This window comes from Diceros bicornis, chromosome 12 (assembly GCF_020826845.1).
Source record: "Diceros bicornis minor isolate mBicDic1 chromosome 12, mDicBic1.mat.cur, whole genome shotgun sequence".
Classification (NCBI taxonomy): Eukaryota; Metazoa; Chordata; class Mammalia; order Perissodactyla; family Rhinocerotidae; genus Diceros; species Diceros bicornis.
Genome location: NC_080751.1, coordinates 76270278 through 76414456, shown reverse-complemented (window position 1 = coordinate 76414456; position 144179 = coordinate 76270278).

The window sequence follows — 144179 nt, the reverse complement described above, 5'->3', positions numbered from 1 at the left end:
TCAGTTGCTCCATAACAAAGGATTAGTTTATAATTCAGGAAGATTAGCTAGTGCCTAGCTGAGACCCAAACATGACATGTGGCTGCCAGTGTTTATTAAGTTATGAATAAGAAGCATGATGAATAACCAAATTAAGAAATTATACAGATATATAACATATTATAAAATATATATAACATATTAAAATATGTTATATTAAAATATGTATATAGCAATACTATACATATATTTTGTTAGTCTAATATATACACAATTTAGTACGCACACATACACTTTAAATTCCCACAGGTGCTCTGTTGCAAGGTAAGTATAACTGGTATTTAAGTTGCATAGATGAGATTAGTATTAATTAGTAATATTGTTTCACGGCTAAATCAGATATTTATCTTTTCCCTTCTTACTTTTTAACTTCCCTATCATCTACAATTAGTTTTAATGGTTAAAATGTCTATAGTATCATGTACTGTGTTCTCGTGGTTGTAGCCATTGTCATACACAGGTCAACAAATTTTAAAACACAAAGGTCTTGAATTTGGCCACCAAAGAGCTGATATTCCTCTCTTCTCCTAAAGCTCTCAGTTCCACCCCCCTCCACTCTAGACTTGATGGTGTTATCCCATGCTCTGTGCCAAGGCCCTGGTACTGGGCGGCCTGGGGAAGCAGAGCTCCGTGGACAGGTGTCTATTGTCTATCCATTCTGAGGATCATAGTAGGTCGATCATTTATCTTTTGTGATGGGAATAAAGGGAAATATATACGGCAAAGGAGAGTAGGGGAGAGTAGTCGAGTTCATACTCTCATCAACTGGAGACTTTGGGAGAGAATACTGAAACAGATGAATTAAGAAAAAGTAGGACTCTTGCTTCCCACCAAGATGGAGTAATAGCAGCTGAACTTATCCTCTCACCAGAAGCAACCAACTGAACAAAAATACAAACAGACAAATTACGTGAAACAGTGCTTTTCAAGACACTAAATGTCAGACAACGAAGGAGAGTGATCTCTGAGACCCATTCATCAAGAGATGGGCTCTGTGATTGTCCTGCCTGTCTACCGTGAGAAAATTCCCAGGATGGGTTGCAGGAGGAGGGACCCAAGAAGAGCCCAGTGGACTTCTGAGTTGAGGAGACAGAGCTAAGCATCCAGGGAGACCAGAAAGGCCAGAGTTCTTGGGACAGAGCACTGGAGAGAACAGAGATGCACAGAGAGAGCCCTGGAGGTTTGCAGAGGGTCCCGCAAGAGTACGTAGCAGAGTAATTATCAGCACAAGTCTGAGGAAACTACCTGGGGTTGGGGGAAGAACCACCTGAAAATACCTGCAGAAGAAGATGAGGTACTCACACAGGGCAGAGAATAATGGCTGTTCCATAGCTGGGGTGTGAGCCTCATGACTCACAGGCCCCGGGCCAAATACTCATAAAGATCCTGACTCAGTAACCAGGAATAATTAGTTATAGACTAAATATGACTTAGATGCTGCCAGATAAATTTTAAAAGCTAGACCACAATTGATCAAACTGTGTCCAAGTAATTTAACTGCTTCCAAGAGCACAGCTCAAAAATATTTCTAGGAATGAAAATATATCCAGTACTCAAAAAGGAAAACTCATAATCTCTAGGATTCCATTAAAAATTACCAGGCATGGAAAGAAGGAGGAAAATAAAATTCACAGTGAGGAGAAAAATCACTCAATTCAAACTATTGTAGAACTAATACAAATGTTGGAATTATCAGACAAGGACAATATATAATCATTATAATTGTATTCTATATATTCAAAAAGTTAAGTGGAGACAGAAGATTAAAAAAAAACTTAAATCATACTCCTACAAATAAAAGCTGTAATGTCTGAGATGAAAAGTACACTGGATGAAATAAATGACAGACAAGCCCTTGAAGAATTAAAGATTAGTGAATTGGAAGATGTAGCAATATCAACTATCCAAAATGAAACATGCAGAGGAAAAACTATTTAAAAACATGAACAAAACAGCAGTGATTGTTGGGACAGCTTCTAGTGGACTAATGTACACGTAATCAGACTAACTGAAGGAGAGGAGATGGACAGGGCCCTTCCCCCCCAAAAAAAATTGAAAATAGTGGCTTAAAATTGTCCAAATTTGATGAAAACTTCAAAACCACAGATCCAAAGTAAATCAACAAAACCCAAGCTCAAGAAACAGAAGAGAATTACATACAGCAGACAATAACCAAATTGCTCAAAACCAGTGATAAACAGGAAATGTTAAAGTAGATAGAGGGGAAAAAAAAAAGTCAAGTTATATATAAAAAAAAACAAAGATAAGCAATATAATATTTATTATCAGAAAAAATGCAAGCAACAAGGCAATAGAGCACCATCTCTAAGTTCTCAAAGGAAAAAAATCTGCTTGACCTAGAATCCTTTACCCAGAAAAAATACCTTTTGAAAGGGAAGGTAAAATCAAGACTTTTTCAGGTATATAAAAGCTGAAATAATATACATCAGCAGACTGGTCCTGCAAGAAATGTTAAAGGAAATTGTCAAGCAGAAGGAATATAATACAGATATGGATCTCTGCAAAGTAACAAAGAACATCAGAAATGGTAACTATATGGATTTTTCTCATTATTTAAATCTCTTTAAAATTAAACAACAGTTTGAACAAAAATAATAATGCGGCATGTCATGTATAACATATGTAAAACATATGTAAAATTTATGACACTAACACCAAGGTCAAGGGGGAAGAAATGCAAGTATAGATAGTATTGTAAGATTCTTGTATTATATGTGAAGTCATATAATATCATTTGACAGTAAACTGCAAAAAAAGTAGGATTTATTGTATAAACCCAAAGCAACAACCAAAATAACAATAGCTACTACAAAAGAGTTATAACTAATAAGCCAACAAAGGGGATAAATAGACCTATACATAATAAATCAATCCAAAACAAGGCAAAAATTAAGAGAAAGGGAACAAAGAACAGATGGGATAAACAGAAAACATATAGCAAGATGGTAGACTTAGATCTAACTATATTAATAATCACATTAAATGTAAATCTAAACACCACAATGAAAAGGCAGAAGTTGTTGAATTAGATAAAAAAGCAAGACCTAACTAGACGCTGCCTACAGAAAAACATCTTATATACAAAGACAAAAATAGGTTAAAGCAAAAGGATGAAAATATATACCAGGGATAAAGAAGGTCATTTTATAATGATACATTAATAAAGAAGAGATAAGAATCTTAAACATTTATGTACCTAATAACGGAGCTTGAAAATACATGAAGCAAAAACTGAAAGAACTGCAAGGAGAAATAGACAAATACACAATTATTCCAACACCCCTCTCTCAATAATTCGTAGAACAAGCAGACAGAAAATCAGTAAGGATACAGACTTGAACAACACTATCAACCAACTAGACCTAATTGGCATTTACAGAACGCTCCATCCAACAACAGGAGAATATATAATCTTTCCAAATGCACACTGAATATTTACCAAGATAGATAAGATTCTGGGGCATAAAACAAGTCTCAGTAAATTTAAAAAGATTCAAGTCATATGAATTATATTCTCTGACCACAGTGGAATTAAAGTAGAAAGTTTTTTGTAAAATCCCTAAATATTTGGAAAATAATAACACTTCTAAATAACTGAAAAGTCAAAGAAGAACTAAAAAGGTAAATAAATGTATTTTGAACTAAATTTGAAAATGAAAACAAGCCCCACAACATGTAAATTTAAGGCTTGTTACTACAGCAGTATGGAGGGGGAATTCATAGCAACAAAAGCATATGTCAGAGAAGAATAAAGATCATGACTTCAGTTTCCACCTTAAGTAACTAGAAAAAGAAGAGCAGATTAAACTCGAAGTAACTGGAAGAAAGGAAATTATAAAAATCAGAGCAGAAATCGATGAAATAGAAAACAGAAAAAAGTAGAGAAAAATCAATAAACCAAAAATTTGTTCTTTGAGAAGATCAATAAAATTGATAAATCTCTAATTAGGCTGATCATAAAAGAGAGAGAGACAGAAAGATAGAGACATGTGTACGTGTGTGTGAGAGAGAGAAAGAGAGAAAATTAATTACCAGTATCAGAAGTGAGAGAGGGAAGATCAATACAAAATATATACATATTAAAATTAATACACGAATATTATGGGCAACTTGAGTCAATAAATTCAACAACTTAGATGAAGTGAAAAAGTTTCCTCAAAAGACACAAACTACCAAGTTCATTCAACAAGAAACAGATATCTTGGATAGCCTATATCTATTAAAGAAATTCAAAGTATAGTTAGGAACCTTCCCATGAAACAAATTCCAGGTCCAGATGGATTAACTGGTGAAACATACCAAACATTTAAGAAAGAAATAATACCAATTATACACAAATTCTTCCAGGAAATTTAAGGGGGGGGGCACAATTCACAACTCATTCTATGATGCCAGCATTTCTCAGATAACAAAATCAGACAACGGTATTACAAGATAAGAGAAATATAGAGCAATACCCATCATGAACACAGATGCAAAAATTCTAAACAAAATTTTAACAAAGTAAATCTACAGCATAAAATACAGTATGTCATGGCCAAGTGGGATTTAATCAAGGTTAGTTTAACATTTGAAAATCAAAATAATTCACCACAAATAAACTAAAGAAGAAAAAAAATCCACATTATCATTTCAATAGATGCAGAAAAATCATGTGACAATATCCAACATGCATTTCTGATTAAAACACCAAACTAGGAATAAAAGGGAACTTCTTCAACCTCATAAAGAGCATCTATACAAAATTTATAGCTTAATTTATCCTCAAGATCAGGAACAAAACAGTAGTCTTCCATGACCTCATCTAATCAACAATATACTGGACATTTTGCCAGTGCACTAACGCAAGAAAAAGAAATAAAAGGCATACAGACCCACAAAGAAAAAGTAAAACTGTCTTTATTTTGTAGATGACATGATGGTATATGTAGAAAATCTGGTGGAATCCACAAAAAAGCTACTAGAACAAGTAAATATTTAATAAGGTTGCAGGATACAATTTCAAAACTAATTCCACATACTAGCAAAGAACATTCAGAAATTGAAGTTAAAAATATAACTTACAATAGCATCCAAAATTTTAAATATATAGGTAGAAAACTGACAATAATGAGCAGGACCTACATACCAAAAATTAAAAAAACTTTGCTAGAGAAATTAAAAAGGACCTACATAAATTTAGATTTATATTATGCTTGTGTTGATAAGATTCAGTGTTTTTAACATGGCAGTTCTTTCCAAATTCTTCTACAGCTATAGTTCCAGTGCAATCTCAATCAAATTCCTAGCAATCATTTTCTAAAGAAATTGACAAGCTGATTATGAAATTCACATGGAAATGAAAAGGACTTGGATTAGTCAAAGCACCTTTGTAAAAGAACAAAGTCGGAGAATTAACACCACCTGATTTCAAAATTTATCATAGAACTAAGAAACCAATACAGCATGGTATTGGCATAAAGACAGACACGCAGACCAATGGAACAGAATTGAAAGTCCAGAAATATATAAGGACCCACCCACATAAGGACAACTGATTTTTGACAAAGATGAAAATGCAATTAATGAAGAAATGATACTATTTTTAACAAATAGAGCTGGAACAATTAGATAACTATAATAAAAAGTTAAACAAATAAACTTTGATCCACACCTTGCACAATATATAAATTAACTCAAAATGGATCATAAACCTAACTAAAATATGAAACACTAAAACTTCTAGAAGAAAACATAGAAGATCTTTATGACTTTGAATTAGGCAAATACTTTTTAGATACAATATCAAACATACAATTCATAAAAGAACATATTGTTAATTTGGACTTCATCAAAACTAAAAAGGTCTGTTCTTCAAAAGGCAGAGTTGAGAGAAGGAAAAGATAAGCCACAATCTGGGAGAAAGTATTTGCATATAAAGGACTTCTATCAATAATAGCAAGCACCCATCCCAATTTTAAAAAAGGACAAATGATTTGAGCAAAGTCTTCACCAAAGAAGATATATGGATGGAAAACAAGCACATGAAAAGATGCTCAACATCAGTAGACATTAGGGAAATGCAAATTAAAACCCCAATGTGATGTTCTACAAACCTATTAGAATGCTAATAATAAAAAGACTGACCACATAAAGTCTTGAGGAAGGTGTGGAGGAACTAGAGTGCTCAGACACCGCTGGTGAGAATGTAAGATGATAAACTTTGGAAAACAGTTTGCATTTTGTTAAAAAGTTAAACTTACACCCACCATATGACCCAGTCATTCCTCAGCTAAGTATTTACCCAAGAGAAATGAGAGTATATGTTCACACACGGACTAATTACACAAAAGTTTCATAGTAGCTTAATTTGAAATAGTCAAAAGTTGGAAACTTTTGATGGACCAAAGTATCCATCAAAAGGTGAGTTGATAAATTGTGTAATATCCACACAATGGAATACTACTTGGCAATAAAAGTTAGTGCACTACTGAAACAACAACATGGATGAATCTCAAATACTGATGTTCAGGGAAAAACACACAAAAAGTATATGCTGTATAGTACAATTTATATAAAATCCTAGAAAATCCAAACTTATCTCTAGTGACAGAAAGCACTTCAGGGGTTGCCTGGGGATGGGGGCAGGGAAGAACTGGAGGGGGTGCTACATAGAGAAGCATAAGGAAATTTCAGGGTGATGCTGAGTTCACCATCTTGACTGTGGTGATACACAGGCACGTACATATGTCAAAACTTATAAAATTACACACATTCAATATGTGGAGTTGATGTTATGTCAGTTATAACTCAATCGATCAGTTAAAACAACAAGAGCAGTCGGTGAAGCAGAGGAAAGAGCCAGAGCAAACACTCAACTTTCTTTCCAGATTCTGTCCTGCCTCCTCTCCTCTCAAAGACCTAAAAGAAACAGACATTTAATGCAAGGGCTAAAAGTGAGCACAGTGCGATGGATTCCCAGCACCTCCAGTGTCACTAATATTTCTGGTTTATAAAATGTCACATAAATCTTGAGACCAGGAGGCAGGGCCTTTCATTCCATAGTGTGAAATAAAAAGCATAAAAAACTTGAATGTCTAAGAGACAACGCTTTGGTATGGATAAATTTGGCTAAAATGGAAATGATATTTCCTGTCTTAATGGAAGGAAGGAATTTTGAGTCAGGAGGATGCGGTCACACTGGTAAGAGTGAATGGTAAAAGAAGTGGTTGAGGGCAGTGAAAACCAGTCTTATAGTTTGGCTTGGTAAGCCATGTTGCTTTGCATTGTCTCATTCCTCAAGTCCTAGAGAAAAGCTCTGAGCAGAAATTATTTATGTAATCAACAGCTAATCGCATAGGCAATTGAGTGGAGGTCCTAAGAACGGGTACCGGGAGAAAGACTTACAGGTGCAAACTTGGGGGTGTTTAGAATTGGTTCTCTTTACAATTTTATGAAAGACACCCTGCCTCCAGCCTTCTCTCCCTTGCAGAGTTTGTGCTAATTGTCCCACTTGTGGGTAGCCCCGAAGGGACACAGGGCAGAGGGAAAGTGCATGTCCCTGGGTGAGTCGGGGAGGGGGCAGCATAGAAAAATGGAAAAGAAAGTGCATGGTATTTCCAGGACCCAGAATAGTACAAGCCTATTGATGATGATGATCCCAACAATAAAGATGACAGTTTAAAAGAGGGAGGAGGAAGAAGAGAAAGGACTGAATTTAAAGAAGAGAATAATCATGATAAAAACAAGTGAATAAATAAAATGCCTATTAGCAGAGTCAGCAATAGAAAAATTGTGCACCTTGAAATATCTGGTTTTGCTAAATATCTTCTGTCCACACTGCCTTTTCTTCTGCTAAACTGTGCTTCTTTCCCAAGATGTCTTTGTGGAATCTCTGAAGGTTTTTTCTTACAATGACAGTGTCGCTTCAGATGTTTCCTGAAGGACTCAGTGCCGAGCCATATTGCTCTCCAGGAGGGCGGACTGGGAATGGCTGTCACAGATCGGGTCTGTGGATCCCTTGGACTTTCTTGATGGAGAATTATTAGTCTGAGCCTGCTGACCTTTCCTGGCTAACTAAATTCAGGTTCAAGATTTTCATCAAGGACTGGCCCCAGAAATCTGATTCAGGTAGAGGAAAAGCCTGTTCAGAGCTTGTGATGGGCACAGAATGAACCTGAGGTCCCTGTCTGGGGACTGGCCTGTGCCACAGCCACTTGTGTGCAGCCACAGTCACTGAGAAAAATATAATACAAAAGGAAACAAAATACTATTACTGAATGATATGAGAGAGAGAGCGAGGGAGCTGGCAATGACCACTGATTCTTCCCACAGATGTAGACGCCAGCCTCCTTCACCTCCAGTTATCCGGAGACAGGAGCTGGATTTCTGCCACTCCAAGTACCTGGCTTATAAACTAGAAGCTGTTCTCCTCTGTTAGATGAATTTAATAAGCTTACATCTGATCAAAACCACCACATCTTGAAGTATGAGTAGCTTTGGGGTATTGCCACTTTAGATGAGAAATTCTAGATAGAAAAGCCTTCAATTTCCAAGAGAGTGGAGATATCAAGATAAAATTCCTGGGTCAAAGCATTGGACCCCTTCTGTAAAACAGTGCAGCACTGCCTGTGGAGGCCCGCCGTATCCTCTGGGCCGCAGTAGGCAAGCCGTGGACCACCCAGGCAAACACTGACAGGGATAAATGATGGACAAATGTTCACGCTTCCAACCTTGCAGAAAGTCAGCCAATTAAACACCACGTGTTGTCTTCTCTCACTTTACGGTATTTAATTAGTAAATGATTTTTCCTATAGTTTTGTAGATAGAACCAAATTTTTTCCTATTGTACTTCAAGGGCTATTGGACATTGGGACTATGAAATATACATAAAATATATATTTTATATCAAATACATATGTGTGTACATATGTGTATATTATATGTATATACATATATAATACATAAAATATATAATTTTATGCAGTATTTTATATATTTAAAATTATATATTTTATATATTTATTTTAATATAATATTTTATATAAAATATATTCATAATATATAATATACATTTTAGACTATCAAAACTCAGTGAAGGAGTTCAGTATCATTTTAGAAACATGTTTAGAAATACATCCTATATTTTCCTTATATTATGAATTTATGACTTTCTATAGGAGTTAGGTATTTTTAAATAGATGTTTGTGAATGAAAGATTACAGTGCTGCCTGAGTCCTGATTTGGCCCCCTCAAGGCAATCTTAGAGAGGTAAGACAGACTCTAGACTAGACTGTGTATAGACTCAACGTTTGTTAATGTTCTCCCATCTCTTTGAGAGGGATGAATCTTAAACTCTGGGATACCTACTTATATTTTAAAATAAAACTTTAGGATTGTCAAGACAAAGTTCTAATGTGATGCAATGGCAACAGAAGGTAAAACATCAGAATTTTTTCAAAAAATAATTCTTATAATTGACATCTTTAAAATGAAATTGGAAGCTATTATAAAACATGCATATTTTAAAAACCCTATTATAACGAGATTCAAAACTCAGAAGTATCTTTCATTAAAGACAGTGCTGACATTCTTCCTGTCTTCTGAACAAACCTTTATGGAGGGTCCCTCTACGCCCCACATGCTGTGCAATGAACTTTGTGGGCACTGCCTCCCACTCCACTTCTCGCAGTCAGGAAACTGCAGAGTGGAGACCCAACCCTTTGCAAGATGACTGAGCTGAGCTGTCAACCACTGGATATCCTTCCTGTACATGTGGGTCATTTCAAAAATCAGAGAGGAGTTAATTCCTTTGGATCAAGACAAGCAAAAACAATAATTGAAGAAAGTATTAGAATTGAGAAAGTTGAATAAGACCAACTGGCCTGTCCCCCTATATCCTTTCATACTCATAAGGGTCTTTAGTAGGCTGTTCAGTGGTAAAGTTTCTCTAGGAAAGATAATTTGAAACAAATAATTTAAGCGCATTTATTTATTTTGGAGTTGAATCAGGCACAAATGAAGTCAGATTGATAAACTTCACGTTTCTTTTTACAAAGATTATCCAATGTTTTGTTGTTTTAAAACTAAAATCTAGTTATTGATTGGTTCCATAGTGACACGTGGCATTAGGCATTTCTAAAAATAGCTGATTTGCTAGATTGCAGGGAAATTTTTAATTTTTAAATTATCTCCTCCACAGGTTCAACCATTTGCTTTCCTATATTTTTCTAAGACTCTATAGGCCAATTTTTGTTTTTATAAGATTAGATTCAAAAAGATAACTGGAAGTTCAAAGTCCAAAAGCCTATTTTGCAATTAGCCTTCAGATGGGAAAGCTATCTATGCAGCATATTTTATTTCTTCAGGTTCATTTTGGAATGTTTTCAAATTTTTCTTCTAAAACTAAAAAAAGACTTCTATTTATTTATTTATTTATTTTTAATTTTTTTTGTGAGGAAGATCAGCCCTGAGCTAACATCCATGCCAATCCTCTTCTTTTTGCTGAGGAAGACAGGCTCTGAGCCAACATCTATTGCCAATCCTCCTCCTTTTTTTCCCCAAAACCCCAGTAGATAGTTGTATGTCATAGTTGTACATCCTGCTAGTTGCTGTATGTGGGACGCGGCCTCAGCATGGCCGGAGAAGTGGTGCGTCGGGGCGCGCCTGGGATCTGAACCCGGGCCGCCAGTAGCAGAGCGCGTGCACTTAATGGCTAAGCCATGGGGCCGGCCCTAACAAAAGACTTTTAAACAAAAGATTTGCAAACACAGGAGGGCTCCATGTGAAAATGAACTCACAGTTGAAACTACTCTACCACCAACCTACTCCAAGTGGGTCAACTAAGGGAAACATAAGGATACAGACACAGGACGCGAATCCAACCATCCGTGTGGTTGAGGACAACAGCAGACCTTTGTGTTGCTTTCACTGAGCAGATAGGTGAGGCATGTCTGTCGTGTGATGTTCTTGTAAGATGACTATCTTAAAACAAAGCTCACCTAAACATGCTATTGGAAAGAAAAAACAATAAATGGAGACAAGTAATTTAAACATTTTAAACAGGCCAGTTTAAGTACATAGACCAACTTCCAATGAATCCTCTATGAATTTGTATGTGAACTGGATCTCCCACCTTCATTATAAGGAAACATTCTACGAACAGTTGCTCCCTCGTCTATCTGCGGGAGCACCTATTGTGCTCTCCCTTATTTAAAAATAGAAGGGCGTAAGAGCAACAGATGGCAGCCCAGAAAAGGAGTCAAGCTGAGATTTTCTAACAGACAGCAAAGGATGAAGGTTGATGGGCTCAGTGTCAACTGTGCAAAATTAATACCCCTGAAAAGATGAGAGAATTAAATGACTACAACACTACGCTTTTCTAATTTTAAATGTTTGCAGGTGAGAAGGAAAGAAATTAGAACAGCTTCAGTCTCATCCTGCTCTAGGCCATGTCTATTTTTCCATTAGGAAAATAAATAAGGGTATGTTTGAAATCCTGGAGACAGGTCTTAGAGATGGCTGGCTCCATGGGTGTTTGACTGGGGCAGTCACACAAGGCCTGTGCTTAGAAGGGCCTCACACTTGGTTTAAGGTTTTGCTGTTGCCCTCTTGAAATTCTTAATAATGTTTGAAAAAGAAGCCCTGCTTTTTCATTTTACACTGGGCCCTGCAAATTATGCATGCAAATTCTGTATGTCCTGTCTCAGGCATCCATCTTTAGAGATGATACCTTTTTTCATATAGTTTAAAGATTTTTTTCTCAGTCTCCTTGCCTTGAACCAGATTTGCTTTCTAGTTCGTGAGTCAACTCAGCCCCAGTAGCCTAGGAATCTGTTCTTGCCTTCACCCTCCCCTCACCCCTTGAACCCATCAACTCCACGTCTTCTCTAGTTCACGGGTAAAATAGGTGGCTGTCTACCTGGGAAGGGGTCATGCTTACCCTCCCACTCTCACTGTGAGTGTCTGAGTCATAGGTAGGGATGGAAATTGGGAGTCTCCACATTTAGAAAGACTCAAAGGTAATACTCATGTGCTCCCCTGCTGGAAACCGCCGTTCAATTTGCTCTCCCTTCCCAATTCTTCGCTCTAACTGCACTGACACTACCCTGGGCCATACGTCATCATTTCTGGTCAGACTTAGTCTAAGAACAGGGAAACTGCTCTCTGTGACTTCAGCTTTACTTTCCTCAATTCATTTCCCATAATCACACAGAGATATTATTAAAATGAGAGTCTCATTCCATGCTGCCCTTTCTCACAGAACTCCAAGAAGGTGACCAATTGGATCTCCAGAAAAAATAGCTGTGCCACTCACTAGGAAGGTGAGCTTCTAGGTGATAGCCCTCGGCCTCAGCCAAGATTCACCATCACTGTGTTCAAGGGCAGCAGCCAGAGGTCAGGGATGGAGCCAGCACCGTTATTTCTGCCCGCACCCCCACCATACATACACATGTGCGCACACACACACACATACGCATACACACAGATACACACATGCACATACACATGTGTACACACTTGCAAACACATATGCACACACACAAACATGCACACAGATGCACACATGTGTACACATCTGCAAACACATATGCACATGTGTACATACCGGTACACACATATGCACACATGTACACACACATTCACACCCCATAGCAGCCCCTTGTGTGTTCCTACACTGTTTGCATAAAGGCATTTCCATGCACAAATTTTGTCTCAGGGTATTTGCGTTTGTTGTGAGATGGGAGGGTGAGAAAGAGAATCCTGAAGACTGCAGAGGGCAGGGGTGCTGGTGGGACCTGGGATACTGGCAATGAACTTGGGCTCCAGGCAGAATGCTCAGGCAGGGGCAAGAATTTGGAAGGGAAGTTGGCCTGGGCAGTGGTGGTCTCCACACCAGCGACTCCTGGTGCGGAAGCAGAGCCGTGGTACTAAGCAAGAGAGACCACCCTGGTTTGGACAGGAGCAGGTCAGCCACAACCATCATTGATTTGGGCACAACTCTGGAAGAAGGACCTATGAGCTCTCAGCAGTTCACTAGGTGCAAGAAAAGAAAAAGTCGTTGCGTGCCCGTGTCTCTGGATTAACATTCCCACCACTGCAGAGCGCAGATACTCAACGGGGAAAAGACATGGAGCCTCTCTATGCCCAAACCAAAACAAAACAGGTCTGTACACCTCAGCCACGAAGAACCTACCTTCCAAGGCACAGCGTAGCCTTGAGAAACGGGCCAGTCAGGAACGCCCCTGCCTCAGCTCTGCCCTGTGTCCAACCCTCAGGACGTGTGCTGGCCACAGTGGACAGAGGGATCTGGCAGGATCAACACCAAGAGTCCCACCATGTGGATTTGATTTAGGATAAGACGGCTGTAGTGAAGTGCCATGTGCAGTCACCGGCCCCCTCCCCTCCAGACTGTTGGTGTCATTAGTTTAAATCACTTGGGGATTGCTGTCACATTTTGAATCTACTGCTAGGTGCTTCGTCTCCTAAAAACACCTAAAGACACCAAAAAACAGGCTAATTTCATTCTAATCAGTTGATGAGGAGAGTAGGCGACGGAGGAAGGAGGCTTGTGAGTGGGAAATCATAGACAAGACTTCATTCTTAGTTTTCCCACCAAATTCTGTTTAATCAGTCACCAGGCTTCCCTGTGTGAGCCCAGCGACCTCCCCTGTGGTGTGACGGGGCCACTAACTGGGTGATACATGATCTGCGGCCCTCTGGGCCACGTGGGCCCCAGTCACCAGCCAGTGCTCCCAACACGTTTTAACCTGTTGACACGTATCCACAGTTGTCTGGTCTCCGATGAACCTTCCACCTCTCTGGCATAAACCACCCCCCTGCTCAGCTGCCCCTCAGTGAGTGGGGACTTGCTTTTCAGGTTTATGTCCCCACAGACGCAAAGCTTGGAACGGGTGCTTGATCAGTGTGTGTCAACCAGGTATGTGAATTTACAAAATGAAAGGATGTCATGGGGAGGCATAAGAGGGGAAAATGTCCCCAAAGAGCAAGACGAGCCCGAGTGCAGTCTCTGAAAATGAAAGGAAGGCTCACGATTGTTTTGCCAGTGTTCTAGGGTGCTTGCTCTGTGCCAGGCACCCGTCCCGGCTCTTGAGAAGTGCTGGCTCCATCAATCCTCACGACGACCCCGTGCAGTAGGGAGTGTACTTGGCTGCCTTTTACAGAAAGGAAAACGGCCTGACAGAGATAAGCAGCTTGCCCCCAGTCAGGGTGAGGAGTGAACAGGGCTTGAATGTAGGCGCCTGGCTCCCAAGTCCAAGTTCGTAACCGCTGTGTGCTAGGTTATGACGCGGCGAGAGGTAGCGGGATTGACCACGGTATCCGCTTCTGGTCTTGTTAGCATCTGTTCTTCCTTATAGGTACGACTGTGAGCCAGTCGCAATGCAGGAAGAGCCCCAACATAGAGGCCAGAACCCGCTGTTCAGACTCGTTATGCCCAAAAACTCTTAGTAACAATTGAGGGGACTATTTGTAGAGTTGTCAGTGTGTTGGTTTGTCCATCACTCGTGAAAATCAGCAATATCCAGGGGCACATCCTTCAGTGCCTTTTAAACATCATAAATAATGAGTAATGAAGTATATTCATTATTATATAATAGAGTTTATAAAAGGTGGATGAATGATCTGGTCTCGTGGCATAATCCACCTACCACAAAATTCGCCCATTTCAAGTGTGCGACTCAATGCTTTTTAGAATCTCCAGAGAGCCGTGCCCACTGCCTCTTGCCATTTCTGTCCTCTTGTTCTCCCAAAGGCAGTGGGCCCACGCTCCTTCTGCCTTTGGCCTTTCCAGCTTCAGGGCAGAGTGCGACTCCACACTGGGCCTTCCAGGACCTCCACCATGTCACCTCTATCTGTCATCCCGTCGCATCTGCGGCTCCACGCCTGACGTGACATGCCGGGGTCCAGCCCAGAGCTCCACTGAACGTGCCTTGGGATGGCTCCTCCTCTCCCACCACCTCTCTTTGTGTAATTGGGTCTCTTTTTCTGGAAGGGCCTCTGATATCTCTCCAGGTGAAGGCGGACTTCCAGGTCCTGCTGTGATGCCTTGCTTCTTCCCTGACAGCACTGAGTAATGTCCTCTCTGACTACCACCTCTCCGTGTTCAGAAAGCACGGTGGCGATACATTTGTTCTATTACTTAGAACCCGCTTTGTCTTAGAACTGTTCTAAATGATGAGCAACCCTCAGCCCTCATCTTGCCTCACCTGCCCCAGTATCTGGCTCAGCAGATCACTCATTCCTCCCTGACAGTCCCTGCTCTCCCGAGTCCCGGGCACCGCTCTCCTGGGAGTCCTTCCACCTGCTGGGCGCTCTTTCCCAGGCTTTTGTGCCCAGTCCTCCTTCCGGCCCTGACTGTGGAGGGTTGTAGGACTCAGCCCTCAGACCTCTTCTCTTCTCTACCTATGTTTTTGGCGATCTCATCTGGTCTCGTGGCATTAAATACCAGCTCCACACCGATGACTCCCAGAATCATAATTCTAGACTGAAACTTGACTCTTAACATCAGACTACCAGCTTGCCATCTCCTCTTAGATATCTAATTGGCATCTTGAACTTCAGTGTCCACAGTGGAACTCCCCATGTTACCCACAAACTTACACCTCCTGGACCTGCTGCCAGCCCAGGAAGACATTTGACTGTGAGAAGCCCATCAGGAGACTGACAGAGAATGGTGCTGACAAGCCCACGCTTCCACCAAGAGCCTATATGGGATCTCATCTCCTCCCCAGCTCCGTCACCATGAGCCCCTGCCTGCCACTCCCTCACCCAGGGGTGCCCAGTGCTGTCTGCTGAGGAAGCTCCAGGTCCGCCGTCCCTTACTTGTTTGAGCCAGGAAAAAGACACTTTCCTGTTGGGAATAGGATTTCAAATATATTCCATATCACTGTGGATTTAAAACTAGTTGAAATAATCTCAAAACCTGATGCTGCTCATGAAGTGAAAATTCATGCATCATATACTTTTTAGAAGGACACTTTCACTAGATCATCAAAAATAACTTCAATATTTTTCACTAATTTATACCATTCAGGGAAAAAAATGGAAAGGGAGTTACATTTGTTGACCACCTACCATTTGTCAGACACTGTGCTCTCTGATTTACACATTTGTTCCTTTAATACTTCAGATATTCTGAAAGGCGTATACTGTTAACTCCATCTTGTAGTTGAGAAAATAGACACTCAGAGACATCAATTAAATTGCCCAACATCACACAGCTAGTCATAAATGCTCAGGATCTAACACAACGTTGTTGATGGTCATACCTGGTACATCCGTGAGCAAGGACTAGAGACAATACAGTCATCAATAAATGTCAAAGATGGGGCAAGGTGCAGTTCTGTAGCATATACTCTGCATCAGGATTGATAGCTAATTAGGCATTTTAGCCTCATCATTAGCTTAAGAGTACAACTATGAAAAGTCCATCATAAGACTTCAAATCATCAAAGGAGATATATATATAAAATTTGTGCAATAGGCTCATAATAATGATTTAACTAGGGACACGGTCAAATCACTACTGAGTTAGATTTTAAACACTGTCAAATAGAGAAGAAACTGTATCATCCAATGCATGGGAGTCTTCTCTAACTGATATCAAACATTTCTGGATAGTGGTATCTCATTAGAATACGATTTTTTGCCCAAATCACAGATTAGAGAATTTTAGAACTGCAAGAGGGCTTAGAGATTTTTTTTTTCCTGCCAAACCTTCTTTTTTTCCAGATAAGGTATTTATCTTTATATAAATGTTTCTTGAGTTGAAAAATTTTAAATATCATTTTAAGTTAACAATATAGGTTATAGTCTAGAAACATGTTCTCTCTATGAAACATTAAATATAATTTATATTTATATATAATTTATATTTATATAATTTATAAATTTATATAATTTACTTCAGCACAAAAAAAGGTTTCAATCTAATATTACAGAGATGAGTTATAAATACGTCACAGTATTTTCCCCCATATACCTTAAAACTCATGAAAATATTGTGTCATTTTAGTCACCTCTTTCAAAGGTAACAGGTAAGGATTGAATTTTTACCCAACTGATCCAAGAAAGTTGTACATATTAACAATGCAATTTTAGACATTATAGGACAAGAGCAAGCTGATAATAGGCACTGTAAGCAGTGGAGAGGGTATGAAGTAAAATATAAAAGTCTCACAAAGTACCCACTTAGCACCTCATTCCCCCCCTCTGCAGTAAACAGCTGCAGGGAACTCAGCTAGGTGTGTTCTATGTCTTTACTAACATATTTGCATATGTACATATAAATACATAGATATACATATAGACAAATATATTTCATATATCTAATGTAAGTATAGATACATATTTAATACACAGCTATCTTTTTATACAGATGGACTTATATGACTCAATAAGTTTGAAGTAAGTTTATATATATATCTATATCTATAGATATAGATAGATATAGATATGGCATCTTAGCATTTCTAGATCTGCTTCATTCTTTTTTTAAAAATGCATAGCATCCCTTTATATATATATGGATCAATATTTATTCATCCTTTCCCCTATATTTGAACATTGCAGTGGTTTCTATGGTTTTATTATTACACATGTAGCACAATGAACACCCTGAACCATCCATCCTTTACATTATGAAGGTGTTTCTATAGGATAAGTTTCTGTCAGTCAGTGGAATTGCTGGGTCAAAGGGCATTCACATTTAACATTTAGTTGACCTTGGCAAATTTATCACTGAAAAGGTTGCACCAACTCACACGCCCACAAGCGGGAACACCTGGCTTTCGATACCTAAATCATTTGCACTCTATAAACGATGGATAACGATATAAGGAGCCTCGTTCAATTTAATATGTGCTCACTGTAGGCAAGGCACTGTGCTAAGAATTTTGCCTCATCATCTCTAAACCTTACCCCAGCCCAACCAGGTGCATATACCTACTCCCATTTTCTGTTCACCTGGGAGCCAAGTTACTTAATGTTGCCCGGCTAGAAGGGAGGAGAATCAGAATCCGGACCCAGGCTCACCTGCCCCAGCGCCTTTGTGCTTTCACAACAACGTGACACCTTATCTAAGTTAAAACAGGAAACCAGGTTTACAAATTTGTGATTTACAAATTCCTTTGGAGAAAAACAATTTGTTTTAAAGTCCTTGCCATCATTAATCAGGGAATTGTACTTGGTATTCTGTGTATTTTCATTTTTAACTGTTTATTTGCCTAGCATAGCTTTGACTTCAAAATAATTCCTCTTTTCTCCTCATTTAAATTACATCTCGAATTCTACAGTGACCTGTAGGTAAAATGGAGCCTTGTGATTCATCTGACAGCCCTTTTATACGGTGAATGGTGATTTCTCAACATGAAGCATCAGGCAATTGACTTTGTTTTATAATTGAACAACATATTTATAAAACTGATAAGGAAAATCAGACAGCTGTTGAGTTAAGTCTGTGATAAAGGGGAAAAGACCACTTAGAGGTGCTACTCTGCTCTCAGCACCGTGATGTGTCCTTTTCTTTGCACTTCGAAGGTACAGTCTTATTTTGCCTGGCAGGGATTTAACTTCAAGCTCTGATTTCCAAAAGTCATTCATTAGAGTGTACGCTACATAGTATGCATTTCCCTTTCTCTGTGAAGGTATTGACAGGCTGACTTCAAAACTATGAATCTCCAACATCTGTGGAGCACAGAACTCGCCTTATGTGACTATTTATGGGTCTCACTAACTCTGCCGTGCTGGTAACTCTGGAAAATTCCCTGTGCTCCGTCCATCTCCACCAGTGAGTCAAATGCCTGCGAGGTGACATGTGACAGTGGAAGCCAGCTCCCGACCCAGATGCCTAGCTGTGGAAAATCCCTTCCAGCAGCAGCAGCTGGGTTGTGGCGGGATCCACAGGCAGCAAAGCTGACAGCCCTGATGTTGCCTGTGGCTCTGTCATGTAGCGAGGCTGCTTGCTGTGCTGAAGGATTCCACTTGAAGCCATTTCCTTCTGACATACCTTTGATCCTCAGCTATTTGCATATTGTTATGAGCTCAGGGGCAGAAAAAAGCACCTGCATAAATACCTCTTGAGAGCTCTCTGTCTGTGCATTCTTACAGCAGAAAGATCAGATGCCTGGGCCCGGATGGAGCCACGTTTCATGCAGTGTTACTGTGAGACAGCCTTTTCACACACAGATCAAGTCTGAGGGTTATGCCGCCCACCAGTTTGTGGAGAAAATGACCACAGTCTCACCAGATGCAAGGACATAGCAAAGGCACTTCTCAATGACATGCACATGGCAACTGGGCTGATCCACTCCTCCTCAACCAGGAGCGCAACTGTCAGGCCTGCTTCTTACTTCAGTGGTTCCCAGACTAGTGAGTTGGATTGGGAGAGAAATATTCACGGCTAAAATGCAAGCGGGAGAGAAATACGCCACCCTGTGGAATAGTGAAGGGAGGTAGTCTCTTTCATCTGTACACTTACCCATCCACTTTTCATCTCTCTATCATTTAATCATCTCTAATTAAAACTCTCTATCATCTATTAGTGTGTCTCAATCTGTCTATATTTCTATCTCTCTATTTCGATCCCTCAATCTCTGTATATCTTTCTCTCACTCTCTCTCTGCCATCTCTCTATCATCATAATCTATCTATCCACCATTGATTAATTCAATAAACACTTATAGGTTGACTGAGTCAGTAACCGAGATGTTCAAGGCTTGTTGGGGAGAAACAATAAAAACAAAAACAACACAATGACAACCAATTTGGGATCCACACAATTGGATTTCTATTTGCCTCCTCCACTTGCTCCCCTAGTCTCATATTTAGTCTTATTTTGCTTCATTTTGTCCTTTATATTCTGGTTTGGTTTGATCTTCAAAGTAACCTGAATAAGCAACTGGTTAAGGTAGTTCTTTTCAGAGGTGTGCACAAGTTCTGACTGAACAAGGGATATTTGAAAATTGCTGCTGCAAACCCACTTAAGAAGAGAGGAAATTTGCATTCCACAATTATAGCAAAGACTTATTTTGCAAATATCCCTAGGAAAGAGAGCACAGTGGCAAACACACACTAAGATATACATTGCTGATTACTAGATCCTTTCACGAAAGGGTGTATTCAGCAACGAAGGTTACTGGCTTGTGAGAGGTGTGTTAGGGGAGGGAGGGGAGCAGGTGGCATCAAAGGAAGGAAAGGCATTGATGAGGGACTTTATCTGCTCACAGCAGCCCTGCCTTCAATGCGGGCAAGCACGGGTCCCACCTGGAGTTCCTGAGGCAAACTGGAGCAGGATTTGAGTACACCAGCCTCCTGTGCACGCAACGTCCCCCTGGGCTTCCTCTAGCCTTGGCTTGGCTTTCTAAGTCAGTGTTCCATGGTGCAAGAAGCACTAGACATGGAGACTGTGCTTCCCTCTCCCTCACTAATTCCTCCTGGTCCAAGTAGGTGCATCTGTAAAGTGGGCGTAACGAATACTTCTTCGGGTTGCTATGAGGGTTTTCTGAACGACAAGCACTATACCAGTGACAATGTTAGGTGTCCAGAGTAGCTTTGCTGGGTCCATATGAGGAAGGGAAACCCTCTCATTTCTTCATTTGACTCATTGGACAAAATGACTTCCTAGGAGATATGACAGGCTTTAGGGAGGGGTTTAGCTCCTTTATTTAAGTTTAAGGATGATAATATGTGTGAAACGGGAAGGCGGTATGGCGTAATGATGAAGAGATGGGACCCAGGGGCACTGCTACTCAGTAAGTGTGACCTTGGAGGTCGGTAACTTCTCGAAGGCTGGTTCCTCCTCTTTTCCTTGTCTCTATCTGTACTGCCTCTTGATCCATTTTTCCACCTAAGCTGCATTTCTTATACCTTTAGCCCTTCAGAGTGCCTTTGTGACAAAGAGAATATTAATAGAATTTAGCTTGCAGAATAACTAGGCTGGTGGGTGGGGTAATATTTATGAAGCATTTAGCTTGGTGCCTGGTGCACATTCAGCGCTCACTAGATATCACTTATTCATGCCTGGAATGTAGTAGGTGCTCAATAAGTATTTTTTGAATGAATGAATGAATAATGATCCTAAAAAATGTCTCGCATTTCATGTCTTAGAAATCTTGGAGAAACTGTTTTACAGAGTTGAGCTTTCTCAAGGTCATATAATGAGCTGGTGACAGGGTTAGGACTAGACATTAATTCTAACTCCTGGTTATTTTCAGTGGAATATCTTATCTTTGTATTCGTTTAATTGAGTTGAAACAGATGTTAAGAAGAACGGCAGAGGCGAGCGGACATTGGTATGGAGGTGTGCAACCTTTTTCTTTTCCTGGGTCACTTAAGAATTGAAATTCGCCTGCGTGGGGTCATGTTGGACAGAAGAGCAGCCCCCCACGCATCCACCACCCAATCCTAATGAGGCAAAAACAAATGAGGGTCCCAGGAGGAGGCAAACAAAGAAAAGGGCCAGGATCCCAGGACAATAAAGGGTAAAATGCAGGAAAAACATCCTGCCTTGGTCCTGGGCATTGCAGAGACCGCATGAGGACCTTTGAGTACTTTGTGGTGCTGACTGAGTTAATGTCTGATTAGTTGTTGCATTGTGGTGCTACCTCGACCTTCCCTCCATCTGGAAGGCTGTTTGCTCCACCTCCTGGTGGTGTCCCTCCATCTAGGGCAGACTTGCCTTGGACCTTGCACGACCACTGGTGCCTGAGACCATTAGGTGTGTCCACGGCACAGAAGAAGGGAGAAAAAGTGGTGGCCTTCAGCACACATAATAGAACGAACACCTCAGAGTCACAGCTCCCATTTGCCTCACATGAACCCAAGAGATGGAGCAATTGCCTTGAGTCGTTAGGAATCAATTTTAGTAACTGCACTGTTGAACAAAGAGAAATCCATAGTGGACTGCAAAGAGGGGCCCAGATTCTCATAGTGTTTTGGCATGTCAATGATTTTGCATTTTGTTTTATTAAATAACAGTCAGAAGAATAGGAGTAACCACCACTGCTCAGAAATATTTCTTGTTATGGGGAGTTTTTTTTCTTTTTCATGATGTTATGATAGGATTGTACGTACACAGGCACCAATCTTAAAACCAGGCTTATAACTCTTACATAAGTCCATGGTTGTTTTATATAATTAAATAAGAACTCAATTTACTAAGAAAACCTATTCTGTACGTGTTAAATGGCAACTTGCCTATATTTATCAGGTTAAGAGGCTAGATTTGTGAAATGCAAGGGCATGTTTGTCTTTTTAATGTGCACACATCATTCTACTCATTACAAATTGGAATTAAACATATAGTAAGGAATGAGAACACAATTCATACACGTTGCTATTTTCTAGATCATTTCAATTAAAAGTAATAGCATTGGATGAGCTTATAATTTCATACTTGTCTTGGATTTCCTGCTCTGAAGGTCATAAAACAAGGAAGAGGCCCTGATTACAGTCTGCAGACCACAGACATTAAAGACAGAGGAGCATGTAGGGTACTGAACGGAGAGCTCTCTGCTGTCATGCAGGTGCCTGAAACAACACATTTACGATGGGGCAAATCTTGAAAAGTTTTAGAGATTATTTTTGGATACATAATGTATGCATTCGCTGTTTATTAACGCTTGAGACAAAAGGATTTCAGATACGGAGAAAGCCAGTTTGGCATGGAGCTTACACTGCTCGAGTAGGTAATGCTGCTTTGCCCTGTCTACAAAGTCAACAGCACCTCATATCCTTAAGAGTCTACTTAAAACTCCAGTACTTATGGGTTGGTGGTTTTCTAGAAGCCATGAATTCAAAAGGGTTAAAGAATGTCCTTGTTCGAATTTTGTCGTTTCTTCTAAGGCTGAAATCTCATAAGGGAATGTGAAGCTGCACTCATTCAACTAGATGAGTTGGGAGCTTGGAGGACTCAAGTTAAATAATCTAGACTGTTCTTTAAAGTGGGCTTTTCTTTTTGTTTGCACATGGAAATGAAATGAACGTTCAGGCCTCATTTCATTCCCTTCGATCCTCCTGTCTCTATTCATCTTTCTGATCCCAAACTCTGTTTCCTGTCTGCGGTCCTCTTCTCTTGCTGCGTAGCTGTTCACTCTCTGGATCCACTCCTCTCTGGGTTCCCTTTCTATCTCTGCCCTTTCCTTTGTCTGTTGTCTACCCACCAAAACGTTTGTCAGAACACATCAATTCTCCTTTCTTTCAAGCTGGACTTGTGGCGGCAACTATGGCTCCCCCTAGAGGCACCTTTCTTAGCTGGTTGATGTCACCCTTGTTCCCTGGTCTCTCAACGCCCAGTCTTGTCTTTATCGATACTACTGCTTGAGCAGTATTTCCACAGAAGCTGTATTTCTCAGTTCCTCTGGCCTTTTGGAGTACATGCTTGATTTCCTATCATTCTGCCACATTCTGATGGCTAGGGCAAGCCGTCACTCCTAGCATAGTGCCTCCCCCACCCCCATCCCTATACACTCCAAACTGAAATCCATCACAGCTTTGGCAGTACACTAAAACCTCAGATAACCGGTTCACTTCCACGGTGAAATTGTGAATTCAGATTGTTTAACTTACTTCCAAATTTTTTTACAATGGGCCACCCCCCCATATACCCTTCATACTAATTAAAACAAGATATTTCTGCAATGCCAAGTAAATTTGGATGCAAATGGACATTACTGCCAGCAAACAGAGAAGCAGATACTTTCCTTTGTGGAGAAAGACAAATGACTCCATTTGCACTGCACTTGAATTTGTGAGGCAAATAGCCAGCACATCATTACACTTCTTCACATCCTTCAAGGAACCCAAGAATTCACAGGTGACATACAGCCCGTTATATCACAGCTGCCAATTCAGAACTTTCCCTTAGTCTACCTTCAAATTGCTGAAGCCTCATTGGTTTCCTTTCTTTAAATGACAGGTGTTTTTGGAAGGAGACCCTTGGGCATTCTCATCCCACATCTTCCTTTTGGGATCCTTCTTCCCCCTCCTCCCTGCCCTGTCCCTTTCCCCACAGGCTTGCCTTATTCCCAATTCCTTCGGAAGCTTTGGAACGCCCACACCTAACTACTAACTGGTGCTGTTAACACAGCACATGGGCACCTGCACAGAACCTGCTGTGTGGAATACCATCTGTCCCTGATGGCTTCACCACACGCAAGCCTGTGTGAGACCAGGGCGCCAAAACGGCTCCTGCTTTCACATTAAGTACCTAAAACTTTCCTCACGTCACAGTTCTGGCAGTTGGGATAGAGAACGGCATAGTGAGGAATACAGGTCTGCCACCCTAATGCCTCAAACACTGCTTTCTTTCCTTGCATGAAGCAATTTTTGTAAGTGCTTTAAATTGCTACTATGCATGCTCATTTTAATAACTTTCCCTTAATGACAGCCTTATTCTACATGCCCACAGAAGGTCACGGAGAACGAGCCTCCCTTCAGAAGGTCAGAAATGCCTGTGATGTGCAGAGCCACGCAGAGATGACGGGAGGTCACCCTGTCCAGAGCACGCACCACATGCCAGGCCCTCACAGCACCTGGATGAGAAAGTCCTTCCCCCAAAGGGAGGTGTCCTCAAAGTCTCACAGGCTGGAGTCTAGGAGTGGCAGGGATGACTTTAAAGCTGCTTCTTCCTTGCTCCAACTGTTAGGGTGTCCTGGGGAACCCCGCAGTCCAGACAGACTAACCTCCGACGCGTCACCACACCTGGCTAGCTGTGTAAAGACAAAGTCAGGGTAGTTCAAGAGCAGGGGGTGAGGCAAACATCTATAGGCTTTTATATTTCATGTTTAAGATCCTCTGACAAGAAGATGCGTCGTTGTTTCTCCACAATGAAAAGACAAGAGCAGTGCGTGTTGAAACGGCACATGTTTTATGGGTTCTTAGTTGGATTATCCTTTAGGGTATTGGACTGCAGGTTTTTCTCAGGACCAGGGAACACAGGTGGAAAGATCTGAACTGCTGTACTTCTCGTAACAAAGGTGAAATCAAGGCCGTGATCTGGGTTCACAAGACGGCCCTTGCCTGAGAACTCACGTGCTTTGTGTCCTGGGGCCAAGTGCCCTTCCTCTGGCCTTTGACTTCCTAACCTACAGAGCGAGGGCATCCGGCCAGCCTGATCGTTTCACGGGGCTCCAGGGAAGACATTCACTCCTGTGGCCGGCGAGGGGGAGAGTCCGGTTAACCCACATGGAGGTGACCGGGTGCACTTCCAAATCTATCTGTAACACATAGAAGTCTTCAGCAAATATTTGCTTGAAGAAAATCTTCCTTTGCTGAAAAAGTGTTTGAAGATGACTGTTTACCAGTGTTTGAAATTAGTGTGCTGGATTCCACGGGAGGGGGACAGTCACTTTTACTTGTTGGGGGGTCCCCCCTCTCGCATGGGGGAAGCTGGGGGCCGAACTTCTGCAAGCAAAATCGCAGCCTACGATGGAAGCCATGCACGGTTCGACCTGAAGCCTCCAGGCTTTGCAGTCACTGGCTCAAAGCACAGTGTACAGCGTCCTTGGTGGGCGGCATGCGATAGAAAGGCCCTGTGCAAATGTGACCATTGCAAGTACAATCTTACTCCTCTACACCGGCCAGAGGACCAGACAAGACAAAGTAAGCCCTACCTGACCCTCGTCTGAGCTCTTTCCACAGCAGCCCCGGAGCCGCAAGCATCCCAGTCTCTAGGCAGCTGGAGCTGACCTTTTCCTTGGTCTTTGTGATTTGGAATAGCAGGGGACAGGGCAGGTCGGCCATCGCAAAGACCCTGCATGAGGTCATGAAAGGGTCGATTCAAGCATCAGTGTGCCACATACTTCCCCTGTGTGACGTGATCAAGTCTGCTGGCCACGCTGAGCCTGTTTCCTGCTCTCTAAAAATGGTGATAATGGTAGTTCCCACTTATACGTTCTTTTACCTGACAATGCCTATGTAAAAGCAATGTTAATTCAAGAGGAGAATGTGAACATAAGTTATTATTTCTATTTTAGAGCCAACACCCTGCTCCTCACTGTAGCGTTCACATGCCAGTCTAAGGCGACACAGAACGCCCAATGCAAACATGTCAAATCCACGCATACGTGCACAAATGTGGACAGATGGAGACAAAGAGAAGGCAAAGTGTCCCTCAAATAGCACCTAAAAGTAGACCACTATAACTTGCCTAGTGAACATTTTTATAGAATGATCGTCCCTCCTTTATATTCTCCACCACTGTTACAACATATATTGGTAGCAGATACCATAATTCCAATTTTACATACAGAGATGTTAACGCACTAAACTTCAAGGAAAGCAACAGTGCATTAGAAATACAAAAGGTGTTCCTGATACTCATAAATGAGACACACGTTAGTTAAAAAGGAAATACTTCCTACTTTGAAGTGAGGGTGGGCAGTGCCCTTCCACGGCTCACACTGGATGATAAGGGCCACATCGTGTGCTGTGACATAAGCTGTGAGTGAGGTTCGACCTTATCTGTTTCCTAGATCTGCTCTGCTCACTGCTGGCACGGCCCAATGAATACCTTCTCCTCCTTCCTTCCAGGGGGCTGGGTGGGCTATCCCGTCTGTAGCCAAGCCACTAACAACGGAAAACAACAAGAACACCACCAACAGAGGCTACTGGGTAATCAGCTAATGAGCTATTTTATGGATGGGAATGGAGGAGGATTCCCTAGCAGAGCGGGGGTGCTGGTGGGAATCCCTACTCCTACGCTTTCCCCGGGCCCTTGCTCTCAACCTCCTTTTCCTCTGAGTTTTTATTTCTTTGTTGCCACTCTTCTTTCATCTTTTCCTCATTTTTCCTTCTCTCTCCCTCCATTAACTGATCACCTCATTAAATAAAATGTAAATTTAGCTTATGACAAAATTCTTGAGTAAGATATTTCATTCCTTGATCTAAAAACTGGTTGTAATAGTCTCAATTTTTTTTTTTTTTAAAAAGTGTGTATGCATATGGAAAAGATGGGATAGATAAATTCCAAAATAGCAACAGTGGTTATTTCTGGAAGGAGAGATTTGGGGCTATTTCTCTTTTTACCCTTTGTTTATTGTCACTTTGAAATCTTACATAATTAAATATATTGTTTTCATAGCAATATAGATAAAACATATGTAACTAACTTCTTGTGTAAGTCTCTTTTACAAAACAAGAAAAAATGAATGTGCCTTTACTTCCATATGACCTTGAATTACGTTATCTGAAAGTGAGGTTTAGTACCCCTGGACACAACAGTTTCCCCTAAACCTGTCATAGCTCTCCTCCTATGGGGGCAGCGCCTGGAGATGAGGCTGGTGCCATTCTCCCCACAGCCTCCAGGGTGGATCTCTGCAGGCAGAAGGCCCTCAGTCAATGGTTGAGAGCGCATTTCTTTTCCCACCATTGCCACGGAATTGGAGAAAGATTTCCAATTTTAACAACTTAGGTCAAAATTTATGCTGTCAAGGGGGCCGGCCCCGTGGAACAGCGGTTAAGTGCGTGCGCTCTGCTTCAGCGGCCCGGAGTTCGAAGGTTCGGATCCTGGGCGTGCAACAACGCACCACTTGTCAACCCATGCTGCTGTGGCGTTCCATATAAAGTAGAGGAAGATGGGCACGGATGTTAGCCCAGGGCCAATCTTCCTCAGCAAAAAAAAAGGGGAAGATTGGCATCGGATGTTAGCTCAGGGCTGATCTTCCTCACACACACACACAAAAGTTATGCTGTCAAGAACCAGGACCCAAATAACATCGTAATTTTCCATTCATAGATTTAAACCCTGCTCTTAGGATTTAGCTTGCAAGCCCTGTGGTACTTACCATTTCACATATCTGGGAGAGGCACAGGGAAAAAAAGAAAGGCAAAAAATTATTATAAATGCAATGTGTGAGCCCTTTCTATTTCTTCTTAATGTTTGTTGCTGGAATGCTGCCAAGAAATTTTTTGGATTTCTGAATTTTGCACATCAGTGAATGCATTAACAAAGCGACATGTTCATAGATGCCATAAGGGCACATTTCTCAGCAAACCTCATTTGAACTTATTCCCTCTTCTATCCTACCATTTCCAACGGATGGGAAAGTGTGATCTTAAAAGGAACTTTTAAATACATATTGGCTTCTTGTAAAATACATCTTCTTTTGAGTAACATAGAAATAACCAGAAAAGAGTCAAGAATGGGGATGATCATGAAACCCAGTGAAATGGACCACTGGCCCTTCCTATCTACACCGCCCACCCCCCGGCATGGCATCAGTGCCTCTGTTCAGGAATCCTGCACTACTCTGAGCTGCCTGCTCACACACTCTACTATGAGGCCAGGAACTAATTTAAATACATTGTTGTGCTATATCCCTTTCCATGTTTAGTGGAATGTCCAATATGCACTGATTGAAAGAAAGAGGTCAGGAAGAAAGGAAAGAAAGAAGGAATGAAGAAAAATTCAGTAGTATAGGCTTCTATCACTCAAGTAACTGGAAGATCAGTTAATTATTAGGAAAGCTTAAAGTGGGCAAAACTTCCCTACAAAGAACAGCACGAGCGCAGAGACCAGATCTGCCCTTTTCGTCTGTAAATCCCTGCCTAGCTCAAGGCCTGAGAAGGAATAGAGACCCGGCAACTATCTATGAAATGGACAAACACACAAAAGCAACATGCTATGTGGCCCAATATTATTAATATTGCTACAAATGTAACCAAATAATGATTAACACCATTTCAAGAACCTCCCTGACTCCCTACTAAAGATCATCTACACATTTTCACTACATTTTGTGAAAAACAGTCGATGCTTTAGCTAGAAGAAAATGTCCTATCGGAAGTCTCCATCTCCTTGGTCTATTACTTGCTTAGAATATGGTTTCATGAAGACGTTGTCTAGAGAAGTGGCTTTCACATACAGCAGCTCGATAAACAAATGTTGTGAGGACGAACGGACGCATGTACTCGTTCATTCGGATTCCCCTTACCGAGCACTAGTCACTCTGGGGAGAGCTGTGGGCACTCCAGGAAGGAAGCAGACAGGACTGCTGCTCCCAGGGATCCTACATGCCAATTAGCCGTGATGACGGGGCATCCAGGAGGAAGGCCCGTTTCAACAGCACCACGGTCTCAGAATGTTTGTCTAATGGGTGAGCATGAACTTGAGTCACAATAATATAAAGTAGAATGTGGTCATAGAGGGTTCCTGGCGGCAAACTCTGAGGAACTAAAGTACTGGCAGAGTTTTCGCAGAGAGGGGATGGAGACCAGAGGTCTATCCTTTAGGGAAGGAAAGGCCTAGGGAAGGCACTGGGAGACTAGGGAAATCTGGGTCTGTGGGATGGCTAAGGAGTCTATTAGAAACTGCAGGGGAGGAGTAGAGGAGGCGTGGAGGGAGAGAGCAAGGATCACACCACAACGGAGGTAGGAAGAGGGGGTCGCCCGTCAACGCGAAAGTAAAAGGGAGTAGACAGACGTGGAAGTGGAGGAACTGAAATTGTGTTAAGTGAAAACACACTTTCTCACACCTTCCTGAACCATGTGTTAAAATCAAGCTTTCGGCAGGTAGGCTAATCCTATTTTAAAAGCCCCAAGAGAGTTTACTATTCTAAGACATTCTTGGTGAATTCTTTTGCAAATAGAACGATTCTTTTGTAAAATAAATAGTCCGCTACACAAACTTATCTTTTTAAGATTTGCTTAAATCAGACCACAGCCTCACATAACATATTTCTTAATTGGGACAGCTAGATTTAGTTGCTTCCCTCCAAAAAAGAGAGAGAGAAAGGCATGAACTAACAGACTTTATACAATAATGTTTTTAAAGCTAGCTGTGGACAAACATCACGGAGACCCACAAACTTCCTTGGTAACCAGTCACATACAGCGTGGAGTACAACGAACATTGACCGTGTATCCGGCATGCCTAATTTCAAACAAACACCAGGGTCAGTGCAGGAAATGAGCTGGTTTGCCCACATGCCACTCAAGCTTGTTTTTGTTCCCAGGAACATGGCAGATGTTTGAGGTGGAATACGCAGGAATCCAAAAAGGTCACTTTCTTGTATGATTAACTATTCTTCCATCTTTGTAATGGGACTAAGTGGAATTAAGCTCAGTTTTTTTTGGATTCTAGTGGGAGCTGCAAGCAATATAGTTAAGTGACTTCTGGCATCTAAAGGTTACACAACACGTTAGAGTATATGAAACAACTATGACTCTCAAGTTAGTTTCTAGTGAAAAAATGCTCACATCACAGAAAAATATTCACCCTAATTGGCAACCTTGTCAGCAGCTGTTTCAGCAGAAAGGCTACATGCAAGAGAGACAGCATATACCGACAGACTCAATTTTTTGAATGACTGAATTTCCGACACACCCAAAAGGCAATTAAATAGTCTCCATAATAAAATGCTCAGAATTTTGGAGATTGTAATTTCAAATCTGTTCCTATTTATGGTCACTCATGTTCAGTCCATAGGAAAACATTCAAGCTTATCCAAGAATGTTTATATATCAAACTACATACACATCCTTTTATGAAAAGTCACAATCTGGGAAAACGCTGCCCTCATGTGCCTGCCATCTTTATTGGAGACTGGTGGTTTTCCCAAAGACCAATCAACGTTCTTCAGACTCCTGTTTGTTTCCATATGCAAAATTAAACAGTGAACATTTGCAAGACTCTTGGTTGACGGACATCTAAGAAGCCGTAAAGAATGTCCTCATAAACAAAAAAGGGTAACAATCCACCTTCCACAGTGCTTTATGGGTGTAAATGCTTCCACACTACTCATCCCACTTGATTCTTACAACATTCTGTACAGTGGGCAGGACAGATCATATGCCCACATTCTGGATGAGGAAGCTGAGTCTCAAAGGTTGAGTGTCCCAAGTCTCAGTTATTTGTGATGAGGCTGGAGGTCCCTGGGAGAAGAGCAGCCTGTACAGCTCAAGGTGCGCACAGTGATGACAGATGTAAGGAGCTTTTCTGCTGCTCAGACTGCAGGATCCAGCAAGGAGGTCAGCTCAGAGGGCAGGTTTGGAAAAGAGGACAATTGGTGACAGGAACACAGAATGACCTTGTAAGACATGGTCTTTGGAAAGAAATGATGCTCCCATGTGGTGGCTGAGTGGGCACTGCCCCATGACCTGCCTGCTCTGGCCAGCAGCCTAGATTCTCTCTGCAAACTGAAGTCCAGAAATTCTTCTAGTTCTCTAGCCAAGTGGATCATCTGGGAGAGTTGAGATGCCTATAGCACTATTTTGAGGTCTTTGGTAGGATAAAGATATGGAGAAAAAACTATTTTCCCTTTAGCCACTACGTGCAATGTTGTATCCTGTTATACATCCTGAATTATCTCGAACGCACTCAACAGGAATGGCAACCACTGGTTAACACACCACATAAGCTATCAGATAAACGATGCAGCATGGTCTGTGCAGTACAGTTTGGGACAGGGGTCTACGGAGTATGAATGCTGCCAGCAGAACTGTTGCACCCAGAGTGATTTACAAAATGTAGGCACAGACAATGGGAAAAGGATCTTGCATGACAGAAAAAAGATCGTAAGTAGAGAGAGGATTGTGGGTGGAAGGTGAGCAACCAGCCTCCTGAGCCCCCGCTGAGCCGTGGAGGAAGAGTGGGACAGCCCTGAGCTCTAGACCTGCTCCTGCTGACCCAGCAGGTCCCCCACACACTCTGAGCTTTGTGACCACTCAGACTGCTGTGTTTCTTTCTTTAAGAAGATCAGTTCATTAGGTGTCTAGGCCTGGCAACATTCAAACCCAGAATTCAACCATTAGATTATTCATCTCAGTGCTGCTTCTATAGCTGATTCAACATGCGACGCCAGGCAAAATACTGGGCTTTCCCGGTGAGACCAGGTAAACTGATGCTGCATCCTTTAAGTTGAGGCCGTATGGAACGCTTCCTACCTATGGGATGTCAGGAGGCACTTTGACTTCCGTGTGCCTCAGTTTCCCATGTCATAGGTTTTTGTGAATCTCATATAAAGTAATGGATGTAAACTCTCAACTCAGTGCCTGGAATAGTTCTCAAAAAGTTTCAGCTCTTATGACGGTTATGGTAATGCCAAGAAGAAACTGTGTTGAGCAGACCACAAATATATTAAGCAAATTTCCGCAATTCTAACTGTTATCAGTAGATTTCCCATCTACAAATATTTCAGAAACCAATTTAGTATTTAGAACAGTAGTAAACATGGATACGCCAAGCACTCCGTCTTACAAGGCTGAATGCCCACAGGCTTTAAAGAATTAGAGCAAAGCCCAGAAGGATGAACCATCTTAACTGATATTAATTTATTTTATAAATTTATCAATTTATGGAGGGACCGTTAAATGCCATCACTTCATTTGTGTAGGTGGACTTGGACATTTCCCCATTAAAAGAAATCCTGAAATACTCAGTAAAGATATAGCTCCAATTAAGATGCACATAAGAAGTTTGCATAAAGGAATAACAAGAATTTAACTTTGAACACTTGATGTCATCTTCTAATCTGATGGAAATGTCTTTTCAAAGACATCATGTTTGAATGGTCACAGAGTCTACAGAAAGGACAGGGCCTGCAGAAGCCAGAATAACGGCCCCTTAAAGATGTCCACACCCCAATCTCCAGAAGCTGTGAGTATGTTACCTTACACGGCATGTGATTCAGTTAAGGATCTTGAGAGGGGAGGTTTTTCTGGATTACCCAGCTGGGCCCTATGTAGTCACAAGGGTCTTTATAAGAGAAAGAGGGAGGCAGGAGGGTCACAGTCAGAGAGAGACTGGAAGACGCTGCACTGCTGGCTGTGGAGATGGACGAAGGGGCCAGGAGCAGAGGGTGCAGGCACCTCCAGAAGCCGGAAGAGGCGAGGAAATGGGTTCTCCCCTGGGCCCCCGGGAGGAACCAGCCCTGCCGCCCTTGATGTTAGCCCCATGAGACTCGTTTTGGACTTCTGACTCCCAGAATTGTCAGATAATAAATTAGCATAGTTTTAACCACCAAGTTTGTGGTAGTTGGTTACAGCAGCCACAGGAAACGACGACAAGGTCCATGGCTTCTCAGGAGCCTAGTCCAGCCTCCCCCGCCTGAGGGCACCCGGTTTATTTCTGTGTGACTTGAGTATCTGAAGAGCAAGGAAGGGAGGTGACAATGATAATTAACTTAGCAGGTTCCAGTAAACATACTGACATCTCACAGGAACAGAAAACTTCAAGTGCCATGAAGAAGATGACCATTCCTGGGTCTGCAAGGGTTTCCGCCTTAAGGAGTGCCTCCTCCTGCTTCAGACTATTTCTGTTGCCTTCCAGAGGCTGGTGCAAGGGGCACTGGGGCTGGAGCGGGGCCACCAGCGTCTGAATGTGGAGATGTGCCGAGCAGCACTCTCCCAGTCACGGAGTGGAAGAAGGAGGAAGCTTCTTGGCCGCGAAATGGCAAGTTCACAGAACGTGCGAGGAGGCTTCTCTCCCTGTCCTCCCTTGAGACAGCTCTGCTGTCGACAAAATCTCAGCCATTGCTACTTACTGAGTGCCTCCTGTACGTAAGCTGCTGTGCGGGGCACTCTCGCCTGTTTGCTTACTTCGGTAACCGATTATCAGTTGTAGTACTCATGTGAAGTAGTTCACAAGGTCTCGGTGGAACCAGCCAGAAGGTGGCATGAGCTCTTATGTCAGGTGATGGCTAGACAGATTTTTTAAAAAGTTGTAAGTTTCTCTTGACTTCTGCAGATGAATGCTGCTTAATTTTACTGATCATTTACTTATTAGGAGCCAAAGTAGCTAAGCTTTTTGCCAATGAATTTACACCTCATGTGTGTGAAAGCCGCTCGTTGTTTCTTAAGAAGAGCGTGGAGCGAGAGCGTGGCTGGGAGCTCGTGGCTCACTGGGGAAGGCTTACTGACTCTGGCAAGTCCATAGACTTCTTAACGGGCGTGTGAATTGTTGGCACAACTTTTTAAAAAGTCAACCTGAGTAATTCATCCATAATATCTATCCCAGTTATTCTGTTAAGATTCTACTCTAAAAAAAGCAAAAAAAAAAAAAAAAATACAGTACAAAAATTTGAAGAAAAATATCAATCAAAGCATTATTTATAACTGAAAAAACTGAAAGCCTAATGTTTAAAATTAGAAAATAGTTGTTAGGGTGATTTTACGAAATAAAATATTTTCCAGACTCTTGAAATGTTTACACAGGACTTTAATGCCACGAGGAAGGAACATAATATCAGGTGACGCACAAAAACCACTTACATGTTAATATATATGTTAAAAGCTGTTGCCTCTTACAGTGAAATTAGAGACGATTTTCATTTTTCTCTTATAATTTTCTTTATTTTCTATAACTTGCTTACAATGAGCCTATATTCCTTTTGCCATCAAAGAAATAACAATGTGAATTACTTTTAAACGCATTAGAAATAGACACACGCCTGATGTGTTTCAGGCTTCGCTCTCCTCACCTGGTTTGCCTCTTGTCCTTGCATTTCGCATCCCTCCAGAAGCTCTTTCAGGGTCTCCTCCGTGAACGCCTAGCCCATCGTGGCATGGTGGAGGCCCACCCCTTGCCTCCAGCCCCAGAAGAAGACTGATGTCAGGTTGTGCCCCGACCCCACCAGACAAGCGTGCTCACATTCTGTCTTATGAAGCCCATTTATTGCAAGCAGTGCATTCAGGAGAAACTCAGACATTGAAGGAATGTAAGTCAGCTAACCAAAGTGCATTGCATTTTCATTAATACTGGATAAATGCAGATATCACTAGGTTATCCCAAGTTTCAAGTAAACAATTGATCCAACAATAAATCACAAAGGTCTGAAAGCAGTAACAGACCCATTTTCAAGAACGTCTTATTCTCACAGAAGATTTACCTGTGACTAATTCAAGAGCTTCATTTGAGCATCTAATCAGGGCCATGTTGTTAATAAGAAAAAAAGAAACCCACTTAATCTAATGGTGAACAGAGTAGGCTCTCAATTAACACAAAACATGAAGAGAGATTTGCCTAAAGTTACCCTACTTTTAGCCAGGGGGAAAATTTCAACTAAAATTCAGCTGTTCTTGTTATGATAAACACTTTATTCCTTGTGTCAAGTGTTCAAAGATCTGGGAGGAAGATGGATCCCCTAACCTCCATCATGCCTCAGTTTACCTTTCTGGCTTTCTTTCTCATTACTGTGCCCAAATGGTGTGATCAAGGTGCCTCAGTCCACACCCACCTCCCATCATCTCACTCTGCAGGGACAGACCGTTTCCCTCTAACTCCAGCTCATGCTGCAGAGTCTAGGGTAAGATCCCTCCCTTCCATGGCCTCCTCCTGAACCCAAGTGATTTCTCACCCATCTAAGTTCACAGACTTTGTGTGCACCTGTTATGTGGTCCGCACTGCCCTGTAAGAGCTGGCCCTGTTATTCATCTTCAGGGATGCACCTGTGTCTCCTCGATTCTGCCTGGGGGCCAACGACACATCTCCACAGAGCGGCAATGCAGAAATCACTCTTGTATACCACAGGGATTCTTATCTTAATTGTAAAACTGATTTCTAAATTCTTAAATATAAGAGCAAGCATTATAGTGCTGGCGTTTTGCGGGTAGACTGGATGGGAGATGAGAGGAGGAAGGATGGAAGTCAGGAATGGGAAGTGGTCTTGTCTCCATCACCACCACACTGATGCCGGTGTCCTCTAGGCAAAGGTAAAGGTCCCTCTCACCCTATTCATCCCCCCACCCTCAAAAGGATTTCTGGGTGTGCTCTGTGGGGTGCCCTACTGCTTCCAAAATTTCTACCCTCTCCTTTTTTTCCCTCCTCTATCTGAATCTTTCTAGAACATTCCGCCACCTAAAAAAAAATGTGCCATCATTCTCTCCTTAAGGCTAAAATTTCTAAGGCTCATATCCTAAATCCTCATTTACATGTAAGGTCCAGAAAATGTCTTAAAAGATCTTAAAAGAAAAAACTATTTAAACCAAATTCCCATGCCTTACTTTTAAAGGTGACTTCTTCTGCAAAATATTAGTCAATCAAAGCGAAGAATACATAAAAATAACCTGGCTTGTGCTATTATGGCAGCTCTGAAAAAGGAAAAACGGAAGCAAGCAAGCGAGCTGGCAGCTAGGACATGTGTAACCCGGGCACAGCCCCTACCTGCACGCTCCAGTTCCAGCTGGTGCGCTTGGGCCCCACGCACCTTCGGTTCCCGAGAAGGGACACCGCAGTCCGGTAGTAACTGACAGGGAGGCTAAGCTGGCATTTCATATAACGACTCTGCCATGAAGGTGCTGGGGAAAGTGTCACAGTGCTTTCCTAGCTCTTCGACTTGTACCTGAGTCCGCATTTGAAATTTCTGGATAACAGGCAAAACCGTGCGCTGCGCGGCTGGGAAGCTTTCGAGAAGGGCACGACCAGCGTCACCCACTCACAGCGCTGTGGCTCCCGCGCTGTACGGGGAGAGCGGGCCGCAATGAAGGGCTGGGATCGGGAACGCCTTTGTAAAGCACAGGGCCAAAAAGTGCGTATGAAGACACTCAACGGGCCGCCGGAGAAGTGGATCCCAGAGGCTGGAACCGAGGGGAGGCAGCGCTCCCCGCCCACGTGAAGGAGGCGGAGCGTCACGGCCCAGGACCTCCGTGCAAACGCTTCCCGTCCCCAGCCTGCTCGCGTCTGCCTTCGTGTCAGTCTGGACGCTTAACGCGGCTGTCTTACGTTAAACGTCTTTTCAGATAAAAAGCTTATACAGTCCAGGGCAAAACTTCCAAAATATAAAGACACACACACACACACACCACAACAAACCACACACAACGTTCACACACAACACAACGCTCTGTATGAAAGAGAACCAAATGGAAGGTTCTATATAACAGTAGAGAAGAAGCGGTGCAGACCACGCCCTTGGCTACTTCACACATAGTGTATTTCGTGTATTCCAAATTGCACGTGGTACATTCGCCAACGTATAGACCTAAACACAAGAGTTTGCGTGTCTCTGTCCAAATGCACTGAACAGATAATGTGATTTTGTATTAGACTCAATTAATGAATTCGTGGGAAACTCCTCAGCACTGGCTGCAGCCTGGGGGGGACGCGGGCTTCGGAGTCACTCTCCACCTGCCCAGGTGAGGAGGCGGAGTCTCTGGGAGGCGGTGAGGACGGCTGCTGCTCCATGCGCCGTGTTTGTGCGATATCGCAGTGACGAGGGATGTGTGGAGGGCACCGCAGTGTGCTGCCAGGGTACTGATTCTGGAGCCAGGCTGCCTGCCTGGGTCCCCTCCATCCTCAGTTTCCTCGTCTGTGAAATGGTGCTCAGGATGGCTCACAGAGCTATTGTGAGGATGAATCGATGAAGACATACACATTCCCGAGAGTGCTTACTGGCACTTAGATCAATAAATCTCAGCTATTATGACTATTATTATTTGGTTATTTTGTTTTAAACTCCCACAAAAGTGATACAGACACAGAATTATAACGTAATTCTGCAGGATGAGAAATTCTCATTTTTTTCTAGTGAAAATGCTTACTGGCATCTCCTGTTCGTTTTTTACTTAATAAAGTTTACTCGTCGTTACAAAATCACAGCTTCCTCCTTCTGCCCAAGGAAGCCGCCCTCTACCCTGTGCCCTCAACCCTGTGCCCTCTACCCGACCCCTCCAGCCTCTTCTCTTTCTCCCGGTCAGTCTTTGACCTTCCGCTCCAGGGAAATGATCGATACACGCTTCCTTTCCACTTCTCTAGTCTACACACGCCACGTCCTTCCTTCCTTCTACATTTCCAATTTAATATTCTTTTTTATTATGATTTTTAACCCATCTTCTTCCAGGAAAGACTTGAGGTGATTTAAAATAAAAGACATGTGAACAATTCTTCAGGAATAAGAGATCAAAGGGAAACATCTAGGGAGAGAGATAATTTTACAGAAAAACAATGGTTATAGGATTTAAATACTTTATTCTCCCAAACCTAGGATGTTCTCCTTCTCTCTGCTGCCCTCATTTATGGTCCTTCCTATATCTCCTCCTCCCTGAGGCCCACCCGGACTGTCCTATCACATGGTGGTTTCTTGCCCCCTCTAAATTCCCAGCACTCGTCCATCATTACTTGGCCCATGTAATGCAATACATCAAGAGGATATATTGGGGTTAATTATTCTTAAGCACAAGTCCCATCTTTCTGTCCAGCCAGAAGTCTCCTCGCACACATGTCTTCTGCTCCGGAAAAGACAGCTGTTGCCCACAGGGCGGGAGGGCAGCTGTGTACCCATCTACAATGGAGGAAGGAAAGCAGCCTGACAACAAAAAGAATTCCACTATATCCACTGGAAGTTCAAATTACTTTGAAAATTATAATGAAATCAGTTCCCATTTGCTACTAGATATTCAAAAGATTTTAATGGAGAATTTTGTTTTCCAAAGACATGAATCTTTTGAGCACACAAGATTCACAGAACTAAGGCCAGTCAGTTTTCTAGTTTTTAGCTATTTGTAACACATATACGTGTAGGTTCCTGCCACAACATGTACAGAAACCAGTTTTAGCCCAAAATTAGCCATTATCATACTACAGTGGCCATTGTTAACTAAACAAGCCCAAGACTGTGGCTCCTTGTACCACCTTGCGTTTGCCCATTGTGGAAACTGTTGTCTGCCTGGGCTATGAGTAGTGCTAGTCTGTACACACAGAAGAGGGCCAGCCAGAGTGTCAACGTTGTGAGCATCCTTTCCTCTCCTGAGAGTGCACTAATTTATGGCAAAAACACAGCTTTTTTTGCAGCTGTGGAGACTCATAAGATAGGGAGACGCGTCAGGGTAAAAGGTTTTTCTAAAGAAAAACTCCTGGTGTCTCCAGTGTGAGGATTACTGTTAATCATCTCTCTAATTCTAACAACCTCTGGCCAAAGACAAAACCCAGGGGTGGACAGATGGAGGTTTCTGAACGCAGATGTATAGGGAGTGTCCTAAATGCTGACGGGCCTGCCTGAGGGGGACTTGACCTTCAAAGAGATGGGGGTCCTACAGGCCCCAGGCCACCATGACCACCTAGAAAGACCACACTGGAAAGGTAAAATCATTGACCCAATAGACAGATTGGGATTTCTTAGAGAAGTGAGTGGGGGTTTACATCAGGGGTTGGCAAACTCTGGCCACAGGTCAAATCCGGGTGCTACCTGTTTTTATACATAAAGATTTTTAGAACACAACCATGCCCATTCATTTACATATTGCCTGTGCTGCTTAGTGCTACCAACAGCAGAATTGAGTAGCTATGATGGACACCACATGACCCCAAAGTCAAAAATATTTACTCTCTGACTCTTTATAGATAAAGCTTGCCAATTTCTGTCTTCAATCATTCCTGAAAAAAAAGAAGTCCAAAGAGAGGCTATAGCCTTGAGAAGACAGCACAAAGGAGTACAAAGAGCCCAAGCCCCAGACAATAAACAACATTTATGATTGGCATGACAGTACAAAATGCATTTGAAAAAGCAGGAGAGAAATAAATGCATTGTATGGTGAGGTAATGTTGACATGTACAGCCAAAGCTGTCAAAGAAGCCAAGGCATAGCACTGCCTATGTCAGCAGCAACAAATGGGCTATGGATCGGATATGGAGGCAGTGCAGAGGGGAGGAGCAGATGCTTGCCATGAGTGTCTGCTCATGAGTGTGTGTGTGTGAGTGTGTGTGTGCATGCACGCATATCCACACAGACAGAAGCACACACTTGCAAATATGCATGCAGTCACACATGCACACACTAGTGAAGAGCAGTGGTTTTCAAGCTTCTCCTTGCTTCCCCTCGAGAGAATATTAAAATACACATCACTAGGCCCCACCCCAGAGTCTCTCATTCTGTAGATTTGGGGCAGGGCCCAGAATTTGCTTTTCTAACAAGTTCCCAGATGCTGCTGCTGCTGATGAGGGGACTCCACTGAGAACACTGCTTAGGAGAATTGTCACCATTACCAAATTAATAAAGCCCTCCTGATTCTCCCTACAGAGCAGGAATTAATTCAGGGGAAAAGCAGCCCCTGCGATTTGAGATTAGGACTTAGAATGTGGGGCTCATATCTGACGCGCCTGTTCGTTTCCTATCCATGGCGTCTCCATTCCTGCGGTCTGTCTTTCCAGGTTGGGGTCAGCGGGCCTCTTACTTTCTGCTCTTCCCTTGCTCTGGAGGATGACCGTCCCCACAGCTCCCAAGGGTGATGCATGTACAAGATGTAGCCACGTTTTAAGTCAGGCGATCCCAAACCCACACTCCAGTTTGGTGACAGTCTTTCTAGCTCTTTCATGTGCTGTAGTATCAGACAGAAAAGTGAAATATATCAAATAAAGTGCCTGAGAAACAGAAGTAAGACTGTGTGGCTAGCCTAACCCTAGACTGAGGAGTTGTTAGGAGGTTTCTCTTAAAACATACTGGTGGGGGCCAGCCCTGTGGCCTAGTGGTTAAGTGCGCACGCTGCGCTGCTGGCAGCCCGGGTTGGGATGCCGGGCACGCACCGATGCACCGCTTGTCAGGCCATGCTGTGGAACATCCCATATAAAGTAGAAGAAGATGGGCACGGATGTTAGCCCAGGGCCATTCTTCCTCAGCAAAAAAATAAAGAAAAAAAAAAGAGGAGGCTTGGCATGGATATTGTTAGCTCAGAGTTGATCTTCCTCACAAAAAAAAAAAGGAACGTTGGTAATATTATTTATAAAAGCTGCTGTACAGGCAAACACGTTATTAACTGAGATGTTAGGAAGACTATTTAAGAAAAACATATAATACGATTCTTTTTGAACACTTTTTTTGGTTTTAGAATCTTAATAAAAAGAAGTAAAATGTGAATTAAAAATCTCAAATATTACTTATATAAAAATGCCCGAATCTAGTACATTCCCCCAACCCTTTGGACACTGCACAGGTTTTCAGTCACGAATGATCAAGACTTGGAGATCAGGTAGGATCAGCCACATCAACAGCACCTTGCTCAGTCAGGAGGGCTTTTGAGTAACAGAATGGTCATTACGCAGAGACCATCCCCGGTCAGTTTTCTCTGCTCCTCTCCTTACAAAGGAGGCATCTGGAGCTTTACAGCTGGGGGAACCCAGGCCAGACATGTGCTCTCTCTGGACCTCCGCATCTCTCTGTGGCTAAAAACAGTAAGGTTGGTCTTCAGGCACTCAAGATCCTTTCCAGGTCTGCTGTCCGAGGTCCACACCCACACCCACAGCTCTTTGTCTTCATAGACATTCTGCGGGCGCCACATTATGTGAAAGGTCACAGTTGGCAGATATATGCAGACTATAAAAAATATTCTGCATACAACATTAGGTTATATGATGACAGATCTAGGATTTCTATGAAATGTTATAAAGAAAATGACATATAAACCCATCAAACTAGGATTTTTTCACACCTTGTACTCATAATTTATTTACATTGCTGTTACATAATTTTATTTCTTAGGAAAACTGACTGCTCTGTTTGGATGCATTTGCAAAGTATGTTCTCAAAACATCAAACTTTCTGAAAGTGGTAGAAGTGAAAGTGTTACTGATTAAACTAACTAGGAAAAGTAACACCTATTTTGACTCTGCTCCTGTTGAGAAGACACCCACCCCATTCTTCGGTGTGTATTTTTCTACTCCAAATAATGCCAGAGCACTGATCAGATATGACGTCAGATCTGAAGTCATGTTTGTTGACTGACTCTTGATTTGCAGACCACAGAGATGGTAATGAAATAGTTGCAAAGTCAAATGCTCTGAGTCAGTAAGAAATTGCAAATCTTTACAGAAGTTTGAATCAGGAGGTCTTCACAATAATTGAAACAATTATGGTTTTAAGAATCACATCCAATCTCTTTTTCAGACTCCAGAGCCCAGTGAAAAATGCCTGAAAGGTTTCAAAGAGACCTTCTTTTTAGAAACACAGAGCCAGGCTTCCTGAGTGTAAGCCAACTATCACAAAGGACCTTTGGATCCGGAAAACAATCTGCCAAAAGGAGCCCTCTCCTGACAGAGGAGCCTTTCTCCTTTCTGTTCATTTTGCACTAGAATTTGCAGAGTACTGCCTCCTGAACCTCCAGACTTCTTCAGTTCTCTTGGGTCTGGAAGACCCAGCACTTCCTGTCCCATCTCTGGGCAGATTCATGAGGACAGCAGAAAAAGAAAATTCCAGCCAAAAAGTAGAAGTAAGTGCTGGAGAGAAATATCAAACGTCAGGAGTTGTTTCACCCTCAGGTCTAATATTTGAGGAATTATATAATCTCATTACTTGATGGTGCACTCTAATGTGTCATATTCAAAAGATTAAGAATCAGGAATACGTCCCCAAAAGGAAAATTAAAGCTTTTGAAAATCTCTAAATCTTTAGAGTCAACAGAAATAAAAATCCATATTCTGACCGACTGCTAACCTGATAAGAAATATGACTAGTATCGATCATGTCAGTGAAGTGCTAATCAGCCTTGGACGGCGAGGCCCGAGGGGCCTCCAGGGCTGGGTGGGTTTGGGGTTGCCTCCTGTTGGAGCACCTCACCAGCTGGGTGTGCTGGGTCGAGTTCTGTAACATTTCTGAGCTCCAGTTTCTTTGATCCAAAAAAAAAACTTGTTAATAACATTGTCTGGGGATAGTATGAAGATAAAATAACCAAACCTATGAGGAAGTGTTTGGAAACAGCCAAGTGCCATCCTGTGACTTCTGCTCCAGTGCAGCTCCCCTCAGACAGGAGCTGACAGCTTTGCAGGGGAATCTCTCCTACCAAGGGTGCCTGTCATGAGCACTGCCTTGCTCCTTCTCAGCAAGTCACTGTATCCACTCCTTCCCTTACTATTTTCAACTCTACTTAACCAGCAGGAGCGTATATCACAGGAAGAACAGGATTTGTAAGTAGAGTAATTAGGTTTCACACCTGGCTCCTCCTAAATTGACATGCGATCCTGGCAAACTAGTGCCTAACTCTGCCTCAGTGACCTCATCAACAAAATGGGCATGCAAGTAATAACGTTCCCAAAATTTCCATGAGGATTGAATGAGATAAAGCTTGTGAGTGAAACATTGCAATTTTAAAGGCATGTATGGACTTCTGTGTGTGCTACTATATAGTGACTCTAAGAAGTACTGCTATATCTCAAATGAAAATCATAGGTTTTATCAAACAGCTGTGATTTCTAACAGAAATCAAATGCTATGATCGTGACTTATTATTATCTCACAGCTTCCAGAATCATTTATGCTTCTAATTTTGAATGACTGATAACAGAATCATCATATACTCCAGCCTAAGTCCTCTTTATCCAAGTGGAAGTACTTTGGAATGTTTTTTCTATCTTTCTATCTTACACCTTTCTAGCTTACAGAAGCTTAACTTGCTGTAGAATTATTTTTTAATACATGATACTCAGACTTGGATCTATCTAAATTTCCTAAAAGAAATGCCTCTAGTTTTCCTTCCTTTTTATAATTCAATTTTTGCAGTGGAAACATGTTTTCTCATCTATATGGCATAACCAGCTGCTGTACCCCAAGAACCAGGAATGAGCTCATCACCAGATCATTGACTTGATCCAGCGAAGCAGGGAGATTATTCCTTGTTTTGTTGTGTCATTTTAGCATCTTCTGGGACAACGCTCCTACTGTTTCCCCTGGGAAGTTCTGCCAGATTCTAAAATGCACTACTCTCAGGAGCCCTCCTTGAAATCTTGCTGTGCGTTCTTTTCTAAAATTTCAGTCTATTATTCTAAGAACTAATTTTGCTTCTCAGCTCCACGTGTTTGGGTTACTCAGATAAACCGAGCATCACCAAATCCTGTCTCAGGGCATCTTGGTCAGGCCCCATTTGCGACGTTCCAGTCACCCCTACTCACTCCGTTGCCCTTCCTCCCACCTGCTTTTACTGTGTTTTGGTCTTTCCAAAACATACCTCCCACAGGGTCTCCAACTGTGTTTTCAGTTTTTGTTTTTGTTTTTGAACATGGCTTTTTACAATTTCTTCCCAGTTCAATGTTCTTGGAAGTTATCAAATCAAAACAGAAAACTACATTTCTAATGCACTTATACACATATGTCTTTTGATATTTTTGCTCATTTTCATTATAAATCTGATTACAGTCTTTTAAACAAATCGGAAATGACAAAGGAATATCATGAGTTAGGAATATAACTGTATCATCTCCTGACGTTAAATGGAAACAAAATCATTTGACTGGAACTAAGAAGATAATTAACAAGTGCTGGGAGAGCAGCAGCACTGGTCCTCACTCCTAAGTTAGGTATGAAATAGAATTATGGCCCATTGCTAAATCCTCAAAACTGTTATCAAGGGGCGTTGGCTGAAGAGGATCTTCGGATCTGGCCAGTTAGGCAGACAGTAGAATTAGGTACACGGCGTATTTATGGTAGAAGCAAATGAAAAATAAATAAATAAGAGAGTTGTGCAGACACTAGCACGACTTGTACAATTAAAAAAAATAGTAGAGTTATGGAGATCTTTAAAACCATTAACGTTTTAGGGAGTGGCTTAATTATGGTGCACTTCTGGTAAGATAGGACTAAAATAAAACCTACTTTGGGAAATTTATGCTATGTTTTTATCACGAGCTTTTCTGGAGCCTGCCGGCGAGGAGAACACGCACTGAGCACACTCTTGGTTCCTTAAAAGAATAAAAATAAATTCAAAAAAATTCACATGGGAACAAATCGGAAACAGATAAAATTCAAGTACACTGACTCATAGCCTTTGTAAAATATGCTAGCCCACATTTGTTTCCTTAAAGGGTGCTGTTGAGTAACAATATTATGTGATAAAACGGAGCCACCTCAAAGTGGAGTACTGGTAATTCTGTGACCTTTGACAGGGTTGGTCATCCCTCCCTAGAGCTGCGGGAGGCTGGAGTCTCTGAGTTTCATTTTTTCACTACTGAATTCCAACACCTACAACAGTGTCTGGCACATAGTAGCCACTGAGTAAGTTTTTTGTGGAGGGAAGGAAGGAAGAAAGGAAGGAAGGAAGGAAGGCAGGTGGGCAGGCAAGCAGCTTTGGGGCAAAATTATGAATGAATGACTTGTGTTCATATATTTCCCACATCCTCTAACTTTCTGAAATTCTTGATAAACATCTCAATTTTGCTTTAATATCTTGCCAAATAATAAAACTTTTTCATTAATAATTGTTACAGCTCCACCTATAACTATTTGATTGGATTCTCTTTGCTGCTGATTTGAATTTTTCTAGCAAACCAAGTGATCAAGTAATTTCTGCCCAAATCCAACTAAACACACTTTTTAAAAAACACACAGCAATTTTTTCCTTCACAGACTATGCTATGGGCAGAGGTCTTTTCATTTTCAGTAAATGGGGAAGGATTTCAATGTCCTACCTACGTGGCAGGCACAAATACATACATCATAGGTAATTAATAACCGATCTCTTCAACTGATAAACAAATAGCACAAAGTAAACAAATAAAATTATTTTTTCTCAAAAGGTAGGATGAAGAGCACAGATGAATTTTCCAAATATAAAACACATTGAAACCAATGACTTTTAAATGAGAACCATCATTGCCCTTGGAGAAGGTAGTTAAATTTAATTCTTCCCTGAATGACCAAATGTAACTCCGTTTTCGGGCTAATTAACTGATTACTGTTGCCATAAACAGTCCCTCTTCCAGCATTTAAGAAAACAGTATTTTACATTACTTTGAAAATAGAAGAGGAGCAAAATCTTATCGGTGTGAGGCCCCAGCCTGGAGTGGGCGTCATACCTCACGTTGTTCCTCACTCAGCTCTCCAGAAAGAAGGACCAACACACACATGCAAACCCCATCCCAGAGTTACTTCAAGATGACTGGAATCCTCCTAGTGTAAAATAGATAAATGCTACACAAGTTGAACTTGTGTAGGTGGGTGTGAACTTTATTTCCCAAAAGGCTCTTTGCACACAGATATCAAGCAACTCACAAGATTAGTGTAACAGAATTGGTACCAGCAGTGTCAGCAGAATCTACTGCTACCCTCCATCCTGACATACAGCCACTGTGGGCTGAGGGCAGCTCACGTCCCAGAATTCTGGTAGGCAGCATAGAAGGGACCCCTGCACCCTTTAATTTGATCCCTGACTCTGATTTAGTCTTTTGTCCATGACTAGATCTTCCAGAGCTCTTGAATGCTCCTGACTCCTAGGAAGCTACACGTTAGAGGGGACGCCTTGTGGACGTGCTTGTGTCAGGCATTATGCTATGTAGGCATCGTGTGTGCCCCATGTAATTTAATCTTTGCAACAATTTTATGACCCGTCTTAGACCCTTGTTTCTTACTTGAAAAAATTGGGGCTCCAGAAGGTTAACTTGGTTGGCCAAGGTCCCCTGGCTAGTAGGCAGTAGGGCCAGAATTTGAACCCAGACCCAACTGATCCAGAAGCCCAAGTTCATTCCAGTACAGCCTCGGACTTAATCCCTGGACTTCTAGCACTATGCACTTGTTCCGTGTTTCTGGATCTTGGACTCATCGCAGCCTGACTGGCAAAGACTGCCCTTCCTTCTGGTAATTTGGTGTGGAGACCCAATGTCTGTGCTCCCCACTACTCCACACCACGGCCTGGAGCCCTGAGCGCACAGAGTCTGACGCCTTTTCCTTTTTTCATATCCATACCGAGCCCTGTGACATCAATAGAAATATCATGCCCTGATCCCTCCCACTCCACCTTCCCCCCAAAACCTACAGTGATCTTTGAATTCACAAGAACCATTCTTAGTATGTTACTTTATATAGAGAAGAAAGTTGAAAAAGGCCATAGCCCAGCACCCATATAACCTAATAATATTAATCAGCCAAGGAGACAACAATGCATTACTTCTGCTGCAGTTGATTTCAATGGACTTAATTCCAGATTCCTTATGACACTGACCTGAGACATAAAGGTGATGGTGATCATTTCCCTGAATGGATTGCTCATGTTTGGGTGGAGACCACACCTCCAGTAACCCCGCAAGAGTGCAGTGCATGGATGACGTGGGGAAGCCAAACCTTGAATGCCACTGAAAGGTCAGCGCTGAACTTGTGCTCAGGTGGTGGTGAATCGTGGACACTCTTGAGAAACTTAGCCCTCTTTGATGAGGGCAGGGAGAATTATGCACAGCAAAACCCAGTGGACCCAAATCAATTTGGCAAACTTTTTTTTTTAAGGCGTTTCTGATGTTCAAGATACCAGACCAAATGCTAAAGGGAACACAGAGTGAGAAAAAGAGATAATAAGTAAAAGCATGAAATTTGGAGGCAGGCAGACTCGGGTTCAAATTCTTACCCCATTGCTTAATGACTATAAAATCTTGGGTAATTAAAATTTGGTTTCTTTATTTGAAAGTGAGAATAATGACATCTGTCTTTTAAAGTATCATTAGAGTTAAATGATATTATGTAAGTGAAACAGTACACTGTCTGTTACAAAGGAAATTCAGTATATGGGAGATTTCATTATTTTAATTAATATAGAGTCTTTGGGCTCAAAGACATGTATCTAGTAGTATTCAAAGCAAAACACAGTATGAGTATTCACAGGAATAGAGTATGATCTATGGGTACTCAGTTGAGTTCACATCATTGAGTCCCATTGGGGGTTCTAGATGATTTCCGATAGTAAAGTTCAGCATCTGAGGAAGTTCATCACTTTAGAGCATGGGCTCTGCAGCTGTATGAGCATGAGCAAATTGTTTAACCTTTTAATGAAGTTTCCTTATCTGTAAAATATCAGTAGTAAGGGCATACACCTCCTAGGGTGTAGTAAGCATTAAACTTAATACTAAAACATGAAGAGTGGTTCATGGCACATAGAAAGCAATCAGCGCATTTAGTTTTGACAATAGTGTCGATGAAAGGAAAGGGAAGGATGTGGAGGGTGTGGGATCTGAGAGCCTGATGAAGCATTGGTGAAGGAATTGAAAAGTCAAGGATGTGATATCTTAAGTTGAGGCATGGGGAGTGGTTCATTAAGCAATCCTTAAGTGGGACTGGATGGTGGATCTGGCTCACATGGGCATTAGAAACATGAGACACAGCTCCAGGCGTGGGTTTGTTGGGCTTTGATGAGAGCTTCTCATTCTGTGTGACCAATAGTTCAGCCCAGCCCTCAACAACCTTATTATGTTTTGGGAGTCATTTTAATGGCTTTACAAGCAGTGTCTCATTTAATCTTCTCAGTAGCTCTATGAGGCAGGTTCTAGTATTATGCCCATTTTATAGATTAATGCAGTGATTCTCAGGGAAGTGACAAAATTTGACAAAGCTTACAGAGTTAATACATGGGAGAGCAAAGCTTGAAACTTAGAAGTCTGTGCTTTTTCTAAAATATGACACTGCCCCCCATGGGAATAATTCACCCCATGTACACTAGAAGGCCAATGGAACCTCCACTGTGAGCTCAGGGTGGTTTCACATGTGAAGACCTCAATATTTATGCTGACTATGCAGTAAGGATGAGAGAGCCTAAGACGCTGAAGGACTTTGCTGGGTTATACGTGGATGCTCCAAAGGTGCAGTAGTAAAAGCATTGATAGAGGAGGTGGGTGAGGGGCCGGAACACTGAACTATGGCTCTGCATGCTACATGTTCCTGTGGCTGAGACCTGGAATGATATTTAGGATAGTGCAGGAGTGGAGAGTGGGATTGGGAGCACAGCTGGGGAGAATAAAGCAGTACAGGAAGAGTGCCTTAAAGACAGGGAACACATTTGTCCTACCTCCACGACGAAGGAGAATAATCCAGGTGGGAGAGACTGTGAACCAAGAAAGGCAACAAATGAAAGGTGTGCAGGCACTGTTGGGAGAACAGTGACTTCCCAGGTACAACTGATGTCCGGGGAGGTAGTTTTGTGAAAGAGAGTTGGGAGCAATACCCACAATGAGAATTATATTAGCTGCTACTCGCTTATCTCAGCTAGCCCTCGCTGGATACATTTGTTGGGCACGGGTGCCTTCAACGCTAGTTATTTTCACAAGAAGCTGCACATCACTTGTCATTTCCATCATTTGAGTTGGAGAAATTGAAACTCAGAAAGGTTAAGTGAATCCCCAAGGCCTCCAAGCAGGTAGAGAGCAGACTGGGTTAGAGCCCAGGTGAATGACTCAAAGCCCTTGCTTTACGTTCTGTTTTAGAAATAAGACTGGAAGCCACATGAGAAGTAGATGTAGCGTTAGGCCACACTGAAAGAAATGAGAGGGCGAGGGGACCAAGGATGAAATTGCCCCAGATGGAAGAAACAGGATAAGTGTGCCTTTAAGAAAGACTTGGGGGGGGTAAAGGTAACCCTGTGGCTGTCACCTGACAGGCTGGAGGAGGAAGATGCAATCAACAAGCATGGGCTCAGCCAAAAGAAGAGATTGGTGGGAAGAAGTTCGGTGTGCTTAGGATATGTTGAGCTGGAGGTATCCACGGGGCATCTAAGTAGAAACATCCTGCAAAGGGGTGGATATGGGTGTGTGGCATTCCATAAGCTACAGACAGGGATCTCAAATTTAGCTGTAAAGATGAGAGTTAAAATCATGGACTGGACACCACCGTTAAAGCAAGTATCACAAATGAGAAGAGACAGGGACCGAGGTCAGGGCCTTCAGAACAGCATCGTGCGCTCCCACATCACGCATTTCCCTTTATGTGTATGAATCCAACACTTGCTCTGAACACCTGACTTGAAAATTCATTTAAGATTTAGTCTTTAAATCTTAAGATCTCACTACTTAGTAATAACTATTTAGTAATAAATAGTGAGATTTGGGGGGACAGTGGAAGGGAATTCCAAAATGTTAGAAATAGATTTATGAAATATAACGTAGAACTTAAAATGAGGTCCTTTTCAATTTTCTAAAAGCCCATATACATTTGATTAAGACATATGGCTACTTTGGACAGAACTATTTTATTTTTTGAACTCCAAATAATCAAATTCTCTGTCATTGTTAACTAGGAATGAAAAAGTAATGGTAAAATTATAGAAATAAAAAAAATCCACCTCCAAAATACAGAAATTTAATTTCCATACATTTTAGCATGAAGAATCGGTGAGGGGAGTGGCATGCTTACTTTAATTTGCACATAAAGGTGACAGGCTTACCTGCATGGGGAGGTGGCAGAAGAGAGAGAAGGAGCAGGAAAAATGGGATGGAAACACCACTGAGTGAAATGCAAAATGTGTTATTTCAAGGCCCAATTTTCCACATTTAGACCAAGCCATAGCCTAGTAAAATTATTTATGCATTTCTTGTCTTGAAAAATAGCCAGAGTATAACAAAAATCACTGTTTAACACTAACACTGAACAATTAGAAAAAAACATTTGGAAACCATTACGGTGGATAATAAATTGACAAATGGAAACCAGTGGTAATCAAGTTCAATTGGGAAACTATACCGGAAAATCTTTGAGAGGAATCCTATTTTTTCTGAATTTCCGATACATAACCATCTCCTCTCCCTGCTGTATTTCAGCCTTGGGGACAGCATGTCGTTGTTGATCTTGGGCTGGCTTCCCCTCACAACACTTTACATCACCTCTGCCTCAAAATCAGGCATTCTATGTTTAGGGAATTCACACTCATTTAATTATTAGACTAAGAAAAAGGTAATTATGAAGATAAATCTGCAGGGAAGAGGGGGAAAAAACAGGAATGGCCCATTCACAAGACAAACAGAAATTATACCTTAACTCCTTAGTCCATCCCAGAACAGGCCTCCCTTCAGAGACATTGCTACATAGTGTGCCTAACTGTTAGGAAGGATGTGTAAAAAGTCTTCATTGTGCTCTGTCTCATCAGTAAGGACTGAGGGTCTAGGGCTTAGTGACCAGTCTTAGCTCTGCCAGGTCCAGCAACGCAGTCCTCCCAAGGAATATCTCTTGGTGCTTCCCAAACTATCCGCAGGTGAAGAATGAGATTTAAAAACAAATTTCAATCCAATTATTTTAAACCTATTATTTTGTAAAATACCATAAAAAAGGATTTCTAGAAAAGTGACCGTGCACTTGAATGTCGCATCAGGACAAGTGGCCATGGAAGTTTCTACACTCACCGTCTCACCTTCATACTTATCTGGAAATGGGTGGACACCAGAGTCTGTAGTCCTGCCCTGGGCCACAGATCACACTCTGCTTGGCACTGCTGCAACTTCTCTCCATCTCCTCCCTCTCCTACAAAATGAGGAGCAAATTTCCCATCTCTTAACAGTTGTTGGGAGATTAAATGAGATCATGGATGTGAATATCCAGGCAGGTTTTAGGTCATTGCTGTGACCAGTTGGTTCCTTCTATCTTATTTCTCATTTGGATTATCTCTAGCTGCTTTTGCCTGCAAGCTGCAATAGAGAGCCCGACAGAGTTACCTTTTCAAAGTCAAGTGCTATCAATTTGTACCCTGCTCAATAATCTCCAGGAACCCCTGGATGCCGTTTCCCCTAGTGGGTCCTCACAGCTTAGCCTGGCATTCAAAGCTCTGTAACATTTAGGTCCTACATACCTGTCATCATGCTCCTTCCCTCTCTGTCCCTGTGTCCCAGCAAACTGAACAATATTGTGGTTTCTGGCTGGCCTCAAACCTCTTAATGCTCTGTGGTACCTTCTGCTCGAATGTCCTTCCTCCAATCAAGAAGGAAGAATCTCTGTTGGACAGTTTGCATGAATTCAATTCTCTTTGAGTCTCGCAGCCAGAATGACCTTCTGCTACCCCCAACCACACAGTCCTTTATCAGTTCCTCCAGAGGCACTTGAGGCTTTCAGTCTAATATTAGAAATGATATATATATATACACACACACACACGTAAATATACATGTAAATATACACACGTGTGTGTGTAAGTCAACTACAGACTCTCGCTTCCTGTGTTTGCTTCACCACATTTCATTAGTTATTAGCATGGTGCCTTATATATTCACATACAGTATTTTACTCTCTTCAAAAACATATTTTTGAGTCCCTACCATGTGCCAGCTATAAGGATGGAATGAAGAGGAAGGGAAAGGAAAGACCTGTCACATAGATCTGTCACACTTGAGGTTAGCCCAGAAAGGTGAAAAACAAGCAAAGGAAAAAATTACAACCAATCTCCCTAATTGGTACTCAGTGTATGCAGGCATTCATTAAGTATAGCAATAAAAGGACATTACGGACAACATGCAATCAAGCAAAAGCGGTTAATAAAGAAAATAGAGCATGGCCTCTGGATGCCCTGGAGCCCCGGCCCGAGCTCAGCCACGTCGCGATGCCACGTGCCCGCTGGGCCAGCTCAAAGGCTGCAGAGACAGAGAGTGCATGACACAGCTCTCAGGGGATGTGTTAATAACGACCTTCCTCTTTTAAAAAGCAGCTGAAGCTTACCCCATTCATTTTTCCTTCCTTCCTGGTCATCTAGGTGACTTTATTATGTCAGAACATACAACGTCTTACCAATGCCAAGGATCTGCGGCTGTCACCCGCTTCCCGCTCCCCATGAGAAGGACGCAGAGATGTGCAGCCACTGTGGGTGGGCCAGGCAGGAAAGCCTTCCCGCTCCCCATGAGAAGGACGCAGAGACGTGCAGCCACTGTGAGTGGGCCTGGCGGGAAGGCCTTCCCGCTCCCCACGAGAAGGACGCAGAGACGTGCAGCCACTGTGGGTGGGCTGGGCGGGAAGGCCTTCCGGCCAGTCTACCACCCCATACCTGCATGTGTGCTTGTGTGGTGCGTGCGTTTATGGATTCTCACCCTCAATGCAAGATCCCACGTGAAGAGTTCTGACATACAGCAAGGGATTAACAGGTGACTTCTTTCATTGTTTTATTTTGTTTCCACAGTCTTGGTCAGGTCACAAGTGAATGCAATACCTAGAATGTGAATTTTAAATTAGAACTTCGAGGAAGCCCCAGGAGTGTAAAAACTCTGTCAGTGTAGATCAAGAATACCCACTTGTTGACATGGCACGGAATGCTTTTGATTAGTTTATTTCAGTTAATGAAAAGCAGTGTCTTGTATTCGTAAAACAAGGTTTGCACACACTAGCAATGATAGGATGCGAGAACTTGATGAGTCAAAAGCTCCCCGTCCCACTTGAATGGTAGGAATTCACACTTCAGTTGACAGTGCGTCTTGAGAGGTGAAGTTGTCTTAACTTGCTCTGGAGAGAACGGAGCCCTGCCTTACCGTGTTACCTCCCTGCGCCAAGGGACTTGTTTGTACGCTGTATTAGTTTGATCAGGCTGCAGTGACGAAATACCATAGACTGGGCAGCTTAAACAGTGGAAATTTATTTTCTCACAGTTCTGGAGGCTGGAAGTCTGAGATCAAGGTGCTAGAACATTCGGTTTCAGGTAAGGCCTCTTCCTGACTTAGACACTGCTACCTTCTCGCTATAGCCTCACCTGGCCTTTCCTCTGTGTACACCGAGAGGGGGAGAGAGCAGTGGTGTCTCTTCCTCTTCCTGTAAGGACACCAGTCCTGTGGGTCAGGGCGCACACTTTATGACCTCATTTAACTTATTTACCTCCAAGGCCCCACCTCCAAATACACCCACATGGCGGGTAAGGGTTTCAACATATTAATTTTGGGGGGCTACAGTTCAGTCCATAACAGCCGTGTTTTTTTAGTAACTGGGAAGGTACACAGTAGTTGTCTTCAAAAGGAGATATCAAATCAAAGACGTTCAGGGGGCAAAAACAAGAGTCTCTCCATAATTAATATTCCCCTGTGCTTACACATTTTCAGTGTGCACTCTCTGCACTGAATTTGGCAGGATCCTGGCAAGGCCCTGCCCGCCCTCCTGGTTCTCACCAGTGGAGTCCTTAGGACAGTGTCCTCATGCCCATCTGAAGCCAAGGGCAGCCAGGTCCCCCCTCAACCAGACTCCTTCCCAGGACCGCCCACCACTGGCACACCCCCATGCCCCCACTGCCCTCTGGACTCAGGGCTCTCATCAGCACAGTCCCCCGTCCTCACCCTCTTCGTGCCTGACCTGAAGCCTGGTTGCTCTCAGAGGACACGGCCTGCCCTACAGGTGGGTGTCTTCACGTTCCACCGCTGCTGGCAGACCAGTGCATGTCCACCTGCAGATGTACGAAGCCCAGCTCCTTGGGACCTCGTGCCATCTGGCTCTGCCACCTCTCTGCCCTCCGTGTTTTGGGTGTCTTTGGACTTCTGGGCCACTTTTTCTCCTCCTATGAATGTTTCACCATCTCTCACGTTACAGGCCTGTGCTCCGATGTGCTCACTCTTCCCCCTCCTCAGCCACACACTTCTGTGGTTGTGCTTAAACCTCCCTAAAACCAACATCTGTGTCTTGGCCACAGACTCCGTGTCTGGCAGCCATCCTTGGCTATCTCCTTTCCTCTTTCCTCTTCTCCCGGAATCTCCAGCCCCTCCTCCCTGGGACCGCAGTCCATCGGACTTCCTACCCCTGGCTGTCTGCCGTCTCTGTCCCTTCTTGCTAGATCACTGTCTCCGGTCTTCTCTCTTCCCACAGCTCTCTCATCTCTTGTGTTCATTGACGACTGGTTTCTGCGCCCCTGAGAAGTCAGCCCCTGGGGCGGCCCTCCCTCCTGACACCTTGAGCGAGCACCCGTGCTCCTGTTTCAGGCCACCACTCCTGCACGTGTGCCGAGCTCCTCTCCTCTCCCTTACTCAAGGAAATGACTCACAGGTGTCCCCCCACCCCTGCCTCACTAACTTTCCCGTCTGTACTGATCCTTCCCACCCTCGTGCTCATGGCCTGTGTTATTTCCCTTCTTAAAAAAACTATAAAAACAAACCTCACTGGAGTCTGTGTCTTCCTCCAGCTACTACCCCAATTACCTGCCTCCTTCCTGACAGAAGTTGTACAGGAGGCTATTGTGCTCACTGTCCTCTCACTCCCTTCTCTTCTCACTCCAGGCCAGCTTCATCCCTACACCACTGCTGCGGTCAAGGCTGGCAATGACCTGGACGTCATCAAATCCAAGGGTGGCTTCTCACTGCTCTCTATTCGAGCCCTCTGCGGCATTCAACACGGCATCCCTCCCCAGTCCTGACTTGGCCTCACATCATGATCCCTTTGCTGGGACCATTTGTGCCTCACAACCTCTGGCCTCGGTGTGTCTCACAGCTGTCTTTGGACCTCTTCTCTTCTCTGTGAACTCACTCTGTGGGCTTTTACTACCGTCTGTGCCTTGGCAGTTCTAAACTTTTAATCTCTGGCGCCGGTGTCTTCCCTGGATTCCTGAATTGCCTATCCAGTATGTACTTGATTGCTCCATTGCATGTAGAATGAGCATCTCCACCTACCCTGTCTAAAACTAGACTCTTGATTTCCCTTCAAAGCCCACTCCCAATAGCACTCTCCAGTTTAGCAAATGGCCCTTCCGTTCTGCTTAGGCAAAAATCTTTGAGGTCATCCTTGATGCCCCTCTTTTTCTCATACTCCATAACCGTTTGATCAACAAATCCTGTTGACTCTTCACTGCACGTATCTCAGACCACATGTCCCGTCCCCACCATCACCACGCTAGGCCAAAATAGTATCACCTCCGGCCTGTGTTATTACAGCAGCCTCTTAACTCGCTTCCTTCCCCAACTGCAACCAGAATGGTCCTCTCAAAATGCCAGTCCAATTAGGTCACTTCTCTGCCCAGAACTTTCTAGTAGCTTCCCATCACTCTCACAGTGGAAACTAAAGCCCTCACCTTTGTCACATACATGTCCCTAATGATCTGCTTCCCATCCTACTCTCTTTCCAACCTCTTCCCTCGCTGCTCTCTTCCTCATTCATTCTGCTTAAGCACCAGTGGCTGATTTGCTGTTTCTTGAACATGCCAGCCCTGGTCCTGCCTCAGGGCCTTTGCACGACTGCCTTCCCTCGTGGGATGCTCCTGCCCCAGACACCACAGTCTCACTTTCTTTTTGCTTTCTACTCTGCCTAGAGTCTCCTATTAGCCAGGTCCTTCCAAAACACCATGTACAAAATAATGCCTTGCTTCCTCCTGCCCCCAACTCTGTATTTCCCTCTAACCTGCTTCAGTTTTCTTCACAGACTTATCACCATCTGACATAATATATATTTATTTGTTTATTGTCTACCCTCCCAAACATACACTCACTAGGATGCCCTCTCCTAAACGCAAGGACTTTGTTTTATTTTCTACTTTATCTTGGTGTTTAGTGTTTTATCGTTAATTTTCTTTGAGCAAAGGAATGAATAATATAAAATTGGTGATGTTCAGTCATTGAGGAAAAATCTAAGTACTAAATGAAAGGGAAATAAAACCAACAAGAAGAGTGATTTTACATAAGGATTAAAAAACACCTAAAGATGACTACAGATAAATAAAACGTTTGGAAACAACAGAGAACAATATGGAAATTGAGGGTGCCATAGAGACCTTTCCAACCCATTATATTCCTATAGGATTTAGAGCTATATTATTTTGTAGCATATTAAATGTATCTTTCCAGAAAGACTAAATTTTTAATCTAGAAAAGTTTCCATCTCCCCAGAAAGCAATCCTTCTAAGGATCAGTTTTTTCCTGGTACATTAGACCCAGAACCAGTCTCTGGAGGGAGGCAGGAAGCCACCCAGAGTGCAGTCAGGGCCTGTAGCAAATATGTTGGTCTGCAACCAGCTGAGAATGCAGCCTGCCCCAGGGGAGGCGAGGCACACACTGAGGCCACACAGCGTTCTGAGTGGCTGCTCAGTGGGCAGTACCAAGCCATTAACTCCAGTTTGCTGCAAGTTTGAAAGATTAAGGTGGAAATAGGGTTATAAGAAGAAACACTGGAAAAGACGATTGTTGTTATTGCTCTGTGAACATCAGGAGGTGAGGGAGTTACATACAAGTGCTGCTTTTCATCCACCCACAAGAATATTACTGTGGGTGAAAATTAGTATTCATGTTCTTTTTGGTATTTTAAACCTTTTTCCTCTCTCATTAAAATAAAAATATGATATAAAGACCTCTTGGAACACTAATCAAATAATTCTGAAATGAGTGTAGAGAACTGATCCTCAACTATATACATTTTGTCTGTTTGCATAAAGAAAAATGAAAAGGAGGAAGGAAGGAAGACTCATGCATTCAAAGTGCTCAAATGTCATAATTTAATTACAACATAAATTGAATTTTCTTCCAAAACATTTTTGCAGAATCGGGGAAAGGGACATTCTGAATCACTCTTATAATGTGAAAACTCCTAGGTTCCATTTTCAGTAAGCCCAAATTATGAGCATTTATGTTCTAGAAGATTTGAGCTTGATTTCTTTTGATGTAAATTCTGAGACTAAGGGGAGCAGTCTCAGAAAGAAGGCCTAGTGTGATTAAAGTATATTTTTAAAATAAACAGTAAATATTAACACTGGCTATAAAATTACTGCATATGATGTCTTCAATAGTATCACTTTGCACATGTATTTTAAAAAATCTCCTTAAAATCACAGTGTCATAAAACTCCTAAAGCAGACAATGGTGAGAGAGAAAAGATAAATGGTGAACACCCCATAGAGGGAGACTGTGGGCAGCTCAAGCCGGAGCCCTCAGCTGGGTCTGGGGTCATTCCGACAGACCCCTAGGCCTCCAGGGACAGCTGTGACCCCTACTCTGTGCTGTGAGGGGCTGCAACAAGCAAAGCCGATCGTGCTGCAACGAGACAAGTGCAGCATTGTACCAGGAATGCGACAAAGTGCTGTGAAAGGACAGCAGTACAGCAAGTGCTCTGGTACACAGATGGTGATGTGTTTGGGGAGCATGAGTAGGTGGTTGTTACTGTGAGTGGACATTTGAGCTAGGCTTTGAAGGATGACTGAGGTTCCTCTGGGTAAACATGTTTGGAAAGGGTATGTCATGATAAAAATATGCATATGTGTATACATACGTGTGTGTGGTGAGTGTGCGTGTATGTGTATGGGTTCATGCCTGTGTGGTGTGTATGTGTGTGTGGTGTATGAATGTGTATCTATGTATGTGTGTGCACGTGTGTGGTGTGTGTGTGAGTGTGTGTGTGTTATACAGCAGAGATGACAAGGTGAACTACGTGTTTGAGAATATCAAATAGATGGAGCCACATCGTACAGGAATTCCATCCTAAAGTGTTGGTTGAACCTAAACAGAGTACAGTTAATTTCTTTCAGGTCCATCTTGCATTCTGTGGCTTCAGCACGTGGGCTGCCTCTGGTCACAGGGTACTGATCCCCCATCTGTGTGATGCTCAAGCATTGATACCCTCATCTACAGACACCAGTCCTGCTATGTGGATGAGAACAACCAAGCTGGCAGGGGCGAGCATTTTCCTTGAGGTCACAGAGCCACTAGGCGTGGCTCAAACACCCTGACCAGTGTGCTTCCTGCTTCACTCAGGCGTCACGGAAACACAAAGGCTGCTCGGGGAGGTCTTCTCCATGTTGCCAGTGTGAGCCGGGTACCCTTTCCTCTTTGTTTCAACTGAGCCATGAACACTCTCCACTCACACTTAATGTCCTTCCTTGGTGCCTGTATGACAAATTCCAAACATTTAGCATGGGGTCATGTCTTTCATACCCTCATCTCAGCCTACCTTTCCACATCTCTCTTCCGCACATAATTAGCATGTTCTCCACACCATCGTGCCTCATTCTTCGTGTTCCCTAGTAAAGACAAAGTTCTTGCCACCTGCCTCTGCCTAGAAAAACCCTACTTACTCTTCAACACCATTCTCAAATGACACCTCTCCCCATCCTTTCTCCCACTGATCTCACCTCTCTACCTGACAACTTACATCCCCACTGTGGTTGCTGCTATCTCAGGCTGTGTTTCAGTCATTCCTGTATTAGTTTGTGGAATATGAGTGCCCAAGGACCGGTGCCTGGGGTCCCGTACACAGCAGTGTCCCTACTCTGGGTCAACGTGCAGAAGTGAGGCAAAATGCTTCAGGCTTCCTTTAAAAATAATGAATATTTCTAGTCATTAAAGGTTGTCTGTAATTGAAGTTAGGAAAATCTGACCGTTGTGCCAGTAAGCCACATAGAACATGATCCTAACGCAGTGCACGCGCTCTGGCACACCCACACAGCACCTTCACACATGACTCTCAGAGCCCAGACCCCACAGGCACGAGGAGGCTGCCTCTCCCGTCTGATCGCACCCCTTATGAACAGGCAGACTTGGGAACTGATTAATCCAGTACCACTATGGTTTAGTTGAGATACAGGTTACTGGGGCCTAATTGAGCTTTCTCTAGTCCTCCTATCAGAATTATTTAACTTATTAGGATATTGATCAGGCAGTTTTTTGAATTTTACAAATCAATTTAATTAATTCATTTAAAAAGTCCATTTGCAACTGCACAGGAAGATGACTTCACAAATCTGAGGGTGGGAGATTGAAGGACAAAAGGGAATCAAGGAGAAGACTCCAAGGATGTTTCTGTTTGTGAATTTCACTTCCCCTTGGTCCTCTTGACATCTTCCTGTCCTACGTGCTCCTAATGCCAGGGCTTTTCTCATGCAATGACAGTGTGAGCTACCAAGCCACAGAAAAGAGTTTGGAAAAAAAAAATTCACATTATCACTCATTCATTTTAGACTGACAGTTCATTGAACCTCATCTTCTTTACAGATGCATACAAAGAACGCCATTTCCATTTCATGTTTTGCTTTTTTCCCCCTCTTCTTTATGACTGTTTCTTTCCTCCATATCAGATGCCAAAGCCTGTGTAATCCACACCCTTCTAAGAAGCCCTCCCTGCTCTGCCCATTAAAATGAGTGTCCTCACCCTCTGAGCTCTCCCAGCCCTTGTTTATGGCTCCACACATTCACTCTCTCTGTTCGCCTTTATCTCACGTGCTCAATCCTGATTCACTTTCCAGAACGCTTGGTCTTTGCTCATCTTTTCATCCTTCCTCACCTGGCAGAGTGATTTGAACAAAGCAGTTGCTCAAAGATAAGCCTTGTGGAAACCACTTTTGTCATCTTTCACCAACTGAGATGATGATGGGCTCGCACAGGTTGTACAGGTAATCCCGAATTGGAGGGGAAGGAAAAAACAGACCAGACACAAAGGGAAGATGGCAAGAATGGAGACAGTAAGGAACACCCGCTGTTATATACACTTTCAGATTTCTAAAACTTTTACTTTGTTTATCAGCAAAAGTAAATTCTTTAGAAAATAATTTGTCCAAATTCTCAATACTAATTCCTTTCTTAGAACAACTATGACTTAGGATTTAAATAATGTGGAAAAGAGAGCATTGTAGGATTAATTATGCAACTGTAAAGTTACTACCTCTCAAGTATTTTGTAAGGGTAGAATGTTAAGTGGCCATTCAACAACTGCATTTATAGAAAAAATGCAGGTATTTACCTTTTGTGACAGAAAAAAAAAGAAAGAGAAAGCAATGAAATATCCAAGATACAGCCAGTGTAATCTGCCTGATCTATTAAGCTATGCTGATTTGAAGGAAAAAAAATCATAACATGTTCTTAGCAAATTTTAAAAGCCCATTTTTATATCATTTATTTAAATATCTTTAGAAATACATTCAATGTTACAAGTCACAGAAAAGTCACTAATTATTAAGTCAATTCTGCCTTTGATTTTAAAATAGAAAAGATAACTGTTAATTTCAAAATGCTTTTCATATATAAAATTAAGGGCTTTTTCTATGTAGCAATTGCTAATATAAGAAATTCCAAGGGGAAAATGAACATAAAAGGTCCACCTCTGTAAGAGTTAATGATAGAGACCGCACATAGGGACTTTGCTATGGATGCCGCACTCATGGGTGGTACATGTAACACATGCATGTAACGTGTTACCTGTAACAACTCTGCCGTCTCCACAATGATCATGAGGTCTAGGTTATTATTATCCATGTTTTACAGACGAGGAAACTGAGGCACAGGAGGAAATTTACCCCGAGTTTTCCAAGGCAGGAAGTTTTTATCTCCTGCCAGTCTGGTGCTAGAGGATGCCTCTTCAATACTATGTTGTGCAACTTCCCAGTCAGTGAAAGACCTTAATATGGAAAACTTTAAACCAATACAAAGTAGACAGAAGAGTATACCACACCCTATTTACCCACCAATCAGTTACAACGATGTCATTCGGCCATTGTCATTTCGTCTATACCGCCATCCAATAACCATTTCTACATTATTTTAAAGGAAATTCCAGAAATCATATAATTTTATCTAGAAATATTTCAGTATGCATCTCTAAAATATAAGAACTTTATTTTGTAAACACAGCCATGATATTATTACATACTTAAAAAATTAGCAATAATTCCTTAATATCATGTAGTTGATATTTTAAGTAGTTTAAATAGTTGATGTTTTAAATTCTAATGTATGAGGTCCCAAACTTTAGTCAGATGAAATATGTTTTTTTCTGGCTGTATTTTAATATCTGTGTTTCATTCATTCATTACATTCATGTAAAGAGAAGCAAATAAGGACGGTAGAGGAAATTTAAGGGATAAAGTGTCACCCTGAGCCAGAGAGCCAGGTCATGTAGAAGGAAGGACATACACCACCGAGGACCTTATCAACGCCAAAGGACGCCCTTGGCCTACTCTTGTCCTCCACTACTCCTCCTCGCCCAGCTCTGGGAAGCACAGGGCCATGCCAGCTGTTCATCAGTGCCCTCTCTGAGTTCCCTCCCCTTAGCTCTGTGTCACTGTGACTTTGGTGTCAGAAAAAGGAGGTGGCTCTGGACCATCTCAGCTGTCATCTTTGACCCCAGCCACTTAAAAGATTGTTAAGACCAAAGAAGATTATCTGCTGAGTGGATCTTTGTGTTCAGGCCTCTCTAGTCATTTAATATTTCTTAATATCTTGACAGTTGTGACATCGTAGGACCCTCTAAGGGTTTCACGTCTGGGCACAGATGACAAAACTCCTTTTGTCCCATGGTTTGAGGTGTTATAAGGGCTAATAGTATTTACTTTCCTCATTTTTCAGGGATCCTCCTGAATGGAGTCTAAAAGTCTGGAGGAAAATAATGCCTTTTTACATATATAATTCCTTCTTACATATATAATGCCTTCTTACCTATCAAAAATCATAGATTGTTGTCATGATTAAGCCACTCAACATAAAAGAAACAGAAAGAGAGGGAGAGAGATGGAGGGGAAAGGAGGAAAGAGGGAAGAAGGAAGGGAGGGAGGAAGGGAAGAAGAAAGGGAGGAAGGGAGGGAGGCTGGAAGGAAGGGAGGGAAGGAGGAAGGGAGGGAGGAAGGAAATGAGACTATCCCTCTAACTTCCACGGGCACCTCGCTCCACGGCCAGGTTGCTTTTCCCATCAGGTCAATTATACCCCATGTTTGTTGGCTAGTTAGTTTCAAGCTGAGTGAAAGCCTTCGTTGTATTTCCCTTTTGACAATCTATGTTTATGAGAGTTTTTTATTTATATTCTCAAATAGGCAGACACTGGACACTGATATTTTCTTTCACTTACTTCTTCTAATCAGAGAATGTAAATTTACTCTGAAGAGTCAGTAGAAAGTTACTGTTAACAGGCCACACTTACATGATTTACCTTTTAAAGAAGCAGAGACAAGCATGTAGCATAAAGTCCAAGGTGAGGATAAGAGTTAAAAGAAACAAAAGCTTTCATGTGGTGAAATTACATGAATTTGAAAGACATCAGATATAAGAATAGTAGAAATCATTATCAGAAAAGGGGAAAATGAAGAAATAACAAATATAATCAGTCAGAAAGCTTAGAAATAAAAAGTAGGACAATACATCTCAACTAAAATAGAAAGCACTAAGTTTTCTAAGAAAGTTCTCTTCAAAGAAGGAGGATTTCAAGCATATAATATTCATGCTCACATGATATAAAACTTGGTCATTTTAGTGAAACAACCATAAAAACACTGGTTAAATGTAATTTTCATATCTGGATTGAATAGCTTCTAAAGTTTATGGATTGATGTGTTTCTGTTGTCATCACTGTTTTTGTATTTTTGCCTGTCAAAGTTGCCTTGTTCATAGGCATTTATCTCTCAGATGACCAAATGGTGGAGAACTACCTGGAGTTTAGAGATGGGAGCAGTAAAGTCTCCCACCCCAACCCCGCAGGGCAGTGCAGAGGTGGGGACCCCAGACTCAGGGCTTCAACCCAGGCTCTGCCTCTTCGATCGGACCTTGTGCCCATTACACAACCCTCTGTCTCAGCTTCTCCTCTTTGAAATGGGGATGATAATATTTCCTACCTTGGAGAGTTGTCAGCCTCACGGAACACAGTCGCACCACAGATGGGTCTGGGATTGTGACCATGAGTGTGCAGCATATGTGAGAGGAATCTTCCAGAAAACAAACCAACAACCTGAGAGGCATCAGAGCCGTGTAATCCAAAGCCCAGGCCTGCAAGCACGGGACGCCTTCGGAGTCCCTTCGGAGATCGCTGTGTCCTTCATCTTAGAGATGAAGTAACCAAGGCTAAAGACGTTGGGCAGCTTGTTGAAAGGGGCGGATGGACAGACATCCTAGGTTCTCCTTTCATTTCAGGTTTATCTTTTACACGAAATTGACACACCATGGAAAGGCTTCTCATCACAACTACTAATAGTTTGGGCCTAGTGACTTTTGTTTCATTTTTAACAAAATCTTTGGTAACCTGTATGAAGGTGGGGGGGGCATCTCTGTTCTCATGGTCAATTGGGGGAATCTTTCCAACTAGCTCATGAGTATGGTCAAGAATCGATGTCAAAATTTATTGCTTTATAGAAATTTAGCAGGCTTAGTATAGTAACAGTTCAATTACCTTGAATAGGTTAAGTTACTTAACTTGTATATTTAGGAAAATATGATAACTACCATCAAATATTTGAAATACTGCCATATGAAATAGAAATTAGCCCTTAGCAGCTAGAACAGTTCCTGACCATCAGATTTTTAAAATATATCCCTTGAATCAGATTGAATAGAATTTAACTTATTCTATATCTCTCCAAAAGCTAAAATTAGGAACAATACTTACATAATATAAAATGGCAATTTTACCTCAAGAATATTATGAATAATATTCTAACGTTAACACAATCCAACAATGGGATAGGCTGCCTTGTTGGGTAGTAGGGCTATCCGTTCCTGGAAATATTCAAGAAGGTGAAAAAAAAGCACCTTTTTAGGGGTTGGTGAGGGGTAGAAGGGTCCACACACTACCCTCTGAAGTATAGTGCAAGGAACATGATACAATCCATTTCTAATGTTATGGATCTTGAAATACTCAGGGTTAGGCATCAAGAATAATCATGGTCAGCGCCGGCCCCGCGGCTTAGCGGTTAAGTGCGCGCGCTCCGCTGCTGGTGGCCCGGGTTCGGATCTCGGGCGCACACAGACCCACCGCTTCTCCGGCCACGCTGAGGCCGCGTCCCACATACAGCAACTAGAAGGATGTGCAGCTATGATGTACAACTATCTACTGGGGCTTTGGGGGAAAAAATAAATAAATAAAAATTATAAAAAAAAAAAAGAATGATCATGGTCACTGTATTAAATGGCTAATAATGAGATTATTTATATATATATATATATATATATATATTATGTGTGTGTGTGAGGAAGATCAGCCCTGAGCTAACATCTGCCAATCCTCCTCTTTTTGCTGAGGAAGACTGGCCCTGGGCTAACATCGTGCCCATCTTTCTCCACTTTATGTGGGACGCCACCACAGCATGGCTTGACAAGCAGAGTGTCGGTGCGTGCCTGGGATCCGAACCCCAGGCTGCCGCAGCGGAGAGCGCACACTTAACTGCTACGCCACCGGGCCGGCCCCATAATAATGAGATTATATTTTTTAAAGCAAATTTATTTAGTGATTTTCATACTAGCTTTCTGGCACTCAGTGTAAGTGTGGCTTGTAATACTAAAGGGTGAGTGCTCAAAAGCATGGGCCGTGTCCTATTTATTTACATATCACAATGTCTACCTGAATGGCTTACACACAACAGGTACTTCATATGCTGAATTAATCCAGAGAAGAAAAGTGCAAGATTTGGAACTGAGTTCTTGGGAATTCAGAAGATATATTGAAATAAAATTTTAGCCTTTTAAACCTCATACTATCAGATTACTTTTTCTTGAAGTCAAATTCATAAAAGTTCTATATGGAATGGCAGACCATTCAAACACTGGATGGTTAGCTATGTTTAGAATCACAGAGGATATGCAGTCATGTGACAAGACATAAGAATGGAGGGGCACTTTGAAAGCATCATCCTTCTCAAAAGCCTTAGAATGTACATATCCTTTGATCCAGCTATTGTACTAAGAATAATTATCTGAAGGGAATAATTAACAGTGTAAGAAGTTTTAGGTAAAAGATTGGTCATTAAAACTTTTTTTATAAGACAAAATTTTAAAAAGTTAATTGATAAAATTGTAATACAGGATTGGTAAGATATATTTTAGCATGGCCATATTTTAGAAATGTATTTACGGATGTAGAAAGATATGTATGCTATATAAAGTAAAAAAGGAGTAAAGAACAAAACGTTCAGTATGATCTATCTTCATTTAGAATTATATGTGCAAAGGAAACAATTATAAAGAATTTTAAACCAACATATTAATGGTAGTTGTCACTAAATTATGGCATTTTCAGTGTTTTAGCTTTTTAATTACATATTTATGCATTCTAATATTCTAATTTTTCTACAATGGGGATATACTAATTATGTAAAGAAAATTAAAGTTAAAAAATCTATCTTTCTAACAGTTCCATATTAGTGGGAATGACAACATTCAGAAGATAAGTTCCTGCTGATGTTGCCACCAAAAAATGAGGGAGAGTAAAGAAAGACTGCTTTGAAAAATGTATAATTTTTGAATAATTAAAATTTAATTTCATAGTAAACAGCAAATATCAGGTCAACCAATTGGTCCATTTCTCACAGTCTTAATGAGGATTAAATTTGTTTTATTTCTAAGAGTAGCATTTCTCAGTCCCACCCATTCATCATTAGAGGAGAAAGCAGAGGTCCAGAAAAGCGAGTGTGTGCTTCAGGGTCACAGGACAGGGACCGAGGTCTCCAAAACACTATGGTCAAGGCAACGCTACTAGCTATTAGAGCTGAGAATTAATGAAATTACGTCTCAAGATAGACTTTAAAAGGGATACAAATGACTGCCTAGAATGTTCCACCATGGGAAAAGGAAGTGTGTCAAAACAAGGCTGCAATTTTGGGTGAAATCTTTGAAATCGGTGTGACCTGGGCCACTGTCCACCTCCCTCAGCCTGGGGGGTCCTGTCTACAACGGGTGGTGATATTTCCTGTGACGGTACAGTGAAGATTGAAAGGGTGATAAGTCAGAAGTTATACAGTGTATCCTGACGCGGAGCAAGCACATGACACCTGCTAAACGTTATTATTAACAATTTGTCTCTCCATGTATAAATCAATAGTAAAGAGGAATAACAGATTTCAAAAAATGTCACTTTTGCCCCTCTACACTCTGAGTCTGTCCCAAGTTCCACCTGAAAGACAAAGGGAATGCCAGGAAGTTTGGGTTTTACGCAGAGGCTCATTCAGTACTCTCCACCAATCATTTTTTAGGGCTCTTATGAGGCTCCAATGAAAGAATCTGCGTGGAAGTAGTCTGAAATCTAGAAGGCACCATATAAATATCAGGAATGAAAAAGGAAGAAATTAAAAACACTATGTAGAAACATAAATGTGCTTTTTGGTTAATGCCCTTGGCTTGATTTGGTTTGTTTCTGAAATATTTAGGTTATGCACAATGCTCTCATCAGTGTAAAGATATAAGAAAAACTCATAGTTGTTGCATCAGTTTAACATGTGCATACTTAATCAACTATGTGATAGAGTAAAATTGAAGTGTCTACTATCAAGAACAATAAGAAATACTGACGGAAAGGACCCTTTTTTCTCAATTGGCCTAATTCGACATCAGGCATCATCGAATTCCAAGTTCTGCTTGTTCTCAGGAAACATTTTTACAGTCAGGACAGAAGTGCAAGGCGCCATTTGTCTTAACATACCACACTCTGTGGCTCTTCAAACGTCAGTGTGGTTGGACACACGTCCAGGCGGCAGCAGCATGTACCTCGGCCTCGGCCTCCGCGTGAGCTTCTCTGCATGTAAGAGAAGACAAGAGAAGCGGTTAGTGGAACTGAGTGTCCCCTGACTTAATGGGAATGGATGGTTTCCCCACGCATGAGCTATTCTCCTTAAGTCAATGGAGGCTGCGCTCACACCCACTGGCACACACAGCAATTCAGCTGAGGAGTAGCCCTGGAGCTACACACCCCTACAGTAGCTCCTCAAAGGCGCAGCTCTCTTTAAATGGAAGTCTACTCTTTAATGATCATGACAATGATGGTCCTGTAAGGTTAGCACCATAGAGCCTAGGTATGTAATAGGCTGTACCACCTAGGTTTGTGTAAGTGCACTCTGTGATGTTTGAATGATGACATCGCCTAATAATGCATTTCTCAGAACGTATCCCCGTCACTAAGCTATGCATGACTGTAAGGCAGTGCGTGCAGGATCAATAAAGATCTCAAGATCAGATTGCTTACCTAAGGCTGTATCAGGACTAATTCTACAATGAAATAACAGAAGATTAAAAAAACAAAAGTTAAGAAAGGGAAGAGGAAGGAAGGAAGTTTCTGATATTTCCTATTTTCTAGGTTTACGTATAGAACTGGATGACTGCAGAAGAGGAAAAGAATTCTTTTGGAACATTAATTCAACTTTTTCTAAACCACCAACCATATTCATTCCAATTTTAGCAGTTCTGTGGGAGGAAAACTGAAACATGAAATTCCACGGTTTCAACTCTGCGTATATTCTTTACCTCTACCTGGAATGCCCTCCTCTCTGGGTCTGCACAAGCCTGCCCAGAGCCACACTTTCTATTTTGTGTAATGATAGTGAGAAGAGTAAGACTCTTCACACTAAGAACAGCACAGACAAGATCAGCTAGCATTACTGAATATCTAACTAAGAGAAGCCAAACTCAGTGTGAGATACTGTGGGCCTATCATCTCATTTAATCCTCTGAGATAGGAAATATTATTCTCATTTTATATTGGCTCAAGATTTTAGGTAACTTGCTGACCACACAGCCAGGACTCAAGACCAACTCTTTCTGACTCTAGAGTTCTTTCTACATCTCTAGGCTTCCCTCCAATTTCTCAGACCCTCCAACACTTTAATGCTGAGTTCTTTATTTAAAAAAAAAAAAACAACAAACGTTTAGCCCTTGTGAACACACTTTGGTTCACATGCAGAAATATTCTTTTCTGCAGATAGAATTGTTGACTCTTCCAGGACAATATCATCATTATTAAAATGTGGAGACCATTTCAGATCATTCAAAATCAAATGAAGAATATGTACACTTTTAAAAGAAGTAATGCAGATCTCAAGTTTCTGATGATTTCTAATAAACGGGAAAAGTAAAACAAAGAACCCATTAGAAGATACTTATGAGAATTTCAGGCCTTGGGACCTTACTTTATAACTGAAAATGACAGTAAATCTAGTTTCTACTTGGGTCAGAGTACACTTGCCTATTGTAAGTCAGAAATAAATACTCTGATGGTTTTAAGTGGCCCCAGATGGTTCCCTGCACTTGGGCAGAGCAGGCGAGGCCATCTGTGGTGAATGCGACACCAACACAGCAAAGTGAAGTGCATAGGCGCTGGCTGCAGGAGCCACGGCAGCGCACGTACAGGCCTTACTTTACCTCCCCCATCCGAACGGCTGTCTGCAGAATGGGAGGAGGGCGCACAAGATTCGAGGGAGAGGCTGATCAGTGGAACAGACTTGGTGTCGAAAACAACTTTGCTGGTTCTAGTTCCCACTCCACTTAGAAAGAAAAGTTTATGGCAAACAGATAGAGTTAATGCTCATGTAAAAAGTAAGAAAGATAGATGTAGATACAGATATGTGTGTAAATACACACACATACACACTTAATTCATCTAAAATTACCATTGCTTTGATTTGTTTTTAGCCAATTATTATTATTATTTTTCAATCGGTAAGTCTAAAAACGTCGACATGACTTTAGGTTTATCAAAACAGCGTTGGATTTTAAAAGGTTGAAAAAAATTGACTAGACTCTAACTTGGTCCATTGTCTTTTACACTTTTTGTTAAGCCCGATATAACCAGCATCCTAGCTCTAATGCAAGATACTGGGCTTAAGATCTGTACAGATGCTCAGACCTAAGTGATTTAAACAACCATTAACTAGCATGGTTTTAACTAGTCTATCTAAAAATAGAAATATTCTAATGACTGTGGATGAAACAATGACAGAATTTCAAAAGCACAGGATTGACTTTCTCACTTGTAAAATGAGGATAATGGATTAGATAATTTTTAACATCCCTTCTGACCCCTAAAATTAAGCTCTGGTTATCAGTAAGTTAGGCAACTTGGCCTTTAAATTTTATGTAAATATTCCAGTTAATTAATAATAATTTCAGATTGTCTTTTAAAAACATAAAATCATAGTTATTTCTGCATGTATATTACCACTTTTAAACAGAGGAGAAGCAATGATCTTTCCATGGAAATAATAACAGCAGTGCAACTAAAACTTTAATAAACCAGGCTAACTCCATAATTCAATTTCAACTCTGGAACTTCACTGGAAATTTAAGTAGCCATATCAGAATTCAAGGTTTGACTTCAAGAACTCTCTGGCAACTACACAGTTCACACCAGAATATTTACTTGCTCCCTTCTATAGCCTTCCAAAAACAGACATCAGATTTCTCATTAGATATATCATTGGGTCTCATTTTATAGTTTTCTTAAAATTGGTAGCTTCTCAACTCAAAGTTAGTTAATGATAAAAGCTATTTTTCTAAGATAATTACACTTACAAAAACTTCCTACCCTTTTATATGAGCTACTGGTTCATTCTCTTGCTTTTCTGCTTCTGTGGCTCTTGATGAGAGAGGCAGGTCCAAATTCCTTATCCCCCTAAGGGATCCCATGGTGATGGGGACACTTGTCTGCACAGAATAATCCTCCACCAAGAGAGTGAGACTAAACGTCACAAAGGGTGACTGTCCCTTAGCCCTGAGAAAACCCTGACAGGTGCCATCGCCTGGCTGAGGAGGGTATATTCTGTCTCATGCTGGAAGAGATGCTGGAGCATTTTTGCATATTAGCCTAAAGGTTTGTTTCTTTATGTATTTCTGTTTATTTATTAACACTTTTTTCAGGCTTATACCATTTCCCCCCACACCTCAAGTGTGGTAGTAGTATAGCGGTCCATACTCTTAATTTTAAAAAATGCTCTATTTGCTTATTAGGATTTTTTCAGGCCAGATTAGTTTCATTTAGTGAGCTAATTTCCATATATATCTTACTGAAAATTTGGACTGTGAGAAGGAAATGCAAAAATATCTTCAAATGTATTGCCATACAGCAACAGCTTATAGCAACAACAATAAAAGAGCCTAACAAGCAGCTAACCGCTCTGTTAACTTGGACAGCCATCTTCTGTAAGACGAGAATAGGAGGATCTCTGGTACCATTGCTTGACGCTCTGCAATGCAAATCCAACTCTCTTTGGTACCGCCAATGGAATAAAAAAGGGGTAAATGGAATGGAACTGAAAATCCTCTCCAAATGTGGTGAGTGCACGACTGATATTTTAAAGCATTTGATATCTGAGAAATTATGGGATTTTCTTAGTATAGTCTGAGGAGACAAAAATATGAGATTTAGATGTAGATCCAATTAATCGCCTACAGAGTCAGCAATCCCCAAACCCCAAGCTCACCTGCGTCACGGCATAAATACAGCCTCGCTCCAACCCCACTGCCGACAGGGTCCCAGGAGGGGGGTCCCAGGAGGTGGAGGAAAGGAGAGGGGAGAGTGTGCAGTGAAAAGAAATTTGATCCCCGGGGAAGACCTCCCCAAGTCAGGTTTAGGATCCTCAGTGGGAGTCAGGGTATTTACGTTCTGACACTGGCTTGGCAACCCACTATCACAACATCCCACAGGAGTATCACGATGTCAGCCACACAATCACAGATTACAGTACACACATGACAAGGCAGCAGAGGAAAAAGTCAGAATTTCTAGGTTTAAGTCCTAGCTCCTCTGCTCACTCTGGAATCCCTTTCTTGGATTCATTTTCCTCAGCAATAAAACAAGAACCTTCCACAACTCGTCTTCACACCATATTCTCTCCCTCTGAGTTCCCGCAGGTCACATCAACCCCTGACTGAACAAATGTTCATACGTGCCCAGGAGGCGTGCAAGGCCGAGTCCAGCAGGAGAGGTCCGGAGCCCTCGCTTCTACTTCATCTGCTTTCACTTATAAAAGGGGCTCTTCACTAATGAAAGTTTGAAAGTCACTGGACCAGATGATCTCTAACACTTTTCCTGCTCTAAGATGAGGTCCTATGTGCTTTACTACACCCGTGTAAAGGCAAGAACCAGTTACGCTGATCCAGTCTGTGTGAGTCAAGAACTTACATTCTGAGGAAATACAACGCTGATGTGGGCATAAAGAAAACAATGAACAAAGGAAATCATTTAAACTTAATCACTTACCATATGTGCATACCGATTGGGAAGCTATTTAAGAAACTGAAAGGTAAAATGTCGAAATTGTGTTAGTGGCCCAGGCACCCCAAACAGAGAGCCCGGGTCCACACAAACGGGCGCTCTCGCCTCCATGCTCATTTTATGACAGAGAGGCAGGAAAACAGCGCAGTGCTCAGCGCACCTGCGGAGCTTTCCCAGCACGCTGACAGCCACCTGCACTGACCGTGGCTTAATCGGTCTAGGATGAAGCACAGGCATCAGGCATTTTTTAGAAAGCTCCCCAGGGGATCCTAATGTGCAGCCAGAGTTGAGAACCACAGGCTCAAAAGAAAGGCTTGAAACCTAGTTCAAGAAGCCCAGGTTTGAAGTGGTATTCTGCCATTTCTTAGCAGTGTGAACTTCACAATTCAACCAGCTCCTCCGTTAGTGAGACAGGGAAAAGACAATATCAAAGGACACCTGTCCCACTCACCTGATGGGGCCATTACAGAAATCAATTCCCAAACATAAGGAAAGGCCTGGTGAAAAACACAGCTCTACATAAATCCTATTTTTACTTAAGAAAGACTCAAAACCGGGACAAGGCACAGAAACAGCATGAAAAGTGAGAATGACCAAAAACTGAAAATAGGGTCATATTCTTGAGTTTTAGCTACAAAGCCATAGTATGGTTTTTCTACATCTTGACTATGAAACCAGTGATTTGTGATTTGAGCTTAAACCCCTTTATGATGTAAGATGAGAGAGTCCTGGACTCAGGACAATGAGACATATAAGCCTCTGACTTCACACGTTGGAGCTGAAGCCAGAAGTCCCTTACGTCTGTGATTTAGCAGATTTAATCCAGCACATGCATTCACTCTCTGCAAAGAGTTGAAACAGATGACTCTCAGGCTTGGAGAGGACACTGAGCCAGGAGGGAGACGCCAGGTCCCTGTCCTAAACAAGTTCACCTCTCAGACGGGAATGCAGCACTAGAGGCTGACACACTCGTTGACGGAGCGAGAAGAGGAAGCCGTCCTGTTGAGATGGAGGCAGGTGGGTAAGGGCTCTGTGGCTCAGTGCCCTGGCCCGTGGATGGCGACAACAGGCCACACGTGCTGTGAGGCGTGGCCGGTTCCCAGAGAGACCACTGTGATATCACAGGTGCTGGGTGCTTTCTCACCCCTGACCTGGGAGTCACCCTTGAACTAGATGACTCAACATGCCCAGAGGGGAAGGACCCTAATATCATGGGCCCACAGCGTAACTAACAATTTTTAACATTTCTGCAAGTAGTCTTCTAGCTTTTACTGGGGTATCTCTTAAACCTTAAAAATGTATGATTCTAAGAGTTCCACAGGAAGCACTGAAAATGCACAGGAGGGGTGGCCTCAGTGCCCAGGGGGTGCTTTTCAGAGCCCCTGGCATGCAGGGCAGTGAAGCCCAGTGTGAGCGCCCAGGGTGTCTCCTTGCTGCTGGCAGAGGCTGGGCTGTGGCTGCAGGGTTCTCTGCTCCCCCTGTTGACGTGGAGCAGGAGGAAAGAGACTCAGCCAAAAGTGCGCAGAGGAGCAGCATGTTCCGGGCACGTGGAGGCGCCACTGCATCAGACGCAGGGAATGGGCAAAGGAGGATGCGCAGCTGTGGGGCTGCCCTGGCAGAGGGGAGAGCAGCTTGGTCCTTCACCAAGCTGAATTTGGATCTCACTCATCTGGGTGTGTGGCTGTTCTCCAGTGGGGCCTGCCACCTCCACAGAATGGGATAGCGACGCAATCCTAGTCCCAAATGTCTTACGTAAAAATGAATCTAAAATTAGAGAAAATCTTACAAAGTGCACAAAAGCCTAGGTTTGACTACAGAAGTAACTTTGAGGGAAGTCCCCCAGTTAAATCTTCTTTGCTATTTTTAATTTTCTCGTATATGTCTGGACCACATATTGCCCTCACAGCCATGACACGACATCTGGGAGAGAACACTGAAAATCCCAGAGACGGCCAGCTCTGCAGAGTGGGCAGCCTGAGCCCTCCTCCAGAGCCTTGGAGGGGCCTGTGTGGCACTCAGCACGGGCCCTGACCAGACAGGTGGACATAAACTGCTGGATGTGAACCACCTGGGGCCCCCTTGTGGTCCCAGCCCTGGGTGCCACGCTCAGCCCTGTGCTCAAGTCATAGGAACAGCAAAGTTTATATTCATAATTTTGAAAGGTTACAGAGTGGTTCAGCATTCCCATATCACAAGAAAGTCTGCCTTCACTGAAGCAGGTGTACTGGATAAATAATATCTGACCGACTAGTCTCCCTGACTAATGCTTCTTACTTTAACTCCAAGTCTGTAAGAAAAACCATCAAGAAGAAATTTCTGAGCAGGAGCATAAGAGAGAAGATGGGGAACAAAGGTGTAACAGTAAGGGGGAGACGTGGGAACAGGGCATATTCTGTTCACTGAAACATATGCTACAAAAGAACATTTTCCTCTCTCGTGTGTATTCCTGTTTCATTTGCAAATCCTGGTCACAGATCAGATCTTAAGTCTGGAGAGGCAAGATCAAGGAAGCGGAGGCGATGGGTTCTCCGGAGCAGCCGTCCCAGAGGCGGTGAGGGCAGGGAGCCCAGCCTCCGTCACAGCCAGAGCAGATGCCAGGGCCTGCACGGCATGCGCCAGGCCTGCGGGGCTCACCTCCTCCTAGTCCAGAGGCTGCGAGGGGAACAAGGAGGGACGACACCAAGCAGCAGAAGGAAAACGCCAGTGTGTTCGTGGGCTGCCTGCCACGCACGAAGGGAAAAAGGAAAGTTGAAGATGTCTATCCCTAGAGCACAGGAATTACAGAAATGAGGAGGTTTCACTCCCCACGCTGACTGCCTTCCCTGTGAAGAGATACCACAACCGGTCAGAGGTACTTGTGGGCAAACGGCACAGAGCGGTGAACGTGGCCACCGCTCACGCACCACGTGGTGGACTCGGGAAAGGGGACCACATTTCTGTTAGAGCTGCCAAGATGGTGCTTCAAAAGACAAGGCCTCTAGGCAAGGGGGTGTCCGGAGGGACAAAACACACCCATGACAAGTAACAGTAAGAGAGTGTGTCGGTCAGGAGGAGTCAGGTCAGACACGCAGCCCTGCAGGGCAGGCCTGGCCATCTCGGGGGGTGGGCCAGCCGGGAGGGGCGGGAGGTGGACACCAGCCCTCCTCCTGGCTTATCTGGAGTCAGACGGGTTTTATAAACACATATGCAAAGAGGAAAGATGTGGGACGAGATCTTTGGAAGGAACTCAGGCTTTGGAAGGCACTTAGCGCCAAAGCCGCAGCCTGCTCTTTCCTTGGCAGGCACACCGATGGCGCTTCTGCAGGCTGCCTGGGAAGGAGGCAGCGGCCAGCATCCAGGAGGCCGCTTCCCGTGGGCACTGACTGGGCTCGCATAGAGAAGTGGTGATACGTATATGAAGAACAAAAAGCAACTGCATCTAATAGGCTATCTTCATTTTTAGTGTAAAATACTAAATTAGCATAAAACCTCAGGCGATGAGGGTATGACAAGACCGAGAGGCAAGAGCGCTTGCTCACAGATGATGGTGACACGTGACGGGTTGTTTTTAGGTCACCTGACCATGCTTAGAAAGCAATTTGTCATCAGAGGGACGCTGAAATCGTAAGAGGCCCCTGAGATATTCTCAGTCGTGGGTGGAGTCAGGCACCAGCAAGATAAAACCTGGTTGTCCTCCGTGCATGTTTGAGAACAGCTTCCTTTTAGAAAGAGTGCAGGATGAGAGTTGGCAAAGGCTGAGATCATGTGAGTTTTGCCTTGAGCGCAGCAAACCATCATCTGAAAGGAGGATTTGTCCCTTGTACTTCACACAGCAAAGCTCCCTGTGAGACACTGAACAAAGGATGGAAACTGTACTTCCAGCTAACACGTAAGCGAAGGGGAGAAAGGGGAGGGGACACAGACCTCAGTGTAGGAATTATCTCATTTTACAAATGAGACCAATTGTTTTCAATACTCTTCACTTTAAATCTGTTCTTTTTCTTAGGGAGGTGAGGAGATCTAAGTCACATGTAAATAAGAATGGATATGTAATCTGTTATGCCTCAAGTATATCTAATGCTCATTTTATCATTTACCTTGCAGAAGAAATCAATTAGTGAGTATTTGTTGAAAACAGGATCATGTGCACAACACTCTGCCGGGTATTACAGGATCTCCCTCTGCATCTATTTAGCTGTACCTATATCAATATCTATATCTATACATACAGTCCCAGTCCTCAAGCAGCTAACGTTCCAGATACAGAAGCAATCGGTGTACGTGAACTAGATCAGTTACAGGCAGTTAAAAACGATGTACTTCCCTCTTAGGCAGTGATCTCCCCATCATGGTAGCTATTCAAGACTGGATCAGCAGATGAATACATGCCAGGGAGATTGTAGGGAGAACTTCCGAATTAGGAGACATGCTGGACTATCTGAAATCTATGATGCATCTTTCTCTCTCAGAGAGTCTATGACATTATAAGTGCTAAGGTCTTTGGAGGAGATATATATAAACTCAGAAAAGGGAAATTGTAGACTGGGCAGGAGTCAGGAGCAGAGCTCTGAAGCCTGAGTATGATTCAGATGAGAAGATAAGAGGAAGGACGTTCTAGACAGAGGGAATTGGAGTCACGCTGCATTGGCGACCAGGACGATGGCAATCCACCTTGAACACAAAGTATCCTGAAAACTGTGTTATCTGCTGTATATCATCCGTTTGGTAAATTATGTGCAGCAAGACCACAAACATTAGATAAGTTTCTTTTGCCATCCAGCCACTGCAAGAGGCTTACCCAGAGCATCGATGCTTTGTATTATGGGGGAAGGGAAATCAGCCAAATGGGGATGTTGCGAGAGAGAGGAGGTGGGGGGTTGGGGGGGAGATGGGGAGTGAGGACGAGGAGAGAGAGAAAGACAGAGAGACAGAGATAGAGACAGATACAGAGACAGAGAGACAGACTTTCTGTCCTCAAAATTAGTTTATTTCTAAAGGATGGCAACCTAAATATATAGAAATTCAAGATACAAGAAATTCAAGCACAGAGTCACATTTAAAAACCCCAGTAGGATAAATATAGAAAATATAGAAAATTTTATTGTTTGTCCAGGAGGTGCCTATAACCAAGCCAGAATTAGTCAAAAGGAATCTTGAGTGGTTAAGAAACTTTGATATAAAAGTCACCAGAAATGCAAGTAAACTTCCTGTCATTGCTCCTGAAACAAAAGCTATTTAAGAGGGGAGAGGTAACAATGCCTTGTAAAACAAATAGAAGAAAAGGGGTTATTCAGGAGAAGACACCAATCTTCAAATAGAGAATGCTTGTCCTATTTAGTAAACTTACTGTTCACACTTAGATGAAATTTTTTATTTTTAAGGGAAAGGATGTGATTCGTGACAAATATTTCCATTTTGAGTTTATCCCCATTTGTTTAAAAAATTTAAAAAATTCAAAAAGCTTTGTAATTAATATTAGGATGCTTTTTGAGTGTGGATGGTACATTTTTTTTAAATTTGATATTTCAGCAGTTCAACAGACATTTTCTTTTTGCTAGAAATGCTGTTCCACTAATGTCATTAACTGCAGGCGAAAAGGAAGGAGAGAGTGGGAGGGAGAAGGAGGCCCGAAGAACCATCGTGGGGACAGAAATGTGGAGACAGATGCGCCTGCTGTTCCCCGCATGTGCTGTCTCCTCGGGCCACGGGGTGCCGCTCGGTGCTTCTCCATTAAGGAGGGAAGCCCATGGCCTGCCTCAGTCTAAAGGACCCTACAATTCAGCGGCATCAGGAACAAGCTCTCCCTCTTCACAGGCGGGTCACTGGACGGTTGGAGCTCCCTCGTGCCTAACTCAGTGTGGGCAGGGCTGGTAGCTCGCCCGAGGCTCCTCAAACCAGAGCCCACAGCCTGACACACAGGAAAACAACTACCCTTGCTTGAGTGGGAGCGGCACCCACATTGGGGAGCCAAGGTCTCCCTCTCAGGTTTTCTCCCACCAACCTGGAGGACCCTTTAGCACTGACTGGAACCACCTGCAGTGTGGACACTTCTCCAGTGGGCCAGTAGAAATACAAATATCAGGTTCCCGGCAGCTTCAGCTAAGCAAAATGTGCAGGGCCCTTAACCAAGGCACATTAGTTCTGTGGGTTTTCTTGGTTTCTCTGCTTCCCAAAGGCATCTCAGTGGAGCAGCACAAGCTCCCGTGTCCTAGAGATGCCTTCTGAGTCATCTCTTCCTGCTCAGCTCGAGCCTGAAGCATCTTGCAATTTGTCTGTGAACAGCCCGACCAATAGGGTGGCAGAACTGGGGCGCCTTGCTTGGCACAGAAGGTAAAGTGGTGGGGCACTTGGACAGCAGGTGTAATCCAGGCCCTTCCCAGGCATGCCACGGCATTTTGCCACCTGGCATATCGCTTCGGACCAGACAGAATCCACCGGTCCATTATCAGTGAAAAAGGTTTTCACCCAATGCGTGCTTTTCTGCAGATAGGTGACGGCATTCCCATTAATTTTCCCTCAGAGACAAGTTTTAAAATTCATAACATTCAGGCAATTTCACGTCTCCACTCTCCCCTCCCACCCCGCCCGCAGCCGTCTGCAACGCTCAGTGTGCTCAAAGGCACTCACTCCTGGGAGGGCTTCAGGGATTTCTCAAGCAAGAACAAATGTATCCTTTTACACAAAATAAAATATTGCCCGCCTCCGCCTCCCTATTACCACGCAAGCACTTTCCCAGTGAGAGAGGAAGCCCAGGAAAATAAAGAAAATGCCTTTAGGAGCCATCTAAGGTAAGAAAAATGGGCCCTAAATTTTAGTAAAGCAAAGCTACTCTAAGAAATCATTGCCAAGACCAACGTCAAGAAACTTTTTCCCATTTTTTTCTAGGTGTTTTACAGTTTCAGGTCTTAAGTTTAAGCCTTTAATCTATTTTGAGTTGATTTTGTGTAAGATAAGGGTCCAATTTCATTTCTTTTGCATATGGCTATCCAGTATTTCCAACACCATTTATTGAAGAGACTGTCCTTTCCCCATTGTATAGTCTTGTCGTCCTTGTCAAAAATCAGTTGACTGTCTACGCCTGCATTTTTCCTGGGGTCTCTATTCTGTCCCACTGGTCTATATGTCTGTCTTTATGCCAGTTACTAAACTGATTGAATTACCGTAGCTTTTAATATGTTTTTAAATCAGGAAGTATGATGTTCTTCTTTCTCAAGATTGCTTTAGCTACCTGGGATATTTTGTGGTTTGATATGAATTTTAAAATTGTTTGTTCTATTTCTGTAAAAAATGCCATTGGAATTTTCATAGAGATTGCATTAAACCTTTAGATCACTTTGCGTAGTAAGGATATTGTAACAACATTAAGCAACAAACGCAAATATAGACAAGTGGGCTACATCAAACTAAAAAACTTCTGCACATCAAAGGAAATAGTCAGAGTGAAAAGACAACCTATAGAGTGGGGAAAATATTTGCAAACCATGGATCTGATAGAGGGCTAATTTCCAAAACATGTATGGAACTCCTACAACTCAACAGCAAAAAAACAAATAACTCATATAAAAAATGGACAAAGAACTTGAATAGACTTTTCTCCAAACAAGATATATAAATGGCCGACCATAAATGGTACATGAAAAGATCCTCAACATCACTAACCATCAGGGAAGTGCAAATCAAAACCACAATGAGATATCAGCTCACACCGGTTAGGATGGCCATTATCAAAAAGACAAGAGAAGAGATAACAAGCATTGGCGATGATGTGGAGAAATGAAAACCCTGTACACTGCTGATGGGAATGTAAGTTGGAGCAGCCACTATGCAAAACAGTATGTATGTTCCTCAAAAAATTAAAAGTATGGAAAGCAGTATGTGTGTTCCTCAAAAAGTTAAAAATAGAACTACTATGTGATCCAGGAATTCCACTTCTGGGTATTTATCCAAAATAATTAAAATCATGATCTCAAAGAGATGCATTCCTATGTTCATTGCAGCAGTAGTCACAACAGCCAAGATATAAAAACAGCATAAATGACCATGGATAAATAAAATGTGATATATATAAATATATATATGAATATACGAATATTATTCAGCCTTAAGAAAGAAGGAGATCTTGCTATTTGCAACAACATAGATGAAACTGGAGGATATTATGCTAAGTGAAATAAGCCAGACACAGAAAGACAAATACTGCATGATTCCACTTAAACGAGATATCTAAAATAGTCAAACTCTTAGAAACAGAGAGTAGAATGGTGGTTGCCAGGGGCTGGGGAAATGGGGACGTTGCTGTTTATAAGTTTCAGCTATGTAAGATGAATAAATTCTAGAGATTTTCTGTACAACATCGTCCCTATAGTTAACAATAATCTATTGTGCACTTAAAATTTAAGAGGATAATCTCATGTTAACTGTTCTTACCACAATGAAAAAAAACCCAAAAAACAGAAAAACCTATTCTACGACCCCCCTTCAAAAAAAAAAAAAAGTCATTAAGCATTTCAGTGCACTTCATTCTTTCTCAAATTCCCTTTAGTTTCAATGTTCACAGGATCTTGAAGTTCTGAGGTGAGGATTTGACAAGAAGGTGTGGGCAGTCTGGATTACCCTAGAAGGAAACTATGGGAAACAAATATCTATAAAATAATTCTTAGCATATTTAGTCCCCCAAGTGTCCTAGTAATTAATCATTATGGGCCGTGAGGACCAGATTGATCTTTGATTAAGCCCAGCTTTTAAATCTGGGCCAAAATATAAACAGACACACTTGACTTCCAAGCCAGCAGGCAGACACATTTTTTGGTGACTATTTATTATGTGCCTCCTGATGACCAAATACAATGGGAGATTCTGGGAGAATTTAGATCTTTTGCTCAAAGATCTTATCTCTCTTTGAGGAGACAAGACAGAAGTACAAAAAAACAGTGAAAACCTAAGTGATGAACAATTAGATGTGAAATCATTCAATGCAGTTTAAGTGTAAATATTCCTTCTGGGATGGGATTTGCCAGGGAAATTCTCATGAAGGAGATAGGTTTTAATTTAAAGAATGTCTTTGCAGTAATAATTTGCTAGCTGCAATTAAGAAAAGGACCATGATGTAAACTTTCATTCAAATTAAAGGCTTTTCTTAAAAAAAAGAGAGAGCCAAAATACTTAATGTGATAAATACTCCTCTGTGCTTTAAAAATAAATAGCTTAGATTCAGTTATCAATATGAAAAATCTTAGTTCTAGGAGTGGTAAAATAATGCACTCTGTATTCAGGCAAACAGGAGCATTTATGAGGACCCCACCATCAGTTGCAGCGTTCTACATTCTTAACACTCAGATCCACAGGACAGCACTTTCTCACATGCGGCCACCTTCCACTGAAGTTCGCACGAATTGTACACTTGTGTGCAGTGCCGGAGACAACCTCTCACTCCGGCCATAACTCTGTGTTTACTAAAAAGGGGCATGGCACTGGATTCCTCTCCCAGGATGTGACACAGCAGTTCTTCCTGAGGGAGAGTAGCCACGGACTTGTGGAAATCATGGCTCCACCAGGCTGCAGACACAGCCATCATCTTCTCACAATGCCTCTCCACCCACTTGTCACCAAGAGGGACCCCTTGTCAGGGTGGGAGGAAACCTCAGTCCGTGCCTTGTCAGTCAGGACTCCAGTCTGAGCTGGTCCTGGGGAAGGAGGCTGTGTCTGTGATCTGGAAGCGCGAGTGTCCACCAATCGGCTCCAGATCTCGAGTGGAAGGGGTGGGGAGGGAGGAGGCAGTGCCCAGGGTCTGCACTGGAAAAAGGGAGGTTTGCCGTTTCCTTCAAGACACGGCTACAGGAAAAATGCTGCGTGTACCCACTGTATTTCTCAGTGTTTATTAAGTAAACAATATACTATTGGATTTCTTTCTTTCAAATGAAAGCATCATTATCAATGAAATTGGAAACTTCAACATCCGGATAGCTAATCATCTGTTTTTCTTTAGCTCTGTCTAATTCTGACTCATCTACCCCTTTAAATCTGACAGAGAGTCTCCCATACACGTAGACTAGAGAAGAGATTCATTCAAGATGTTTTTTGAGACATCCAATCCTATCAGAACCTTTTTCCACGCCATCACCACCTTTCACTTGTCAGATTTCTAAATCATATTTTGGCTCTAGATGATTTTCCACCAGCTTGCTGGTGTATTGTTATCCTTTTAATTAACTTTAAAGCAAAGGAAAAAAATCAATACTGTTTGGTACGTCAACGACTTTGGAGTGATTCCCAAGCTGTTTAACCTGGCCTGAAGTCAGTTTACGATGATGAAACACTAGAATGGTGAGTATGGTTTCATATCAGGCAACAGCAGAAAAGGGGATTAAGTAAACTCAGAAATTCAAATTCTTTATGGGAATGTTCCTTCTTTGTGTACAACAATTTTGTGTATAGCAAATTACTGGAAGTAAAACTGATATGGTATGTTTCAAATATTCAAATAAATGTATAAAACAAACACAATTGTTTATGTGTGAGATAGATATTTAACTTCTGATTGCCTCTGGAATTCCTATTATTTATTATAGAACATTTGATATGACCATGTAATCTAAATATTCCTAATTTCTTTGTTTCATAAGGAATTGCTGAAGCAGCGCAGTATATTATTTCTAATGGTCGACTCTCCTGCTTGTATTATCAGTTTTAGGTGATACGAGATTGTCCACGAACCGATCTCATCAGAGTCCAACAAAACAATACATTGCACGAATCTTTCTCTTTGCATCTCATCTTTCTGGAAGTGATTTATGTAGTCACATTCTCCCCAGTTTGAACAATATCCCGTAAAGGAAGCACCTCTCTCCAGATAACAGTAAAACATTCTTTTCTCAGTGAGGTGGTATTTTAAAATTTAGAGTTTGGTTAACTGTACATTCCGAGTTGTCTAACCTCTGGTGGGGAAGAAGAGAGGAGTCAGACATCTCAAATGTGTGCAATTATTCTTAGAAGATTCATAGAGAGTTGACCATCCAGGAGTCTGACTTTACTCACAGAACAGCCTAGAGCGGTCCCGTATCTCTGTGGATTTGGATGGTACTCAGAACAAGGACCCACAGAGCTGGGCCCACCTTCTGCCCCATGGTTGCTCACAAAGTCATTTTGCCCTCATTTCCCCATGGTCTGCTCTTCTCTCCCTCTCCTGGACGAGCAGCTGGTCACAGCAGCCAGACTCGCTCAGGCCCCCGGGTGTCTTCCAGGCTGTGTGAAGGCAACAGGGGCCTGCACTGATATTCATCACCAGAAGTGTGTGGCGCTTACCCAGCCCTCATCTCTGTGTCGGGTCTGTGCTGTCCTCTGCTGCCCTCCGTGCGGATCTGTATCTCATCTCACTTGCCTTTCCCTTTTCTCTCTATTGCTGCGTCGATGCCCACCGATGGCTGTCTTTTTTTCCTTTTTCTTTGTCTCATTTTGTCTCTATACAAGGAAACTTTGAAACAGACATGTTGAAAATTCCTTTTGAACTCCAATATGTCCCATTTTGCATACATAGGTGGACAAATTTATTTTTTCATCATTTTCTTAGCAAACATTCAGCTCACATTTTTGAGTCCTACTCTGCGCTAGGCACTGCTCTCAGCACTTGGTTATAGCAGAGAATAAAAGGAAAATGGAGGGATTGGTGAATATAACCATTATAAAGTTTCCTTTAATTGAAAAGTTAAATATGGAATTATCATGTAGATCCACCACGGTGCTGAATATTTAGTTCATGTGAACGTGATCAAACAAAAAAATTTAAATACGTATTATATGCCAGGCTCTGAGCTACATCCTGTTGATACAAAAGTAAAGAAAAAATTGTTTGACATGTTATAAAGGAGGGTCAGGCTCACAAATGGCCCTCTGTTTACTCCAACATCTATATCCATAGCAGGTTAACACTCCTCTATCAATTACCTTTAAAGTACATTAACATAAGCACATATTAAAGCTCCTCTGGAAAACACACACAGAAACATGAGGGAAAATAAAGTGATATGCCATTATTTTCACAAATACAAACATGGCAGAATATTGACACAGAAGCTTATTCTGTACACAGGTATTCGGCCAGACTTGCGGTTGAAACTTTAGTAGACTGAATAAATGATGATTAATGAACTTATTAGTCAGTAAGTGTTGTCTAAATATTCAGAATATTTTGCACAAATTGATAAAAAGAAGCACAGACATGGTCTTGGTTTGTTCCTTCATTGTGTTTGCTCGTCTCTATAAGGTGAGCTTTGGAAACGTGGGACCACTTCTCCTTTGAAATGGTGAGGGGGAGGGCTTGCTGTACTTCTATTTTTGCCAGACTTCAAGACAAACTTGACTGAGATGTCAAATTGCAATGACTATGCCTGCCACTAAATATGCTGATATATGCACATTCCTGTAGCTGATGTCTGCTTACAATGAACAATGAGTTCTTTCCGTCCCTAGAAAGATAGACAGCTTTGTGTGCTCAAACGGCTGGGATTGAACAAAAAGTAAAAACCTGATCAAATTCTTGTAACTCTTAAAGAATTTAAATGGGATCTTTTGTCTCATCCAAAACTTTGCTAAAACCAAAATTATTAATTAGATTATAGACACGGTAATATGCAATAATTATTTGATGTATGAACAAAGTCCTTGATAGAGGGGCCAGTTGACTCCTTGAAAGAATAGTATTTTTGTTTTAATGCAAAAGCAAAAACACTTCTGACTTTGGAGGCTGTTCATGGATGTTCCTCAATCATAATCAGCATTGATTATGATTTGGGGTAAGTATGTGTTTTGTTTTTATTCGTTCAATAAATTATTCAACTTACATTTACTCAGCATCTACTATTTGCTAGAGAGTGAGCAATCAGGCTCCATCCTCAATTCTAGGTTAAAAATGATAAAAAAAAAAAAAAAGAGGGGCTGGTCCCGTGGCATAGTGGTTAAGTTCAGCATGCTCCGCTTCAGTGGCCTGGGTTCGGATCCCGGGTGTGGACCTACACTCCTCATCAGCCATGCTGTGGCAGTGCCCCACATACAAAATAGTGAAGACTGGCACAGATGTTAGCTCAGGGCAAATCTTCCTCAGCAAAAAAAAAAAAAAAAGAAAGAAAAAAAGAATAGTCATCATCATAGTAATAGAGTTTGTGAAACCTCTTTCACATTTCACAAACATTATCTTATTTTATCCTTCCAAAAACATTGATAAACATATCTTTATGTTATGTTCAGTTTTATAGGTGGAGATAAATGTCAGCTATAAGGTTGTTTGTCAAAAAAGTAGACAACCTAAAGCTAGAATATCAGCATAGTCTGATGGCTGTTTGCACTTGGGGGTAAAGCCTGGAATTCTTCCTTCTTCTGCTAGGGCACCTTTTCTTCAAACTCACTGTGGTCACGTCCTCAGCGCACCTAGCACCATCCTCAGTACAGACTAGGAGCTCAGTAATTCCTGTTGACTGACTTTCGTTTACCACGATGTGTTAAAGAGCACTGTAGTCAAAACTTGAAAATCAAATGTTACTGTTTCTTAAGGAATATCCCTCCCTTTAGCTAGGCTTGTTCTGGGGTGAGGGATCCCATCCCCTGAGCTATCGCCCAGCAGGCCCACGGGTTTATTTCAGCTGAAGGAAGGCACTTGGGTGGTGTATGGCCAGTGTTGGGATGGTTCTCAACAGGTCACATTGGAGAGTCACATGTATCCTACAGGATTCCACGTCGAGAGCAACTTACTTACCCTGGAGGCCAAGAGGAGGCTTTAAAAACCAAACCAAACCAAAACAAAGCCAGCTGGTCTGAAAATGACCCCAGTTCATGGCGGTGTGAGTAATAAACACCATCACCAATGAAAATAATATTTGCTACTTTACTCCTCAGGAGAACAAAGTGGGAAACAAGATATCCCCCTCAAGAATCCTCCCTGAGTCCTGTTGCCCACAGAGGAAACATCTCACAATGAGCCACACAGCATGTCCCAACCCACATGCTGTCTCCCCAGATACAGGCAGGTGTCAACAATCCAGGTCTCCTTTTTCATATTTCTCGTTTGCAACGTCTCGAACACTCTTCTGTCCAAGAACAAAGATTTGAATTGGGATTATGTAGAAGCAGGAAAAAAAAAAAGATCCCAGAAGGTAAACTGAGCTGTGTAGCCATACCGGATTAACAAAATATTAACAGCCTGCTCTATTTATATCCCGAATCAGTCTATCAATCAAGCATCTACTGAACACCTTTTATGTGTGTAAGGCGCTGGAAAATCCGTAAGGTGGAAATTAACACACTTAAGGCGTAATGCACATTCTCAAGGAGATACAATCTAGTTTTGGGTAGGAAATGAATACATTCATTAATAAGTAGCTTGAAAAGTTGGGTGACTAGAACATTGGCAGGTGAGTGGAATAGACAGCAGCAGCTACTGGAGTAGGAGGAGAGGCAGGCGCCTAAAGGACGGTGCCGGTTCACAGACGAGGGGCAACAGGAAGAGAGCTCTGGAAAGAGGAGGGCGACTCTAATCTCACTCCTCCGTGGTCCACACCCAACGTCTCATTTGTGCTTTTTGTGCTAATGATCTTCCTCATCCTCTTTACTTTTATTTAATGATAAGTACTAGGTTACTTTGTTTTTTCTTTACTTTTTTAATCTTTTAACCCTTTCAGCTCACTCCTGGTGAAGACGTTTCACAGAGCAAGTTACTTCTTTGTCCCTGTATCACTGGTGATCTACGAGGCTTGGCAGAGTTTAGTCTGTGACATTTGGAATTTAGACTTGCTTTGGAGATGAGGTAACATTGATTACGTAGGTTGCATATCTACATCCCCTACAAACTCCTGCACAACCTACAAAACCATCACCACTTCAGCAGAGCCCAGACAGTGAATAAAAAAGAAATTGCGAATTCAAGTTAAAAATTGCAGGCAGAATGTGCAAAGAATATGTCGCAGTGCACACTTCATTTTACTGGACCACACTGACTCTATTCATTCTTGTGTTAGAAGGCTAAAATGGATCCCTTAAACCAACTTTTGGTTTAAAATACACAGAATGAAGTACAATATCTAAATATCTATTTTTCCTGAATAGCTTTAACCCAGCATAGCCATACTGTTTAAATTGCTAGAATAATTTTTAGTTTTTGAAATTATCACCCAACACAGAGGATACTTCACTGCCATAGGAGCAGGCGCTTCACTGAGATTGCTCTGTCTTAAGATCACTGTTGTAGGCAGAGCTAGTCAAATATCTATTTCTCGATGGCTTCTTTGGGGCCTGGTGTCCACCTGTCCCACTTGACTTCAATGGCCCCCTTCTTTTCAGAATCAGAATGGTGACCCTTCTGAGCCTGGACAAGAGGAGGTGAAAGGCTTCTCAGCCCTGTGACTTTCTCTCTGAGAGTGCGTGCCTCCTGAAAGTCTGCGCCCCAAGCTCCTCCTTGCTTCCTTCTAGTTTCTGCCCTGGTGGGAGGAAAACTTGAGGAAAAGAGAAAATGTTCCCTTTTCAGGAGTTCAATTCAACTTCCCTCCCAGCACCAACTTCAATTGCTGAGAATAAGCCCTAGGAGTCTGAGTTTTCAAGGGTCCTTCTCAGTTGCTTGAACTCAAGTGGCAGATACACAACAATTCATTTTTTAAGTGGTATCAAATGGTCGAATGAGATAGAACACACTTATCGCATAAGTAGATGAAGAAGAATAAAGTGTGTGTGAGGCTAAGGTTTTTAAATAGGAGCCTGGACATCTGACTTATGAAATTTGTATTCAGGTAGTTTAGGGGCAACATCATTTTTACAGGAAGTCCCCAGTGATTCGGGGAAACAGTCAGGACACAGGCACTCGTTCAAGTGTCCGAAGCACCTTGTGAACTGCTTTCCGTGCAATGACAACACACCTATTTCCAAATATTAAGGTCCACGGTGGAGCACAGACCAAAATGAAGCGATCACCACTCCGGGGATAGATGGCTTTACATTGAATCAGGAGGGAAAATCTGGGATCTGCAAGGTCCCCACAAAAGATGGTGTACTGGTCACGGCAACAGCCATCGAGAGGGTGCCACACTCAGTCTCTCCTCACCAGTCTCTCTTCACGTCAGCAGAGAGTTACTAAGCACCAACCACCTCCAATGTCTGGATAGGAATACACACACGTGAAGAGTGTATTTCATAGCTCGTGTGGGAGGTTATGTTGTTGTGTAAATAACTACAACTGTGAGGTAAGCGATGATGAGGGCCATAAAAATAAACGCTGTAAAGGTTCCGGGGAAGAGGGCTGGATTTCCTCTGGAAGGAATAGGAAGGGCGTTGTGGAAAAGTGTCATGTGAACCAGTCTTTGAAGCGTGGACAGGATGTGTTTGCATAGACCCCAGGCAAGGACACTGCAGTTGGAGGGGACAGTGTGAACCATCTGTGCACAGTGAACAAGGGAGTCAAGTTCCTCGTTGCACTGATGATATGAAATTGATTAGGATACTGCAGGGATGAGAGGCAGACTTGAGAATGGGTGGGGAATTACCTCAAATGGTAAAATAAGGTGTTTAGTTTTAATTCTGTAGGAAATAGGAAGACCCTGGTGTTGTTTGAGCATGAAAATGCCAAAGCTATGCTTCGGAATAATTAATCTAAAAACAGAATGTAGAATGCATTTATAGGTAGGTGTGTGTGTGGGGGGTGCGGGGAGGTGGTGTTGGGGGAGGCAGCATTTAAGGCTGCCGTAGCAGTCCCGGGGAAAGAGAATGACAGTACTCTAAAGCAGCAGTAGCAGGAATGGAGGGATGAGACAGTTGGGAGAGCTATTTTAGAGACAGAATTGGCAGGAAGTAGCCACTGATTGGCTGCCAGATTAATTATCCCAAAGAATAGCTCTGGCCTTGTCACTCAACTACACAAAAACCTTCAGTAATTTCCCATTATCTGGAGAACACAGTCATAATCTGGTCATGTGTAGACTCTTGTAAGTATGACACTCACGACTCTCCTTGAGCTCCCCTACCTGCGCTTCTGGTCTGTTCCCTCCTCCACCTCTGTAAATGCCCTGTCTCCCATCAACAAAGGGCCTCTAAACCATCCCCTAAAACAGCCATGTGCATTCTTTCCCGGGAGCTTTTCTCACCTTATTTTCCCCGCCTGAATTTTTTCCCCTCTCCTGTAATTATCTGTTGAAATCCTACCTTCCTTCAAGGATTGTCTCCAAGACTACCTTTTTCACGTTAGCCCACTCTAACCTTGCTTGACATAGTCCCTCCCTCCTTTGAGAAAATCATAACACTTAATTTATGGTTCCTTACCACTTGTACAAATTTTTCTTTAATTCTCTATTGGTCTGTGAAGTTTCTAAGAGCAGAGGACAGTTTGACTCATTTTCTTATAACCCACAGCGTCTAATACGACACAGAAGTGACTGAAGGAATGGAGGAAAGAATAATCAGATGAGTAATTTTCAGCTGGAAGAGGGGTTGCGGTGAAATTCCTCCACCTACAGCCAATAAACAAAAATAAGCAAATACAAAAATAGAAAAAAGAAGAAACTTCCTACTCCATCCAATCTGTGGACACACTGTGCCCACTGGGTTAAACCCTGAAACTCCAGCATCCCAGCTCACGGCCCCTCACAGCCCCTCACAGCCCCTCCCAACTCCTCACTGTGCCCAGCCGTCACTTTTGGTCCCTCCAGACCCCTGATCTGAACATGGCCAGTGGGATCTGATTTCAAGACAATGGATGACAGGTGAGGAACTTAAGATTTTGATAACCAAGATCACACAGGAATTAGAAAAGGAGGCTAATGGCAGATCCTAGCTGACGGAGCGTGAGCACGAAGACATTGACCACACCGCAGTTTCCTCCAGACCTCATCACACACACGTTTGCGTCCAATCTGCGCATTCTGTGCCGATGTATCCAGACAAGCATGTGGCCAAGGAGCCTGCATCAGGTTACTGCTCTGCCTCATCTAATAAACACTCTCCAATTCTCCTGATGTAACAAGGAAAGGGATCTCAAGATGTGAGATGTACAATAAAGCTGATCCCAAATGGGTACAAGCGAGAGCCCCAGAACTGCCTTCCTGTGGTTAAATGAAGCACCAGGCGAGATCACTCAGAGAGAATGAGGGCAAGACCCCCGTGTCATGCAGCTTGGGGGCCTCACTCAGGTTGCAGTCAGCGTGAATGGACGTTCTGGAGTCATGTGGGCTCAAGGGAAGCCAGGCCCCCTGGCTGAGTCTGGCTCCTGGACAGGGGAGCAGGAACAGATGGGGAAGTACAATAAATACTCTGTCCCCGCATAATAAGCACAGTCCAATTAAACACACATCGTGTGCCTACTTTGCTGCTGGCATTGAGATCTCCTTTAGGGCGCCATGTTGTAAAGGATTCGAGAGCAGACATACTCTATCAAAAAAGCTTGAATGTCTGGCCTGGGATTACTTAATCAAGTCAGCCCAGCAAAAACTTTCTGAACACCAGTAACGTAGTGTGCAGCAGCTTCAGTTTATTAACGGAGTGTGCACAAACAGTTTGGGATTCCAACTCCATTTCCCGGCAGTAGTCAGGGCCTTGGGTGAGCTCATGTCTTAGCCTGTAATGCATATGAATCATAATGCTCAATTACAAGTTCTGCAGGATCTAATTGTGTGTGTGATGATGCTGCTCGGGTGAAAACAAGCTCAGATTTATGGATGGCAGGGAGGAGAGACTGCAATTCCAGACCACTGGTGGAGATGCTACCCTACCCATCTGGGTTTTGGAAAGGGAATTTGAGGAAAGGATGGAATCTATGGGAAAATAAGAGCACAGGGCCATAGCTGGGATTCCATTCCTGTAAAATCACCCATAGTAGGACAAACTTCCCATGCTGCCCCTTTTCCCCATTCTGTTCCCACTTATGTTTCTACTAGACTGTGGACTTTTCCACCGCTTCTCCCTTTGGTTTCTGAGCAGGTTGTTTTCTCTCTTTGACCACTGAGAAATAGAACTGCAATTTATTCTCCCCCTCAGGAATACAGCACATCTGAGTTTACTTAGGGTTTTTGCTACTAGTAGCTTTTTTGATACTTTCATCCCATTATCCATTCTTCCTATTTTTAGATCCTATAGAGATAGAGACACAGCCTGTATTCTGTTAACCAAGGACAGAAGGGAGCATGTTCATTGCATCAAGGGCCTCCCCAACGAACAGTGTGGGAGGAGCATGTTAGGACATGTGGGACACTGAGAAGATGGATTAGAGGAGGCTCTGGTCAGAAGTGGCTGAGAGGAGGAGGAGGCAGGCGGAGAAGAACAGCAGAGAGAGAAGAGAGTTTCTTTGCTACTTGGCAAATTACTAATGGTTGAGGGGCCACTGTTTGAAAAGAAAGACTGAAGAGAGGAAACAAAGGGTGAGTGGTCTGGGCACTGAGAAGAAAAAGAAAAGAATAGAAGGCAGGGAACTTGGAAATTGAGAAATTACTTACATTTTTATATTTCTTTCAGAACATACATGTTTTAAGAGGTCATATTCTATATTCATAGTCTTTGATATATCAGTGAAGAAAAGGCGAAGGAAGCAGTAGTTTGTGTGGTGTGTGTGTCCTTGACACAGTAACGCCATTTTTATAACAAACAAAGCTGACAAAATTCAGCACATTACTATCTGAAAATCTCAGTTGATATAAAAATGAAACTTTGGAAATCGAGTACAATCAGTGGTCCGCAGGCCCTTTAAACGTGCTCTTTCCAACAGCAGGTGTCTTAACTGCTGGGAAGGGTGCAGAGCAGTCATTTTAGGATGAGCTCTCTGGAGAGGGCCCGAAGCTCAGTAGAAGTAATGACTGCTTAATTTCAGCGGGATCTGAAAGCAGATAATAAATCTGACATTCTGAATAAGGCTTTAGTCAAGCATGATTTAGGTTTATAAATCAGTTTGAAATAATTATTTTTTTGAAAAAGTTAGAAATTGTGTAAGAAGGAGGAAGGCTGGAGATCTTCCCTGAGGGAGCCCATATAGGAAAGACCCTACTTGTTATCACTCTGGATCTTAAAGAAACTTTGGAATGGGGAAGACGTGTTCACTACTATCATAAAGCATCAAAGGATGTGGTTTCATAACCCTGTTTTGGTCCTATCCTGAAATAAAATAAGTGAAAGATATTATTTATATTTTTACTTTTAGAGGTATTATACCTTCTGTGAGTCATGTTTAAATTTTATCTTAACGTAGAAAAGTAAGCTATTACTAATTTGAAAGACATAATGAAGCCTGAGTTGAATGGCCTATTTATCTTCATACATAATTTTATAAACATTTTTGGGGCTCAACCCTTACTCTGTTAGTAGAGCTCATTATAAATTTATCTCTATAACATACCTCTCTCTGTGAAAGAAAGAGAAACCCCTACTTGCACAGAGGGATTTACAGAGCAAAGATGAAACAACTATTCCCATTATTTTCTTAAATGTTTTTTTAACTGTTTTATAAGAACTCTTACAAGTTATTTTTGAATACCACAAGATCTAATGTCTTTAGTTTTTTGTTACTCATTCAGTGAAAACAACAAACCTCTGGATTGCCATATATTTAGATTGTAGAATGAAATGACATGTAATTTTGAAAACTTTTAAAAAAGCAAACTGTTGATAGTTTACAAAATGGAACTGCTACCCACCTATCTATATGTATAACCCCCAGATGCCACTAGACTTCGTGTAGAGGCCATGGATGATGTAGCCGAAAGAACAATCACACCGTCAGGTGTCACTCCACAATGACCATTCAGAGCATCACATTTATTTACTATGCTTACTCTGTTTATATTAATATAGAATGCCTCCTCTTTTCCCCCCTGTCCAAATTACACTCATTTTCAAGAATCAGCCCTAATACCACCTGTATAAGCTTTCAACGGCCACCTGCCCCACAGGACAGCAAGAAACTCTGTATCCTCATCGCAGGTATTCTGCCCGTCACCCAGAGGACATCCACCGAAGAGCACCCAGTGTTTCTTCTGGTGCCTTGGTTGCCTGTGAGATTTTTTTTTTTTTTTCCGGATGTTGCTATTTAACCTTTTCTATATTTATGTCTTGTGTCTGCAACTAGATATTCAGTTCCTAAGGGCAAGGGCTATGCCTCATACCTAGCTGAATGCTCGATCCTACAGACATTCGGTAAGTAAATGTTTGGTTTTCTTAAAACCATTGTCACCTGCCTGTGGAGGTACTAAATGACGGATGCAGAAAATCATCAGTTACACTCTCATTTAATAAAAAGCTTTGCATTTAGGGTTTGTTTTCTTAAACAGTATATATCTTTAATAACCTGAAGTCCTTAATAGGTGTGCTGTTTTGCCTTTTCATGATTGTGGAGCTAATAATAGTGCCTACAGTCCTACAGATTCTTGTGGGCTTCACGTGACATAATTCATAAGGAAAGTATTCAGCGTGGTGCATCTGTTAACTAAAAATTGGTTGTTTTTATTGTTATTATCATGGTGTTTTCCTGCAGTCGATTTGCATTAGTTTCTCAATATGACATATAAAAAGTTTGGATTTGTATAAAAGAGAGTGAAAGTACTTGTCACCTAATATTACTGAACTTTTGATCTTCCAAAAGTATGATTTTAAAAGTTGGTCCATCCTGACAACATCCCACTTTAAATTAGAATTGGAAATAGCCAAATTATATGTCTTAAGCATATCTCTATTGTCTGTGAATTTTTCTCTCTTTTTAATCTCCTTTTCCCTGGACTTTCCATTCTTTTATCGCTCTTCTCACCCACTTTATCCCACACACATGCAGACACTGTTACTTTTATTTTATTGATCTCTCCATTGCTTTTGGTGTGAGAAGCATTTCCATACTTAAAAGTTCTGCATTTAGTATTTTGAGCTCTTAAAAGAGTGGATTGTTTTATTAAAGGAAACATATCTTCATTCAATTTTCCCAAAGGAGCCTCCTTGGTAAGAGCGACCTGGGAAGGCTTCTGTGACTCAGGTGAGGAGTCTGAGTTTCAGGTGTGCATGGACAGAGCTGTCTGACCTCGCCCAATGGTTTGATTTCTTTTACTTAGTTCTCTTCCCTGTGATGGGCTTCACATTCTTCTATACTTCACTGGGATATTTTGAGGACAATATTCAGCTCACTCTTTTGAATTGGTGGAGAACTCATACCATTTGCTACTGCGGTAAAAACTTAGTGTTTATTTGTACCCCCAAGATCTTGTTTGTGATTTTGGGGGCTTTAGGCTACCAGAAGTAGGACATGAATTGTATAATAAACTTTAGTTATTAAAAATATGTTCCTATTAACATGTCACATCCTGGCTGTTACTACTATCTCAATACTGCTTCCTGAAGAGAAAGATGAGACATAAAACCAATGGGGCTGTTTCATTAAGCATCGAGCCTAGAGATACTGATTACATACACTTGATTTGCTTCCATCATGACCGGTGAAGAAGATCCACTGCAATCACACTGAGTCAAGAGAAACAAAGCGGGAGTAATAGAGCCATCACACATGTCTATTTCTGTGAATTCTATCAGGACGACTCACCCACTATAGTTGCCATAATAGAATACTTGCCTAAAGTAAAATAAAATCAGTCACAAAATAGACAAAATCAAGAGAGAAAAGAGCTTAAGAGAAAGTTAGTTTCCAGCTACATGTTTGAGTTTCACACATGGTCCAGTGATTTTTCTAGATGACCAAGAAGCCTTTGATTAGATGAGTTCCAATATCAACTCAGCTGACCTTAGTAATCTTGGATTAGACCCATCAAGCAAAACCAGCACAGCCACTAAATTCTCCAGGCTGTTGGTGTTAGGCTTGCTTCCTGCTCTTCTCTGCAAAACAATCACAAACAAGGAGCAGGAGGTGCTGCCCTCTGGCAGGGCGCGGCCAGCAGCCCGAAGCCCCGCCATTATACAGTCACACCTGTGCAGAGTAGACCCTGCATGAGGATGGCAAATTCTGAGTCATATAATGTTAGAACTGGAAAGGAGCTGAGAAATTATAGAGTTCAACTCCCTCATTTTAAGCAAGGATACTGAGACATGGAGAGCTGAAATGACTTGTTCAGTCATCCCCAAATTACGAGAGCTGAACTAAGATGAAGCTGCTTGTTTCACATGGGCTCTCTGTCATGGTTTAGGTTAGCTATGGTTGGACAATCTCACTGAGAAATAAAAAAGACAGAAAAAAAGGAAAAGATAATTAAAACATAATATAGGTGAATATCCCAAGAAGTTTTGTTTTTTTTAATTTTTTTGCCCCCAAAGCCCCAGTAGATAGTTGTATGTTATAGCTGCACATCCTTCTAGTTGCTGTACGTGGGACGCGGCCTCAGCATGGCCGGAGAGGCGGTGCGTTGGTGCGCGCCCGGGATCCGACCCAGGGCCGCCAGCAGCGGAGCGCGCGCACTTAACCGCTAAGCCACAGGGCCGGCCCCTCCTCCAAGAAGTTAATGGGAAAGAGACATTTCCCAGTGTCATTAGTCAATTCAATATGTTGGAGAATTACTCAGAAACGTGCAGCGCGTGTGCCATTTAACTGATGTAACCAAATGAGGCAGAGTGGTTCTGACTCGGGAAGAGTCCCCAAAACCCAGTAAAGGAATTCATCAGTGGTCCTCCTGATCTCGCCACTAGTTAACTGAAAATCCAGGAGCAGGAGCAAGGAGGGATGCTGATGCAGGCTGAAAACCTAGAGTCAACGGTGCCGTATGGGCGCGCTCCCCGGTCAACGAGGACAGAAGTGTAAAGGGCAAGAAACAGTCGAGTTGGAGGGAGAGCGGGAAGCGTGGAGACACTGTGTCGAATGTTCCAGTGCTGGTGCCCAGTCAGCATCCCTCACGCTTCAGTAATGCCTCTGAGGCTAAAACAAATTATTCAATTTGCCCATGTTGGACCTTGAAGATGTAAAGCACCAAATATAAAAAACATTGTCCATGCCACTCCTTACACACATTCTGCATCTAACCCGTGGATTGTTGGTATCTGTGACTGGGAATATTCGTCACAGGCTGAGTATTTTCTAACTTCTTCAAAATTTAATATACATGAAATGTTATATGTTAAAAATGAGGAGTCTCCTCTAACCTCACAAATTTGATCATCTTCCCCGTCACACTGACCTCTTTCAGCAGAGACTGTTTTGATCATTAACTTTAAAACTAGAGGAACAGGTGGCTCAACCCATTTGTAAACAGGTGTGTTAACTTGTCCTTGGAGACGAGACACAGCATTTCTTGGCTTGCACTATGGGTGTGGGTCTCTTAGGGAAAAGGATTGTTTTTGAGCTAACCAAACCCCAGTCACAGCGTTATAAGCTAAAAAACACTTGGGCAGTGAAGCTACCTCCATTAAAAGAATTGCAGAAGATATTGGTAGATTCGTAACACCAATTCTGTGGAAAATTCCAAGTGTTAATTCACACCAAATGTGCCATGTTAACCAAAGAACAAGTAATAAATTAGTTTGAAATTTACTTGAGCCAATTAAGATTTTCTTTCCTGTTGCGTATTAGTATCTAGCACAAACCAGCACTTTTCATTTCACATAATCTCGGACTTCTGTTTTTAAGCAAAGACATACACCTTTTTGATGCCTGAGGTACTTAAATTTCCCAACTCTGAGAGAATATAAAATGCTAATTCTAATCTAACTTTTCTTTTACAGGATTTAATCCCAAAATGCTTAATTCTGAATAGGTAGGTATGTTCAGTCAGGTCTGACTCAAGAGGCAATGTGGCAGAGTCATCTGAATGGTCTGAAATGCATGGCCAGTTTCTAATTTGAATTCTCCTCTCCTCTTCCTTCGGATGCCTCTTCAGCCAATGGGGAGCCCGGGGTGACCAAGCTGCTGCCCCTGTAGCTAACTGCCTCGAGGCTGACCGCTGACGTTACAGACGCAGTGAGAGGTGAGTGAGCAGCACTCAGGGCATCTTCCTGTTTGCTTGGGAGGCTGGCCCTTGGTCGGTAATCTGGGGCTTAACCATGCCATTCTCAAATGTTCTGTTGTTGATCTCTGGGATCAACAGCTTTGAAATGCTCAGAAATTGTAAAACAGACACCTGACATTTACCAACACTCCTTCTTAGAATAGCATTTTGTTTATTGTTTCCTGCATTCTTGGGTAAGCAAAGACTTGTGTCAGTTGTAACTCTCTATACCATAAGGGGACAACTAACATACATACAGAAACCACGGTGAATGAGGGGAAACTATCCGGAACCCTCACAGGGTGGGAATTTCTAGCTCTACATTTTAAAAGAAGGTGATGAGCCCAAACCATATATTTAACTAAGTAGAGAAATATGATTATACAATGCTATGCAATTGAGAGCTGATTTTCAGAATGATCACCTTGATCCCTAAAGTGGTAATCATCCAAAAGAGGGACATCCATGTTGGCCCTATTCTCATTAAGTCAGAAAAATGGTTTAATCTACTTCAAAATGTATCCAAGAAAAAGTAGATGTAGAGGAATTTGTGATTACCCTTTATCAAAAAATATATATATTTTAAAATAAGTATATATTTATATGTAATATATAAACATACAATATATAACATATTACATGTTATATGTAACATACAACTATAATATATAAATATACAATATACAGCATGCTACATATGTTCTATGTAATATACAACATATGTTGTACATGCATAATATGGTATATGAAATATTAGCTATATTATATATGTTTATATGTTTATACTATATATAAATACACACACACACACTCTGACTCAGTGTGGGTCAGAATTTTATCTTAGCGAGTCCTATCTCTTTTGGCTCTGCACATGGTAGGTGCTCACGACACACTTGTAGGAACTGTTCAGTTAACTTGCTAAGACTGAAGGAGTAGCTGAGTTTAAGGAGGCAAGCCATTAATTTTCAGCACTGACTTTGATATTTTTTATTGTAGGAGAAGATGGAGAGAGAGCCCCTGGGCTGCTCATCACTGCTACTGACTCTAGCTAGGCTGTTACTAAACTCTTCCTTAACGCAGATTCTAAACAGAATTAATAAATTTGCAAACACAGCCCAAGGGAAGGAGAATAAAAGAGAGAATCACCACCCCAGCAGCTGAAATTCCCACAGGGAAGACCTGTTCCCCTGATCTTGAACCCTGAGTTAAATGTCTGTCCTAGACACGGGTGGGCTCAGTGTCAGCAGTTTGTCAAAGCTCACTGGTTGGTACACTTAGGCTTGGGAAATGGCTCAAACAATGCGAGGGTGGGCAGGGTTGAATTCATATCATGGCACTTATTCACACCACATTGGCCATAGGAACACTACAATTAGGCATAAAATTTTATTCCTCTGATAATATACTCCAAGCCTTAAAAAGAGCCTTGGAAGAAAGGAATTTCCCTTAGAAAAAAGGAAAAACAAAACCAGTTACTCTTGAAGATAAACAGCACAGCACTATTCCAGCAACTATCACCGTTACCCCAAACTACAGGATATGAAGCCAACATAGCTTCATATCCTATTGTATTGACCACTGAGATATCAGAAGCCCGGAATTTCTCAGTGTAACACATCTGGCTGCTCCATGTGTCCGAAATGCGAGTGGTGGCTGTTGCCTGAAGGAACCAGCAAGTCTGCCTGCAGCAAAGGCTTCTATGGTTGGAGCTACAACCCACTGCCATTAGCACACACCAGGACCATTTCATTCTTGCCATCCCTTAGCATAGTAATGATTTCCCCTTCTTTCCTGCAACTGGTGATGAGCAATCCTTTCCACGACCCAGACAACAAACAGCTGGACAGATGCCAAAGGACCATGCCTCTGTGGTCTACCGTGCCCTTTCTAATCAACTTCCTAATTAAAAAATGCCATGCTGGCATGAGGTATGAAGGGAGTAGGCTTGGGATATTTCACAAAATAGCATTCCGTAATCCTGGGATTGTTGAAAATCTGTGTTCTTACAGATGTTTATGAGTTTTCCTGATGCAGAGATAGAATCAATTTGCTTGCGCCTGGCCCTCAAGACGTATTAAATTTATCCTGAAGGAAACTCGTTTTTGAAAAGCTCTTGCCCAGATGCATTAGGCAGGTGGGAGTTTCAGTGAACCAGAGGGTCCACTAGCAGATGCAGCATTGATTTCTGAATGTTCACAATCTAGCAGACAGCTCCAGAGCAGACCTGATTTGATGGCTCTCTATGGGGTGCCCTGCAGACTCGATTATTTCCACAACCAGTCTGGCTAGCATTGTTCCATGGCGACAATGCTCTGTGTTTTCAGCTTCTGTTCAGATGGCACAGACTAGTGGAATACATGTACCAGGGATGGGATATTGGGCCAAATTTAAAGTCAGCCCCTAATTCCGGGTAGCCCCCAGGATTGAGAGGTAATGCTGATTTTAAAAAGCCACTCTGTTGAGTGCCATTAAAATACACTATGAGTCTAGGTTGAGATAACAGCATGAAGATACTACTCAAAACAGTGTTTGAGCTAGAAATTCTATAATGAAAATCTCTGTCGATGTACTGAAAAGAGTCCCTAGACCATAAGTTATTAATCCATGAGTTGTTTGATTTTAGAGACCAAAACCTGACATTCCACACCTGAAAATATCTCAAGCAAATGTCCACTAACCTTGAGGTAATTTTCTTTAAAGCAATTTGAGTGCACCGTCTAAGCAGTCAGACTTCAGTAAAAAGCAGTCAGTATGTCATATTGAGTCATAAAGTTCCTTTCGACTATATTAATGAGTGCACAAACATATCTAAAGCAGGTTTACATGGTACACGTATTAACCCGATGGCTCAAATATTGTCAGCTTGGACACAACGTTTTCACATTGGCATTTTAAAAACACGTATATACACACACTCACAAAACCGTTGAAGAGATTAACTGTAGTACTCCTGGGTGTCCAAAAAACATCATAGTACAGAATTTTAAAGAAATAAGGTCAAATAACCTTTTTAAAGAAAAATATTTACATCCATCTTCAGTCACAATCAGTGGAAACCCTACTAAAGGATGGCCCGTGGAGCCTCCATGGCACAGAGCAAACCTACTAGGATAGAAGACTTCCCGGACACTGACCACTCTTTCCTAGTGAGTCAGAGTGCCTGATTTTAGACCAACATTTTGGCATCTCATCCATTGCTTAAAAAAATTTGCTATGAAAGGCTGCTTTTCTTTCCAAAGTTGATCTTCCACCTTAGAGCTAATCCAAAAAAAATTAAAATTCCCTTAGAAATCACATTTTCAGTCAGGTACACATCACCATATTTCTAACTCTGGGACGTTCCATTGTCTTTGAAGGCAAGTCCTTCTCAACTCAACAGTGCCTGAGCGGTAACGTGACAGACAGTGGCATAAAGTAACTCTGTCAAGTGGAAACTAATATGACATAATTTTGGCCGTTAAAAAAAAACATGCTGGACTATATCTCTGAAAGGCAGCCAGGCACAAAGGAAGCACCGTGGCAGGTAAATTCCAGTGTTCCCTTCTGCTTGTAAATGGACACGTTGAGATTAAAAACTAAATGCTGATTTTTTTGCCCCAAGAAAGTTATAACCCATCATAAAACTAGAAGGAGTTATTTCAATCATTGAAAGCTTGGCTCAACTCTAAAATGAAATACAGCAATGGAAAAATAATAGAAATATTACTTTTTCTCTAGGTAACAGTTTATGAATCTGTTTGAGAACACTGGTATTTAATACCGTTTGTGTTAAATAAATAAAAAAAAAACTCAATTGTTTTCTCATTCTAGTTTACTGGCAAATTTTAAAATAAAATAGAAAAAAAATTGACTATCCATTGATACAAAAATAGAGAATTCACCTATTATGCAAAAAAAAAAAAAAGCTCAATGTGAGTATTCAGAAACTTGAAGTATGAGGGCAAATGATCAAAACCAAGTGTCAGAAGCTTCCTACGAGGGGTTAATGTGTTTTCCAATATCTTTTGTTTGAGGCTTAGGTTCATTAAAGGTAGTTTTTTTTTCTTTTTTGGAAAGGCATAGTTTTTTTAAATAGAAGAAATGACCCTCCAAAAAGTTGCATTTTCTGTCAAATAATCACTGTCATTGTCTAAAGCAGACAGCTAAAGTAAAGCAACTCTTAGAAAAAAAGCCTAAAAATAAAAACAAATTAAAATCATTAAGTGATCTAAAATATTCAGGAAACTGTAAAAAGACAGTTAAAGGATAATAATTTTTACCTAAGTTCTACCTTAAAAGCAGATGAGATAATTAGGTCAGTTAAAATGAAAACCTTACCTTTTAAGGAGAGTAGGAATTATGAAAACAGGGTAGAACTATTTATCAGTGAATTCTCCAAAATGGAAGTATATTTAACTAAATATTAAAACACCCATATTGCAGTACTACAGTCACAGAATTACATAAGAAATGTGTGTCACCGATGACAATAGAAAATTAGGATTCCAGCAGGCTTTATACCTATTTCTCAACTCAGAAGACTGATTTGTAAAAACAGTCTCCATTTTTCTGAAAAGAACTGAAAGTATCAGAGGTTGTGCTAATTTTTGTATTTCCTATCTGTAGATTCTACAGATCAATAGAAACTTTAGTTCAATTTTCACAATCTCCAGTAAGTTGCTGGTTAAATTATCTCAAATCTTCTTCCAGCTAGGAAAAATATATACCAGTCAAAACTAATTATGTCTGGGCTTTCATTGAACAACATTTGGTAATTTTATTGGTCTGGATACACTGTTCCAGAAAATATTAATTAAACACATTGAATAATGGCTGCTGTAAATTTCTGAAAACAATAATCTCTAAACAGTTAATTTTCACTTCAGACATATGCACAGAAAGATGGATGAAGCAACTACCCCAAACCAGCAGCAAATGACTATTCTTTTGTTACCAACCACAAGGAGTTGAACTTTGCTCCACTTTGGGAAGCGGAGCCAACGCTCTGGAAACGACAAGGAGAACAGCACATATTTACCTGGAGGGGATATCACAGAGAAACCTGAAGAATCGCAAAACAAAGTAGTCCGAGTGGATTATCTGTGCCTGCAGTCCCCCTCAGCTCCTTCAGCTAGGCCAGCGTCTGACAAGCAGTCCTTCTCACGGCAGCCACCCCTGCCTTCCATCTTAGGGACTCACCCAGAAAATTCTCCAACCTGCTCCACGACTACAAAACTCTTCTAATGCTTTTGAACGCCCACCATTTGTTCTCCATTCATCCAATCAACTTTCCACTGCACATCTTCTCTCTATCGGCGCTCAGACACGAGGCCACTTCTCATCTGTATGCTAATTATTTTGCCACATGGACAAAAGTAATAATGCTTTCAGACAGGAAACTAACAGGCCTGAAGTCGAAGATGGAAATTAATAAGTTGACACCACTAAACGACAGAGAAGACGGGCATGCGTGCAGCGCTCTGCCTGGTGGAGGAAGTGGAGCCTCCATGGAAAGGCAGCCGCAGACCGAGATGGGCTGCCAGCCCTGCCTGGCTCTGTGCATCAGGCACAGGCTCCCTCGGAGACCACGTCGCCGCAGCAGAACGACATCAGTAGCGTACTGCTGACTTACCCTGTCTCAGGCTGCATCCTTCAAGCACTAGAGAACATATCCATTTCCCCAAATCCTAGGACGGGAGGGAACTTCACCGCTGAGCGAGATGTTTTGCAAGTTATAGCTGTGGATTAAACCGGTAGTCTCTAACCTTCCTGTTTATTAAGCTTGCAACACAGTCAGACAAGATTGGGGATGCATGCTGTATGCTTCTTACATTGTACCCACAGGCCCCTAAATCTCTAGAGCAGAATGTGTATCATGTGCAGTGCCGTATTTAATGTAATAGATGAGAACTATAAATACCAGAGTCAGGCTGTTAACAGCTACTGGCTAGGCAATATATCTAAAACTCCCCCCCATCATTGATGTTATGGTAAATTCAAGCTGTGGCCAAAGAAACCTCACCAAGTCAGCTGCACCTACGATATTCGACATGGTACTATTGCTTAGCATCAAAACAAACCAAGAAGAGGCTTCGGAACCTGCCCTGCCACTTCTTAAAATGGGAGAACAGTTACACAAGAGTTAACTCAAACTGACTCTTAAAATCTCTTTCGGATTGCCAACCACACTTTCTGTTTCAATAAGAGCTTCTTTTATCATTTTCTTTTAAAACAAAAGACTTGGAACTATTTCTTTAAGAAAGTTAAATCATCATCAACCTTTCAGTATCGTTTGAAGAAAAAAAATAAAAAAAAGTTTTATCTGAAAAGGCAAGACCAAATAAGATTTCAAAAATATAAGAGGGAACATAGATATATGACTTTCATTAGCATTTTTCCGGTAAAATAAAAAGGGCTGATTTTATAAATGACTTCTTGAGTCAAGCAATAAATGTTTTACTCCAGCAGTGACTACACCATTCCACTCTCTGTAAAGCTCTCTCTTATAACACTCACCACTATGAAAGGCCACATTAAATCATAAAGGCTACTTAGCACCTCCCACCCCTCCTCTGGACACCAGCCTTGGATACACAGATTCCCGTTTAATAACAAGGCACTAACAACTCCAGGCAGCATGCAGCCATAGCAGGTGCCCACAGTGGTATTATGCTGAAGGAGTAGCTCTGTGGGAGAAAGAGTCCATTGTTGACTCCTTTGGACCCCAAACTATGCGATTTTAAGAAATGTTATAATTTGTCATCAAAGAGCTGAAGATAGTCAGGTAGGCTAGGAAACAGCTATTTGCTTAAGTACTTAAGAGATCACGTGAAACAATTCTGAAGAGCTGAAAGTTGCAACGACCAGACAAATCATATGCAACCTTTAAAGAAAAGGAAAGAGGTACCTTTTTGTAGAAGAGTCGGTGGCCATCAAGCAAAATCCTGTTCCGCAGTCTATTTTTCCACACATACACGGCTATTGCTGCCATAGAGAAACCATCGCACGTGTTGATCGCATTTCCCTATACATTTCAACCCCTATCCTCCAGTGCCATCGCTGTCAGCTCACTGTGCTCCGGGAGGGTCCAGGGCAGAACCACCACCAGTGATAAACCACTGCAGGTTTTCCACAGAACACGATGCTGACTGTGGTTTCTGTGGGGAGGACGGCACACGAGTCTGAAGTTACCAAGAACACCTTACTCTAGCTTTCAAAGGTGATTCCTCTAAATCCCCTGCCTCTTGCCTGACGTGTTGAGACCAGACAGACTGGTTACTACAGGGGTTACCATTCCCTCCTCATGCAGCCCTGCTGGAGATCACTGCAGTCTGAGAGCAAGAAACGCTTCAAGAGAATATCCTGTACCATTCTGTCTTCTCACAGCACAATACCTCTTACACTTAAACTAAAATATTTTCCTCCCCCTCCCAACTTTTCCAATAATCACCACCACGTGGGGAGGATGGATTTTTTAAAAGAGATACATTTTAGGAAACATTTTTTAACAGAACAGCCCAATACAGCAATGCTTATCAGGATTTCTTCACATAATACATAAGCACGTATGCATTCTTTCTAGTTTTATAACACCTGGCTTATATTTTCTCTGCCATCTCTGATTACTTCTACAGATACCCCGAGGACTCATTATGATGTCAAAGCTTAAAACAGTTTCATTGTGAAAATAGGCATAGAAAAATCATTGTGTATGCTTGAACAATGCAGGTGTGAAAGAGACAGAGAGAAGAGAGGGAGGCAAAAGGAGACAAACAGGGACTGAGTTAGAAAGAGAGGACATAAGAGAGAGAGAGGAAGGGGAGGAGAGAGAGAGAGAGAGAGGAGACAGGACACAAAGCAGACTCCACACTGAAACCATGTTGCATTGAAATATAGCCCATTGATGGAAAAGAGTATAGCTGCTGCATTAAAGTAATCTCATGTCAGAAAAATTATATGATAAACTGCTACAAAAGTAGAGTATTTAGTGTTATTCCTTGTACAAGTTATGATTATTAAAGGCAACATTTTTATTTGTGTGTATGCCAATTTAAAATATCTTTTTTTTAATATCAACCACACATGATATTTAGATGTGATTTGCCCTCTACCACTTCAAAATAGATTTAAAAAAAATTACATATATCTTTTTTTCTTTAAGTTGGTGGTATCTATTCTCTTTAGTTTAGTTTGGAATAAGCATAGATGAATGTCAGGTGTAGTGCTGTGGTAAAGAATACAGTGTAATGAAACTTATCCCGGTGAAAAATGTTAATCATTTTCAAGTTTTTCTTCAAGTTTATCCTCTATTATTCCTTTCTAAGGAATGTTACACATTTTTTTTTTGAAGAAAACAAAAGGAAGACATTCATGAAAATGGCTCCTTTAAAAACTTGAAAATAAGAAAATGCATAACACTATCACAATCAAATTATGATATGGGGTAATTTGATTATTTAGCAAAACTGAAGATCTCTCTTTCTGAACCTGCCATTCATTTGCTTCCTGGACAGAGTTCTGGTGAGACAGTGCATCAAGGTAGACTTTATGGCAAAGTACTAGATGAATTTGAAAAACTGGTTCTTGATTGAAAATTGTAGCCCCGGACACAAGGGGACACCCAGCCAAGCTACACTTCAATGTCAGGTCAGGGTAGTGGTTACCGAAAGGCATCCTGCTAGTCCCTCTTATTCCACTGAATGGGTTTCTTAATATAAAATATTTAAGAGCAAATAAAATTTTAAGTTGTTTGAAGTTAAAAATGTAGCCACCAAAATGTATAATAAGTAAATAAAGTATTTTAGATAATATAGTATTTTTTTTAAAAAACAATATCTCTCCCTCAAATTAGACTGTGTCACAGATAGAATTGGAAATCTGGTTTATAAATGTGACTCTGAAAATATTATTTAGGCAATAAAATGAGTTTTTCACAGAGAAGTGATTGGATTTTTTTAATCACATGTGTGAAGTATTTCTAAAATCAAATCAACAAATAATAAGATAATTAACTCTGAATTTTGAATTTTAAGTATAATTTTAAAAAATAGAAAAACTTTAAAAAGCTTTAAAGTTGCAAAATAACATTTCTTTTCCCTAATCTATTGAAAGTTGGCATAGAAAACAACATAAAATATCAGACAGTGAAATAATTGGGTATATTCAGTAGTAAGATAGGAAATATAAATATTTTCAAGAGAGCAAAAAATAAATAAGTAAGTTAGGTGGAAAATATACAAGGAATAATGGAAGCAATACAGTGAAGAGGTTCACTCTCTGAAAATACCCACATTTTCCTAAAATCAGACTCATACTGCTTTTATAATCCAAAAGGAAATTATGTACTCATATTCCTATAGGAATTTTTGTACACCACACCTACATGATCACAAATTATTAGGCTTTCAACCTTGATCTCAGCTTCCAATACAAATTTATGAAATTGGCCTAAGTTTTGCTGGAGGATGCAAGTTTAACTCAAGAGAAGTTGAAATTTGTGTTTCATGTATACTTTCTGCCTTACTGGTTCATCTTCATAATCCTGGCTCATCTTTTCAAAAATGAAATTTTATCAATAATTACATAAATTTCCATTACATAAAGAGTTCCCATTAGAAAAGAATGTCCACATAGTGTTTACAGTTTTTCAACTCACAATTACATATATGCAAATAATTCTAAAGAAATCATGTGTTTGTAATTTGGAAAGTAGGGTAAAATTTTTACATGTAAAATAAAGAAATAGAGATTACATTTCTTTTCTGCCACCATCTTCAAAACACCCAATTGTGACCATAAAGGCTGCTTCTACTTCTGCCTCAATGAGTACACTTATTAAGGTGATGAAAGTGAGCCATTTTCGCATTGCCAGTAAACTAGTAGGAAGTCAGTCACTGCTGAATGTAATTGCTATCAGCAGCGGACAGCTCCCGGTGCTGAAAGGGAAAGCAAGAGAAGCCTTGCTCACAATAGCTCACTCAACCAGCCTTTGAAAAACCGCAGCAAAACTGAACGAGGTGGCAAGTGCTCAAGCTGAATAGCACTGTCGACAGAACAATGGCAGCCAACTCCAAATCCTACTATAATCACATTAATGAGATTAATCAGTGAATTAGCAGCAGTCAAATGTCAGGGAGGCTAGGAAGAATCCAACCAAGATTGGTAATTAACTTTTTCTGGGGGGAGGGAAAAAATCAACCGTGCTACCTCCTAGGTTTCTCAGAAATTGACAGTTTTCTTCACAAGTCTGAGGACTATATGTACTGATTAAAAGGCAACAGCATAATCCATCATATTAAAATATAGATCCAGGTATCACATTACCGATGCTTAAACTATAGTCCTCTGAGAAGAGTGATGTCACTTTAAATAATCCTCACAAATGATCTGGCTTTTGTTGTTTTGAACTTTCTAAGTGTGAAACTAATATTTAAAATGAAATTATTTCTCTAATACTCAAGCTAAAATATAAAAAATATGGCTGATTAAAAAAAAAAGGAAGGATTATATAACAGCTGCTATTGTTTATGAGAAGTCTAGGAGACTGTGGCAAGAGTTTTAAAAAGTGCCATCAAGTAAAGAACTATTATACAAATATATCAGCCATGGTCTATTGTCTTTAATAAAGAAAATTTATTACTACAGTACAACTTTAAGGAGAATTTTAACTAATTAACTTATTGCATTTGAGGTGATAGACTCATACACTTTCCCTTAAGTCAATTAGAAAAAATAAGCCTTCTTTTTTCTAGAATGTATCAGTAGCATGTATAATATACAATCAACACTTAGCATTTAAGTTCCTGAGAGGTGAAAACATACAGAAATGCAATGGAATTGCTTTTCAAAAAGGAATATTGTGCAAAAACACATTTTTACTTTTAAAATAATCACATTTTTACTTGTTTGGAGAAATGCTTTTATTTATCATTTAGAAAACTCCATAACTTTTATGAAGTTGAACAATTAGAGAGACTTCCTTATGCCTCTAATGGTAGAGTAGGGTGCTTTTGTCTATGAAGTTAATTTTTTCAGTAAAATATACAAACATTTAAGCAAAAAAGCTCCTATTATGAAAAATATTTTTTACTCTGAGCAAATAAATGACTTAAAATTCTATCAATTATATAGTTTTACTGGTACAATAAATTGTCGTGGTTAAATTAATACTAAATTCAAAATCAGTGCTCTATATTTTGAATACCTATCATGTGAATATTCATTTATTTTATGTATAATATTTATTGTCTTATTCTCATCTACCTTGAAGCTAAAGTCTGCAGTTTGAACTTTTAGTTTATTAATTTAAGTTGCATTAAAAGATATATTTCTGTTGTAAATGAAATACTGTTTCATTATTATGTACTTCAAACATTTAGTTATAGTTAAAAATCTTTATTTGAGTTTCTCAGTTTAAACAATGTAAGTCAACTTTCTTACCACTAGGCAAATATAATATCACATCAAGAATATCTAATGTTTTAACAGCCTTTGTAAAATTCATTTGCCTTCTTTGTAACGTAAAGTAATCCAGCAAAGTCTCTGGGAAGTTTTTGTTTCTGTGTCCGCATATCATCCAAGTGCTGTCCACGCAGCAAGTTCTTTTATAAACAACACCACGGTTAAGGCATGCAACCTAAGACCCAGTTTGCATTAGAGAGAGACTTCTGTGGATTACAAACTCTCTAGCCCCGGAACATTTCAGCCACCAGCCATGCTATAAAAATAACTTTAAAAAGGAGCAAACAATAGGCATTGCAGCCCAAGCCTTTGAACTACGGTAAAACAGACCCTGTGCACTAAGTCCACAAAATTAACCTGAAGAAGACCACATACCTCACAACATGACCACAACCGCTCACAAGTGAGACAAGCTCAATTTTGGTAACTGTGCTGGCTCAAAATACACAGAGAGAAAAGAAAACCCTATTCCACCACAAGTTTGAAAGGATGAGGAGGAATATGCCTACCACCAAGATGCAGAAAAGGTTGCTTTTTGTCTTCAGTGAATATTGATATCATAACCCATAGTCCAGGGAATAAAAAAAATTAAAACACACCCACCAACAATGAGTAAAAAAATCAGGGGGCTTCAGAAAGGCTGCAGGGAAAGCTCTCTCACTGTTTAGTGTGCAGTAGCTTAGGGAAAAAAAAATGTCGCCCGGGCAGGAATGACAAATGCAGCACGATAGGCTCACAGGCCTGAGGGATCTGTTTTGCTTCCACATGCATCCCCGAGTGCACGCACTCCCACTCATCCTCTCGATATGCTTTTTTTTTTTTTCCACATTTTTTTTCACGAGCTCCAAATCCCCGGCATATGACCTTCTGTTAAATAGATAAAAAAAAAAATTGCTTATCAGTCATGCAAATGAGGCTGAATTCATTTTCCACAACAGATGGCCTCATAGATAATGATGATGGAAGAGAGAAAATTGAATGTCTCTCACAAGGTGGCCATGGCAACCGAGAGCAGAATAATATCAATAATAAGCTCACTGCATAATAAGGTTGTCAATCCCACAAATCAAAGTCTCCAGCTAAATCAGGTATACCACCCCAGCTAGTTACCAGGTAAATAAAAATATATATGTATATTGCATTTTACAGTGACCATGAAGGAAACTAGAATTTCAAGCCATTTTGTGGAGGAGTGCGCGCCTGTGTGTGTGAATGTGTGTGTTGGGGCCGGGGGGGGGGGGGTGTAGCTGGATAATGAAGTGACGATGTGACGTATTTTTTTCTTTTCTTTTTCTTTCTTTATATTTCCTGTAATGGACTTAGTTTCATGAAGGATTTTTTAAATAGCCATATCGAAATTTGGAACTTGGTGTGTTGAAGTCTTTTCTCTTTCTTTCTTCCCCTCTTCCTCCCTCTCTCTCTGTCTGATGTGGGGTGCTGCATTGATGCAATAGCAGCTCGCCTCAGGCTTCCACCTTGGCTCCCAGGGGGACATCCTGCAAAATGAATCAGCAGCCATCCTGAGCAGGCTGATTAAAATGAAAATGGCAAGGCACATGTCTGGGCGGAACTGGAGCTCGGCTTTGCTGCCTGTCTGGCAAGCATGCTCAATATAGCTCCTGCTAATAACGGCTTACTGCCTTTCGTTTTTTAAAAAGGTATCGCCCTTTTTCCCCTTAACTGATGGGTGTTGGAATATGTGTGTGTGTGTGTGATGGGGGGAGATGGGAATGGACTGTTCGATTCTTCTAATTTTCTGCTGTTCACATGCAGACTGCCTGCCTGGCAGCACATTATTGTACAACTGAACTTACCTCCTTCTTTCTTTTGGGGAGGAGGGCAGTTGATAAGTCTTGGGGTAAAAGGGCCAGTTATAAACTCAAGTTGCCTGAAAGACCAAGACATTTTTACACCTAGATACAATAATTTCTAACCAAATCCTAGGCAACAGACCTTGAGAGAGCTCTAACTCTCTGCTTCACAGGCTCACAGTTGGACACTCTGAAATGCAGCCTCTGAAGAAACCTATTTCTGTTTCAAGCATTTGCAACCAGCCTGTTACTGTATCCTAGATATTATGCAACACAAAGCATCAAAAATAGAAAAATGAAAGCTGACTAACTGATGCAATAATCTAACAAAATTTAATAAAAATAAATCTCTGACTTTTTTTTCAAAATTCTCAGGCATAGCTTTAAGATTATCCTCAAGTAAACTATCCTTTTCAATATCTCTGCCAAATTTTTCATGTTTTTTTTTTAAAGGCATTCTGGAAATTGGACTATTATCATGTCTCATGAAAAATGGCTTAAAAATTAGAACCAAAGATTTTTCTGGATTCCTTATCCTCTACTTTTCCTATATATTTTATTCTAAGTTATTAACAATCTTTCAATTTTGCTGCCTAAATTCTCCCTTTTTAATTCCTTTTGGTAACAGATGCACGATTTTTATGTGAAACTATATACATATGCACTCATGTTTTTGCCTTTAGCAATTTCTGTCTCTGAGACGTGATCTTTTCTCCTCCTGCACTCCAGCCCTGGTGCTGCAGTGTGGATCAGAAATCAATAGAGCTGCCCTAATGGAGACTCCACTCGGCACGCGGCAGAGCAGCTGCAGTCTCCCTGCTCTCTCTCTCTCTCTGTCTCTCTCTCTCTCACACACTCACACACACACACACACACACACACACACACACACACACACACAGAACTAATGACGTTTGTGCCGCTTTTTCAGCTGATTGGCCACCACATCGGATGTTCTGTGGAGCAAAGAATAGGAATCATTTACAGTCCGTGGAAAAAAAATGGGAGCATGTATTCTCCTGTGTCTAAGACACTGATCCTGAGCTCCCCAGACAACCAGCGCCAGAGGACAATTCTTCAGGATGTGTGGTCACTATGGAGTAAGGAGGGCTCCAAAACGATTGGAGAACTGTAACTGTAGCACAACGGGAATTTTTCCATTTTATAAAGGACAAAGCATTCCTCTAAAAATGTAAGCAGAATAACATCTATAGGAAAATTTGCATGTTTAGGTCAAATAGTGAATTCCATGGCACTATTTAAGGGTTTGGATATACAACATATTATTATTTTGAAATACTTCCATATACACTTCAAAAATATAGATAAAAAGAATATGCATATGTACACACACACAGACACACATATGCGGCTATTCCTGGTGAGTTTCTCTGCCTTATCTTGGTTGTGTTAGCAATACGTTCAGTTTTCTCAGTAAAAATTTATCCCCATATAGCTTACCTTACAGTAAGAAAGAAAGAAATCTCTAAATGATACTAAGCCATGGTATTTTAAATCAAAGATTTATATATGTGAATGTGTTTCTTACACATAATGTGCATGTCTGTGAAAATACACTGTCTGTTAGATGTAGGGCATGTGCACATAGGAGGCACATGTGCACAAGCGTGTGCACACACACAGGCACAATATTGCTTCAACAGCTTTGGTTACCTGAAGCAGTAGGTGTACCTCACTGACATGTCAAGCCACTGCGTTGATGAGCATGGCATCTAGTGTCGTAGCATGGAGGTAAGGCATTCCCGGACCCTGCAGCGTGAAAGAGTGTCTCTCTCTCACCACACTGCCATCGCATGTTATTCAACCTCAGCTTATTGACAACAGCTGCCCCAACCCCAGCCTGGCTTCACGGCAGCATCTGTATTCTTTCCACCCACCCTCTGCATGACTTTAGAGCTTGAAATGCCAGCACTCAAATGGCTTAAGAGGAAAAATGAATGAATCATGAAGCCACAGAACACAGCAGCAGAGCAGCATTTCAGTCTGTATCTTGCAGTTACATTGTAGATGTACTTAATAAATTATAATTTCTTAAAAAATTAAGCCCAGTGTTCTGCAGTATGGTACAGTAAGTAAAACTCTTCAGGAAACATATGGACTGGGGAGTACTCCAAAGGCTATTAGATTAAAAAAATATCTCTGTAGTTTGCAATTAATCCATATAATGAAACATTTTGCCTCCAAATATCTATCAAACTCTTCCTTAAATTATTTATGGTACACTTTATGCTGCCTTTAGAAGTTCATTCTACAGATTAAAGCCTTTTTGTATTAGGAAATTCAGAGCTTATCTCCATTAATTAATTAATTAGCAAGAGAAAACAAATTGGAATATGCAGCCCCTTCTGGTGAGTATGTCCCCCAATTTAATAAAAAGAAATAAACCCCAGGTACATTTGTGTCTTGAATTATGAAACACACAAGTTATACACTAGGCTGTATTTCCAACTATTAGATGCATGTTCTGATCATTCCAACTAACAACAGATGAATCTCTCATAGTATGAGAAGGACAATCTCTTCCTTTCAGTTCCCTGGACTTCTGTGCAGAGACTCTGGTCTCAACACGATATGAATGGACAGGGGCCTCTACATGTCCTCAGACGCTACGTTCCACACCAAGGCAAAGGGATAGGGACTAGATCTCCACGGAAAATGTGAAGATGATCTACCTGAGTTTTGGCACAGGAAACTCATGACATGTCCTAAAATATCTTTTTTACTTTTCTTCAGGATTATGTCTGCATCAATGATAGAGTGGTGTGATATATAAAGGAGTCTTAGACTAACTTAGGACAGTAGCAAATAGAGTAATATCATTACAGTTGAGCAGTAAATGGTTAAAACCTGGAATCCAGATATTACTGTACCATGTGTACATCATGCAAAATTAGGCACTAATATAACCCTCCCCCACTCCATCAAAAACTAAACTTTCTGAGCTGGACATATATATATAAGGGCCATTTTATTAATATATCAAAAAATGATAAAGATGGGAAGCCCATTTTCATTGCAGGGACTTAGCTTCAACTAATCAAAACATCTGTGGAATGCTTCAACAGCAAATGGTTAAAAGGAATAAGGTGTAGGTGATTGACTTGAAAAATGGAGGAATGGCAAAGGGATCTGGGGGTCATGTTATAAAGAAGAGTTGGCATATAAAGTATAGTTATGGGCAGAAGCAAGTTGGTTGTGTAATCTCAGTGAGTCAGTTGAATCAGGACAGGCCATGAACTTGTTGGGGCTCATTGACATGCCCTTGCATCCATCTTTGATGATTATTCTATGGCATGTTAACGGATATTGGGGGAGTCTGGAGAAATAGGATTCCAAAGCGTCCATCTTCAGATTTTACAGAGAACCTATGAGTTTATAGAGCTGGTCTGATCTTAGAGAGCTGATCATTTTTTGGCAAAATATGTAGATATAAATTGTAGCAAATATAATTCTGAGATCTAAAAGAACATTGAGAATTTAAGGTTTAGGTGATTACAGCCAGCAAACTAAGATAATCTATGAAAGATATTTATCTCATCTCCATGTTCATAATTTTAAGAACATGATCTTTAATTTCATAAAAATAAGTACTTTTCATTTCATTCTTGGTAGCCCAATAAATTCACAAACACCCAAGTCGTCCAACAAGTCTTTCCAAAACTACCTCTAGACTCCTGATGTCCAGTTTCTGAATTATCTTGCATCTGGTGTCTTTATATCACATTTTCTCATCTTGATGTCATCTGTTTAATATCTCTGCATCAGTTCAAGTTACTTGAAGAAAAGGACTCATTTCTTAACTTGTGAGTACATAGTGATAGTGTGGGTACAAATCAGGTGCTTAATAAGAGTATTTTGATTGATTTTCCAGTTCATTTATGGGACTCATCATTAAAGTAAGAAAAATAGAGACACATGTAGATCATATACCTTATTTGGAATTGAATTTTTCTTAATTGTACTGAAAACGATAATAAGTATCATGCATATCTAGAATAGTTTTAGTACTGAAACTCATTAGGAAAAGAGGATCTAGAAAAAAACATGGATGCAGAGAAAACACTAGAGATAAACAAGAGGAAAAAGACACTACATCTTCTCATTCACACTGTAGTAAATTTTTTCATTCTTTTTGATTCTCCAGCATCTAAACCTCCTTCCTATATTGAGAACCTCCCCATCATTTAAGTCTCCTTAGTACGTAGGGACTGCCTCTCACTATAGATGCTAAAATCACTAGGTATTTATTTTTCCAACTTCTCTTTCAACTAAGATGTGGGCACATGACCTACGATCCACCATATGACATGCCCATCCTAGATTTTGAATTGCAAATTGGTTACACAAAGAAGCATGGCCCTCAAAGATTCTTCTATGGTAACAGATCAGTTGTAGTACAATTAATTTCCTGGAGAAAGAATGGCAGTGTCTCATGCTTATGGTTGTAGTTGCAGGGTCCTAACTGGATCAACTCTATTGCATGTTCTTAGGTATTGTTCCTAATGAGCTAGCCTCCAAGTCTGACATTTCAACCATCTTAGTAGTTTTGTCTTTCCTACTTAAGTCAGCCAGTATATTTACTTGTAACTAATACATTAAGTGATACACGTAAGATACTTACAATGTAGCACACAGATCAAAACAGAAGAAATAAGAGACATCAAGGTTCATTATTTCACTTGGTAGAGAACATTCGGCAAGACAAGAATTTATCGCTCGTAGCACCTGGGGGCAAAACAATTACATCACCAGCCATGGCCATTTTGGATGATTTGCTGGACTGGAAAAGAAGGCTGACCCACAAAGGTCCTATTTGATTTGTAGAACTGAAGAAACTTAATATCTGTGAACAGGGGTCTGATATGAGCCCCGCCATTAAGATTCCAAGTTCTTCACCCAATCCTGGAAATGAGTAGATTCCCAGACCAGGGCATCTGCAATGGAGAGTATCTTTGAAGAAAGACCTTGCAGTAACATCATGAAAATAAATGATCCTTTCACAGACAGACAGACTTGAAGCTGTTTGTCAGAGTAATTATATATTGAGAAAGGGAAACACTGTGACCTTATGGGCATCATTGGATAGTGGCTTGCCTAAATTCCTGGAAACCCAGAATCTCACACGGCCTACTGGGTAAAGTGGGGACTAACGGGGAGAGGGTCCAGTGACACATTAGCTAAGTGGGGCCTTAAATTCTCCCTATGTTTCCTCCCAAATTCCTAAGGGTAGAGATGAAAAAGACATATTCAACAATTGGCAGAATCTCCACCTTAGATCCCTAACAAATGGACTATTGACATGGTAAATCAAAATCACCGTGGCATTGCTGGAGAAATCATACATGTTAGCGTCACCAACAAAGTCTTGAAAGATGCAGCAACGGGGAATCTCATCTTGTCCCCTGGCATTCATGGCTTGGCTAGCATGGAGGACGGTGTTCCTGGAGAATGGTAGTGACTTACTGTAAGCTTAGCCGGGGGTATGGTTCCAAATGTAGTGTCTTTACTCAAGTAAATCAACACAGCTCCAAGCACGAGGAAATGGACTTTATCCTGATAAGAGAGAAGATAAGATGGTTTTTCTTTGTATATTGGGAACAACAGGATATCATCACTGTGTTGTCTCAGGTTAAATTAATTCTTCATCTTTGCAGGAAACAGGATCATCTTTCCACCCCATGGGACATGAGGCTGGCCCGCTACAGCAGTGACAATATGCTGAAAGGATCTAAAAGGTAGAGGCTAGTATTCATTCTAGATTTCTTGACAAGATGTACTCTGGCCAGAGACCAGGAGGTGAATCCAATGAAAACACAGGGGCCTGCACCTTATGAAGTTACTGGGGTCTAATTGTCTGGGAACGTCTAGGTTTTGTCTACAAACAGAAGGGCAAGATGCTTTACTGTACACTTCCTGCTTTCTCCTTTTGAGTACTTATGTTACTGGGGGAACAGGCCAGGCAGGGTATATGGCTGGCTGAGAGGGTCGTTCCTGCTTATTAAGGAGTACAGCGTGGCTGCTATGCAGCAAGAAGGGGAGGGAGAAATGTAAAAGGAAAGGGGAGTTCCTGGGCATCTTTCAGTAACGCCAGGTTCAGAGTATCAGCTAAAGGAAGACCTCAGGCTACCTCACGCAGACAGGCACCTAGGACTCATATCTCTCTGTAAACACGTTTGGGGCCATCCTGTAAGGTGAACGACTGATTAGCTGGGGTGCTGGCTGAAGGCAAAGGGAACATGGCTTAGCAGGGCAGGAGGGATATCATGAATGTCAGTGGAGACCTTGTGAGCAAAGGGAACATAACATTTCACTGTATTTCTCTTCCTTGCTTTGTCATACACATTTTATATAATTAAAAAAAAATTTTATTGAGGTAACATTGGTTTATAAAATTATATAAATTTCAGGTGTACATCATTATATTTCGATTTCTGTGTAGATTACATCATGTTCACAACCCAAAGAATAATTCATGTACATCACTGTACACATGTGCCCTGTCACCTCTTTTGCCCTCCTCCTTCCCTGCTTTCCCTCTGGTAACGACCAAACTAATCTCTGTATCTATGTGTTTACTGTTGTTGTTATCTTCCACATATGAGTGAAATCATATGGTATTTGAATTTCTCTGTCTGACTTATTTCATTTAGCATAATACCCTCAAGGTCCAGCCACGTTGTTGCAAATGGCAAGATTTCATCTTTTTCATGGTTGAGTAGTATTCCATTGCGTATATACACTACATTTTCTTTATTCATTCATCCATTGATGGGTACTTTGGTCATTTTCAAGTCTTGTCTATTGTGAATAATGCTGCAATGAACATCTGGGTGCATATATCTTTTTTACATTAGTGTTTTCTAATATAATTTAATTAATTCCTGCTTTTCTTTCTTTCTCCCATGATTTTATAGTATTGGTGGTCTGTAGTATACAGAATATTGACATGGAATTATGGCAGAATAGAGGAGGAATAGACACAACCTAGAGATCCTGGATTGGGAGCTGGCACAAGATGAGGGGGTCATTCCTTTCTTAGGAGGGGTAGAATATTGTTGACCAGGAGACAATTACATTAGTATGTGCAAGTACGTTTTAGGGATGCCTGCTGAGACTGGGCAGCAAAGGATAGAAATAGTGGGCATTTGTTCCGTTTTGATCCTTCGTTGAAGACTCTCCTTTCCCAGGAGTCTTGCCCTCTGGGTAGGACAATGATGTCAGCAGGACTGGGGTCCTGGATGATGGTAGGTCTGGTGCATAGAGGATGCAATGGATGCTCTGAGTGGACTCGCTCAGCTGTGTGAGTTGGGCATCAGCAACGTCTGCACAGCCCTTTCTCCTTGTTCTGCACTCCTGGGCACACTGTGAACTCCCAATATCTTGTTAATAAATTGCCTCGTCTGCTTAAATAACTGGTTTCCTTTTCTTGAACCAAAGAACTCTGACTATACAGCACATAAACACAGACAACAAAGACACACATGCACACACATAAACATGTCACTCCACTCCCGCTCCAAGGCGAGAGCCATGCTAAGGTATGATCTCCCCGGAGTTTACCTGTCAGCATGACTCTATTGCCATCACCCCAAATCCTGGCCTATTTTTTCCCTCTTTCACTTATTAAGACACCACTCAGACTTCCACGTGGGGTGGCCCTTATCCATCCAATATCCTATGGCATTCTAGCTCTAAAAATTATTCCTCTCCCAGCTGAATATGCAAAATCCCTTAGGCTCAGAACAGGGAATAGATTAGTCTAGGATATAAATCACATTAGGAATGAAGCAAGTAAGTAGGCTAACAAAAACAAACTCTTCTTGGCTCTGTCATTTACCAGGCCTTTTATAATATCAAGCTGGAAGAGACTTTGCAAGGAGAAACATCTTAACAACATATCTTTGATGTGTGGTCTTCTTAATTTGTAATAATGGACAACTCCTGCTTTATCTTTTAATACACTACACAGCAGGAGTTCTGTTTCCAATTATGGAGTAAAAATGCCTTTGTCTTCTATCTCATCCTATTCTTGAAATATATATAGAAGTCATCCAAGCAGCATCAGGACCAGCCACATCCATCTCCTGGGAGCCCCATCCTGACCTCCGGAATGAGAGTTTGCACTTTAACATAATTCTCAGGTGATTTGCATGCATAGAACAGTTTGAGAAACATTGGACTAGAACAATGCTTTCCAATAAAAATACAATGCAATCTTCATATGCAATTAAAAACTTTTTAACATAAAAAGAAAGCAGAAACAGGTGAAATTAACTTTAATAATATATTTTATTTAATCTAATATATCTAGAATATTATTATTTCAAAATGTAATCAACAAAATATATTAATAAGATATTTTACATATTTTTGTGTGTAATTCTAAATTTTTGTTGAGATATAATTGACAAATAACATTATATTAGTTTCACGTGTACAACATAACGATTCAATATTTGTATATATTGTGAAATGATCACCACGATAAGTCTAGCTGACATCGTCACAATAATAACAAAGTCTTTACATAATTTTTTAATCTGGTATGTATTCTGCAGGTACGGGCATCAAGCTTGGAAACAGCTCATTTTCAAGTTCTCAGTTGCCACATTTGGCCATGACTGCCAACAGCATTCTCAGATAGAATCCACCGATTTTCTCTCCTATCTTTGGAATGGGATAGGTCTGCTGGAAATCTCCAGGTTGAAAGAAACCATAGCAATGCCTAGATGGAGGAATGTAACATAATGCTAATAACCAAAGACCCAGCACATTTTCACACATAGATGTAAATATTAATAAATATTTATTGACCAACAATGAACCGATATTTGCTCAGCACTGAGACAGCTCCCCCTAGCCACCATCCTAGTGCTGTAGAATCTCTTTGGTTTGCCCTTCTCTTCCATCTGCTTCAATGTGGGTGTATAGTTGTTATTATACAGTCCTGTAACTTTTGTTCTTTTTGTGTGTAACAGAAGGAAAAGCATGGGATATTTGGCAGTTTTGGAGTTCCGGAGACTCAGTCCATCCTATTTGTTCTATGAGGGTTCTGACCCTCCTTGTGCTTCTCCCCTGGTTCCCTGAGGAAGGCCTGTCTACCCTGTTACTCCACGTGGCTGTTCTGGGCTGCCTGTCTGCTCCCCGTGCTTCAGGTCCTGAGTTTCTGTTGGACTCGTTCTGCCATCCGCTCGCTGACCTCCCACAAGTCCTGTATGGACAGCACCGGATAATGTGTTTCCTTCTACTTCTTTTACCCACGTGGCTTTCCAAGACCTCTCCTTCTAACATTGTGATTGACGGGGAGTTTTGCCCTAGGGTGGCTCCAATGTGCTTCGTCAGCACCATGTCTGGACGTATGCATTCATGAGCAGAGCTGTTTTTCCTTGAACCTGCTTTCAGTCTCACCAGAAAAGAATTTTAAAGAGTGGGGCTGAATACCACTCTGTCTTATGGAGGCCGTGAGAAGTGGGGATTGAATGTCCACTATCTAAGTTTATTTTAGACAGCTGTCTATTTTAAACAACGAACTTTAATTTATACGATTGGAATCTCATTTCCCAAATGCAATTACTTTCCAAACAGAAATAAAAACATAAACGAATATTACAATTATAGGAAATTAGAAGTAAAAAGCTTCGAGACGATCAATGTTAGAGTCTAGGAAACTGAATTCTAGAGAGGTGGTGAGTGGTCCATGATCAATGACGAGAGAGAGAGAGACAGAGAGAGGGGGAGAGAGACAGATAGAGAGATGGGTGGAGAGAGAGAGATGCAGAGACAGGGGAGAGAGAGACAGAGAGAGAGAGAGAAAGAAAGGAGATTCACAAAGGGAAACTAATTTGAGCTTTTAATATGACACAATCACTCACTGAAGATGGAGCATTGGCTACATGAATGAACTCGGTCATCTCTCCACTAACATCATAGTATCTTAAAGATATCTAAGAATATTTGATTATCCAGAAATCAAAATTTTGTTTATTTCTGGGCCTATAGAGCTCAAATTGAGACATGAACTCAAACATGAATAAGTTCATCTGCACCAAGGATTTTAAGCCAGATTTGAAAGATCTCATGGAATTTGCTGTGTTCCTTTAACCGGATTCAACACATCAGGTGAGAGAGTAAACTAACACACCAGGGACTTAATGAAATACTTCCCAGGCATTATTTCATTTATTTGAAAGTCAGAAAATATATTTATAAAGTAATATGAGTGATTTAATAAACACCCAAACTTAGCACATTCAAAAAGCTCTGCCCCTTTTTGTCAGAGCCACAATTACCCCAGAGATTTCTCTTGTGTAAGACAAGACTTAAATTGTTCAAGACATGTCTGGGATACCTTCAGGTTCTCTGACACATCTCATATAATTTCTTCAGTGCAGAAAAATCTTCATTCTCAGAAGATGAATTTCTAGGAAAAGCCCCCAGATCACTCAAAAATCAATCCTACTAAATAAAGTAAATGGTACACTATTTGATGCTGTTTTGAAACAAAAATGATGTGGTTAAAAGGTAACAAGGCTGAGTTTCAAATGTGTGTCTTTTAAACTGGTTCTGAAAGATGAATCTCGAAGAAAAGTTTATACCTGTTAATCAAAGCCATTTAAACACATGTACAACATCCACAGCATGACCATATTAAACTCCAGAGATTAACCCAAATCTCACCGAAGTCTCTCGGGCTCCTTATGGCCCCTTGGGTTGTGGACGAATACCAGAGCAGCTTGAGCAAAAAAGAGCCAGAGATATGGAAAGTTTCAGACAAAGCCAATGTGTAAACAAGCAGAGAAATAATAACTGTTGGAAGCAGAGTTCAGGCCTCAGTATCTTGAGTAGATCAAGGATGTGCTGGCAGCTTGGCTATTAGCCAAGTCTGAGTGAGCAAAGGAGAGAAGCCCCCAGGACCACCCCTGGGCAGCCTCTGTACCACGAGATCTGCTGTGTTCAGTAGGGGACACTTGGTAGGTCTTCTTGAGGGACTGGCCCCTCTGCCATTCCTACTCTGGAGCACAGCGAGATCAGGCTGAGCTGCATGGAGGTGAAGGGACAGCCAGCCAGAAGTAGGAGAAAAGAGAAGTGGACACTGAAGGGAAGGATGGGACGAAGAACGTGGAGAGCCAGTGAACTAGACGGAGGCTCTGGGGAAAGTCAAGGAAAGCCCTTGGCCTGATTTCACAAGCAAGGTAATTTGGAGAGATAAAAAGATATACATTTATATAAAATGTCGTGTGTAAACGTAAGGCATCTTAGATTTATTTTCTATTGTATTTTTCAAGTTACCCGTCTGTTCTCTTCAATTAGAAAGTGCAGACAAACAATAAGAATAAAGAAACGTCACATAAAATTCCACCAACAAGCTTTAAGGCAATTAATATTATGTTGTACATGCCCAGACAGTTTTTAAACACTGCATCCTCTTAGTTATCCCCCAAAACTAATCATAAAATAATAAAATCCAGTCATCTGGCTTTTACTCAGAACTTCTTTTATAAAAAATGTTGGGGCCGGCCCGGTGGCGCAAGCGGTTAAGTGCGCGCGCTCCGCTGCGGCGGCCCGGGGTTCGCTGGTTCGGATCCCGGGCGCGCACCGACGCACTGCTTGGTGGGCCATGCTGTGGCGGCGTCCCATGTAAAGTGGAGGAAGATGGGCACCGATGTTAGCCCAGGGCCGTCTTCCTCAGCAAAAAAAAAAAAAGGAGGAGGATTGGCGGATGTTAGCTCAGGGCTGATCTCCTCACAAAAAAAAAAAAAAAAAAAAAAATGTAAGACATTAATCTTTGTAGTTTATGAATCCCTATGTTATCCTCTAATTTTCAATCCTTAGTTACCAAAAATAAAGAGAACTGAATCATCATTTATTCATTCAACAATAATTACAAAAATTGGAAATAGAAGAATCGTAGAAGTTTTAAGGTAAGAGAACTTTAGAAATATTGTAGTCATTTACCTTTACAGTTGAGGAAACAGAGGCCCCAAGAAATGAAGAGTTTACCTCTACCAAGACCTTTCCAGTAGTCGGGATGGCTAGCCAGTCCATTAGACAATTTAATTATTTACATGCAGCCCAAAAATCACAAAGGAGATAAGACAGTTTTAAAAATGTGTGACTTTTTGGCCAGGATTTTATATTTTTATATTCAAGTTTATGCTAGAGGTCCTAACTAATTCATGTGCTAGGACAAAAGAAGAAAAGAAGAAACTATATATATCGTTATATATAATTTATATTTATATAATGTATATAAATGATAGTATGAACTATATATATTACTTAATTCAGACAGTATAGTACTATAAATAGAAAACCCAAGAGAACCTACAGCTATTAGAACTACAGGAAAGTAAACCTGATTTCTGAAGACAAGATTTCACCCCCTGCACTCTCTCCATTGGCCATGGCGGCTGCTTGCTGCTCCGTGGACATACACAGCCTTCAGCAGCCACACTGCCTGAGTCTGAGCATTGGCTTCCCTGCATCTTAACTCTGAGATCCCAGGCAAGTTAATCCCTCCGTGGCTTGGTTTTCTCATCTGCAAAATGACTGAAATAGTAGCAACTGCTTCATAGGGTTGTACTGAGGATGCAAAGAATTAATTCATATAAAGTGTGGAAAACTTTTTGGCACAAGGTATTGGCACATAACACATGTTCCATCAACGCTGGAGGACATTATTATTATTGCTATTGTTACTATAAATAATTATAGTGGTTTCTTCTGTGGAGGAAGGGAGGGAGGAAAGGGAATGAGAATTTGGAGGGAAGCAAAGAGAACTTAATTTATATTCAGTATTATATTCGTTTAAAAAAGTTGAAACCAAAATGACATGTTAACAATAGGTAACCTTTGTTGATGTGTAGTTGGTGTCATACATTATTCCTTTATTTTTCTACATATCTGGAATTGTTTGTATTTTAAAATTTGTATAACTTTTGCCAGTATAGCCTAATACCATTTTCTTTCCATCTTTATCCCATCCAAACAACAATATTAACACATAGGTCTTTTTCGATTTTGTCTTTTAACATTTTTTACCTTATAAAATAAAATGCAGATACAGGGACATGATACAAAACAGCTGTAGAGCTTAACGAATTATTGCAAAGCACTCTGCTGACCTCAACCCAAGTCAAAAAGTAGGACTTTACTAGCGTCCACCCCCCTGCTGAAGCCTCTCCATATGCTCTGTCCCAGTCCCAATCCCTCTCCTCCTCCCTGAAATTAACCACTCTCATGTAGAGTTGCCCACAATATTCCTAACCTCATGCACGTGGAGCAGTTCAACGTGTTCCTCTGTCCTCTGCATTTCCTGCAAATTGCCTCTGGATTGCGGAGCTTGAGCAGAATCAGGCTCCATGTCTATGACATGCCTTTGGTGGAGTTGTGTGTTTCTACCAGGAAGTACACAATGTCTGGTTTTAGTTTTTGATGTTATCAGTTATGAGTCGATGCTCAATGACTAGATACAGGGATTCAGTGAAGGTTGAAAAGTGATGATATTCTAATTCTATAATTTATTTTTTCCTGTATTAGATGGAATATTTTTGTAAGCAGAAGCTTCTACTCACCTACTATTTGCTCTTCTGATGGACTTCATATAGGCAAGGCAGGGTAAGGGTTTGTTTCAACCCTTTTATTTACTGTTGTCAAGATAATTAATTTGTTCACTACAGTCCTCCAAAGGGAACCAATTAGGTTTTCTAAAATTTCTTTCTAACAAACAGATTTACACATATTTAATAGGTTTCTATACATTGTAATTGCTATTCTTATTGAAGCTGAAATTATTCATATTTGGCCAGTGGGAGCTTCTGCAAGTTGAATCTTGAGTCTGTTTGATATGACTCTCTCAGCCTTGCACAGCTTTCTTTTTGTCTGGTATTTCAAGATGTTCCAGATTCATTTTGTACCTTTCCTGCTCCATTTTTCTGAGAAGCTCTGGTTTCTTTTACTGGCAAATAATATTTCTATACCACCATGTGGGTGCTAGGGGTGATCTTTGCTGTTGGACTGGTATTGTTTCTAGGCTTTTTCAGTAAACAGCTAGGAGATCAAATAACTAAGTTCATACTGATACCCACAATTCAAATTGAGGACTGTAGGCTTTTTATTTTGTCTCTTATCTATCACATCTCTAGCTTCTTTCTTCTACAATAAAAATCCATCAAGGACTGAGCAGTTCATGAAATTAAAATATCTCATAATTACTTTCTTTTTGCTTTATCCCCCCAAAATTAGTCTCAAAATAACAATACTAAATATTACTACTACCAATATAATTGCTAAAAAGTTTAAAAATTGTTTTTACAGTTGGTTATTTCATTCTCTCTCCATGTTTTATAGTTGAACCTTAATTATTTTGTCAAAGGACATAGCCATTAAATACTGTGCTCTCTCCCTTTTAACCCTTGCTCAGTGTCATTTCTACAAGGAGCTATGTAAGCAATGACCCCTGAAGTCTTTCTTTTCAAATGTGTCTAGTCATTTTGGTTTACTGATGCTCATTTTCTCATAGAATCCTCAAGACAGACTCAAGAGAACACATTCCCTAAGTTCTTGAGGGTCTTTTTTGCTGGACATAGAAATTCTCGGTTAAAATTTCAAGTGTCATAGAAATGTTTCTCCATTTTTATGTACAAATGCTCACCAAGTAAACATGACAGGCATTCTCCCCATCTCTACTTTCACCCCACATTCATGAATCTGCACTCCTAACCTCCTTTCCAGATTCCTCTGGACAAACCAATCTCCCAAATTCCTTGTGTTTTCTTTGACCTTTCCCACCACTGTGCCTTGACTAAAAGTTGGTGCTCCCTGTGGACAGTCATCTTGCTGCTGTCCTCTTCAGTGAACAAGGTTCTTAGCTCCTAGAACCAAAGAGGTGTCCACTGATGTAACACCAGTGCTTAGTTCCATGCATGGCAATAGGTGGGTGCCTGATGAATATATGTTGATTGAATAAATGAACAAATGAGTACCTTTGGCAAGAAAAATCTAAGCACAGAGGGAGACTAAAAGAGTTTGAAAAACAGGAAGGACGAGAAAAAAATATTTCAGAGCAAGAACAGTCCCTGACAATGATACCTAGGACTCAGCTGCAATCTCCTGACCCAAGTTCACACTCAAAAGGAGAAGAATCTGAAGAAGTATTCTTTTGTTTTTTAACAGTAGATTTTAGAATCCTAATTTTAATTCCAATTCACCTTAATTGATTTACCTTTTGGCACCTCTGAGTTCTCAGTCTTCAATGAAAACAAGGAGGAAAGCGCACTGTCTATAAACAGACGACGTACCCATCTGTCAAGGCCTTGGACAAATTTCACGAAGGTCTCCTTGACCCTCTTCCTCTCTTGTCAACCTTTTGGGATATATCTCTGGTTTAACTCTCTTCACAGACCACTCTGTACTAGAATGATTTGACAGGTGCCTGATTTTCTCCACAGGGCAGGAATGCTTTATCTTTGAATCCTTTATAAACCCAAGAATAGTATATTAATAAAATGAGTCCTCAGAGATGTATTGAACAGGAGAACATTTTCATCCTAATAATTGTCCACATTATCATTAGAAAGTGAAATATATTCGAGGATGTGTAGTAAGCACTGATTAGAAGATTGGATAGTCTGATTTCTTTTATATATATATATATGTTCATATTTTTAAAACTATGTAAGATTACATAGAGACCCTCTTTAGACACTCAATAGCTCAGAAACAGGAGGAGAGGTTTTGTCAAGATTAAAGGATTTGAACGGAGGCTTGAGAAAACTATATCACTCTTTTGAACACAGAAATGACATGATGATCCTCTATCCTCTGCTGACACACATTGAAATAATTATCTCCAGAGGGTTCACTTGTTTTAAAAGGAGATCCATACATTTTATAAAATAAAAATGGCAATTTAGAGCACAAAGGAAGAATATAAAGAAAATAAAGAGAACTTCCTTATCTTCACCAGCCTGTTATCAGTCTTGGACAATATGATTGTTTGCCTCGTGTTGCTCTACAGTGAATTGTCATTTTTTAGAGATATTTAACCAATTAGGGAATGGATGAATAAATAAATACCTATTACATGTCAAAAATAAATTGAAAAAAAGACTGAGGAATAAAGTATTTTGATTCCATGCCCAAGTTCAACTTTTGAACACATTCTGTTCCACTCCAAAATAGTAAAATATATTTAAATACAAAGATCTTCTTGGAGTTTCATGTTTATTCTATATTTTTTGTATCACCATACATTACCATATTTTATTTTCTATAATTCCTATCAATAGACTTGATAAATTTCATTGAAGGAGAATGGGAACAGGGATGGAATTCACCTACAACAACAGGATACCTTTTTTTGAGTAGATTTGTTGTCTTTTTAGTAATTTCTATTGAGACTTAGGCCTTATATTTTGTTTTTTAAATGATCATTTGATTCTGTTTCAGGTGTATTTAGTATTTATTTTTCTCTAATTCTTGAACTTTCTGATGTACAGCAATGAGAAGAAACTTGGTTTTCCAGTACTTTCATTTTCACAATAACTTCCACTATATTCAGTAAATTTCTGAACCATAATGATGGGTTTTTATCTTTTATAACTTTTCTATAAATTTTAGAATTACTCAAGATGAATACTAAAACTGCTTTTTGGGCTGTGTTCACCATTACTCCACCAAAGTCTTAAAAATCATGGAGACTTCAGCTTATACTGACGTAGCCTCCTGCCTGACATGGAGGGATTTCCCTACACATTTTGTGCATAATGATTCTACAGTCCTGTGTTAATCATGTCCCTGCCTCTCAGGATTTGGGCTGCAGCCTCCCTGACAGCAGCGGCCGCCATTGCCATTTCCTGATCACCAACTACAATGTGTTCTTCTGGAGTTTGGATCTTTTCTCCCTTCATCATCTATTTTTTGACAAGAGCAAAGTGAATTTTTCTTCTAGCCACGACATTCTCCCTGTTAATAAGATATCTTGTGTGTCTTCTCCAGCCCGTTTGTTTCCTCCTGTGGCTTTGGGGCCCTCACTGCCCAGCCTGCATCCATACCTTGTCACGTTCGCTGCACTCTCCTGAGGTCTCCTTCATGCCCATCTTCAGCCTTTCTTGGCAGTTATGACACTACCTAAGGTTTCTTCTCTACCAGATAGTTCACTCCGTGCCTCCTATCTCTGATTTTTATATTTTCCATTTCAACTACACTGTGTCCTTTCTATCTGCTTGTTCCTTAGAAGAAAGCCTAACCCCTGGGCATACATCACCTTCTGTAAAGAATAATACGAAGGAAAATACAGTGGGTATGTTTCCTTTCTTTCTTACATATAATTTGATTTCTGCTACTCGGTGGATGCCTGAATTCCATCTCTGTCCTTGTCTCCGCTGTGTTAGGGTGGCCCTGTGGTTACAGGACAGAACGCTTCTCCGGAAGGGCTCAGGACGCTAGTTACAGGTGCCGAATCTGTCTGTCATTAGCAAGATGTGGTGACATGCTTGTCTATGCATCTGATACTTGGGGACGTGCTCTCAGGGAGAGAGAGTCGTCCCGTGGCCACTTCCCTGCAGTGGTGGATCACAGTCATGATGATTTGGGGTCAGATGTCCTAGGCAAAAATGTTCCACCTATCTACATCTAAGATAATTCTGAAACTGTCTCTCTACTTTCATAACTTCTAACCTCATTTTGTTTCCAGGATGTTGCTAATAAATGCTCATATTTGTATGTTTCAAGAATAACAATAATGATAAAGAATATTACATACTCAAGACAGTTTCCCCACTATTTTTCCATGATCCCTTCCCAGGTCTGCAAGGAGCATTGTTTGATTTCAGCTGGAGTCTTACAAAGAGAGCAGTTCCAATACTGCAAATGAGAATTCTACCATGCTACTGTTAGCATAAAAGAGGAGAGAAGATGGAATCTAGGCCCTGTTGAAGAGAACACAGTATTTCCTAATTTGTATAAATCTGTAGGTGGATATAAAAGCAGTTTGGTAAAGTTGTTCTTTCCCAGCTGTATGCTTCTACTGAATTTAATTGACAATGTTAATTTATTGAGCCCTCTAATGTGCCAGATATTTAGATAAGATCTGGAAAAATAATAATAACAACCACTTAGAGAACAAGGTTAAGTGCTGCACGTTGAGGAGGGTGCTTTACATAAATTCATTCTCTCACATCCTCCTCACAAAAAGCCTTTGAATTGTGTGATATTGACAGCCATGTGACCCCTGAGGAAACAGAAACACTAGGAACTGTAAAATACAAACAAGCTCACTGACTGAAAATTTGGTCTAAAACTAACTCCATACAGATTTTATTGCTTTGATAAATATATTTCTAAGACAAGTTAACAGAATCAATTTTCAATATTCAGTATTCAGAATATTTTTGAATATTTCACTGAATATACATTTATCCAATTAAAAATCAGAACTCCATCAAATTATTCATTCCACAAAATGATCTATGCTTATTAACAAAGTAATTCTTTAAAGAATTTAAGTATATATTTTTAAAATTCAGTTACAATGGACAGCAAAAAGAGAAAGTATATATTGCCATCTTGAAGTTTTATTTTGGTATTCAACATCATCATTGTCATAAAAATTTTGGAGTTCACTTATTCTGTGTGTGTGTGTGTATTTGGAAACTTTTTATATTTCTATTGTGGAATATCACAGCATGTTTGGACAGAAATATGAATTACCAGTTGCAAATGCATTTCTTTTCCATAGATTTCTTAATTTAGAACAAACATTGTCTCCATGATCCTGGGCTCCATCAAAATTTGTATTCTTAATTTCATTGCAAAAGCGAACAATTTTATCTTTAATCTTGAACTTCTTAATGGAATTTACTAGCATCTGCACAATAATGTCAGATCTTTCACCTTCTGACAAAAGATAATGTGAGTTGATTCTATGATTTAATCGATTCCTTTATTTGAAGCATCTGATGGCAGTGAAGTAAAACTGGCCTCCTTTAGCTGTTTTCAAAGTTTTCCTCCAGCCATCAGAACGGGCAAGATAGCAGTGATTGCTGTATTTTTTGATGAACAAGGAAGCTGGGATTCAGGAGAGAAGAATTAATTTTTAAGAACACTTTTTTTTATCTAAAAGAAATGTTCTGCTTCACTGCATAATATGTAAACACCCCTTCTGCAATTGCACGTGTAAATCATTGTCTAGGCACAGTCTTCATTTTCATCAAGATCATGGAAGACAAGGAAAGAATGAGAATTGTCACAGATTCGAGGAGACCTGGGAGACACAAAAACTATCTTCAACGTGTGTTGGATATTAGAATAGAAAAAGGGCAGTAGGAAAAATGGGAGAAATTTGAATAAGATCTGCAGTTTAGTTAATAGAGTGTGCCAGTATTAATTTCCTGGTCTCCATAGTCGGTGCTGATGATATAAGTTGTTAACATAGAGGAAGCTGGCTTCAGGGTATAGAGACTCTGTACAACTTTGGCAACTTGTTTGCAAATCTAAGTTTATTTCATAAAAGTTATACAAAAGCTGCTAACATTTGAAGGAGATGTGAGTATTTCCTCAGCAGAGCTGTGACTTAACACATTTCGTATGCTCAGTGACATCACCAGGACACCTCCACTCAATGGAAATGTTGGCAAACATTCCAGACGAGGTCCACTTCTGTCATCGCCTTCTTGAGGAAAGGGAATTTTAAGTTTACTTTTCATTCAATGTACTCTTTCAAGGTATGTTGTTTCCCTTCATCCATCCCTCTCTCCTTCCTTCTTTCCTTTCTGCTCCTCCCTCTCTCTCTTTCTTTCTTTCTTCTTCCTAAATAATAGCTGCCAAAACAGTTTATTGCAAAATTTGAAAATCGTTATTAAATAATGAAATAAATAGTTAAGATTTACATATTAAAAGGAATGCCAAAACCGCTGTAGTGACAGAATCCAGCCCACTCTCTAAATTTACACAGGGGACTGCTGGCCTTCCTTTCTGTGAGCCCGTCACGCTTGCCCGGCCACAGCACAGCCCTGGCCCCACTTCGTGTGTAGCAGGGTGTTTTGCTCCTCCCAATCCCTCCCGCCACCCCCACCACCTGTGACTGGCTGGACACGAGGTGGCCAGCAGGGGCCATAACACTGCATCTCCACCCACTGCCCAGACCAAGGGGTCAGCCTTTCCCAGCTCCTCCTGTCTGAGACCAATTTGTTTATCCACAGACATGCTGACCTTGAACGGGATCTGCTATTAGTTTTGTTCTTAGAAGGTGTTGAACACAGAGAACTGGTTTATAACCGGTTGTCTTTGAGGTTTAACCATGTGACAGCCTGAGAACTCTGTCCCTGCACATGTGGTGTGGACAGGCTTGATGAGAGCAGAGTGGAGGCTGAAGCTGCAGGTGGACGACACCTCCCTGCAGTCCATCCTGCCCAGGCAGATTCAGCTTGAATGACAACACTTCGTTGAAAGAACACCCAGAACAGCAGATGAAGCAGGGGGATGTCGAGATGACGGAGATAAACCAGGACTGTCCTGGGCTGACCGGGACCTAGGGTCACGGCTCATTAAGGTGTAAGGAGCTCTGAACCCTCGAGGCGGGGGTTCAAGACTCACAGCTTTCCTCCTTTTGTGCGTCTGCGCCCAGTGGGCACCTGGCAGGGTCAAGTGAACTCCCGTCTACCCTCTTCCTGTGTGCTGTGGATAAAAAGGAACACCGAGGAACAGAGGGATTGTTCAAGGAGACATTAGAGACATCAAGGCTTGCTGGCGGCTTTTTGGGTCAGTCTCCTTCACTGCCTTTACTCTTGAAATCTTGTCGTCAGCCGGCTCTCGTCAGGGATGTTCTATGTATTCTCAGTGTGAGGGGTTTAATGCAGGATTGGAGGCCTGCAGGACTTTTGAAAGAACTGGGGGAGAGGAGGGCAGGGACCTGCTGCTGATGGTTGGGCACCGCCCCCGAAGACGAGATGAGACAGAAAGGATCAGCCGGAAGCCCTGGACACAGTGCTGCAGACGTCCTGAGCAGCTCCAGCCACCCTCTGCATCTACAGGGGTGAGGCCGGCTCTCACACAACTCCCTGGACACTTTCCTCACAGCCCAAAGAAAGCACCGGCTTCTGGTTCACTGTCACTGCCTGAATGGCATGGAGTTGCCCCTTAGTCAACTCCAAACCTGGGCGCACCTGGAAGCAGATTTTGCAAAATCCATTCCCAGCCTTAGAAGGGAGATTTCCAGTGCTGAGTTAACAGTCCAGTGCTTGCATGCAATTAGAATACTTACCCGTAGCAGCTCACTTTTTCTCTTCCCATTTATGCAGCTTTAGAATAAGATGACAATTTTTGTTTGAATTGCGTGCAAAATAAAAGAGGGTTGACTCCAAGTGAGAGTTTGAAAGGCGCTCTTATGATTAAAAGCTTCAAGATAAAAAGTTTTATGTTCTGATGGGGCCATTTAGAGAACTTTGATGTTTGCATGCTGTCCTCAGCTAAGATCTGAGTAAGTGGAGTTGGTGGATAGCTTAGCTGCAGTTAGGCGTCTCCACTGCTCGTATGTGAGCTTTGGTGTAAGTAACGGTGAGTAATTTACTACCGGAGGATCTTTTGTGTTTCCCAGATTTTCTATTTAAATATGATATTATCATTCATCAGTCCTCCTTAAGATTATTTCTTCAGAACTCACAGACATCAATGAATATTTGATCAGCCTCTTAAGATTGATTCATTGTTTCTGTTATGGCAAACTTTAAGACTAGAGAGGTCTCTTGTCTGAATCTTTAGATTGCCTTCATTACTCATATATGATCTGCTAAACTATCTCAAAAGTATCTCAGGAGTTTCCAGATCATTCTTAGGTGGAAAATACCTCATGGAAACATAGTAAGAGCTGATACCTGAATCCAGAAAAATCTAGAACCACAGGAGTTGGCACAGCATGATCTAGGAGGCAGAGGGCTGAGGGTAGCCAGCGTCCAAGGACTCAAATATAAAGCTAAGAAGTGGGCTTATTTCTTGGGAACAGAACACCATTAGTCAGACCATCAAAGATCATGACATTTTCAGATCAGTTATATTTTAAATATTGAGCCCCATTTCTCCATCTACTTATCAGGCATGTTTCTTGATTTGGGGGACCTGCCATGGAAGTGCTATCTCGAGTCTCACACAGAAGCTTCCTAGATTTATGCTGGAGTTGGAAGAAATAGATCTTCTTACTTCTTTCTTTGGCAAATGCTGAATATTTTCCCCTTTAGGTGTTGAATAGGCAGGAGGTTCCAAAAGGCGAGGGAAAGGAGGCAATGATAAGTGTGTGTTCTAAAGTTGGTAAATAATGTTGGACTGCCACTACACCTGGCAGATTATGGGTTCCTCTCAAAGCCCGCAGAAGTGATGAGAAAGGATCACACGATGGCATGAACCCAAGGAAACAAGACCAATGAGACAGAAGGAAAGATGACAACAACAGAATTCTGGAAGCAGGAAAGCAAGTGGCTGAATACCAACTGTCCCCGCCCCCAAATATCTGTGCCTCTCTGCAGGAAGCCTGAAGGCAGGCAGATTGGGACCACAGAATTCCAGAGATGCTGAGAAAGTAGGGGGTCATGTGCCTTCAAAAGCCAAGATGGAGGTGGGTTGACATCAGAAGCATTGTTTGAGAAGCAGTCATGTTTCCTGTAGATCCATTTCCTCACCTTGCAAGTAAGATGAAGGGTGATGACCCTCTCACAGCAAGTCAGAACCCCAGAGATTTATTATTTTATTTTTTGGTGAGGAAGACTGTCCCTGAGGTAACAACCAAGCCATTCTTCCTCTATTTTTTGTATGTGAGACACCACCACAGCATGGCTTGATGAGTGGTGCATAGGTCCGTGCCTGGGATCTGCACCCGTGGACTCTGGGACGCTGCAGTGGAGCATTCAAATTTAACCACTAGGCCACCAGGCCAGCCCCCAGAGATTTATTCTTAGGAGAGGTTGAATCTCAGGACTCAGGAGCACAGGCACAGATCTGAGATGACTGGGAGGCATTGAAGAGACCACACACTGAACATGAATTCTCTAAACTTCCTTCTGACAATCAGGGCAGACAGACATGAACTCCACAGGTAGAATTTTGTAGGATTTTTTTCCCAAGAAGACAGAATCTCAAGAGAAAGGCATCCTGGTACTGCGTCTGGAGCTTCCTTAACGAAATAGCTCAGCCAGACCACCCGACGAGGAAGCCCACATTGACAGGCCTGTACACTTACACAGAGCCTCAAATCAGCTTCTGAGGGAAGGATTTCCAGACATCTGAGAATAGCCTCTAATTTGAAAAATAGACGTGAAACCAAACAAAACAAAAGTAAAACTCAGAAACTTGTAGGAAACAAAAGTTATGGAAGAAAAGTTCAAAAAAATGCTATTTTCAGGACAGTAAGAGAAGATAATACACACCTAAGATAAGAATGAGAGTTTATATAAAGAGGAAGGGGATTCAAAAAGCCAAAAAGATCCCTTGCATATTAAATTTGACAGCATGTATAAAAAGTCCAATAGAAGGATTGGAAGAAAGTCTTGTGAAATTTGCTAGAAGATAGAACAAAAAAAAAAAAAAAGATGGAAAATAGGAGAAAAAAGGATAAGACGATTAGAAGATCCATACAAGAAGTCCAATGTCTGACTAATAGGAGATCTATAAAAAGAAACTAAAGAAAAGAGAATTGGGAAATTATGAAAGAGCTAAATTTAAAATATATTCACAACTGAAGGACACAGGTTTACAGATTAAGAAACTGTACTGAGGGCCCAATTTGACGGTTGAAAAGGAGCCACATCAAGACACATAATCTCAAATTTCAACACACACTGGAAAGGTGGTGGGAGACCTCACCCGCAGAACCAGAAGGCCAAGAAGCTTTCACGTGGCAGCACTGTGTGCGAGGACACAGGAGAAAATACTTTCCGAATTCCGAGGAAAGTGATTTCCAACCTAGTGTTCTATCCAGTTAAACTAATAATAAAGTATGAGTGAGAATAGGAAACTGATCAACACGCAAGGTGTGGCAGACCCCATCAACCACACCCCACTGCCTGTTTCCCATCTTCTCACTAACAGAATCTCAGCTTTGCTTACTGGAGTGAAGCGCCCAGAAAACAGCTCCGACGTCTACAAGTGTTTATGTTACATAAATCTGCCAACGAGATGCAGACAGAATTCTGCTACAAAGAGTTTTTTTTTCCTCCTGATAAAAGGAGGAGATATGTAAGAAGAAGAGTTAGTCCCTTTCTTTCTGGAACACAGACGTGAGGTTGGGAGCAGAGCCAAGGATGGCATAGTGAAAACATGGACTGGATTTGATGACATAGCAGACAACACATCAGACCTGAATTTTCTACCTTCATGCTTCTTGCCTTGTAAAAATCAGAAACAAAACCTAAACTCTTTGACTATGTCCTAAGAGCTATATTTTCTGTGACAAGCAGCCAAATGCAACCCTGACGCATATGTGTCAATAATTAGCCTCTGATGTGTTCTTTCTTATGAAGCTGCTAAATTTAAGTGGTAGAAATTTAGAGAAGAGAAGGGCATGGGATTCAATTCAGGACACAGGATAAGGGGTTTTCCGACACAATAAAGAATGCAGCTCCCTGGATACCCAGAAGGGACAGGCTGAGAGGAAAACTGGACCACACTGGATCACGATCAGGAGGACAGAGGCTCTAGGAGGGGTGTTCCAAGAGAAGGGCAGAATGCAGAGGTCAACTAATGGAGAGGCTGTCCCCCTGGGAGAGAGTTGGACCTGAATTAGAAATTGGAACAAACTATGTAAATAAGCAAATAAGATGATTATTTGCAGGATTAAAAAAACCAAAAATATTGCACAGGAAGGGAATGTAGTCACTGTACCTATAAGCCTCAGTTGTGACTAATATTTATCTAATAATTATAAGGTAAACACTGGGTATTTTCTCTCAAAATTGTAATATAACTGGTTTTGGAGGTTGGATGGGGAAGGATTGGTATCTTTGGACTGGGGACAGGAAGTCTAAATCCTCATCTTCAAAAATGGGAAGTCAGTAGATACTATCCTACCTAGAAACAACAAAAATAGCAATATAGGAATATAATTCAGAAACATAGAGGCAAATATCAGAATAACAGCTAAACATCAGAATAAATAGCTAGAAATTGAAAGTAGCTACCTCTGAAGATAAAATTGACGACAATGACTATTTTCCTCAAAACCTTGTAGAACTGCTTGATTTTTAAAAATCTAAGTGAGTATATGATTTTAATAAAATGAAACATTAAAGGAGTGTACTTTGGAGGTGCTGAAGTTAGGTTTATGTCAATATCTTCATTTTTTTCCTAAAATGTGGAAGGGTTTGTTTCCCTCTTCATCATCTGAGTCAATCTCTAATTTTCCTTCTCTTTCACTTTAGCATCCTAGTCTAGTGATATTTCTAGTCTAATGATAAACAATAAAAATGAAATAAAAGAACACAGAAAGATAGCATCAGATTTCAAATGGCAACTTTTCTGAGCTAAAATGTCTACAATTTTCGCATCATAATAAATAAACACAATTAACACCTTTATGAAAAATGACCACAGGATAGTTTGTCCATTTGTAGGAAACAGTCCCACTGAGGTGCATGCAAACACCAAAATCCATAAGTATCGTTCTTACCACAAAATACTGCAAAAAGACCTCCATTTATCTCCCCGTATTTCTCATTTTTAAACATGTTCTATTAATTCTGCATGTCTCACAAGAACGAAACTAAGGTGGGTGTAGGGCTGCCTTCATTTCTGGAGGTGCTGGGGATGAGTTCATTTCCAAGTCCATTCAGGCTGTTGGCTGAATTCGCTTCCTTCCATCCTGAGACTGAGGTGACTTCTTCTTTGCTGCTTGTCAGCCAAGGGTCAATCTTTGCTCCTAGAAGCTGCCACATGTGACTCCTCTCCTCATCCTTTATTTGGGCTTTGCACTCGTGGACAAAAATGACTGACTTTGTTGCTTACATTATTTAAATTATTTTCTCTCTCTCTCGTATTAAATAATGGATATTACATGAATGCTTGCAAGTTAAAAATGCATCTGATGTGAATCTACTATGTAGATAAAAACAGTTTAGAACTATCAGACTCTTTCATAGCTGCTTACAGGTCATCACTAAACAAAGTGCTATTAAATATTCATTTTTATTTCCCAATTGTTGGATAGTCTGCTTGTAAGGAATTACACAAATAGAAAGGAACTCCTTTCATATTCTCAAATTGGTATAAGGACATCATTTCTAAACCCATTAATCCAAAGCTCCTATTGGGTTTCCGTACGTTCTGCCCTTTGTTGTCTGGAGTCCCCGCCGTCCCATGAACCGCGATGGTACTGCAGTCTGTCAGTGAACCCTGGCATTGGGTTGGACACAGCTATTACCACACAGATGGCAAACTGTTAGCATGTGAAAGACAAATGAAAATGAATATTAAAAGTGACAGAAATCAAATATTCACCTGGGCTAGTATTAGATACCTCCTCTTCGTCTAATTATGTAACTTAGAAGCAGCACATAGACAGTCTGAAAGATGGATTTTCGGAATAATGTTTTAACCTTGAGAAAAAGCTCATGTCTGATCTCCTATACTGCAGATTTCGGGGCTAATTTACCACTGCTGTAAACCACTTCTCATCACTCATTTAATCTTTTCTAAGTATTCCATTAAAGCAAAGCTAAGTAGATTCCGTATATATATTTTAAAGGCATGTAGAGAAGAAAAAACAAAACAGAACAAGTAAGTTGAGTCTATTTCCAGAATACAGAGCAGCAGTCTGATGCCCAAGTGGAGAGTATGCTATTTCATAGACCATGTGAAGGGCTCCCAGGTAGCAGTTCCTCCCTACAGGACCCACCTAATTCTGGTCACTCCGCTGTTATGGACTCATTCCTTGAGGACTTCATTTTTAAATCTCTGAGAGCCACCTTTTTACCCCATAACTGTCCCTAGATGGAGTCTGACTCTAAGCTAACATCATCACTATAGATAAGCCTTAGCAGGAATTAGTCACCAGTTAAGAAATGCTCAAGTACTCTGGTAGCAAGATGGGGCTTCGGGGTTTGCTGAGATAAATGTTGGGAAGGGATCAAAGTATAATATTTCCTCTTCATAATTTTACACAGGGCTAGTCCTACATCTGTCATTCTGAGAAAACAACCAAGTTAAGCATTAGACACTTGGGTAATTTTTTTCTCTTTATTCTACCATTCTGAACATTCAGCTGTTTCTGGAGCGATGACTTCACCGGGGGACTCAAGTGGAATTCGGTTCACTCTGGTGCCTGCCGTTGTCTAATCCGAATGGAGGTAAGATGGTCAAAGACAAAGCCCTCATTCACAGGGGAAAGATTATTTGGTAAGTTCTTCGTTATTTTAGAATTTCTGAATTCCCAGAATTATTTAACTCCTTCTGAAATGGTGAAAAAGCAAAGTCAGCATTTTTTCATAGCTCAAGAAACGATTTTGATCTTGATTAAATTTTACAATTCATCATTTATACTGAAACTAGGGAATCAAATATGACCATAGTCTAGAAACACCCAAATTCAATTTTATTTCAACACACAGGCCTGTAATATGCTACCCCAAACACTTTGAATCAGATATGTGTCAAATTCATATTTCTTTTTCAGATCTTAGAAAAGATACAGGGCACATGTACTGTGCATTACACAGCATCCTGGAAGGTGTGGGGAGCCCCTGGTAATCAAACTCAGCTTTTCAAATGTGTGGATGCCTGCAGTAAGAAGGCTGAATAAAAACGACGGAGGTTTTCCATCTGCCCAGGGCAGGGGTGCTATCTAACAACTTTGCAGCAGGGCAGGTTTGCCTACAAATGGGCAACTAGAAAAACACACAAAAAATAGGTTTTCAGTGTGTTTTGGACTTCCAAATTGCAGATGACAGATTGTAGACCCATATTTTTATTGCTGCTATGTACGTGGAAAGCACTTAAAAAAAGAAAAAGAAAACTAAACTAATATGTGAAATAGTCTGCTTTCTTTCCAAAATACTTCTAAAGGAGGGGAGAAGGCAATGAAATCATGAATAATTTTTTGAGTATTGATGCTACAAGTACTATTGTTCAAAAGACGATACTTAAAGTATCCTAAGCAAGACAAGCGTGTCAACGACTTCAGACACTCATAAAATGTAAACTCAACTAAGCAAATTCTACTTTAGCTGCACCAATTTATACAAGAAGTAAACCTAGGATAAGTTAACAACTACCATCTCAGAAGAATCAAGTGTATTTAAGAATATGCATGATTATCCACCAAAATTAATGGAACTTTAACAAAATAAAAATAGTATAAATGGTCAGTCTACTAATAGGGATGTTCAAATAGAGCATCATTGTGTAAATTCTTAGATGTTAGAGTTACCGTGGCATGTTCTAGTTACCTGGGCATGTTTTGGAATCTATACTAGATCAAACCAGTAAAGACAAACACAAAACAAACAAAACAGGGCTTTAGGACCAGATAGTTTTTTCCTGTTTCAAGTGTAGATTAATTCTTGGGGAGGAGGGGGTGGGAGAGAGCAGCAAAACTAAGTTTGTGGGAATGAAATTGAAATTTTCTACATCAAAATATTGTTAAGTATCAGCTTACTTGATGATCGCGGAAGACCAATTTTCACAGAAGAGAGGAAAACAAAAGAAAACATTTTTAAATAATTGCAAAGAATAAGTTATGGTCAAGATATCTGGGCTGAGACTGACCTTTCAAATTCTGGGATCAAGAGTGGGCAGAGCTTTCCGTGTTTATGCACCAAGACATCTCTGCTTTCACGATCCGGAGAGCTCAGCTCTGAGACCTCTCTTTTCACAGGGGCCTGGTCCTGTACACACACAAACACGACAATGTAAAGCAACCACTGAGCCTCCATGAGTTTGGAGGCTTGGATTAAACTTGGCTTTGGCCCAATACTCTGACTTCCACTCAGCTAAACTATTTTTAACTCTGTTATAAAATACAGTGCACTGAGAAGCAATGCTGCAAGCAAGGGTCCGCTTAAAATACTAAAAAAAGTGCTAGACGTACCATCTGGAAACTCCAAAGGGCAAAATGAAAGGAAGGATTACAAAAGATTGGGAAGTGTGCAGTAGACCTGTAGGTTACAGAGATAGAACAGGTGGCTAGGAGAAGGTGGTACGGTAAACATCTCAGATTACTGAATTTCTCATGAGGAAAGACATCGTGCTAATCATAAATGCAAAGGAAAGTCAGACAAAAGAAAAAGAAAACACAACCACAACACTGCGTGTTCATTGAGTTTACATGGGTTACTCACTGGCAAAGGCGCTCTCATTACAGCCAGAAGTAAATTTTCATGTTTCTAGGATGTACGTGATCCAGATTGGTTTGCAAATTATTTAAATAATTTTTATCTGTAATTTTAAGGTGCTATCACTCATATAAAGGAAAAGCAAAACTGTGTCATTTGATATGCTTTACAGGTCAATGTCACTCGATATATTTGTAATTGTCTTTCGTGCACAATTGCCAATCGGTTATTAGAAGCAACCCTCCAAAGAGACATCCTGCTCTATCTTGATTTCACTTTCTTTTCTGTTTAGGGAAAGTCCTTGGCCCATAACAAGGCTGTGTACTTTCCCTGATGGTTAAATAAGCCTGGGTTTCAATGGAGAACAGTCTTCTGAGTCCTGGGCAAATTGTGTCACAGCTTCCTGAATTTCAAAATGTGGTGAAAACTCAGATGTGTAGCCCAGCCTTTTCTGAGCCTTTCTGATTTTTGTATACACTTCACTGTATCAGGACTTGAGTCAGGTGAAGGAACTGTTTGTAAGTGTAGGAATCAAATATGATTAACTAGAAAGATTCCAGTATGACAATCAGCATTTTACATGCACCATAGACCCAGAAAAAATATCAAATATTAAAGATAAAAGTAAGTGCTGATAATGTTATTAAAGCCAAAGTCACATTTTATGTTATTTTGCATAAATATGCATATATATTTTTTCAGACTGAAATTATAAATATTAAAGTAAAATGTTAGCTTTTCAAAGTTAAATTTCAATCCCACCATTGAAAGTGGGTGGGATTGACAATAGAAACTGGTTCCCTTATGTTGCTCTTCAAACAAGGATAATTCCAAGATAACATTGTGTTGGGGAACTGAAGGAGAGCATTTTATTCTTCAAAGCCCTAGAGAAAAGCTAGGGCTTTTCTCTAAATAAGAAATGAGAACATTAGTTGTTTTAAGGAACTTGATGTTTAGGTCAATTAAATTAATATTTGTTGACCAACTCCTAAACTGGACAAAACTTGAACCAGCTCTTACTGGGAATTGACCTGAGTAAATTGCCCTTATGGGGCTTCTAACTTAGAAGATGAAAGTCATCCAAAGATGTACAATAGAAATTAACAGGCATGTAACGGTATTCTCCATCTAGGAAGGAAGGTGGATAGATGGTAGCCAATATTTACAGTGGACCTTACAGTTAAAATACTTCCACATAGATACTATTGGCATGCCCATTTCATAGATTAGAAAACTAGTATTTATGAAGGTTGTATAATTATCACAAAGTCACTCTGAGAGGATATAGAGGAGCTTGGACTTGAACTCAGGATTTCTGAGCCCCAATCATGTACTTTTCACTACACCATGATGCCACTCTCAGAAGGGAAAGAAGGCAGTGGGGCGTTCCTCCTAATTTCAGAGTAAAATGAGGGGAAAGGAGTTTCATTATGTTACACTGGCATAATTAGAATTGAATTCAAGATATTTCTCCTAAAATCTGATCTTTAGCTAAAGTCTGGTTGTCAGACCAGCAGTTCAGTATCACCTGGAAGCTTGATAGATATTCAAATTCTTGGGCCCCACCCCCTGAATCAAAATCAGGGTGAGGGTGGGGAGAGGATCTGTGGTTCTTGTGTCCTACTCTGCATGTTCGTCAACTTAGTGGATGGAATCACCATCATCACTGTGTGAAGTAGAAAACTAGAAGCCTGTCTTGATTCTTCTCTTCCTCAGTCCTTATAACTACTGAATCATCGTGTCATGCCTATTTTTCCAGCAAAATATTTCTCAAATCTTTCTCTTTTCCTCCATCTCCCCTGCCACTCCCTAGTCAAAGTTTTTCATCTAGACTACTGCAAAAGCCTCCTAATTGAGGTCTTCCCAGCTCCTCCAAGCCATTCTATACACAGAAATCTGAAAAATATTTAACAAATGCAAACATACACCCCAACTCAAAAGCCTTTGCTGGCTTCTCATTGCTCTTAGGATGAAAACAAAATCGTTACCATGGTCTGCAAGGCACCGAGAGTCTGTCTGCTTTCCAGGTGCTCTGCTCCTTCCCTGAGAGCACACTGCTTCTCTGTCATAACGCAATGGCTGATGCTGTAACCAGAGAGCCCATTATCGAAAACACAAACTTTATGGTGAGACTGGATGTCTACCCCTGTGAGCACAGACAAAGAGAAATGACAAATGTCAAACCTTGATATGAAAAGGGCTCGGGTGACTTGTTATATGGAACAACGAACACGCTTCAGGATCTTTGAGAGTCGTCCTTGCCGTCAAGTAGCTGGGTGACCTTGGACAACTCATTTCATTCCCCAAGCCTTGGTTTCCTCATTCACAGACTATCAACAATATCAATTCTTAATCGCCTCGCAGAGTTGTTCTAGAGTTGAAGTAAGACTTAAGAAAGCACATTAAAAACTGTAAAGTGCTCCATGAACTCTCTGAACTTCTCTATAAAAAGCAAAGTGCATCTTCTCCTGTTTGTTTTGAAAAGTAGCTATAATGCATGCAAAACACCTCATCCTGGGCTCCACAAGATTTGGCGCCCAATGAAATCACTATTGTTATTGTTGCTTTTGCTGTTGCTTAGTGATATAAATGTAGCACAGCATCTTGGCTGGATGAAAACTGAGCTTCATAAACATCTGGAAGGAAGAAACGCAGAGTCAACAGCGCTAACTACAACCTTGGTTTCTACTTTGCCCCCATCTATTTGCATCCACGGACTCACATGGGGCATAAGATTCCTCTGATGGAAAGAAAACAAACTTTGCCTACTTTGATGTTGTTATTATATTAAGTTATGGTCAGTTGGGGTCATGGGTGAGGACTGGGGTCCATGGAGCAAAGTTCAAGAAGTCGGTAGGGCTTGGCCAACTTACAGTTGAATTTTGATTTGATGGCAAGTTCTAAGAGCCAGAGGATTATAATCGGGCCAGGGACAGTGGCCCAAACACTTCGATGTCATGTTTTGGTGAAATTAAGTAACATATGAGTTCCAAACAAACTGGGTTATGACGTTTCACTAGAAGAGCCTAACAAAGGGGAAAGAGCCCATTGCCCTTTTCACATAAGAGCAGAAAGCCACATAGGCTCAAGTCTCTTAAACATCAAAGGCTTAGGCAAGACAGTTCTCAGCAATGGAGAGCCTCACAACCCTGCCCAATCAACTCTCACTGAAATCAGCCAAAACATTGAAAAACATTTAAAAAATGCCTCTTTAATGTTGTCATTGAGCTGGAAAGTAAGTAAGAAATATTCAGCAACTAAGCAGCCGTTCTTATTTGCTGAACCTGGAGACCTTGAGTTTTGGTTTTTATGGCTTCACAGAGCACAGAGAACAGGAAGCAAACCCAGGTGTTGCCCGAGGCTAGAAGGCCAAGCAGTGTTTACTGAGAAAGAGATAGCCTTACACGCTGGCTGGTATTGGAGAAGAGGAAAGTCTTGAGATTGATGAGATAAGCTCCTAAATTAATTAGGGTAAAAATAATAGAAAAAACACAAAGAATGAAAAAAGAAAGAGCAAATATTAATAAAATAAAAATTCTGTAATAGACATTATTAAGATCCAAAAGCTAAAAAATGAAAAAAAAATTGAAAAACTTCTTGTATGACTGATTAAGAAAATAGAGATAAGGCACAGATAAACAGTACTAGGAATGATAATACGCCCAATAAGAAAATACAAAGAGATTACAAGATAGGAATATGAACAACTCTACGCCAATAAATTTGAAAACTTCAATGAAACGGCTGGATTCCTAGAGAAATATAATTTCCAAAATTGACTCAAGTAGAAAGAGAAAACTAGAATAGTCCTATAACCATCACAAATCCTCCCACAAAGAATATCCAATGTCCAATATCCAATATCCAATATCCAATATAGAATATAGAATATACAATATCCTCCCACAGAGAAACTCCACAATCAAATATTTTACAGGTGAGTTATACACAACTTCCAAGTAGCACATAATTCCACATTTATCCAGAATATTCCATAGTATAGAAAAAGAGAGAATTATTTCAAATCACTTTGTGAAGCTAGCATAAGCTTGATTTGAAAAAAACAAAAACAAAAAACAGCAAAGGCAGTATGAAAAAATCACATCTTACCAAGAAAAGTAGATAAAAATTTTGAAATAGGGGCCAGCCCAGTGGCGTAATGGTTAAGTTCACGTGCTCTGCTTTGGGGGCCCGGGGTTCGTGGGTTCAGATCCCAGGCAGACCTACACACCACTCATCAAGACACGCTGTAGTGGCGTCCTACATACAAAATAGAGGAAGATGGGCACAAATGTTAGCTCAGGGACCATCTTTCTCAAGCAAAAAGAGGAAGATTGGCAATAGATGTTAGCCTAGGGCCAATCTTCCTCACCAAAAAAAAAAAAAAATTGAAATAAAAATTAGCATAAATTCCACCAACATATATATATGTATGTTTATACATCAGAAACCAAAATCAAGTTGTATTTTTCCTAGGAGTACAATCTTGTTTAAACACTTAAAAAATCAAATAAAATAATTAAACCAAATAATTATTTAAATTTGGAAAATCATATGACCATCTCAATAAAGGAAGAAAATTCATTTGATAAAACTTAATATCTGATCATCCTTCGAAAAAATAAAACCAACAACAAAAATCTCTTAGCCTAGTAAAAATAAGTAAACCAGATACATGCATTTCTCCAAAATGTTTTTGCTTCTGCCTTAAATACCACTAAAATAACGATGAAGAAACATTTTTTTAAAAGGCAGTCAGACAAAACAACAGAGAGAACAGGAATGGAGACGATAGTTGGGTGACCATTTGCTCCAATTCACCTGGGACTGTACAGGTTTATTCCTGCAGTCCTAGCACAATTACTAGCAGCTTCCCATGTCACAGTCCATGAAGCCTTGGTTTGGGTGATAAATTATAGGGTCATTATTAGGCAATACAAAGTTGCTTTAGCTGGGAAGCAGATTTAAGATAAGCAAATGAGAAACCTGTCTGAAAAAACTAAATTCCAAGCAGCAATGAGGAAAGAGAAAAACAGACATAATTTCCACTCCTGCGTCTCAAGGAATCGCAGGAAGTGGTGACACCAGCCATCTTTGGAAGTGGGCAGAGGGATTACTGGGATCTGGAGGCCAGTCACTTCTCCACTTGTACCAGGCTGGTTGAGCCACCACTATCTC